Source organism: Phodopus roborovskii, unplaced genomic scaffold (genome assembly GCF_943737965.1).
Source record: "Phodopus roborovskii unplaced genomic scaffold, PHOROB, whole genome shotgun sequence".
NCBI classification, from domain to species: Eukaryota; Metazoa; Chordata; class Mammalia; order Rodentia; family Cricetidae; genus Phodopus; species Phodopus roborovskii.
The window spans coordinates 1-117,006 of NW_026126614.1; the positions used below are offsets into that span (position 1 = coordinate 1).

Sequence of the window (117,006 nt, forward strand, 5' to 3'; positions counted from 1 at the left end):
AGGAGAAGGAGGCGTCAGGGCCGGCAGATCTTCAGGGGTTAGCTTGCTGGCTGCAGGCAGGTCCTCCTCCTCTTCCAGTTCTGTCTTCCTCCGAAGTGTTCCTTACGCTCATACGAACTCCTGCAGGTTGTTGCAGCCTCTCACTGTCATCCTCGTCATCCTCCCCGGGAGGGGATGGGCTCCTCTCTCGGAAGGTGCTCAGCTGCAGGGGCAGCATCTGCAGGTGCTGCAGGGGAGGCAGGGGCAGTACAGCCCGCCGGTGCCCAGTGCCCCCGGGCCTGCCAGCACAGCGTGGAAGTCCGGGACCCCAGCTCCAAAGTTGGTGAATGCCCCGGCTGGTCCATCAGGATTTTGCTGCTTTGGTTGCTAGGGCAAGCGGCTGTTGTTGCTGAGGAAGAGGAGGGAGACAAACCCTTGGGGATGATGAGATCGGCCAAGAACAGGGGAGTCTCCTCTGCGGTCAGGTGGGGTGGCAGGGGCGGCGTGGTAGTCACAGGTGGTCCGCGTCTGTGCACCACCATTGTGGGCTGCTGAGAGGCTGGAGCGAGCAGAAGGGGTGTTGTCCTCTTCCTCCACATTGTAAAGGGTCTTGGTGCTGGCGTCTGGAAAGGTAAGGCTCTTCCCAGAGCCTTGGTGGCCTTTAGTGAGGGTTTGATCACGGCCGTTTGGTTGCAGGCCGTCTCGTTGGTCTTCACGTGCACAGAGCGCTACCCTGTCTCTTATAGCGCCTGTCTTCCACCTAGTTCAGACCCACGACACAGACTTGCCGTTAGAACTACGAATAAAAATAGAGATGGGTTTATTTACACATGGATCCTGCACAGATGATGAAGACATTTGAATTCCTGTCACCCACCGCTGTGCAATTCTGCAACATCCACCTCCCTTACTCCTACAGTAAATAAAATACTATAACTTGGGCTACTGTGAACTTCCTCTGAAAGGAACCAGAACATTCTACTCATACCAAGAAAAAGAGGTGCTGACCCAAGTAAAGTTACTGGTGAGAAAACGTGCCATTTAACTACAGGGTTTCTAAAGCACGCCCATGCCACCATGCATGCACAGGGAGGATGACACAGTCCACATTGATGACAATTAATGAAATGGGTAACAGAGTTAAATGACCCATTACACTGCCAGGACTGAATGATTACCAAACTACTGGAAAAAAAAAAAAAAAAAATGGAAACACACACACAACCATGGCACAACACAGAGATGTAGTCTTGGGGATAAATTAAAACCCATATATAACACCGCTCTGTGCTGTGGGAATTAGGAACCAAGAAGCATTCAGTTGCCCATTCTGATTTGTATTTCATGAGCATCACATGTCTTCACAGAGTGGCAAGACGGAGAGACATGATGGCCATGAGTGGCTGAAGAGTTTCATAATTTCCCATTTTCTATTTTTTAATCTCAGAACACTGTTCCTATTTTATTACAACTTGTACAGCTTTTCACATAAAGTTTCACCTTCTCAGCTGCTAGTTAGGAGATTCATCCTAGGAATACTGGGTCACCAGAAAAGAGAGAGAGAATAGGAAAGGCTAACAAACACACACATACACACACAAAAGCTTCCATGTCCTAATCCTCAACTCAAGTTTGATACAAACAAGACAAAATTAGCATTCTAACAAGTTAGTGGTCACTAAAACCAAGGACCATGTAGTTTTCTTTCCACTTATCCTTGCTAAAAGGGAACTCTAGAACTAAACCCTTAACTTCCAGCCTTCACAGCTGATGGCTTCCTTCGTAGGTACCCCCCTTCAAAACTGGTGTATTGACAGAGCAGCAATGTTGAAGGGGGGAGGGATTTTGAAGGTGAATGGATTCTGAGACTTCTGGCCTATTAAAGGATGAAGACATTTCAGAATCATACTTCCTTGGATTTCATGAAGAGGCCTTGCAATGCAAACCCAACCCCTCCTCTTTGCTTCTAGCCACCATCAGGCAAGCCGCTTTGATCAGCCACGTGCTCTTTACCCAAGAAGGTTGCACCTGAGTGCAAAGTTCAGACCTGACAAAGCCAAGTGAACACTGGCTGAAACCTTTGAAACCTTGAGCTGAAATGAATCCTCTCTCCATTCAGTTGACTTTGTCAGATAATTTGCCTAAGGACATAAAAGCGAACACATCAACCTTAATCCCATAAAATCCCAACAAACCAACCAAAAGAAAGTCATCAGGAAGAAAATACAGATGTCTATAGAAACCACAAATCTTATTCCTTCTGAATATTGCAATAGTTCGGATCTTGCTTTGAAGACTCTGATGATTTTCTATACAATTTTTTAGCAGATGGTGACACCTTACTGTAGCAGTCTATTAATAAAAGTGCTGCTAATATTTAAAAGAAGTCATTTTCTTCTGCTTTCTCCCTTTTTTTTTTTTTTTTTTTTTTTTTTTTTTTTTTTTTTTTTTTTTTTAGGAGTTTGCTTTTCTTTATACCTACTAAAGCAACAGCAACAAGGAACAAAAAGTGGGCGATGTTGTAACACTGACAGAAACTGGAAAATGAACATTCTTTCTTAGATAGGGCGTGTGAAATAGATTTAGCACATTGTGAAGCCGTGTCTAAAGGAGAAAGAAAGTAGAAAGGGATCACTAAAACAATGGTTCACTGAATTATTTTGAAAAACCAGAATGAAGGCTTAAAAACCTACATGTGATTTTTAGAATATTTTGAGGGTAAATGTTCAACGCACATATTTTTATAACCTTGTGAGTGATTTAAGAAGTTGATATTAACTTCAGAGTCAGACAATATAAAGAGCTGAAAAATAGGTATTACAGCTAAACTCTGATCTCATTGCTTGACAGGAAAGGCAGTTCCCAACAAAATATCATCTGGTCTCCTCCCAAAACTAGCTGCAAGGTAACCTTGCCTCCTAGAAAACCCTGAGATAGTGGCTCTCTTCACTCAACATAATTACCTGTTTTCATTACTGCCCCAGAGATCCACCCCAGAACTTCCACTTTAGACAATACCCAAATATTAACAGTCTATCTGATGATCAGGCAGGCAGCTATAATCACAATTTAGTTCTATTTTAATTGAACACAGTAATGTTTGTTCTTGCGATGGGAGATTTTCACTATCACTGTTAAAATTAGCAGCGTTCTTTCCCCCTCTGAGTCTTGCTCTAAATTATCTGAAAAGTCCTGTTTAATTAGGAAATAGATATCATGCCCTGGAGCATTTGAATACGTGTAAAATTAGACTAACCCTTTCCAGGACAAAATAAATCGTTTCATAAAAATCAGACGTAGTGGAGGGAAATGCATCATTGCGTAGAGATGGAGGCAAGGGTTATTAACTTTGCTTCTTCAGCATATGCACTTCTCATCTGTGGTCCAGGCACAACATGAGGGGAGTCTATGGATCGTGCTCACTGGCACCGTTTGCAGGCGAATAATTGAAATTTTATAGGAGAGCATATACCCCTGTTTTAAATCCTTGTGGATGGTATTGTGATAAACAACATCTGAGGGTGCTTTAACTGTATTCAGTAAACACTAGCCCTGGTAATTATAGTCACTTGATTCAGGTAAATACCAATCCTGTTTCATGTGAAAAAGAGAGCATCATCCTGAAGAACTGGAAAGTCATCGTTATTAAGAAGAAAAAAATATATACACAGAGTGTTGTGAAAGAATAAAATACAATCAAAACAGAATAAAAATAAGACATGTGGAAAGTTTGTTGAAGCGTCAGCTAAAACTTTTAATGTTTGGGCTTTGGCCACAAGCTTCTTGCTTTTATTGTTTACCTTTATCCGATTTCTTAATCTTAAGAAAGAGCTGGGTGTGATTCACAGGAAGTAGAATGCAAAGTGGAAAGGAAGCCCTAGGTTTGATCTCCAGCACTGCATAAACCAGAAAAGCGGTTTATACCTGGGATCTCAGCATGTAAGGAGGTTAAGGCAGTAGAATCAGAAGGAGTCAAGGGTGATCTTTCAGCCATGGCAAATCCCAGGTTACCCTGGCCACATGTGACACTGCCCCTCAAAAAATGGGGGCAGCAAGCAAAAGCAATCTGACCCCAAACCCATGTAACTGTCTCAAAGCACTCTTTGTTTTAACTCAGACCCCAAATAACCCCTTTCTGAAGATAAAACACCGTGGGCTCAGGGTTAATTTGCCTCAGGTGGTTAAATATATTTAATGATGCAACAATTCCTTTAGGAACTGCGTCAGTGGTGTAACCATTGGTACCTTAGGCCTCTCTGGTGGTCAGACTACAAAATAAGGCCTTGAGAACATAGTGTTTCCCTAAGATCCTCCCTTGGAAGTAGGGAACATCTGAAACCCCAGGAACTTTACAACTTGTCAGGTGCAACCTTGAGGAGAGACATTGGTCTGAGCCTGGAAGATGGGTAAACACCTTGACCTGCTTTTTGGCTCTGGTAGACCTCCCCCCCACACACCCCACTTTCTATTTAAATCATACCTTTAAGACAGGACAAGAATATGGATTTGGGGAGTTGCTGTATCCTTAGTCTCCCATCTCAATGTGTGGCCACACTGAATAAATCCCCTTCTCTAGCTTTCACCATTAAATTGCTCTCTTTGTGGGCTCATTCCAGGATCAAGTAGCCAACCCTGCCTTGTTGGGGACACAGGTTGCAATCTTAATCTGGTGCGAACAGGACAGCAGGATATAGGGAGAGGAAGTGAACCAAGAGAATGCTTCATTCTCTTAATAACAAACAAACAAACAAATAAAAACCTGGCAGACCCTAGCAACAGCCTGGAGTCAACGGGTTGAGTTTTGTTTTGATTATTTTTCACTTGGCTCAGTGTCACAACCCCTTAAACAAACAAAAAAACCTAACATTACAGCATTCTAAAGAGATAGTTAGGAGTAGGTAATATAAACAGATTTCTGTATTATTGGCATTCAGTGTGAGCCTGTCTGTTTTGTTTGCTTCTGTAAGTACAGGTTACACTTGCAGAGGATATGCTCTCTACTCCAGAGATCTCTGGGGCGGTGGGTGGGGGCTGGAGATAGGAGGGAGCATCCTGCTGCAGAAGTGGCTGGCTGACCACAAGGCAAAGTGTCTGTTGTCAGGCCCAGAGTTGGAAACCCCAGGCAAAACAGAGACTCCCATACAGAAGGGAGGAGTCTAGCCACAGTAGAGAGCAGGATGAACAAGATGCAGCTCCAGTGGGTGATGGCCTTTGTTGCTGAGCCTAAGAACCCAGGAATAAACCCTGGACTTACATGATGAAAAGAGGAACAAGAGTTGTTGTCTAGGCTAGACACATCCAAACTTCCCTCCCCACCTCTCTTCCCTCCATCATCAATTAGTAAAGCAATGCAATGAAGTGAAGAGAAGAGCATCAGAAAATTCCATGGAGTTCCAGCAGGAGGAGAAAGGCTCATCAAGAATAGAATCCATGAGCCACCAGCACTGGGGTAGCCTCTATGGCCCTGCTGGGCTCTGCTTGCCAACTCCTGGAGTCTGGCCCGAGAAGCCTCTGGGGAAGCTGTCCATCCTTTCTCCTGCACGAGCATCAGCTGGTTGATATCAGAATGCAGTCCGGAAGGTGGCTCTCGCTGATTCTTCAACTAGGAACTATCTGAACCATTTGAGTCTGGCTTCTGTTACCTAGGCAACCCCACGTTAGTTTTTCTACACTGACACTAATTCCACTTCTTGAAAACATTCACAGAAAAATCTGCATATTTGGCACATCCTCTCCACTGTGGGGGACTAGGAACATAATTTAAAATTTCTTGCCTCCTCACCATGATTGGCAATAAAAAAGACTTTGAATGTACTTTTGAAGATAGATAAACTCTTACTATGTGAGAACTCCATAGTTTTTCTGTAGATAATCTTAAATAGCATTGTGGAGTTTCTCTTCTCCTCTGAATACTGACCTCAACAATGGCTAGTCACGAAAGCGTTGTCTTAATGAAACAGACAATTTCTGGTCAATGTTCGTCTATTTAGGTTGTTGATTTCTACATCTTAAACAGGACGAGAGATAACACATACACGATTCCCACCCACACACACACACACACACACACACACACACGTACACAAACACATATCACTTTGTTTTTCTGCAATATCATGATTTCTTTAGTAGACTAATAAGAGTGAAATATATACACAGTTTAATTTTCTCATTGAAGTCAGTGAAGCCCGACATGCAGAAAGGTTGGTTCCAACATGACATCTGCTTACTGAAAATTTTAACTAGAAGAGAATTCTGACAATTATCAACGTTTCCAAAGAAAGCTTCCAAATAGTCTTTGCTTTTTAGTCATTCATAAGCTGATGAAGAAAATTCTCCGTCAAAGTTTACATAAATTGTCATGGGGACTGGAACAGCCCAGAAAAACTGCTCTCATGGAAAATCAGTTCGGTTCCCAGTTGCCCATAGGAACACAGCTCTTTTCTCATCTTTAACTCAAGGTCCAGCAGGTTCAACCTCTCTTCTAGTCTCCACGAGATACACATATATTAACTATGGCATATAAACATGGCTTAAAAATTAATAACATGAAATTATCTTGCTGTCTTTTAAAATATATAACATTAGTGTCAAGGTGTTGTCCTAGTAGTAGTACCTGTGTATTCTGGGTCCATTAAAGCCACAGGTAGGAACAGATTCTGTTACTTTTGAAGAAGTTCAAATCCAAACAATGTCTCTATGTTCTGTTCTACTAGACTTAGATTTTGTTTACAGAATTTTTGATCACCTCAATGCTCAGTTTACCCACTGCAATGAGACATTCTTGTTAGATCTGCCTCGGTGATTATTCCTCAGAAAAAGGGACAGAAACAGTCTTAATAATGCAATTTATTTCTTATGTTAAGAGTGTAAGACAGAAGAATTCTGAAAGAACCACTTTCTTATTTTATTTCTCCAGGATGACATGATAAAAATATACAGTCGTAATCAAAGGGATGCAGGTTTAAAACCACTGATCTCTCTGGTGTTGCTTTATAGTCTGAAGATGGGAAGTTTGGCTGGCTGTTCTTAAAGTTCTTGACAACCCACTTGTTAGCTTTGCTGATAGGGGTTTTCTCTTCTACCCTCCCATAAATCACAGTCAAAGAAGATGTTGGCTTACTTTGGTCTAGCAAAAACTCACCTTTACGTCATGACATCAGTTGATTCTCCTCTCTCTGTGCCTGCTGTCACGACAAGACAAACACATCTGCCATCCTAGCAATCCCCTTTTGACAGAGCCAGCAGCTGTCACAGAATTAGGATCTCCTTGCTGTGTCCTTAGTTAGACTCACTGCCCTTGGTACAAGAAACACGTAATGCCTTTGGACTGGAAGGGTTCAAACATGCAGCTATGATGCAGTGGCTTTCAGGGTATCCCAAATGCCTGCTGAAACACCATGGCATGACTGCTCAGTGTGTTCTTCTATGCCTGGACAGTTTGATGGGAGAGAGACCACATTGTTTAGATACTGGGTTCTGAGGGAAGAATAGTAAGGAGGTTTCTGACCTCCTGGTACAGTATCACTGAGTGAAGGGAAGAACACCATGGCTGTATTACCACCCTCCGCACCCGAACATTGAAACCATTTGGGCTCTTCTATCCCTGAAAGCTATTCAAGCTCCCTGAGTACCTCCCAGTGGGTTCCCTCCTACTGCAGGAATATGTACCTTTGATCTCTCCCAGGAGTTTGCAGGGCTGTAAAGGAACAGCTGAGGAAGGACCACAGACTCAATTGCACAATAGATCGAACATGGTCTGGTACTTACTGGTTAACTAAAAAGAACACTGTCAAGAGCTAAAGGTTAAGAATCGGACCAAACATGCACCACTTTTATCAGACTTGAACATCTGGTAAAAATCATATAGGAGGCTGGGAAAATTGTTTTTGTTTGTTTGTAAAATTTGCCTCAAGTGGGACTCACAAAATCTTTTTTTTGTGTTCCCCCGAGGTGGCGAGACACCAAGCAGGGGAGATAAATGTTAAGCGCCCACCCTCCACCCACGTTGTGGAACTTTACCATAAATTTCAGCTAGCTTTTTACTTCCAGTGACATGGGATCATTTCTAAAACATTTGTGCAACAGCAAAAAAGATGGTCGGGAGGTGAGCGAAAAGGAAACGCAAAGAAAAAAAAATAATCTCCAAGGAGAAATCGACCAGATTTACTGAGGAGACGAAGATTCCTTTTTTTTAGTTTGTGGTGCGAGTCATAGACCCAAGTGAATCCTGAAGCTGGGAGTGCTGCATTGGAACGAAAATAAACCAGAGACACTAACAGCTTGACAGTGTCCTTTTGAAGGATGGACGATCGATCGGATAAAGGCGCCCATGAGTCCCCTCGTTCTTGATGGCATGCACCATTCGGTTCCATGTTAGGGGGAGTGGAAGCTACCCAGAGAGAAAAGCAAGGGGCAAAACACTCTATGTCATGCAGCTTCTCTTGCACATTCACTGCAGTGTGGGGGTTTCAAGCTGCACATGTGCCGACGGACACTAGCTGCTGGCGAGAATTCTGGCTGCCTCTTCCTGAAGAGTGAAAGAGAAAGCAAGGGGGTTAAACCACACGTGCAGTGCACAGCTATGGTGATTACAGCACTCAGGGAGGTGCCAGGCCAGGCTCCCTGAACCTTTCTCCACATGTTTTCGCTTCTGTGTCCAGTTTGGAATTTGCAACCATGACCATTTCTTACGGCTGGGGCTGCTCCCTGGAAGTTACAGCGATGGAGTCTACTCCCTCACTCATCATGGGAACCATCTCTTTTCAGCGCTCTGTGGATCTCTCCTGGACTGGCTCTTACCCCCACCTCTGTTGACCTTGAGCTCACTACTCTAGGGGGCTGCGAGCTGTTTTTGGTTGTCTGCCTGCCCACGGTTGCCCGTGGCGGAAGCTCCTGAATTTATATCGGAAACCATTGCTTTACCCCTTTTGCACCGTGCACTGCCTACCACGTTATTCTATCCATGAGGCATGGCTTCCACTTCATTTTAAACCACGCGTCTTTCTTATGCTCACAGGATTTTCTATCTCTGGCGACATCAAGAGATCTACCTTGTTGAGATCGGAAGAATCTGCCACAAGAGAGGACATGGCCTCTCGTTCTCTACAGGTGATATTTCTTTATACATCAGAGTGGTCTGTAGACTGTGTCATTCTTGGCAAGAGGGAAGAATCCTGTCTGGCAAGCCAAGGCTGATGGGGCAGCCGTGGGGAGGCAAGCTGAAATCAAGGTAGTGGTAGAAGGCTATCTTGCTATCATGCCGCACAAGAGAGCTCTCTATCCTGGAAAAGACCTTCAGGCATAAGATGCTTAGATGAACCATCAATCCATCTCTTGGTGGTGTGGAGGAGGGTAATAGAGTTCAAGAGAAGTTTCTCACATTAGGACAGCCTGTGGTGTTTATTTTCTTGTGGGTTTCCCCAGGGAACTCACCCGTGGTTTCTGTTAAATCTGCATTTTTGGCCATCTACTCCAGTCTTGGTGACAGCCCTGTAGGAGTTAGCCAGGGAGGGGCCATGGCCTTCTTATGCCATCAAAACAGAAGAGTAGAGCCTCAGGAATTGGGGAGAGACTAGGAAGAAGGGAAGGCCAAGGAAGGGTTACCAGGGAACTAATGATCATGGCTCTTCCCATGTTTTAAGCTCTTCTGGCCTGATGCCTAATAGGTGCTGTGGCGTGCTCTGTAGTCATGTTTTACTTTCTCTGGAGCAAGGAGTCTGATCTGAGTTTATGTGTTGGGGAGAAGATGTTTCTATGAATAGTGAATATGATAGAGAAAAAAGCAAAAGTAATCAATGGATCGTTGCTACCCGAGTCGCAAGCACTCACAACAACCCATTTGACGGATGCTAAATTCTGCAATCTGAAATGCTTGTCCAGAAATAGAGAACTAGAGACAAGCTGGTGAAAGTTCATGCCTGCTCAGAGAACCCATTTATTTAAAAGGAGAAATTAGACAGAGACCATGTTTGTTATTAAAGCTGCCGAACTAAACTAACAATGACATCCAACAGGCTAACCTGAAATCAGGGAAACCTTTTCAAAAATGAGCAGCAAAGAGGACAACAAAAGAGAAAATGCCGTGCTCGCCTATATATTAAAAGTTAGAGAGAACATTTAACTTGTAAAATATTGCTAAAACTTTCTTTCCAAGAAAGAAGCTGGAGAATGTCCAAAGCACAGGGCTTTTGTTTTGCTAAAAACTGCCTGCATTATTGGACTTTAAATGAAACCTCTACTTTAAAGAAATGTCTACATATTGGCCTGGTCAAATGTGTTGTCCAAGCAGCAGGTTCCTGGCAGGGACTAGCTTCGAAAGCTTGAGACCAACAGAACCTTACGATTACAGTTCAGTATTCTTCAATCTCTACATAATTCTCCCTATGTATATTTAAACATGCACTCTGTAAATAATGGGGGATGAGAAAGTGGGACACGTCTTGGGGCATCACCTCACAGATGGTCCCTTATCACCAGCCTCCATACTTTACCTTGCATGGATCTGCAGCTATCTGCTATCTTATCTGTTGTGTGTCAGTCATTTCCAGTTTCCTGATCCCTGCAGATGCAAAGGTAACTATAGCCCTCCACTGGGCTGATCTTGGGTACAAGCCTCCCAAGGCCCAAGATGTGATACCACATGTCCAGTGACATCTATAGGGAAGTAAGTGGAAGGCCCCCTCCCTCTTTCTCATATTCAGTAACAATTGACATACTACAGAGGGTAAAGCTTCAGATGTCTCAGTTGCTCACATACCTAACATGGCTCCCACGTAGGAAGCTCACGAAATAAAGATACAAATCACTTGAGTCTCTCCATGCTAGCTGCACAGAGATTGATTGGAGGTAGAACTTTGCATCTCGGAGGGTGCACATATGCATGTCCCAGAATGGATAGTTAGGAGTTACAGCTAGAATGTCTTTCAGTACATGTGAACATTAAATAAAGGAAAATACAGAGGTAATAGGTGTGCATTGTACCTACAACCCTTTTTCAGCTTTTGAACCAAGTAATTCATGTTTCCAGTTTTGCAGTGGACCTGTCGACAATGTAGCAAGTTCTGTCTGCTAGGGATGTCTAGCCCACAAACAAGGTAGAGGACTGTTCTGGTAACCTAGAGTCTTGCACGGTGCACTGGTTGCATGCTGGGGCAGCACCTGTGTTTCTGTGGTCCCCAGAAAGTCTGTGATAAGGAGCCTCATAGTCTCTGTAGCACTGACCTCTCTTTTGGGGACTTCATCCTCATTTAGTGAAGGTTGCTTTTGGTTCAAGTCAGATCGACAGCTTACCGTAGTAACTATAAAATCCCAGCCACACTAGTTAGCCATGGACCAAAGCAGTTAAGGAATTACACTCTCCCCTGTTTTTTGGTCTCTGGCTTTGCCTTTGCATTGAAATAAAACATAGAATACCCCTCCACATGGACCTTGAGCTTATGAAAAGTGTTTACTAGAGATTATTGGCCAAGACTTAAAAATTCTGATGCTTAACTAACCATTTTACCAGATGCGCAAGTACTGAAAGAAAGACCTTGGCTTTATGGTATTTTTAGCAATCGTAAAGCCACATATTCAACCAACTACAGATTCATCAAATCAGAGTAAAATCTTGGAGGAAAGGCAAACATGTGGGGGCTTGTCAAATATAAGAATCCCCAAATCCGTGCTGGAATCTTTTGGCTGGAATTGTAGATTTAAAGAAATCCCCAGAATCTCTGGTTGGGAAGATCTTTTCAACAATTTCTTTTGAGTGCAAGGTGTCCCCTCCTTCCTCTGTCATCTTCCCTCCTTTCTTCTGTCATTTTCTGAGTTGCTCATTGTCCTGGGCCAATGACTCTTCCTAATACCCCCACTTGGTTCCTATTGTCCTAAAATATTCCTTTTGTATAGTAGCCTATATCTCTTTGAGTGGACATAGCTCCAAACAATTTGCTTTTGTTGTGGTACTGTATCTACATTAAACAGTCCCTACCTCAGTTTCTCACACGATTTATCCTTTATGGGAACTTCAGAAATTCCGATGATTGGTGATTGTTTTACTAAGGATGACATGATATTGGTCACTGAATAGGGGAACCCCGGAGACTTGATGTCTTTAATTAGGTCATTGTCTCTTTCAAATTCACCTCTTTTACCCATAAGGGATTGTTGAAGTGTGAAGTGTGTGCGCGCGTGTGCGTACGAGTGTCTGTGTGTGTGTGTCTGTAGTGGCCCCAGAAAACCAAAGTTCTGTCCTAGTTTAAACCATCACCATGAAACAGAAGGAAGTCATCTACAGGAGAAGCGAGCGTCTCAACCCTGCTGTTATTTAGATTCACATCAGCTCACAGCGACTCAATATTCACCCCTTCCTTATCATGGCTTCAACCATCTTCTTCACTCACAGATTCTCAACAAATAATAGCAACTAAACTTAATTTTTATTTTCACCCCAACCAGAATTCTCTTCTCTTTAGGCGCATGGTGACATTAAGGGGCATGTCAAGCAAAAGTAAATGCTACGTAGAGTCAGGTGAGCTGCCTTTATCTGGAGTTGGATGTCCATGTTAGGCTAGGAGTTGAATCTACTTAGCAAAGACAGGATATTCTAAGCAATTCCAGATGGTCATTCTCAAAGTTATATAAGGTCAATGGAAATAATGTGGGACCTGTCCGCTAATCATGAAGAATGACCATAACCACTGAAGACCTTGTTAGCCAACTGAGGTCTAGATTTTTAAGTTGTCATTGACATGGATAAGTGTAATCATTTATATCTCTGATTGATTTCCAGAAGCCAAATGCACTTCTGTTATCTAAATTTCATATTTATTCATCAGTGTTCACTTATTAAGTGGAGAGTGAAACTTTGCATGTAGATGTGGTCTTCCGGTGAACCTTAATCTCTTCCACATTTATTTGTAACACACATGGTTAGTATAGTATATTATTCTTCAGTAAATACAAATGCAGTCTCTCTGTTAGAGTTGGAAAATCTTGCTCCATTAAAAATTCTTAATCACTAATATTTACAAGCCAATGAGACTGTGAAAATGATTTAATAAAAAATGTATTTACTCCCACAGATTCATCACATATTAAAACCCATTTACTTTGAAAAACACTAAGGATATGTCTATAACATACTAATCCCATTTTAAAGAGAAAATTTGTTTCACTTTACCATTTTGGACATTTTTAATCAGATTGTAACATTTGTATATCTATGCAATAGCTAAATAACACATAGAAACTTTTATATTATAATATTTTGTATGTATGGCCTCACCCTATATTTTCATTTAATGATTGCCCTTTTCACATGGTATTACAGGCACAGAGAATTAGTTCATTACTTAAACTGAACTGATTAAATACACCCCACAAATTACCCATTCTTCTTTCAATGTCTGTCTAGGTTGTTTCTCACATTCTGCTCTTGGGAACAAAGACTCCGGCAAATACCCTTGCACATAGTGGTGTGTTCTTTTACAGCAGGTACCCAGAGGTTGAGCCAGCAATTATGCAATATTATTATTTTTAATTCCATTTACATTTCAGCCTTTTAAAAATTAACTTTTTATCATGAAAACTTGTTTAAATAAAACTGAGTTTGCTCAACATAAACATAACAGCCAATGTCACTGGTTTTAGCTGTCATTAATGGTCAAAGGAAAGCCAACTGTTTTTATTACGATTGCAAAGTGATGCTATAATTCCACCATCTTTTCAGTGTCTGTCACCTAAATTTCTTCTTGAAGGAAATTTCCCTTATGAGCTATTAACCTTCTTCAAATTATAGCTTGGACAGAAAGTGCTAATCAGAGCACCATATTTCCTCATCCTGTGGACTGAAACTAAGAACAAAAAGTAAAAGTTTATTGTTTTCCTTAAGAGATTTCTGTCAAGCATCATGGAAAGGTGACTAATATAGAATACTGCCGCCAGAGAAACAGGACCATTGCTTTGACTAAATCTATGTCATGTTAGGCATTTGAAAATGGTTTGTGGGGAGAAATTTGGAAGTGTTTAGAAGTATGAGCTAGAGAAGCCCCTAGAAAGCTTTAAGCCCAACTTTACTGGTAAACTTGATAGAATTTCAAACTACAAAGCAGATAGACACACAGATGGTTTTAGTCATGAAGTCTCAGATGGAAATAAGGGATCAGTATGGGAGAACTGCACTAGAAACTATATTTGCATTTTGTTGAACTGTTTGCCTACGTTTGACCTATAAGCTGAAAAACTGTATGATGTTGAATTCTAAGGTAATAGACTAATCCATTTTTGTAAAAGGAAATTTCAAGACAGCATTACTTATAGGCTGTAGCTTGGTTGTCACTAGCTGCTTTTAGCCAGGTTTATAGTGATAATTTTGAGGAAATTGAAGAGCAGAAACATGTATACAATTAACTGCTATTCAGGAAGGAGACAATTACATTTATGCGAAATTGGTGCTATGAAAAGAAGCTAGCCTCTTTACACTGGAACTATAAGAAAGGTCACTGAGGGCATTTCATGAGCTGGTGAGAACCTGCCTAACAAAGACAACAGTGTGTAAAACTCCAACCCCATTCGGCTTTCCTTTGGAGAGTGCTTCATGTGCTCTACTCGAAAATGGCACCCAGAAGGAAAGGCATGATAATCACAAAATTAACTTTCATATCATCACCCCTCCAATCTGTAAAACAAAACAAAATAAAAAAATATTAAGCAACTATCTTAATGTCAAGAGTATATACACCATAACCTCCAAAATAGTCACAGTTCCATTATAGCCTGCTGAGAAAGATTAAAGGGAGAGATTTATTTTCGCTAAAATACAATGCCTTTGAGGTAAACTAACTCTTATGCTGAAAACAACCAAATAAAATATTTTTTAAAAGCCACTTGCAGACATTGGGATGGCGTCATGACAACCAAGAATCAAGGGATCAATAAGTCAGAGGAAGAGAACTTCAGTTTGAAAGAGGATAAGCTTCAAGCTATTTTAAACCCCTCGGGATATTTCATGATTCTTGATATAGAGAAACAAAGTATCCAAGTAGAACAAAACAGATGTGGGCACAGGGTGATAGGAAGTTTTTTAATTGGGCTGTTAACAGGCCATTTGAATTTAAGCCTCCAAAAAGAAGTCAGGACTTGAGGATCCGAGACCCTGGGAGGAGTGAAGAGAAAGAAAGGTGGGTTGGGAAGATATTTATAAAATTGCAGTCTACCTTCAGTTCATTTCACTCCATCATCAAATGACAGCTAAAAGAAAGAAATGATGTCCCAAGCAAGTCCAGGGCATAACCATGGAAACATGTTGCATTGTACTCAGTAGAAACTTTACTTTGAAATTTGAGTTGGGATTGGCCTTCATGAATCAAGTTAATGCCTCTATAAACAGACTCCCAGAGAATTATCTAGTGCATTATTTTTTTTTTGGTCAGATGTAGATATATATATATATGTATAGATATATACATATACACACATATATATATATATGTATATATATACACATATATATGTGTGTATATGTATATATCTATACATATATATATGTATATATATATATATATATATATATATATATATATATACATACAAAGTCCTCATCTAAGAAGAGGGTCCTCAGCAAAACCCACCAAGCAGCACCCTCACTTGAAAGATGAGATATGCAGAATCATGAGTAATCAATGTGGTTCACAGTAGAAACTTAATGAAGACACATCCCTCAAACCACACAGAGAAATTTGTCAAGATGTGTTGTAGCACTGAAGGTAGGACTCAAATTCACAAAGCTCATAAAAAAAAAAAAAAAACAGGGAATGTCCCAAAGACCTGGTGATTAGCAAATATACTTTATAGAGTGCACAAAAATAATTAATCATAAACAGTTGTCATTCTAGCTTCGTCAAAATTAACACTCTCATTCTTCAGAGATATGCCCAATAAAATAAAGCATCAAGTCAAAGATGCAGAAACATGTATAATATAAATTATCATGGGCTTGTTTTAATATCTAGACTTTTCAGTTCTTTTTATTAATTTATTTAATAGCATTTGAAGTAAAATATTAATCCATATTGTAACATGCATAGATTTTAATGATGATTGATATGTTTTGCATAAGTATATAGCATGCCCATACACGCAACATAAAAATTACTATAGAAATGATATTAGGGGGTGAAGAGACAGTTCAACAGATCATACAAAATTCTGATCTTCAAGCATGTGCTGTAGCATGCAACAAATGTACACACACGCACACACACACACACACACACACACACACACACACACACACACGAATACACATACACAGAACAAATAAATGTAAAAAGTTAAGTAATGATGCTGTCAAACATAATTGTAGGACTAAAACAAAATGAAGGTTGAAACCCTGGGAATTCTAGTTCATAGTGCCTGTATGGTCAGACTACACAGTATGAAAGCAAAAGGTCATGGAAGTCCAATGGGAACTTGGTGGCAGGAGGAGGCATTCACATGGATAGAGGGTAGATTGGAGAAGGTGAAGAGATGAATATGACCGTATGTATTATATCCATGTAAGAATTTGTCAAAGAATAAATTAGTAGAAACACATCCTAGCTTTAGCAATAAATACTTCCTGGTAATATTCCCACACCTTTGGATTAGTTAAATATCTCACAGTGCTCTGGGATACCTCAACTTATTCTTGTCATTAACCCTTCAATGTGTAGTCTTTGGTTAGATACCATTTCCCACAAAGAACAGGACCAAATCTGGTTTTCCTCACTACCAGGCATTTGTTTTAGTGACTCAGATATATCAGGTGCCTGACAGCCATTATTGAGTGAATAAGCCACCACCGTTTCTCTTCCAGATTTGAAGGGTGTATGTCTACAGACTTAAAGCTGTTCTAAACATCCTAGAAAAAGTGGATTGCATTCTGGGACCATAAAAGAAGTCTCATTTGTGCACATTAGAGGCAAACTAATGCCATGGTAGGAAATTGTGCCCAGTCCTGTTTCTAAGGTTCAGATGAGCTTTATTCTCTCAGAGACTGCGCAGTGGAGGATTTGTCATGTATGACCTCATTAAGAAATTATGGAACAATTTAGAGCAGGGGTCTCAAGGTCGTAGGAGATGCTGACCTTTGGAATGAATGGGCTCTTGAGGGAGTAAAATTGATAGAGAGTAGCTAACACTGGGCATTTGTCCCACTCTGTGCTCTACTAGATACCCTCCCCCTCTCTCTCTTATATTATGAAGAAGTCAAGGACAGGACTTCACCCCTAAAGAAGGCAGATGAGGCCTCTCAATCTTGGACTTTGGGCTGTCTAAACCGTGAGCTAAGAAAATCTCCTTAGAAGTAACCATCTTCAAGTATTTTTATAATGACAGAAAACAAATTGGCGTAACTACTGCAAAAATTTTCTTCCTTGTGTGATGATGCATGTAGCATGTGTGTACACATTAACTTGTAGGCAGGTACATGTACATATATGTGCATGTAAGGGGGCAAAGTCAAGTTCAGATACTGTTCCTCCAGAAAGTATATATTCTTTTGTGAATCAGAGTCACTCCGTGGCCTGGAACCTACCATATAAGATAGGTGGCCGACCAGTGAACTCTTTCTCTATAAAGCTGCTACTTGCTACTGCTAACAGAGTAACTAAAGCAGAGCATCTATCTTTAAAATTGAAAACTCAGGGAAAGGGTGATTCTTTTTGTTACTGATTTCTTCCAAATGGTTGTTTCTCAGTACCTTCAGCACCATCACCCCCAAGACAGGATCTAGTTTTCCTGGTAGCTGATTCTTCATATATCTCAAAAGAATATCTGCATAGAAAGTGTTATTCAATAGCCCTGAGTCACTTAAAGTTTCCTTTTGGCCTTTGAAATGAAAGTATACATGTGTTTGGGTGGAACCTGAATAAGTATTGATTTGTTTTTATATTTTATGGTTTACTTTGATACTAGCCCAGGCTAGTCTTGAGGCTTGCTATGTAGTGAAGCATGACCTTGAACTCCCTGATCCTTTTGCTTCTATTTTCCAAGTGATGGGATTACAGAAATGCCCCACAGCACCGTTTATATAGTTCTGGAGATTGAACCCAGGGTCTCATGCATGGTAGACAGGCACTTTACCAATATAGTTATAGCCTCAACCCCTTGGTGTTTTTAAATTTTTATTAGTCACTGCTAATTATAAACTGATTTCAATCTTGGTCTGCAACTTTTGGTGCATTTTTATTTTAACAGACAGTGTCTTGGTAGCCTGCATTTATTATGAAGCAAAATAATAATAATAATAATAATAATAATAATAATAATAATAATAATAAATACAACAAATCTTTCTTCCCATCTCTTTTGGTCTGAAACAATTTTGAAACTTAACCACAGTAAGGTGTGGGTCTCCCTTGTGCTTCTTTCTTCCCCTTCATACATTACAACACATCCCGTGCTTGTGCTGTAAGGGTTCCCTTCCCTTGCGCTGCTAGTGTTTTTCTACATTGTATGTCTCTCTGGGTAGCTGGACATGTAAAAACACGCAGATCCAGGAGCCTGGGGATGGATACTCATAGGCTGACCATGAACACTGAAGAAACATTGACTAGATCCACAGAAGATGTAGGAGGATCATTTAGATCTCAGTCTTTCTACACAGGAGCTCAGTCTCCATGTGGTTTAGTACAAGCATTCTAAATCTCACAATCTGAGCTACCCAGTGCAACTTTTTCATCTTAAACCCCTCTCTCACCTTTGCTTAGGCTGGCGAAACTTGGGGTTTATAAACCTGCATCCGCAGAGTTCTAATTAATGAGCCCCATGGGCTCTGTCTACATGAGCCAAGTCTTCTAATCCTGTTGGTGAATTTCTCTTGTGTGCTCAATCTGCAAACTGCTAATGTTTTTTACCCGGAGTCTATCTTTACAAACACAGTCCCATGGTTTGCATCCCTTGTGAGCAGCTTACACTTCATACTGGATGCTAAGGTGAACAGATGGAATGCAAATGACCTCATCTTTCTGTAGCTGGGGCCAAGCATGGACAAGTTGCCAAACAGGGCATCCTTCCACACACACATCTCATACTGAGTGGCATTCTGTGGCCCTGCTTGCTAAGATCTACAGGTTTGCCATTCCACATGGCATACTTAGAGTAAGTGGGTGGTGATAATGCATATGCACTGTTTCCAGAATAAGGAGTTTTATATTAGGGTATGGGCTTCCATGCATTCACCCATATTTTCGTGGTATTAATGTTACTACATACAAGAATGATAGCGACTGTGCTGGACACTGCACTACACTCATTTAATTCACCGAACTCTCTAAGTACAGGTGTTGCTCCATTTTATAACAAATATGTAGGTGTTATGTAATCGCCAGACTAGTAGCAAGATTACGCAAACATTTGCTACAGACTGTTTATGTCCCCTCAAAATATGCATGATGAAGTCTGACCTTAATGTGATGTTAAGAGGTAGTTAGCAGGGAATTGGGTCATGAGGGTAGAGCCTCACAAATGGAATCAGTGTCCTTATTTTAAGTACAGAAGTGGGCTTGCTTCCCTTTCTCTCTGCCCTCTGTCCTATGAGACCATGAGAAAACAGCTCATTGGAATGCAACAATACTGGCACCTCTCAGCCTCCAAAGTAGGAAAACTAAATTCCCACTGTCTAAGCCCCTTGTCTGTGGTACGTTTTGCTATGGAAGCACCAACTAAGGTAAGATCGGACTCCTCCGTAGTTATCTGGCCACATAAATTACCACATTATTTGTTGTTTAATGCGCCTACTTCCTTTGCAATGGTGTCCCATCAATAAAGTATAAATTCCTTTATGAGATGCTCTACAGTTTATTCATTTTATTAAATTCAAGAACAAATAAATACATCATTGAAGAAGCAAACGTAGGCGTTTATGAGTGATGAAAATTAATGACTTTATTCAGGGAGTAATATTGCAACCCCATTTCTTTCTCTTATCAGAATGGCTTTGACCTTTCCAAGCCTGTTCCTTGTTTGCAACGTGGTATTATAAATGTGCCTATCTTGGACCATTGCAAGTAATCTCATGAGCCTGTTTCTAAGTTAATTTTAGGCCATATATATTGCTGACAAATGAGCCCAAGGCAAACGAGCCCAAGGTCTTACACTGGGGAAGGTGAATGTCTCAATCACACAAGTTCATTTAAATGTGAAAGAATTATAAAAGGTGACCTGTATTCAAATTGGATTATCCTCTGCTTAAAGTCATGGTATAATCTGCTCATTGTGTCATTATAAAACTCCAAAATAAAAAAAAGTGAATATTAAAAGTAGCTATTTGTGTGCCATTTGAGTATTCAATATGCCCTTTGCTAGAAAAGAAAAATAAGGCAAGGATGTGGTGTTTTCATCCTCATCTTCCTGGGATCACTCCTGCTCCTTGCTCTTGAGCCAGTGGTCACTCTGAGTGACCACACATTGTAGAATTCCACACTCAGAGTGGGTTATCCCAATCTACTTACCCAGTCAAGGAAATCATTCACATTCCAACCCAATTAAGACAACTCCTCATGGAGACTCTCTTCCAGAGAGTTTATATGTTGTGTTAAGTTGTCAATCAAAACTAACCATCACAGGAGTGAAAAGAGGAGGGATATTCTCATAGCATTGGTCCATGCAGTACTTTAATTGGCTCTCAAACTTGGAAAAAAACAAACACCCCAAACAAACAAAAATATGTGAATGCTTGGAAAACATTGCATCAAACGTAATAATCAGCTTGTATAAGAAAATCTGCGCTAATATTACTCATGTATCAGCTCCATACTTTTCTTGTGGTTGTAGTTCATTTTATGCCCAATTATGTAAATGCAAAAGCCCAGAGGTGTATTGTAACTTTTCAGCTCCATGAACTGCCAAACTGACCTTCATTTTATCTTCAGCTAGTGTCGTATGTGCTAGTTACTTTTATATTAACTTGACACAAAGTATAGTCATCAGAGAGGAGGGAACCTCAATTGAAAAAATGCCTTTAAAAAAAATCGGTTGTATGCAAACCTAAGATACTTTGTTAATTTTAGTGTATTTAAAAAATAACTGAACAGTGCTATTAGCATAATTGTTTTAAAATAAGTATGCCATTTACCTCGTGGCTTTACTCCTTTAGTGAAGTAATGTCAAATCATTTTTGCCTCAACAGAAAGTCATTCTTAATTTGTGTTCAAACAATGACTTTTTGGTGAAAAAAAAAGGGAGAAAACTTCTGATACCTTTATATTAGCTTAGGATTAAATACTTTCTGACTAAATAAATCTGTAGGACACAGCTAAGGAGAGATATAAAAGGCAAATACACTTTAGTTGGCCTTTAAAGTTAGGTTATGCCTCAAAGACTTGCAACAAAAACTAAAATAAAAGAGACACAGGACTGAATAGCTAAACCGGTATGTAAAATGTATTGGTTAAACCCCTCCTAAGTTTTCTTCCAGAAAATGCATAGCGAGCAATCCAAATGTCACTTCTATCAGACATTTGACTATGACTAAAATTAAAAGTATTTAAATAAACTTGCCAAAATCAACCATGTGCCATGATCTCTCTTGTGTATTTGCAGGAACAGGCTGCTAATAGAATGTCTCTGGACTTGTGTCCCCCAAAACAACCATATACCAGGTGGAAGCTGTTCGTTATGGTGGCTGAACAGACTGCCAGACACCCTCAGCCAGCCATAAATGTAGGAACTGCAGGTTCAGAGTGGCAATAAACTCATAGGGTGACACATTAGCGAGAGTTTTCCAACCCCTTTCTTTAGTTGCAAAACTGCCAGTTTTTTTTGTTGTTGTTGTTGTTGCTGCAGAATATATTAGACTGTTTATGGTTTTGTAACTTTGGAGACAAACCAAGGAAAATGGCAATAAAAAAGGCAAAAACACATAGGCACTGAGGTTATTGTTATGGTTTAAAATTCACAGTCTTGTGGAGACTTACAACAGAAGCAAGAAGAGAATAAAGGGAAAAAATTAATAATCAAAGTATTGTTTTCCACAGCAACATAGCCCAAGTTACCCACTGTGGGTCAACTCATTTGCATGGAACATATTGAAGAAGCTACAAATTATGCTAAGAAAGCTGTGAGTTATTATTATTAATTAGAACTAAATTTATCAACAAAGCCCTCGGATAACACTTGATAGTTTGTAGCTAATAGTTCACTGGTGAAAGTACCTCTTCCAGGAAAACCGAATCAGCTTAGATTACATCAAACTCTCCTTTGAATAAAAATGAGATTAATTTCTAAATTCATGATTGGGAAAAGAGTCTTCTCAAATTATAGGAAAAGCACTTTGGGCGTGGAAGTCTGGTCCAAACACACAGTGATTCTGGCTGATCGTAAAGTGCCAGGCATCACTTATATAATGCCACAGATCCCTTTTTCACCCCAGCAACAAGCATAAGACTCATCAGTGATCCTGGCTGATCGTAAAGTGCCAGGCATCACTCATATAACGCTACAGAGCCCTTTTGCACCCCAGCAACAAGCATAAGACTCATTACTCACAGTTCTCTTGCACAGCATTACCATATATCCACAGGAAATCACATTCCTGGACATCACCATGAGATATTTCCAATCCCATAGATTCTCAGAATAATAACTTTGAGAAATGCTGCATGACCAAAAACCATGACATTTCCTTAGGCCGTAAAATAAATGCAGAGACATGAAGCTGGGTGGTAGAAGAAAAGGAATCCTTATGACTTACTGCCTGTGGACGTTCCAGTTTAAAGTGCCCTCCCAGTGTGTGCATGTGTGTCTATGTATGTGTATGTCCATTTATGCGTGTGAATGTGACTATGTGAGTGTGTTTGGCATGTAAACAGCTGTATAAGGGGTACTCAAGCCTGTGAGAGTATGAGGGGAACCAGAAGAGTGGAGAAGGATGTTTAGCACCCTGCTCTAGTATTCCATGCCTTATACCCTTGTTGGGATCTATCACTGATGCTGGAGCAGGGCTGGAAGCTGGAAAGTCTTATCAATCCTCCTTTACTTATGCCTCTCTCCATCATCCAGCCCTGGGCTTACAGGTGCTCAGACATTCTTGGCTTTTTACAAGTGCTGGGGTTTTTGTTTGTTTTGTTTTAAACTCAGGCTGCCATGCTTGTGCAACAAGTCTTCTTAACCACTAAGCCACCTACCTCCCTAGCTTCAAGGGTGTCTTCTTCCCTGATATTTTCCTTTCTGTCACCTCTTTGCTCATGCAATAGACTTATATTTTTGTTGTCATGCTAAGAACTATTGGGAAGTCGCTGTCGACGGGACACTGGCTAGAAGAAAGATCATGACAAGTAGAAAAACATTACTAGGCACCTTTTATGACCAGGAGATCATCACGGGCTTGAAATGAGAAATAAGCATGAATTGTTGGCTCTGTTCTAATGCTGCTAAGGGTTAGGAATGTTTTCATTTGAGTTAATGACTATGAATTTCATAGGTTCCCCCCTAAATTTTGCATCACAGACACAGGTTATAATTTCTGTAAGAAGTCCAGGTGTGGCTTTAAAAATAAAGAACTTTATGCATATAGAGTTTTAGATATATGTTAAGATAAATTTTATACCAATTTAAAACAGGCTAAAGGGATTTACACTTAAAAGTTACAGAAATTTGTAGCAAGTTCATTTCCTTAGCTACAGGAGGAAAGCGACATCCTCTTACCTGTTAGTCGACTTACGTGAATGTGGTGGTTATAAAATGCCATATATGATGCAACATTTATTTTTAGGAGCATCCCAAAGAGCACACTTAAGCCTGATAATGGTGCATCTATGTCATTTTTTAAATTTTTGATTGTTTGTTTTTTAAGACAGGGTTTCTCTGTGTCACCTGGCTGTCCTGAAATTCACTCTGTAGACCAGGCTGGCCTCAAACTCACGGAGACCCATCTGCCTCTGCTTCCTGAGTGCTGCCATTAAAGGTGTAAATCATCACTGCCCTGCCCATGTCACCTTTTAAAATTATAAATACTGCATGAAATATGTTTTCATAAGTCTCTGAAATATGGTATATTTAATAAAATCAGTGAAACATTTACATGGAAAATTAATTACCCAGAATTACTAGAATACAAATGATTTGTACTTTGATGTTCAAGTTTGGGGCTCCTTATTCACTGGACTAAAAACCTACTCTTTTCATTACAATGAGAAGACACCCCAGTTCATGTGGAACACTGGAACATGTTCATTACAATATGTGTTAAAGTTTAATAAATAAGGGATGTAGGATAAGGCAGATGCTTCGGGACATCATAACAGAACTTGCTCTATGCTCCATTGCAAACCAATTTTGAAATGGAGCTCTCCCCAGGGTGAGCTCCCTCAGATTGCTAAAAGTGTGTTCTCAGAATAAAAATAAATTGGACATTATCTTCAACCTCGATCTAAACTTTCACTTAGAACTGCTGTTTGCCTCTCTGACCCAGGACCTGTCCATATTGATTCCCTACAGACTGGGAACCTACATAACAGCAAAGATGTTGCTGACAGAACTGTAGTTTGGACCTCTAGAAAAAAAAAAAATGATGTGCTGTGGTCAGCATTGCTCCATGATTCTGGCTGTTGCAAAGCAACGAAAAGCAGAGCACTTTTTCGTTTATATCCCTATTCCAACGGTGAGATTTGAAAACTTTCAGAAACAGAGATCTGCTAATAGCGGGAGAGAAGGAGGCAGGGAGAAAGAGAGGAGGAGGGAGAGAGGAGGGGAGGAAGGAAGAGAGAGAGAGAGAGAGAGAGGGAGAGAGAGGGGGAGGGGGGGGGGGGGAGGGAGAGGGAGAGGGAGAGGGAGAGGGAGAGGGAGAGGGAGAGGGAGAGGGAGAGGGAGAGGGAGAGGGAGAGGGAGAGGGAGAGGGAGAGGGAGAGGGAGAGGGAGAGGGAGAGGGAGAGGGAGAGGGAGAGAGAGAGTTCTGACAACTCACTTGGCATTTCCTGCCCCGGCTCTCTCTCGGAAATGTTGAGGAAGGTGTTGGAGCGGCAGGGCAGCTTGCCATCACCAACGTGCATGCGGACTACATCGGAGGTGGTGAAGGCACTGCGGACATTCCTCTCGGGCTTGGCAATAATGATGTACATCTTGGGAGTGAACATGCACCCCAGGGCCACCGTCACACTGAGGCTCACTGCGAAGCAGGTAGTGATGATCTTGTAGTTGCTCCCAAAGTAAATGGGCACGAAAGCCAGCCAGATGATGCAGGGTAGTGTACATGGTGAAGGCGATGTATTTAGCCTCATTGAAGTTGGCCGGCACGTTGCGGGTCTTGAAGGCATAGTAGGTACAGCTCATGATGAGAAGTCCGTTGTAGCCCACAGGGGCCACTACACCCAAGTTGCTGGTATTGCAGATAAGGTAGACTTCCTTGATACTCGGGTAGGACAAAATGGGCATGGGAGGCTCCATGATAATCAAGGTCACCACCAGTGTCAGCTGGACACTAATCAGAATGGAGGCGATGATCACCTGGGCCCAAGCGCTCATGAACCTAGGCTTCCGGGTACAGATCTTCTTTTTGCTGCCGGCCAGGATGCGTGCAATACGGTTGGTTTTGGTGACTAAAGCAGAGTAGCACATGGCGGAAGAGAGGCCGACCAGGAGGCGCTGGAGGTAGCAGGATGTGGTGGTGGGTTTGGCTATAAGGGTGAAAGGGCACACGTAGCCCAGGAAGATGCCAGCCAGAATGATATAGCAGAGCTCTCTGCTGGAGGATTTGACCACAGGTGTGTCCCGGTACAGCACAAAGATGAGGGTGACAAACAGAGTCACGAGGATGCCCAGGCAAGAGAAGGCGATGGCTATGATAGATTCTATGTCACTCCACTCTAGGTAACGGACAGGAATGGGCTCACAGCCTGCAAGGAGAAAAAATGATTTTAATCTGAGTCTTGGATTTCTGTTGAGCAATTACACTGGTGCTTTCCAGTTACTGGAGACATAGCTATAACCACATCCTTCATGGGTTTTGTGGGTACAAAATGCATCCATGTTACTCAGAGATACTCCGTTGCCTTCCCAATAACCATGTCTCCAAACATAATCTCATTACAGCCTGCTGTGACTTACTTAAACAGTATCTTTCCCTTTCAGCTCCAGCATCGTAAGCGGTTGTCACTGCCTTGGTGAAATTTAATTCTGCACTTGTTAAAAAAGAAAGGAAGGAAAAATAACATGGGGATCACCAAAGGGAATATACTGATAAGAAAAAAAAAAACTAAGAATTATTTTTATTGTATGCCGCCCTTGTCCATAAGCAATGAGTGAAACCTCTCTCCTCTTAATCTCTGTGGGTATTGCATGTCTAAGGAATTGCTCAAGAGACAATTTCTTCTCAAGAATCTGTTTGGTTTAGACCAGTATTTTCCCACACTGTGATTTTGGAATTATTTTAATGAATCTAGAGAGAGATTCTCTGTTTTATAGCCCTAGAAGACAAGCCCCACAAAACAGACCAGGAGAACCATTTTTACCTCTCTTTAGTCCTTCAGCACCAACCCACCTCAGTGAACATGTTTTTGCCCACCAACTATTGAGTGTTAGCCATCACTTCTGATGATCAACCAGCTGGGAAGTTCTCACATCAACACAGGAGTGTCAATCAATCAACCAACTCTCACATGACTGATATTGGGGTTCAAACTTCAAGCTGGTGATCAGCAAAGCAAAGCAGAGGGCCACTAGCTCTTACAATACCTCAGGCTGAATGGGCTGCTGCTGCTGCCTCTCCTCAGTGTGGCTGGAGAATGAATGCCTGATACTGACTCTTGCTCCTGTTTTATATACTTCTCATGAGTCCTGGGATTAAATGTGTGACCTATAATTCTCTTTACACTGATACAATCTTGTGCAGATCTGGGTGACCTTGGACTCACAGAGATCCTTCTACCTCTTAAACCTGAGTCCTAGGGTTAAAGGTATGTACCACCACCTCCTAGCTTCTGGCTGTTGGGATTAAAGATGTGTGCCTGGCTTCTACTGCTTGTGGCTGACTTTGCTTTCTGAATCCTCAGGCAAGCTTTAATAAATCATAAATAATATAACCCAACAAATGGCTGTCATAAAAGTTGATTTATAGTAAAGAAAGTATTATGAAAACTGTGAAGTATGTTAGATAGTTTTCGTAGATTATCATGTGATATGAAAAGGATATTCTGAAAAAAGGTGTCCTTACCAAGAATCTCACATAAAACAAAATCAGTTTTTTTATAATAGGAAATCCATGGAAAAGATTAAGGTTTCAGTCACAGATACAAAAATGGGGAAGAATACATTGTTGAAAAAATGCCAGGATTATTATGTAAGATTCATTGTGATAAGCCTGAGATAACATAAATGTTATCTACCATGGGCTCCCTTCTGAGTCCTAGATAAACTCCTCATGAAGAAATGGAATCATTTATTAGGAGAGACAAATTGGCCATAAGAATAAAATGCAATCTGATTTCCAAGATAGTAGAGATGTAGCCAGTTCATGGTTAATTTATGATTTATATTACTCTGAAAATTGTGAAAGGTGGACACTGAAATTTAAAAAAAAAATCTTTTGAGAATTTCTAATGGATTGCATAACATGCAACTGCCCCTCTATCATTTAAAAATATGAATTATCTTAAATTATGTGTTTTTTAAGAGAAGATGGATATACTGATATATAATATTGCAGAACGTTACTCTAAATAGGCAAATATGTGTTTCATTTGTTTATGACTGGTCTAATAAAAGTCTGAACAGCCAATAGCTAGACAGTAGAGGGCCCAAAGAAAACCTGATATAGTAGTCCCTGTTAATATGATAAAATCCTTAAAATGGTAAAAAATATGATTAACTTTTTGTACTTCTTATCTGGAACATTCTGATTTATGAATCAGTGGTATAAGGAAACATTCATCCATCATAATGCTTACTCATAAATTTATACTTCATCATTCTCAACCCTCTGGGAAGTAAAACAGAACCTTAACATTACTGAATAATTAAATAATTAGCAAAGTTAAAAAACCCAGCTGTGGCAAGCTTAAAAACAAAATGCTCTTCTTGGTAAGCTCCTAAACCAAAATTCTCAGAGAAAACTACATTGCAAGATTATCAACAGTGGTATCACTGTTAGAAGGCAACCAACTGCTCTCTGAATTTGAGACACAATCCACTGTACATTATTCACATCTGATACTAAAACACAGTCAAAACCCATGGCTGGGGAAGGCAAAGTCTCTAGAGGGCATCCTGTTACTTTTGCAACCACCATCTGAATATTTATTCCTATACATATAGACAGGTACTAGTCTCAGCCTTGACAGTAGTGAATGAGGAGACTCGTGGCTGCTCAAGTTGCTGAGGATAAGTACAGTTGAAGACCCAGCCCTAAGCAAGACATTTATACCGCCCCCACTAAGTTTGGTGAATGTGGTAGTAAAGAGACTGGGAGGGATTCATGGGTCACAAGATACAGAGCAGAGCTGTGAAATGCCCTCCTTGAGCCATGATGGAGTGATTGCACAAGTGAACATTCACAGCAGTAGCTACCTGCCCTGGGCCTGCACAAGACTGATCGTTACAGCAGTTAGTCATGGGATGTGAGTATCATGGGGTCCTACCTTCTCTTCTGACATCTTGGTTAAGAATAGATGCTAGAAGTTTAAACTTGATATCCACTGTGAACCCAACCAGGCTCCAATGAATAGTTCCAAACCCATAACCACACACACAGCTCTGGATAAACAAAGCAAGCAAACAATCAAAAGAGAATGGAGAAGGGGATTTGTAGGAGGGTGAATGGGGCCAGGAAAGAGGTAAGAGAGGATGAGAGTCACTAGACTGCATTATATATATGTACAAAACTGTCAATGAACAACTTCAACACAATTTCTAAAGGTTATTGTATGTGTCATATTCGTAGACTCCCCTTGTTCATACATGCTTTTCTTTACTGATTTGAAGTTATGCAAATATGACTCCATCTTTGTTGTTTCTCTTACCCATAACAGGAATCTGTTATTAAGGCTTTTCTAGCCAGTCGGCATCTCTAACTCAATAACTTAACCATAGCCAGCAATTCTATTAGTTCAGATCATTTGAGAAACGGTATGCAGACAAGTCACTCTCACTTTTCTGATACATTTCACACAGGCAAGCAAGGATTGCCTGAGTTCACATATTTGAAAAAAAAATCAGAAGCTCACTAGACACATTCATGTAACATCTTCATTTAAAAGCAAAATGTATACTGCAGCAAAAGACAGACAGCTTGTCAGCGCCACCAAATCAAGAGAGATCCAGGTGCAGACTCTCATTCATCCACAGATACATTCCATCCAGAGTGTGCACTGCCGAGATCTGTCTGATGAATGCCAGCTTTGATAAAGCTAGAGGCAGAAAAATCAGCCAGCCTGTTCTGATGGGTTTCATTGGCTGTCGTCACCAGGAAAATTTCAAAGTTTGCATCTTACAAATCTCACAGCCTATAACACTGTCAAAAGTCAAAGACCAATTGAGGCGTCTCCACAAGACACCAGATTAAGCTGCACAGCATCCTGAATAGTTTGCCACCTACAGTTAAAGGACAATGTCTTGGCAAATGTCCATAGCCAATCATTCAGAGAACCACAGGCGTTATACAAGTTAGCCTTCCAGCAGGCAACAGATTACTCAGCAAGCACAGGCAAGTGGCAATAACTCTAACCCAAGCACCAGAGGCCATTTCTCATCTGTGAACCAGATATTTCATAGTTTATAATATCCAAATGCATTAGGAGGCTAAAATGGAATATCTTATTTCTTTCTAAGTAGGTCAAGTCACACTTAACGTGGATCAAGAAACAGAGGTGATAATTATTTTACCCTAATTGTCATAGGAGAATTCATGACATTTATAACACTATTTTTCCATGGTAACATTCCAAAATGCTCTCCTCAATGTATTTCCATAATATCAGTTACCTACAAGGTGAATATCTGCTCATAATTCAATGTGCAGCTCAAATGTGCAGTTCGTTCATTGCAGGCTTTTTTCTTTCAAGGAACAAATATTGCCTCTTGCCTTTTGTTCATATGGCACTGTGTACAGGGTCATGCTGTGGGATTTAGTTCACTGTTTACGTATCTAGTCTCATGTGATGCTTCTTGTATGATTGCCTCAGTTTCTTCAAAAACTCTGGGCATAAAGTGATTGGTAAGTTTCATTGGAGAATTAGATAGATAGATGATAGACAGACAGACAGACAGACAGACAGACAGACAGACAATAGTGTGGAAGTCACAGTGATGGGCAAAATGGGGAAAATAACTAAAGCTAGTTATTTTTTCTGCTTTTTAACAACAGATTTATTATAGGCTGCCTTTTTGATATTCTAGAACAAATAAACATTAGTTCATCACTTTTAATTGGTCCGTGAAACATTAAATCACTGTCCAGTCCTATATCGTCATGGGAAAGAAACATGTTTATGAATCATAAGAATTGAAGCATGAAATTTATGTGCAGAATTAAAATGTACATACCCCAGGTGAAAATACGAAAAGCCCAATAGCTTCCAAATTCACTTCATCTGAGAATTCACCAGTGTATTCTCTGACCCAGAAAGAAAACATGCTAATGAAAATTAAAATCACATATAGGTATTTGTTTTCATTAATGAAACTTTCTGCCATCTATGGAGACAATAACTATCTCTGAGGGTGATTCCAGTACAGTTTTACAAACCTTGTCTTCAGCAACAACAATCATTTTTCAGGGAAAAATAGCTTTTCATTTTAACAGAAATTTTATACTAAAAAAAAAAAAAAACCACCCATCAAAACAAAACACCCACTAAAAGGCACTGCCCTTACACCTCTAAATTTTTCTTTGGAGTTTTGGTATTCTCTACCAGTGGGGTGTTTTTCTTTTTTCTTTGCACAACTACTGCTACCATGGCAACACCAAAAAACACATTGCCATGCTCTGTGCCCTTGCTCTGTGCTTGACATGGCACCAAGTAAGTGGCAAATAGGATCTAATTTTCTGCTCATACACGAAACAATTGGTGTCATTTACATATAAGTATGAATAAGTATTAGAGATGTATGTTCTGAAGATACTGGGGGTAATATTTGCAAAATAGACTGTATATATAGTAATGGAAAAGTAGCTGGCTGGTGGGAAGAGACGCAGCATGAGCTGCTACATGCCTCAACCCATTTGAATGCTAAGGTAGGCTTTGTGTGCACCATAGGTTGCACTTAACACAGCCAATCTTTAGAAAAGCAATTGTACTGGCATTTATCTAATTTATGGTCATGGAGATTTCTTTCCTCCTTCCTCAAGATGAAATCCTGATGAAATCCTAATTAATGGGAAGAATCATTCGACAACAAGTAGATAATACTCTCACAGTAGGAGAATCCAAGGAATTGAGTTTGACTAGGTTCCATTGTGAGAGCAGGGCTACAGTAGGGTTTCTGCAAGGGAAATGCCATGTGATATGTTCCCAAAGAACCATCAGGAAGTATTACAATATACTAGATCTTTCTTTTTTAATGATGTTTTAAATTTCACTGTGTGTGTATGTGTCTGTCATACTATATGTGTGTGCATGTGTGTGTGTGTGTGTATGTGTCTGTCATACTATATGTGTGTGCATGTGTGTGTGTCTGTCATACTATATGTGTGTGCATGTGTGTGTGTGTATGTGTCTGTCATACTATATGTGTGTGCATGTATGTGAGTGTTGTGTGTGCGTGTGTGTGTGTGTGTGTATGTCTGTCATACTATATGTGTGTGCATGTGTGTGTGTGTGTCTGTCATACTATATGTGTGTGCATGTGTGTGTGTGTGTGTGTGTGTGTGCATGTGTGTGTGTACATGTGAAGGCTGGAAGACACCTTGCAGACATCTTTCCTTTCAGTGGGTCCCAGGGATTGAACTCAGGTCAGCAGGTTTGGCAGCAGTCACCTTAACCTATTGAGGCACCTTGGCAGTCCTTTAAAATGCATTTTAAGGTTTAAATAAAAGTTCTTTTTCATGTGAAAATAGAACAGTAGGGAAGGCTTGGGTACTCTTAAAAGAATGCAAAGAAGAAAAACCATCCTGAACCTCTGACTTCTTAGAACAACCTAAGAAAGCCCTGATTCCCTTCCTGGTCAGCCAGATCTCATTTAAATAGCTCAAAGGGGAGAATGGGTGCTAGGTCAACTCCAGCTCTCAAACAGCATGGCTCTTTAAGGGATGGACTTGTGAGAGAGAGGAGGCAGAGCAGGAAGCTCCCCTGCAGTGGAGGAAGAGAAAACTGGAGACCTTCTCAGTGACATGGCAGGCCTGAGTCCAAAGGAGACTACTGGAAAATCACTTGGAAGCCACCCAGGGCATGCAATTAAGAGGTAGGTGACAAGGCTGTTGGGCCCAGTGAGGAGATATGTATGTATGTATGTATGTATTATGTGTGTATGTATGTATACATGTATGTATGTATGTATATGAGGTAGCCATTCTATCGACAACTGCATTGATCTAATTCTTTAAATGGAACAGACACAGTATAACACAGCTATTACGTCCAAGGCACCAGGCTATGAGCATGAGAGTAGTGTTGCTCAATGGGTAGGATTGGAAGTAGTGTTTAAGACACTGATGCAATTTAATTAATTACCTCTATCTGACAAGCAATAACATTGGGATTCAGAGTTGCCAAGTGATTAGCCTAAGCTTCGACCTAACTTGGTGATGTAGACTCAAGATTTGCTTGTATGTTCTCGAAATCCAGGGGGGTAGTATGAAACTGGTCCCTCACCCTTTGGGCTTTCTCTTCCCCTTACTGACTGCCTCCAAAGATGTACATAAGCTTCTTAAACTGATATCATGTGCTCTGTCCGTTTCTGCTTTTGCTGTCAGTGCTTTGGGGAAAATGATCCCGAAACTCTTAGCCTGCACCAACCAGCTTGTTAAAATATCTCTTCACGGGTGCTTTCTTCTGAAAGTTTCGTTGTGTTAGATCTCACGTTTAGGACTTTGATAGACTTTGGATCCTTTCTACTCAAAATGAATGATAGAATCAAGTTTCAACTCTTTCAGCACCAGTTAGTAAAAGGTCATCCTTTCTCTAATGTGTATTCTTTACATTTTGTTTTCCTTTCTGTAAGCCACCTAGAAAAGAGGCTCAATGCACTCGTGACCCAAAAAGCCCTAAAAAAAAAAAAAGTCATTCAAAGCAAATATTCACGTTCACCTTAAGGACATCCATGGAACTAGGCCATCAAGGGTATTCTTATCTCAAAAGAAATATTTGAAGGGTGTCACCTTGAAGAAGCAATGTGTGCTCCTCCATCTGTGTAATATGGAGTTGGTAGGTATGCCCAGGCCAAAGAGCAGGAATGGATGCAGGATCACTGGCTCCCAAATTATACTGAATTCTGGCTTCACATGCTTAAGGATGGTTAGAGTAATACCAAGCTGGAGTTTGGGTGTGGTTCTCTGCCATTGAGCAATACCCAGGTGAAGAAAGCCCCCAGGATGTTCTGCTGAGCATAAGGAACACATGGTGGATTAACCCATCCACAAGCTCTCTCCCACCACATGGAAATGACTCTCCCTGACCAGGAACACATTGTTCCTAAGCCAGAAACAGAGGCTGCAAAGAAGAAAAAGATAACTGGGAAGACGCCAGAGAAACAAAAACTTAAAACTTAAGGCGTCAGTGTAACATGAAAAATAAAAGTCCCGGAGACTGATATTAGGGTTCAAACTTCAAGCTGAAGATTAGAAAAGCAAAGCAGCCGGCGCTAGCTTTCAATCTACCTCAGACTGAAGAGGAACCTTGGCTCCACCAAACCTCAGACTGTAACCTCTCCTCCATGTGGCTGGAAAATTCTGGGACTCCAATGTCTTCCTATCCTCAATGTGGCTGGAGAATAAATCCCAGATACTGACCACTGAAGATCCTGCTTCTCCTATCTTTTATGCCCCTGTAGTGCTAGTATTAAAAGGCATGTGATCGCAGGTGTTGGGATCATCTTGGTGTGAGCTGTTTCTCTTTAGGACTGGATCAATCTTGTGTAGATCTGAGTGGCCTTGGACTCCCAGAGATCGGTCTACCTCATAATCCTGAGTCCTAGTTTCTTGCCGCTGGGAGTAGAGGTGTGTATCACCATCGCCTCTCTATAGCTTGAGGCTGGCTTTGCTTTCTGAATCCTCAGGCAAGCTTCAATAAATCATAAATAATATATCACTGCATGCTAGAATAAATATAACATAAGTACAAATAAAAGTTATAAAACTATTCTTTTATAATTCCCTGTACCTTTGATCAAAGTGTCCTTAAATTTGTTCTTATTTTCTTTGTCTATTCTCCTCCCTGGGCCACTTCTTTTGATGTAGTATTGTGTGTGTGACGTACTACACTTAATTAAGCTTGCCTGCACGAGCATGGGCATTTATTGTGTCCCATAATAGTAGGTCCCACTCCAGAACTAGAGAGAGAGTACGAAGGTGGTTACGTAACTAGAGAATAATTAAGAAAAAAGAAGAGTGTGTTTAATGTAGTCAGCACCCTCAAAAATATCACATTCCAGCCAGTTGGTGGTGGCACACACCTTTAAATCCCAGCACTCAGGAAGCAAAGGTAGGAGGATCTCCGAGTTCAAGGCCAGCCTGTTCTACAGGGTGAGTTCCAGTATAGCCAGGATTGTTACACAGAGAAACCATGTCTCAAAAAGGAAACAAAGAAACAAACAAAAATGTACCACATTCCAATCTAACAGACGTGCCACACTCCCATCTAATTTTCTTTCTTTGAAAGGGGTCTTTATATCGGATGATTTCTGATACTCATTTAGACCTGACTCTAACAGGGCTAACATTTTGCAAGGTTGTGCCATTTTAGTATAATTTTAGCTATGCGACCTAGTTCTACTTGTCTAACCATTTTTAAGACTATATTTGGAGAAAACCATGTGTTTTACTTTCATAGTTTTCTTTAGATTGAGGCAAAACGCAATCAACCTTCAGCAGCCTTGTCACCTTTCCTGAAGACTTCCAAAGGCATCCAGGGAGTCTTGGGATCAGGAGCTCCGGGACCTTGTACACACAGCTTCATGCCTCTGGGTTTCTCCTACTTCCTCTAAGATGAAGGCTTAGTGCAGCAAGTCTATGTTTATCCACGGGCCAAGGTTCCTATGACCCTAGACTTAAAATTTACGTGAAATATTTCTGAAATGGTTCTCTCCTGTGAGATCATGCCATGGGTTATAAAACACAAGATTTGTGTATATGAACACTGCTTTTTAGGAATATATATATATATATATATATATATATATATATATATATATATATATCATATATACTGACATATAACATACATGTATGTGTGTATATACACATGATCAGTACACCCTAGCTCTATTCATTTTACTCCCAAATAGTTTTCTGCATCCAATTGCTACCCTTCTTTTCCTCTGAAGCTGCTCTAGTCCATACCCTTTGAACTGCCTCATTGAGACCAAAGTGGCTGCTCCCTCATGGCTGTTTCCAGGCTTGTCTGCATTTCACAGCGCCATCAGATCCATCTATCTACAAAGGGGTATCATGAGGTCATTCTCTACCTCAAAACTCTCCCATGGTTCTCCTGCGCTGAAAGCTGAAGTCTAAGCACAGACGAGGGCTGGGAGAAAGGTCAGCAATCACCATAAGTACCCTGCCATCAGTAATCCTACCCAGTCTCACTTCTTAACACTTGTGGTGTCCATCAACCCAACCCAGGGCTTGTTCCCTAATTTGCCCCAAGTCTGTTACGAACTTTCGACTCTCCCATGGCATGCTTTTCCTCTCCTTGTTTGCCTAAGAACCTTCCCATACTGTATGTGCATCTTTTTACATTAATTGTACTTTCCTTTCTTCCCTAACAGATTTTAACAAAATAAAAGCTAAAATTATAGCTGGGCCTGGTGGCTCATACCTGTAATCTCAGCATTTAGCCAAGAGAACAATGACAAGATGGACACACATAAAATATACTCTCACGTGCCCATAACCACACACACACACACACACACACCACACACACACACACACACACACACAGAGGCATACAAATGCCAAAAAACAAAAGGCTAGGTTTGTGGTTTATTTACCATTATATCTTTACGGATTATATTAGTAATTGACACACACACACACACACACACACACACACACACACACACAGAGAGAGAGAGAGAGAGAGAGAGAGAGAGAGAGAGAGAGAGAGAGGCATACAAATGCCAAAAAAAATGAAAGGCTAGGTTTGTGGTTTATTTACCTTTATATCTTTAGGGATTATATTAGTAACTTACACACGCACAACAGATGTTCAAGAAATGGTAGCAAATTCAAATTTGATTGGCTTGAAATGCCTTCCAGTAAAATTTTGAAAAGAAAGCATCTCTGTAGCAGACTCTCCTACCACGTGTCAGCTCACTTGTATTCAGATGGAAATGCATTTTGTTTTCAATGTAGGCCATGAAAACTTCAAGGGACTTGTACGTGCTACGGGGCTCAAAGTGTGGACCCAAAGGCAGTGACAAAGAGATGGCGCCAATTGCTGAGAGGTATCAGGAGGGTGTGGTGACACACACCTTCAATCCCAGCACTGGGGAGGCAGAGGCAGATGGAGCTCTGAGGAAGGACGGAAGGACGGAAGGAAGGAAGGAAGGAAGGAAGGAAGGAAGGAAGGAAGGAAGGAAGGAAGGAAGGAAGGAAGGGCAATAATCAAGCAGGCAGGCTGCTCCTACCGGTCAGCTCTGCGTTGGGCCACCACCCCAGGTCGCAGGCTCTGCAGGTGAACTCATCTTGCACAAACTCATTCTCTTTGCACGCGGTACAGATCCAGCAGCAGCTCACTTCTCCTTTCCGGATGACCTGCAAGACAGGAAGGTGTGCACGGTTCCATAGGCTATCCTCCTGATCCAGCCTTCCAGCTATGGAAATGCTAAGATGGCAGGTGTGAGCCAACACTGGGCCCAGCTATGATCTTAGCTTTTATTTTCTTCAAATCTGTTAGGGAAGAAGTGGGAGGAAAATATAGCATAGCAATTAGTATGCAAAGATGCTTATGCTGGACATGACGGTTCGTAGAAAGATGCTTGGAAGTCAGCACCCCAGACACGCTCCTGTTTCAGGTGGGGACTTGTCTTTACAACAACCTTGACAAATCTACTGGCTAAAGGAAAGCAAGGAAAGTTTGCAAACCTCATGATCTTAGAGATTGTGAGTGGACATCAACTCATTCCATTCTGGGTCTGGAAGTGTTTTGGTATCACTTTTAAACAATGAATCAATTACATTACTTTTTAGCATTTTTTAAGAAATAAAAATTTAAAACAGGCATATGGTGGTGCATGCCTTTCATCCCAGCACTCAGGAGGCAGAGGAAGGGTGATCCCTGTGAGTTTGAGGCCAGCCTGGTCTATAGCCAGACAGTAAAAAGTACATAGTAAAACCCTGTAACAACATGAAACAAAAATACATCATTATCCTTATTTATTTTAACACTTGCTAGTTACCTTTAAAAGTAAAAACTGATGAAATATTTTCCCCTGAAGAAACTTTTCCATCGATGCTGTAGGAAGGTGGAGATAGAGCAGAAATTGGACACATACTTTTCATTTTGAATATTTTAGATCGTCTTCTCCCTATGTGGATGAGTGGCTGGACCTAGAGCTAGGCTTCTTTGGCCAAGACCTCAGAAACAGTATCATGTGATATTCGTCCTGATAACGTGTTGAGTTTTCCACATTTCTCACAGTGTCTAAGAAGTTTAAACCAGATGCTGGTCATGATGCTGGTGAAGGAACCAGGCACTGAGTTCTTTCTCTCCATCTTTCATTAGTTTTCGACCTTGTCTAGCAGGCAGTTTGCTAAGCCAAGTCTTCACCACTTTGGACCCTGCCTTTGATGGGGAATATCCAACCCTTTGACACTGTGATGTTGTCTTTCATCTACAAATGTGTCGGGCCACATTCACAGCTATCTTAAAATACATGTGGCCCAGGGGCTGCAGGTTGGACATACTTGCTATAGAGTAAGCCTCATTAATAAATTCTGATTATTCTAGTTCCTGTTCAATCCTATTCAACAAGACATCTCCATTCTGGCTATCAGAAATTGAGACAGTTGTTGGCTCTGTGTCACCTCTGAGAATTCACTTCCATGGGCTTTGCCCTTTGCCTGGATTCTTCAGATTCTACTCCACTCATATGCAGAATGATGCTCAAATACTCAAGGGGATGTCTGTGCTTATTCCTGGGACTATTTGTTTGTTTCCTGCAGAAATCCGCCGTCTTGTTACTCTGTACTGCAAATTGCAGTTCTCCTGGCCTTCCCCAAATCTGATTCTGTCTTCTTGAATTAGCAAGATGACCAAACTCTGTGTTCTGTGTAGTTGAACAATCGGGAGATTGCCTTCAGGCCGGAAGCCTGCATGGTTTTAGGGTTTTCTTTGCACATTTTTTTTTTTTTGCTTCCCTGGCATCAAGGTCACGAGCTGTCTTCCAATGTCGGAACACAGTGTTTTCAAATACTCCATCAAGCTTTCTCATTGTTTATGGCAGAAGGCACAGACTGCACCCTGGTATTCCCTCTCAGAAAGTAGCAGAAGTCCATCACTCGCACATTAAAAATAACAAACATTTCCATATGTAAAGTCAGAATTAAGCTGTAAATATTGCCATAATTTGAAGTGATAGACACCCCAGCCTTCATAAATCTGAAATTATTTTCAGGAAGAGTTGAAATTTATACCCTGACTTTAGAATTGCAGGGAAAGATCAAATGACATAATATTCTCAAACAATCATTGCTTTCTAAATGGTAAGGCATATTTTTATTGCTTTCTTATTTAATTAAGATGAGTTGCATATTAAAAATCAATATAAAATACTATGTATCAGTTCAACCAGCTTTAATCTTTCATCTCCCAGTAAAACTAATATTACTATTTAGGTAAATTCAAAAGATAATACTAAATACATTTACCAACCCTTACTTTCTGAATTCTTTTAATACCTCTCATGTTTTCTGTTCTTCAAACAAAGCTTTGGGATCAAAATGGCAAGAGCTAATCTACTAGTTGATTTTAACAGGAATGCTGATGTAATATTAGTGACACAAAATTCTGTGGGTATGTTACAATGCTTCCGTCATTATAAAATGAATGGGATGATCATGCTTTTCAAAGTCCTATCCAGCAGAGCTCACATAATGCAATGTTTATATTCTATCATGTTGCCTGAAGTTGTTTTTCCTCTCAGAGGACATTGAGTGTGCTACGAACAGGTGTGATGGAGATTAGTATAGGAATATTACAGCATTCCCACACCTCTGTCTTCAGGTTCCTGTTAAATAACACAGACTTGGTATAAAGTCTATTTCTCATTGTTGTTTCTATATAAAGCAGCAGGAACAATTCACATCAAAGAGTAGAGATACACATATACAGGCAAAGAGTCACATAGTCTATAGCTTCTCTGTCTTGTCATGTTTTTCTCAAGTAACATCTTTTAGAGAGTAATTCTGAAATTGGACTGCATAGGCAAAGGTAATACCTAGAACTACTTAACAACAATAAAAAATAAGCTGGAAAATGTGCAGACATATAGCATGGAAACGGCAGAGCATAAGAAAGTGTTAGTAAGGGTCAGTTATTGCAAGGATGATCAGAGAATACTCACATCACTTGGAATCCTAAACCCCTACTGTGCTACAGTCTTGCAAACACTCAGCAATTGTCTAATACTGTTTTGTGTCTAAAGAAGATAGGGTAAATATAAAGAATTGAAATTATCAATGCAATTTAAAAGATATCATTAGAAATACCAAGATTTCTCCAAAAGGAACTTCTCCATGATAACTCCTCCCCCATCCACCCTAACACCCCAATGGCAGTGCATCCTCAAATGCTCAGGGCACATATCTAGGAATACCCTGATCCAATTAGGAACAAGTAGAAATGGTTGCTGAATGTACTCTTTAAGAGACCTTGTATCTATCAGAACATCTGATATCACACTGAAAATTATAATGTCCCCTGTACTTTGATACTCAACAGATCTGTTCTTGCCCATTTTTCTGCAGCCATAAAAACAAACAATCAATAAAACAATAATACTAATTCCAGAGAGATATAAGAGGCTAATCTTGCACGAAGGGATGTTTATCAGTTCAAATTAAGCAGTCTCCTGAGATCCATATTTCTATATTCTTTTAAAACTTAACCTCTCTCTATCTCTCTATCTCTGTATAAAATACAGTAAACACATTGGCCAAAATCATGAGTAGAAAAAATTATTTCAGTTTTGAAGCCTGTATGTGTGGCCTGAATTTGATCTAAAAAAGAAACAACAACCAAAAACAAATTTAAAAAAAAAAAAAAAAAAAAAAAAAAACCAGCATTGCTTTACTGCACAACAATAGGCCATGTATAAAGAGGAAATGTTTGCCATATGTGCCATTTTCTCCAGGATATGCGAGGATGAAAGGAACCTCTCCTCTCTCTTGCCCCAGCCTCCAACCCAGTCTCAGAGTCTTGGGAACACCATCTATAAGTCAACTTAAATGGAAACTGTAAGTGGAGGTGTTGAGGGGGGAGGAGAGAGAGCATGCGGGAGATCTATAAAGCAATCTCTACAGATTCGTTCATTCTCTGGTACTTTCTTTGTCTCTACTAAACTTCCCCTCCCCCTGAGCTTTTCTCCCTAATTCTACATACTCTTCCTTTTGTATTTTTAAAGTGGATCAGTATTTTTGTTTTTATTGTGAACTGTTGAAAACCCAGTGCTTGGAAATTGAAATCCGCACTTACAGGAAACATGCCAGTTCACATAACGACAGAGTTGAACGACATGTGGCCGTGGGATGATAAGAGCTTTGGGTTGGCTGTCAGCCCAGCTTTGTAACTAACATTCTAGATGCAAGAATGAAGAAGCATGAGACTGAAGCCCTCTGGGTCTTAGATCCATCACCTAGAAAGGGAGGGCCAGTAATACCTTTTGTGTAAGAGCCACTGCGAGGAGTTAACTGCTAAGGAATTCACCGTACTTTGACAAGGACTTACAGGGTGACTCTAAGTCCCTGGCTTCCTTCCTCCTTCTTTCTTCTAATCATCAACTTCCTACCCAGTTTTGCTCCTCTACGTCTTATGTCCTCTCATCCTTTGCTCCCACTTGTCTGGGTTAGAATCACCCAATGACTTGCCACTGAAGGCTTGCAAATAGTCCAGTTCTTATGGTGCAAGGGTACCTGTGAAATGTTGCCTACTCTCTTCTAGGTCCATTTGACAATGAAGAAGGACTAAGGGCAAGAACACAGAACACAGGGGATCTTCACCCTCCCCACCCCACTGTACATGAAAGCATCTTAGAACAAGGCTCTGAACTTTTCATTGTCCTTCTATTCCAGGAGTGCGAACTGGGCCCCACTGTTTCTCACCCTTGGGTTGCCACAGTGACCTCTGTTACTTTTTTTTTTTTATAACCAGTTTCCTATATTCAATGCCCTTTATTAAACTGTGTGGCACAGAGTCTTTTGACCAGGCTAGATTTGTAAGAAAAAAAAACAACAAAATGTATTTTGTTTACATTGTCTAGAATTAGCTCTCTCGATAAAGTATTAGCACCAAATATATTGTTTTTATAAGTTACATATGTCTAAAAATAAGGAATAGAAATGGGTTCTTAATAGCCTCAGAATAAATTATTATCATAAACTTTAATTATTAGAATAAAGTTTTATGGATTCTCAAAAAAGGCATCAAATTATTACTTTATTGTGTTAAATGTATTAACTTTATGTTATTTGATGTTTAAAAGGTTTTTAGTTTGTTTGTTTGTTTGTGAAGACTCCACTTTCCAGTTAATACAAATTCATGTCCTATGATCCTTTTCAGGCTGACTCTCCTCACAGTGGCTATTGAGATCTTGCTTGCTATCCTAAACCTGGTAGGTGGTAAATTAGCGGTGTTAGACTATAAGTGCTATTATCTGGTAACAGGATTCAGATTTCATTTGTTTTTCTACCTCCCAAGGTATTTATGGGAAACAAACAAACATCTCTCCAATCCAGGTGCTGCTGAAAACAGACATGGTTTTCTCTTGCAGAGTACAGAATATTTCTAAAATTGGCCCCCAAGAGATTTGCATTTATGGTGAGTACTTTGCAATGGCTCAACAATGATTACCACGTTCTCATGTGAGAACGTCATAAGGGTGTAACGCAGACATACTGCTAGAAACACTTCAGCATTTCGGCAGACAGATACATGCAGGCAGCCTTGCCTCTCTTCTGGAATGTACAATGAGAACCTGTGTGAGCATGCTCTGTGAGCACCAGTCATGGCCTGCCAAGAACAGAATGACAGGAGAGGCTATGCAGGGATCTGGAATCTGGCAAATCCGTGGGGGGGGGGGCGGAAATGTTTTTCCCGTCAGTTTTCTCCTCCACCCTATACCTGAAGAATAAGATCATTTCATTAGCTGTTCAGCAATGATCATCTGTAAAGTCAACTCAGTATCACTCCAATTGAAAAAGAGTCAGAACGATAGTGATTGGGAACTTCTCTGTTTACCCCACATATGACTTGAGTCATCCAATGTTTTGTTTTTTCTCTACATACAAACAAACAAAAAGAGCTCAATACAACAAAACATCCATTGGTCTGATGCCTCATAGTAACAGTCAAGGGGAAGTCTGAAGCCTCGGATCCCACCACCAGCTAGCCTTAGGTGAAAGAGTTCCATCTAGAGAAGAAAGGGGATGTCTACTGAGAAGCAGACCTATTTGCTCACCTGTGGTGATTTGGCTGGAGTCACTCATACACAACTGAAATATCTCTGCATAGGCTGGAAACTAACATCATCTCCCTATTTCCTTTGCCTTATACTACCCAGGCCATGAACAGAATCCTTGGCGAATGAGGTCCACTGAATTAGTACATGTTCTTTTCCTAAAACAAAATACTGGGGGCTACAAGATTTTGAAACAAGACAGAATCATTTAGTTCGTAGTTTTGATGACTTAAAGCCCAGGATTGGACAACACTGTTTGGTTGCTTATCAGGGCTCCTTTGCGCTACAGCACAACAAAGAGGAGAACTGGTTGTATACAGAAGGGTCTAAGCACATGAATGACCTGACTTCATAACACACTGCTGCCAAAATAACTTATTGAATGAGACAAAGGATATATATTAATCTGTTTGGGGACTGACACCCCCAATGACCTAATTAATTACTTTTCCATTGGGCCTACCTCTTAAAGGTCCTACCATCTCTCACGTGTCACACTGAATACTAAGTTGCAGCACACAAACCTTTGTGGCACACACAGACTATAATACCTACAAACTAAGGGCTTAGCCATGACCATGGTGGCCATAGTAAGAGATCATCAGCACACACCTATCTAGCTACCATGAGTATAATTAGCTTTAGTGCAACTTCTTCTGAGAAGGTACAAGATAGTTACACCTACAGCTTCATTATTTCCTCAAAGTGGCAAGAGTTACCATGAGTTTTTCCTCCCTGACAAGCTTTCTTAGCTGCTTCATGGTCTTAGATGTTCTAAAACTTTCAGCTTTTCTAGTAGTTCATAAAAGGATTCTCAATCCTCTACAAAAAAAAAAAAAAAACTTAGGCTAGGTTCTGGTCCCAGGAAACTTAAGTATACTCAGTGTTCCTCAGCATCCTTTGGACCTTGCCTGTATGGCGTGGGAAGAGTCTCCTGGGAAGAGCACAGCATCATGATGACACAAGGGAGGGGTCCAGATCTTCACACAGATCGACTCCAGCTACAGCTGTGGTGTACGACATTTACGTGGCTGCCTGTCTGCTTCTTGAGATGAATCATAGCAAATTAGAGCCAGGGAAGACCTATTAGTTTATCTGAGCTATTGTGAGCCTGCCAGCTCAACGCCCCTTCCCTATACTCTACTGCTTCCTGCAATACCCAGTCAGAGTGTAAACAGCCTGGACCTGAAGCCATGCTTCCCAACCTTCTTCACTGACCTTTCTGCCCAGCATATCCAGCAAGAAACCTGGTGTTTCATATTTATTTTCTCTAGTTTTCTGCATACAGTAATATCATGAGCTATTTCCTCTCTCTCAAAAGTCCCTGACTATAATTAAATATTGGACACTATCATTGTTCAAAAAAAATAATAATCCAGTTCAGGAGAACTCAGTAGGGAAAGGGCACTGCTAACCAAAGTGTCTGCTTTGTTTTGGTCTTCCTCTGGCCCATGATCGATTGTCATTTTAGTTCTATGTATGGCACTGGACAGCTTCTGCCTTCCTTAACCATAGCTGAAATGGTGCCACAGTGAAGTTCATTAACACATCCATCACAATCCATGCTGCGCATCAGGTCCCCAGAGCTCTCTTTCGTAATAGCTGCCACTATGACTAAGCACCATTACTGGCTTCCACACTTGTTCTTGTTTTGAATTTTAATGCTGTTATTTATCTCTTTGCTGCCTACATTGTATGTAAGTCCCAAGTTTGTCATTGCTATTAAAATAAAAATGTAACACTAATCCAATAGTTCATATAGTTCTAAGGCAAATGTCTAGAGATCTAAATATCTAATATAATCTAAATACCTATCTAAATGTCTAAAATCTTATATCCTAACGTAATAGTCACCAGTGTCTTAACCTTTCTCTCGCACACCCTTTTGGGTAGTCTTGCTTTTAACATATGTTCTTCCTACTACTGCACAGGCGGTCAACCTCCTTCCCAATAATGTCCAGGGATATAGCCGTGGCTTACCTTAATCTGACCCTTTAAGCAAGGCTCACTGCACACAGAGCGGACCATTCCACTTTTGTTCATCTGGATTTTGTAATCATCGATGTTCAGTACGCCTTCATGCCAGGTTCCCACGTGGACATAGTCATAGCGATTACCTTCAGTGTACTGCAGATTCATGATGTCATACCTACATAGAAAGTGCATACATGTCAGTCTTCCTGGGCATTTCCCTGATGGAGAAAACAAGGACACTTGTAAACAAGCAGGTTTCAGTAAAAGAAGAGAAATCTAAGTTAGGGTCATCGCACATCCCAGCACCGGTGACTGTCACGTTTATAGTTTATTCTGAATATTTCTTTTCAGAGAATATCTATATACCATCAATTTCTGCTAAAGAATATATTGCTCTTGAAGTTTTTCTCTATTTATACTCCAAAGGGTAATGATATATGTGTTTAATTGATCAACTCCTTAAACCCATGTGGTATACTTTGAACAAGTAACAATTCATGAGAACATTAATTTCCAAGTTAGATTAATTTTATTTCATATTCCCCTTTTATACTAAGTTACAATTTTCAGTTATAATTTTCATTACAATGAACTTTTAAGGGGGAAGTGGAGGTATTGCACGGCAAGGAACCTGAAAAGGGCATCTTTAGTTAGTAAAGAGGTTAAGGATTTAACGTATGTGTTATGTGATGTATGTGTGTATTAAATGTTGCATTTGCTTCATGTGTGTGTGGTACACACACATGAATTATGAATGACAGCCATGTGTACTTGTGGAGTCTGGAATATGACATTTGCCATCTTCTTTCATTCTCTATCTTGCTGCCTAGTGGCAGGGTCTCTCATTGAACCAGAAGCTCATGATTTTAGCTATGTTGGTCGGCCAGTGAGCTTCTGAGGTCTTCCTGTTTCTAATACCCCGTGCTGGGACTACAATATGAGTAATTGTTCCTGGTGTTTTATATGTGTGCTAGGGATTTAACACACAGGTTTTCTTTCTTATCAAGCAAGCACTCTTACCCATAGAGCCATTTTGCCAGCCAATTTATTATTTTGTACATTGACATTCAAATGGATCTCTACCTGATTGAGACAAACATTTGTCAAACTGAACATATGGTGTCAGCTAAGCTATCTCAGCAGAAAACCTGAAAACTTCCTCTAGTGAGGGTGGCACTGTGTACCTACTTTTTTTTTTCCTGTTTTCTTTTTCCCTTCAAGAAATATTTACTGTAATCAAAGTGTCTTCTGGGAGCCAGAAAATATTTTTCCCCAGGGCTACTATGGCAGAATACGATGGATAGAACAGAGGACTTGTCATCGGGATCAGGCTAGAGCCTCATCTCACATTTTAACAGCAAGCAGTACTACTCAGAAACTGTCACTAATCTCTGCAGCTTTCTTAGGGCTCTTATATGGATTTGAGAACCTAAGACATGTCAGAAGCTACTTTATATTTCAGGAACGTGCATAGGTCCTATATCTCAATGTCTACATCTTCCCCTATTTATGTGCTAAGACCCTTACTCCAAAGCGATTGGGCAGTGACAGGCTCATGAGGAGGGAACCCTCAGGGTTGAGATTCTTGCCTCTGCAAAATCAGTTGGAGAAACCTCTCTTGCCTTTCTAGTCCATTTGAAACCATTACAAGGGGCCATCCATGAGTCAGAAATCAGGCCCTTGTCAGACACCAAACCTGCTGGTGCCTTGATCTTAGGTGTCCAGAACCAGGCATCTACTATTCATAAACCACAGGGCAGATGGTACCTTATACAGCCCTAAAGGTAAGACTCAGTATGCATTTGGAGCATTGCTTAAGACCATTCATAGTTCTATTTCTAGGAACTTGTTAATATACTTAATATACTGGCTAACTCTATTACATTAAAAAAAAAAAAAACAAGAACAAAAACAAAACACACCCTTGGGAAGACATTGCTGTTGGCATAGCCATTCATTTCTGACAATTCTCTAGAGGTCTTCCTTTTTTTCCTACTAGAACATACAGTAGTTTACTTACGCTCTATGCAGAGGGACTGTTGTCTGCTGAGCTCTGCACTGTCCTTAACCTCCTGGACTAGAATATGAGTCATCGTGTCTCCCTCTCCTTATGCTTAACCAAAGGAACTAGATGGACATTAACCTCTTCCTGAGCAGTCTTCTATCCCGCCCCTACCTCCTTGCCCCTACTTTTTTCATTCCAGAATTCTTTTGTCTTTGACCTAGTCAGGTCCAATCTCCTTTTCAGTACTCTGGACAGCTACTGACTATTAGCCTGTGTTGTCTCCCATTTGGCTATACCTGGCCCCACTTCCTTATCCAGACAGTAACTATCCACTTACTGGCATTGCTCCGCCAGTTCTTAATGTGCAAATGTGCCCTGTCCCCCACAGGGTAACTCAAGGCTTCTCCACATTCAGATTCTAACTAACAGTTTCTACAAATAGCAGCTTCTTGAAAGAAAAGCAACTTATGGAAAATAAAGAAACTTTCCCCTTGCCCAGTGGGGAAAACTTACAGAGTGTGTCTGGAGCTCATTATTTATCTTTTCTGCTCTGGCTTTTGATTAATACTTATGATTCCCCCTTGTTACTGAGGCTTACCAGAATATTTGAAGTAGCTCCGAGTTGGAGTTAAATGGCTATTAATTGTGAGCTCGTAGCTCATACTCATCTAAGGGTCAATGAATGATCTATACCTGAACACAGGCAATGAAACTTGTGACTGTTCAATAGGAGCCTTTCCATTTCCCCCATTAATTTCTGCACTTCAGTCCATATTAGGAAGTGACAATTCCTCATGCGCTTAACGATGGCCTTGCAAGCTGCCAGCTTAAACCACTTTCTCCTTGTAAATCACTTCCTGAAACTCTTATTAGCACCTCCTTGTTCATGCTTTCATAAAGAAATCAGTTCACACTTCATTAGCATTTGGAAACCGCAATTTCGCAATAGTTTCTTATGAAAACACTTTTTTTTTTTTTTTTTTTTTTTTTTTTTTTACAAAAAGTTCCAAATGCTGGAGGGAAAACAACAACAACAAAACTACTTAAATATCAAGGGAAGAATCCAGGCTTATGGAAGAACAGAGTTCCCAGCACTGGCATCTAAATAATAAGCACAGCCCCACCCCACCCCCTTTATCCCCAGGGTTCCTTCTGGTATGTTCTTTCACTTTATTTGGAGGGGAGAAAAGATCCCTGAAAAGGAATCTGGGAAAGACTTGGAAGTTTAACGTGCAATTAAAGATGGAAGACATGGAAGCTGAGTTGCTTTCTTGTGACCTGGATGACTTAGAGTGTGGTAATCCAGCCCTGTGGTAATTAAACACTGTAAATTTCACATGCGATTTGGAGTTCTGTTGTTGCTATTATTATTATTATTATTATTATTATTATTATTATTTTGCTGTTCGGAATCATGGAGGAGGGTTTACAGTGCAAGTCTGACCCTCTACTAAGCCTCATTTTCAGTGGATTCAGGCTTATAACAGTGGGGTTAGATGGGTGGACCACCTCTCCTCTTCTGAATCTCAAACCTTTTGTTCCTCCTGATACAATGCCCTAAGGTACTTAGAGCTCCACATTCCCAGGCCCTGAAGCATCCATCCTACTCACATTCTAAGCTAAGCGACATCTCTCCCACCTAACCAGCATCTTGGAAGGAATGCTGTAATACACGTTTTAATTGTTGACAAAGACATATCATTTATCCTGTATTGGGTTGTATTGGATTTTTACAGATTTCATTTAGCCCACATGGGGGATTTCCCCTCAGGTAGAACTTGACACCTCCATGCAAAGTCTCTCACAGTGCTCCCATTGTGATACAAAGAAAGCTCCCAGTAAATTAGCCTAATTTTAGGATTAGATAAAAAGCAGCTTGGTGTGGCCAGGCAATGGCAAACCCCAGGATCAGATCACACTGCCTCCTCCACTTGCTCTGTGTGTGACTCTTAGTGACAGGCTTACTTTGACACTCATTACATGTCAGAAAAGGAAATCAATGCACCAAGAGTTGTAAGAATTAAATCATTTGATGTTTCAACTTAGCATAGAACATGTTACCCTGGGAATCTCTGAGTCTATAAAACCACACCCTGGAAGATAGCAGGACCTATATGATGGGCACACTGTGTCATCTATAGGCTCAGGGCTTTTTGACTTCCTGCTATAGATTTCAGTTTCCCGCCATTCTTATTATCTCTTTCCTAGGAAAATGCATATGAATTAATACAACTAATACTGACACGGAACACATTTGCTATGTACCAGCTATGTATGAGCTCACTGATGGCATCGAAACAAATGTTGTAGAACAGATTGTGTGTAAAATGACTCAAAGGAAAATTATATATGTAACTTCCTTTTCTGTTTGCTTTTTTTTTTTGGGGGGGGGGAGCCACTACAAACCAAATTTCCGTCCCCAAATCCCAAGTCCTTCTTTTGAGAGATAAGGATGTGCATGCAGGGTTTCCTTCCTGTCACATAGTATTAACCAGGTGTAATATGGATACTATTGCATGAGTAGAATAGCACTGTGTCTATCAGTTATGAATGGTGCTGGCTGGTCCAGGCAGTGGGTGCTATGTCCTACTATACAAGTGTAATGCTCTTAGGAGGTCTCAGGAATCCTGAGGGAAAAGCCAGGTGATTTCTTGGTGTGAGGGTGTAGCTAGCAGGGTGCAGGGTTCTTAGAATTAAACATGAAATATTTTGACTTTTTCAAAAGAGGTGTGGTCTTAGCTTCATCCATATTTTTATCTGTCTAGGTAAGTTTATCTTCAACATTCCCAAACTATGGGACTCCAGTTGCCATTGTCTAGCTCAGGGGTCATGGGGATACAGATTCTTTACCTTCCAGGAGCATCCCCCTTCTCATCGAACCACACCTCCTCTCCAGATACTCCAACAAAGGATGATTTAATGAGGAAATCCAGGAGCTTCCTGCCATCAATGGGCTTCATGGCATCACACAGGCCCACATGGCCAGGACATAGAGCATGGTGCATGTTCTGGAGCCCATGGGCCATGGCGTAGATGGCGTTGATGACAAACCCCATTTTACTGTCCTGGACATAGTTTTCTTCTAAGCTTTCATTCCCTGTAACAATAAGAACAGATCACTGCCAAGGTCAGAAGCATAAATGAATCAAAACAGGGCTACACACTCAGTGTCCAGTGCAAATCAGGACTACACACCCAAAGTTCAATGCAAATCAGGGATGATCACCAATACTCAGGAAAAATCAGGGCTGCACACTCGGTGTCCAGTGCAAATCAGGGCTACACACCTAAAGTTCAATGCAAATCAGGGCTACACACTCAGTGTCCAGTGCAAATCAGGGCTGCACACTCAGTGTCCAGTGCAAATCAGGGCTACACAACCAAAGTTCAATGCAAATCAGGGATGATCACCAATACTCAGGAAAAATCAGGGCTGCACACTCGGTGTCCAGTGCAAATCAGGGCTACACACCCAAAGTTCAATGCAAATCAGAGCTGATCACCCAATACTCAGGACAAATCAGGGCTACACACTCAGTGTGCAGTGCAAAATGGGGCTACACACCTAAAGTTCAGTGCAAATCAGGGCTGCACACTCAGTGTCCAGTGCAAATCAGGGCTACACAACCAAAGTTCAATGCAAATCAGGGATGATCACCAATACTCAGGAAAAATCAGGGCTGCACACTCGGTGTCCAGGGCAAATCAGGGCTACACACCTAAAGTTCAGTGCAAATCAGGGCTACACACTCAGTGTCCAGTGCAAATCAGGGCTGCACACTCAGTGTCCAGTGCAAATCAGGGCTACACACCCAAAGTTCAATGCAAATCAGAGCTGATCACCAATACTCAGGAAAAATTAGGGCTGCACACTTCAGTGTCCAGTGCAAAATGAGGCTGGCTACCATTTGCACTACCATTCATACTCAGTATGAATCAAAGCTATAGAAACTGAGACACTGAAAGGATCATGATGTTGGCACAAAGCAAAGCCCACTTTGTACTTTGACCAACTGTACCACATTCTGTCTGGAAACAGCGTGTTTTCCCTTCCCCCTCTTTGTTCAGGAACTATTTTATGAGTTATGGCACAAACAGCATTGAGGAGGAAATAAAGAATTTTCATATAAGTAAATCATCCATCAAGGAGCAATGGAAAGACTTCTTTCCCCTTTCCTTTTGCAGGTACTTATATGCAAACCTCTCCATCTCATGGTTCAGGAAAATTATTTTTGCATCTGTTATGACGATCTGTAATTCATGGTAATTCTGCTTGTACAATGTCAAGTCTCTGGTGGTTTGTTTTTGTGACTGTTCTTAGATTGTCGTCTCTAGGAACGTAAAAAGCCAGGGTGGAAGAATTATGTTTAAAATGCGTTTGTCAATCAGCAGACACTTGGAAGTATTTCATGGTGGAAAAGTCATACTCTACAACAAATTTATTCCTGTTTACTTGTGAATCACAAGCTTTGTTACTTGAAATCCCTGCATTCCTTTCTACCCTTGTTAGAGGTGAGTAAAACTTCCCCAACATCCAGCTAGTTTCATAGTAACTGTAGCATGAGATCTGACGTCCATATTGGAAATTTCTGCTTTAGCACATGGATATGCATGAGAAGTTTAGAGTCCTTTTGGGCTTTGGGAAAGAAAAGTAACACTTTTGGAAAACAAAGTTGACTGACTATATCACTATTTACAAAGTCCAGATTAGAGCTTCTCTAAGGAGCAGTAAGGAACTTTGACTTTGATGTTGAACTTGAGATAAAAATAGAAATTCCTGGAGTTCTATTTAAAGAATGGTCTATTTAGATGAAGTTGAAAATTAAGACAGACACTTGTGTATCATTTCCAAGAGTGAGGTGCAAATGATGGAATTAACTGAAATCCATCTTCCAAATGCCTGAGTGGTCCATGTTAGGAGTGGAATTTGCTTAAGTACTATTTGTCACACTGAAAGAAAAGGTTCCAAGAGGAAACTAAGAGTAAGCCAGGTCAAGAGGGCACTGGAAAATCAAACCACACAGAATGAGTGCACAGCATTGAACTAGGCAGAAAATACAGACGCTCCTTACAAAACTTGCCAAGTCATTGAAATAAGGTGACCAAGGTCTGTTGGTATCCCCACTAAAATCTGTCTTAACCCAGTGGCTGTCTAGTGGTTCATCATTCATCAGCACCAAGACAGAATCTATTCTTGGATGTCTGTGAAATCAGTGCTGTCCTTTTGAACCTTATTTAGGGCGATCATATAACTTATCCAAAATGGGTCATTTCTTTTCAGGATGAAAGTGAGTGGGAATCATAATTTTTCCAGAATGCAAGTGATAAGAAGGCAGGCTAGGGAAGCTGATACTTGTTCCAGAGGCTATGACCTCCAACTGCACCTACTTAACAATATAATATGGACAGGCTTTTTGTATATACAAAGGTAAATATAAACACATGCAAATGTATCATACAGTCAGTAGAATGCTTTTATTAGTTTTAATTAATGTTAGATTCAACTTCATTTTAATGACAAGTACATAATGTGCATTGCTACCAATTTTGAGTCTATGTTATAACTCAGTAAATGAGATCTTCCAGACAGACACTAACCTTCCCACTTTATAGGTGAGGAAAGAACAGGGTATAATATGGGTCCAAATGTCTCTCCTCTTTCAATTATGCTCAGCAGCTACATGGCAGATACAAGACTTTACACAGGAGGCAGAGGCAGGGCATTGAGCTGCGCACCAAAATCTTTCTAGGCCCAGTTTAGTGCGTCCCCCTTGGATTATTCCAGATGTACACAGATGCCCTACAAGTGAGAAGTCCTGGCACGCAATTCACCAGCAGCAATCTATGACAGAGAAACCCAGCCTGCCATATTTGTCATAGAGAGCCCTAGGAACTTTGGCAATGTGTCTAAGCAATGCTCAGAAGATAAATCTTTTTGTGCTCTTTCAAATAAACCTGACAGCCCACAGATCTCCCTATCCTCGTAGTCCACGGCCTCTGCATGTGAAAGGGGCAGCCACAATGAGAACTTTCTTTTCAGCTACTAACCCAGGCTCAACCCTATTGGCTCCACTATGGTGGACACTTGCTATGTCACAACTGCCCCAGGTCATATTGCAAAGATGTATCATATGTCTGTCTGTCTGTCTGTCTGTCTATCTGTCTCCCCAGCCATCCACCCACTTACTTACCTACGTAACTAGGCATTGTATAGTGTGTTTGTTCGTTTTCCATGTCCCCCAAAGATCATATATTTTCAGAAACAGGGAATTAAGAATCAAAACTAATAACATTGTCCTCTGGTGAGAAGGTAAAAGCAATTCCATTCCCTGGGATTGATTGCCTTTTCCTAACACTAGTCTCAGCGTTATTTGTGAGAAGCGGATTTCATGTTTCCTTTTCTGTTGTGCACTAATTGTTATAGACTACTAGGGGGTCATTAAACCATCACCTTTTAAAATATACTAAATAGAGTCAACCAATTGAGGTTGCCGGTGTTTGTTTACCTTCATAAGAATACCTGCCTGCTGAGGATTATGAAAATAGCTTCCTCAGTTCTAAACAGCAATCTTGTTCTTGTTGCAGACGCATAACAAACACTATAAAATGCTCCTGGAGTCAGTGGCACAACAGGCCTCCCCGGACTTGCTTGGGATTCTGCTTTGAAATTTCTGAAATCAGGGCGCTCTGGTGCTTGGGCAAATAACCAGCGGTTTCATCATTGATATTCAGGTTGGCTATCCAGCACAACGGTATAATGAAAGGGACTCCAGACTAGGCACCCACACAGCTGGATTAGAGGCAGCCTTCCCATTGCCCATAATCAACACACTTCCAATAATCCATGAAACTTGGCCTTAGCTTCCTAACCGTAAAATAGCACAGGTGGGTTAGATAATCTTACTGAGTCTCCGTCTGCCGTTAACCTCTCCAGCCTGCTCCTCCACCTCCAATTACTGGTCCTTGTGGTTGGTGGAGACTTTCACCTGTGTTATCTTTTCCCCCTCTTGCAGGAGAAGACGAAAACACAGGGAAGTCAAACTGTGCCAGGAAGAGTTGCCTTCCTTCACCTTGCACATCTTCCTTGATGACATTTGCTCTTTCACCTTTCACCTCTCACCTCTCATGATGTGCAGAGAATGAGGAAGGGGCCTGCTGTTTCTCTTTGGTTGGGATCTAGGCATTTCACCCAAACATATTGGTTGGTTCTCAGGCCCATGGAGATTGAAAAACTGTGGTCTGTGGTTTTCAAGTTGCACCGGAGACTGGACAGGTTAGTCTGCCCAATTCTAGGGTCAATGATTGAAATGACATCTAGGGTCAATGTTTAAAAATTATTTGTGGGTAGGCATATAACTAACACAGGCCTCCATCCCTTCTTTTGTTGTTGGTGGTAGTGGTTTTTCTTAACTTCTTCAAAACTTTTAGATATACATGGTAGCTCACACCTATAATCCTAGAGCTTGGGAGGCTGATGCAGGACTACATACTGTTCAAGGCTCAGCTGGACTACATAATAAGTTCCAGGCCAGATTGGGTTAGATCATGAATTCCTGACTCAAGTAAAACAAAACTCAAAACTTTCTCATTGGGAATGGCCTCACCTACAGTAAAATGCTGAAGTCTCTACTATGCAGGTAAATGAATTTTCATATATGTATATATCTATGTAACTGCTATAAGATATCAACACAGGGCATTTTCAGAAGATATATGTTTATTTAGGACTTGCGTCATGTGTATCACCAATGTTCCATCCCTTTGATGGTGTAGGTCCCAAGTATTTGACTTTCTGGTTTCACTCCAATTGGTAAACTTTTCATTTGTAAAATTCTGTTCCTCTTTAGTGTACAAATATGCAATTGACATTTGCATAGCAGTCCTGGTTATCCTGGAAGCTGAATAATTTCAGTTACTTGTTTAACTTTGAGATAGGCTCTCGACTTTGAACAAATGATCTCACCTGACTTCTCCAGCACTGAGATCGTGAGTGAACATCAATTTGATTGGCTGAACTTACTTATTAATTCTACTTTTATACAGTTTTTAAAAGACTCTGTAAACTGACATTATTTATAGAACTGATGTTTAATCAGCCTACTCCAGGCCTAGTTGTTTGTAAGAAGACTGGGGAAGGATATCCATTGGTGAGCCTTCTAAAATCCCATTAGTTAAATGTTCAATAACCCATGACCAGCAAGGACATGAATCGTGTACATCTGAAGCTATTTCCTGCCAAATAGCACTGTGCATGCATATAGTAGCCTCGTCCTGTAACTGATGAGGCTGTATTACAAAGAGTATGATATTTGTAGCAAAAAATACAAAAAAAAAATCATTAATGTGAATTTTTGTGTATTTTAAAATAATACTGACCTACTTTAAGTGTCCTAAGTTGCAAAATATAGACAATGTATTGAAATACTAGTTACATTTAAATCAACTTTGTTGGTGTCTGGACTTTCCATTTTATTAATTCATCCTCACCAGGATGCCTGTAAGCTTGACTCTTTAAAATCAAGGTCCTTGGCACTAACTTCAGATAAAAAAAAATGTGAATACAATAAGCAATATTTTACCCTCTCATAAAACAGGGAGAATTCTGGGAACTATTATTGACTACGTTTCTCCCTGGGGGGAGTGGGGAGTGGGAACTCAGTGTCTTGGCATTTGTCTCTCCACATCTTCATTTTCTTTGACAGCATTATATATTCAATACACTATTTGATACAGTGTCATTTAGACTGAAATAGAAAGGTCAATGATTATTTTCTATTGTTAATGAATCAAGCGAAGAGGATGGCATTCAGGTTCCTTTGCATTGCCAAGTAGTAGATTTATTGAAGGAAGATTAATCAGGCCATTTTTTAAAATACCGACTTCCAAGTATACAGTGCCCTCAATTTGGCTTAAAGGCTTAGGCAGCTAAATTTTCTATATACCTTCCCCAGAGAGAATTTATGATAAGATTCAGAATAGATTGGTCTTTCCCATGTTCAAGTGTAAGAGCTGCGACTTCGTTGTCTTCCCTGATTATACATTCTTCTCATCCCATAAGGATTCTCTCTGCTAATATTGAAAAAAAAAAAAAAGACCCTCCCCTTATCTTCTGTTCCTTGTATTAAAATGTAAATGAAGTGCTATGTGGGATCAGAGAGAAGAAAAGGAGGTCATTTAGTTGAGTCTATGCTATCACTACTATTGTTAGTTGAAATCCTAATGCCCAATCCCACCTGTGCCTCACAAGGGAACACTCTAAGCACATCCTTGCAATCTATTATTGAGACAGAAACTTCCCCACTACATGACACGTAAATAGCAGCCCTTTACAGGTTGAAGTTAATATATGGTAAGCCTCAATTCTCTGACAACATTACTACATTAGTCAATTCATATTTCGAAAAATTACGGTGCGTGGGAATAACAAGTAAGGACAATTGCCGGTGTGTTTAAGTATCCTGAGGATCAGCTAGTAGCATTCAGCTGAACTGTGGGACTCCTTGCCTCTCTCTAGAGAGAGAAAACAGGGTGGCTTGCTGTGCCTTTGCTTTTATTATCGATAGGGCAGAGAACAGCAAATCATTTTGCAAACCACACCCCCCCAGAGTACAATCTTTGCAGATTTGCAGTAAATACTTGGCAGCTTGTTGTAGATGGAGTATATTGCAGAGAGCTGGCAGCTTTTGTTGAGTGTGGGAAGTCTGTCTGTTGTTAAAATACACCAGGAACCATCTCCTTTCATCAACAACCTGCTGCTCTGCAACCATTTAAAGTGTGTTCCTCTCTTGATCACTCCTATGTTCCAAGGAAACAGGTCTACGCATCTAGCACCACTTCTATTTCTTTATGGGTGATGGGGAGTCTTTATGCATGGGGAGTCTATGGTTTAATGCTCTGACCTTTTCTCTGATGTTCCATGAGCAGGTTGTTCCTTATGAGTCACCCTACTTTCACACTTCAGTGACTTAGACTGAGTGGCTTAAACAGAGTGGCTTTGGCTGAAACCTAAGCACTGTGGGTTAGAACTCTACTCATTTATGACTGCTTTCCTTATGGTTTAACAAAGCGGTTCTGGTAACCAGCTTAGAGTCATGTTTACTATAAAAACACAAACATAAATTCAATATGACATTGGCATTCTAAATTCAGTTTGGTGATGGGATTTTGACCAGTACAATATAGTATTTATAAGCTAACCAATCTATATACATAAAAATACAATTTGAGACATTGTAACACATTTCATATTCTTTAGGGTTTTATTTCTGTGATTTGTAAGTCATCTGGGTGAAACGGTAGCACAGGAGGCTGCCATTCACTGGAAAGACTTTGATGTTTAAACACAGGACATGTAGTTTATAATATGCTATGGCATCTGGGAATGAGCTATGCTATGACTTTTAACTTCAGATCGATTGCCACAGGAGACTATTTGTTGATATTTTACATGACTATTGTAATGGATTTATCAGTCTATGTAAACTATGACACAACCTTGTCCCCATATCACAACTCTTGAGGTTTCATGAAAGCCATGTTCCTTTTTCTGTGATGTCTCCCAACAGCATCTCTTGAACAAATCAAATTTGGGATTCCCAAGGGCATAATAAAATCACATTGCTAGTACGATTTGGCCAATAAGTGTCACAGAAATGTAAAAAGTAGCTTCTAAAATCAATATTGTCAAGAACACATAGATGAAGAGCTGTTAGCCAGAAACTATCAATAAAACGCATGCAAGGTCTAGACTCCATGCAAATCCACTTGGATGTAACAACCACTCAGCTCAGGCTGTGAGAAAAATATTTACAGAAACAAGAAAGCCAAATATAATTCTACCCTAAGAAAGATCACCTTGAGAGGTCACAGGGCTGATCCAAATCTGCTCAAATTATACTCAGAAAGGGAGTGTAAGCATAATTCTACTCTAGTAGAAGGAAATTGCTTCTCATGGGACATGCATTAACAAATCTGAAATAGCTGCTCATGGGTATAACAAGGTTAAACAAATAAATAAATCAATGGCAAATGGTATAAGTAGGGTATATCACTGGTGGAATAGGAGATTGTAGAAAAGGAAAAAATAAAGTTATTATAAGCCATTCAATATGAGAACAAACCTGGAGATGTCAGCATGAATTTACCAAAAGCTAATGAATTTATGTAGAAATGTCTATATGTGGTTTTAAATACTTTAAAATCCTTATGTATATGCTCCTGTGTGTTTCTGTGTCTGTGTGTGTGTGTGTATGTGTGTGTGTATGTGTGTGTGTATGTGTGTGTGTATGTGTGTGTATGTGTATGTGTGTGTATGTGTGTATGTGTATGTGTGTGTAAGTGTGTGTGTATGTGTATGTGTGTATGTGTATGTGTAAGTGTGTGTGTGTGTGTGGGTATGTGTATGTGTGTATGTGTATGTGTGTGTAAGTGTGTGTGTGTATGTGTATGTGTGTGTGTATGTGTGTGTGTGTGTATGTGTGTGTGTGTATGTGTGTGTGTGTATGTGTGTGTATGTGTGTGTATGTGTGTGTGTATGTGTGTGAGTGTGTGTGTATGTGTATGTGTGTGTGTATGTGTATGTGTATGTGTATGTGTATGTGTATGGTAACTGTCTGCAGAAATCAGAAGAGGATGTCCCATCCCCAGACCTGACCATGCAGTTGATTGTGGGCTACCTGATATAAGTGCTGGGAACCGAAGCCTATTCCTCTGCAAATCAACAGCAAGCACTCAACCACTGAGCCCTATGTGTGGCTTCATGCATGTACATTTCCTATTTATGCACACTAAAGAAAAAACACCCCAAATTTCACACACACCCAGCAATCAGGTCTTGGTTTCTAATATAACACACACACACACACACACACACACACACACACACACACACCAGCAGCAGCACTCTTTGGAAGAGATAATCAATTAATGATTTAGAGGTGGGACTGGGGGATTACTCAGTGGTTAAGAGCAGTGGCCGTTCTTCCAGAGGACCTTTGAGTCCCGACATTCAAGTCATGCCTCACAATCCTCTGTAACTCAAGTTCTATGACATCCAACACTCCTTTCCACAGGCATCAGGCATACATATGGAACATAGACATATGTGCAGACAAAACACAAATATGTGTAAAAGAAAACAAACATAAAGCTTTAAGTACTTTTTAAAAGAGTTATATGGAGGGGACAGTAAATACGCTGCAAGCCTGGGGATTTTGTGTTCTCCAAAAGTGAAAAGAAAATATTCTCAAAACTACAATGAAGTCAAGTAAGAGACTTCCCGTGGCCAAAGCCAAAGCAATGTGAACAATCAAATCAACAGGTGAGTATGGGAATATGATCGAAGACATAACTGATCACACTAATAGAGTATTAGTGAGGAGAAAATACAACTCTTCCAAACAAGACCAATGCAAATATGTGGACAGCTACTTTGCCTTTAGCCAGACACAATGTGACTTCTCCACCCTCTGGTGTTCATGAAGTTAGTGGCCTGCTTCCAAAGGTTACAGCATAAGAAAGGCTGTAAAGGTAAGTGGTCCACAGTAGAGAGGCTTGGCAATCACACCCTTACCCATGTCAGTGCTAACCCAGTATGTACTAGACTCTCGGGAAGGGGTTGTTTGTTTGTTGTTGTTTCCTACCAGTCACAGAGTGGTATACGTCATATATTAGCTAAGCCCAACTGCTACTCCTAAAAACTGTCAAGGTCATTATACAAAAGGACATTTGAGGGCTGTCACAACCTAAGGGAACTCAAAAAGACAGGGAAGAAAAGATGAGTTATAATATCTTCAATAGAAATCTGAGGGGGGGAGAGAAAGGAAAAGTTGGCAAAATCTAAGGTTTGAAATTTAATTAATAATGCATCCATGTTGGTTCTTAACTTTGGCCAACGTTAGGCTGCGTTATAAGATGTTAGCGATAGAGAAAGGTGGATGCTCCGCTCCATGAGCCAATCACACTTTCCTCACAGCTTTTCAAGTAGCTTTTTCTTAAGAGCCTAAGAATTAGCATCATATCTCAATTTAGCATCAGGTAATAAGAGATAGCATCCTCAAATGCTCTGTGACAGGGATTTAAGTGGTTTAAAAAAATATCTAAGTCACCTCACAAGGACTGATGGAATGAATGACATTGGCATACCCAGCCTCCCCTGCCCCACCCCGCCCGAGTTCTTACCCCAGAAAACCTTTCAGTGTTTCCTTATAGAACCACTGTCTACCAGGCACCCCCAAAGGCCACACTAGGCTGGGATTCAGGGGAGGTGATCATCATTGTCTGTCCTGGCCTCTTATTCCAGATCTCACCAGATGCCTTAATCTTGGTCTGGCTGAAGCCCCTTCCTTCACCCCATTTCCACGCCCTGGGGACTCAGCCTCTTGGTGCAGACCCAGGGTTCCTCTCATTCTTTCCTGCGGCCACTGTCATCCTTGCCTTCTAACCTGTCTATGTTCCTCTGTGACACCAGGTGATCCACTTAAGCACTCTATACCAGTGACCTCACAGAGGCTACACTTACCTGGGACCCAGAATGCCCAATAGCAAGCAAGCAAGCAAGCAAGCAAGAAATCTGACTCGATAAAGATGAGAGACCAGATATCTATGTCAAGAAACACTTCATATATCACAACCCCGGATGCCTGGATCCAAAATGCAAAAGCATAGATGTGAATAGAATGGCAACATGCCTCCTGCAAAAGCCATCATTCCTATTGCCATGGGCCCCGAGAAAAGCAAAGTAGCTGAAGCACAAGACAGGGAATGGATGGAATTACTTCCCCTACGCATAATGATGAAAAAATCAGAGGTCATGTGGGTCACACAACTCAATAGTAGTAGTTGTTACATTAATGGCTGGCTGTCTGACTGTAGAACTAACTGTCCAATCTAAGTACCATGTTCCTCTCTCTCTCTCCTGTCTGGTTGCTGCCACAGAGTAACATTACACTTGGCAGTATGTGGAAAGAGGTGACATCTGTCACCGTAGTGATAAACAAGTGGTTGGAGTACAAATGAAGTTTGTCCTGTCTTTTAGACAATCTGAAACTTAAGAGACCTTCTATACATTTTATCCCAAGATGAGGTTATCATGATTTGCCTCAATGATATGTCTGTAGAAATAAGACTATTTTCACGTGCTTTGTGGGAATGCTAATTTCTGAAATGCCCTGTGATTAAGGGTTCAGGCATTATGCTGGCCTGTCCCATCACCTGGCAGAATGCATTCAGACAGTACTCTTTCTCCACAACTGTGCAAGCTCAGTATTGTCAGAGCACAGCCCAAGAATGGAGTCACATGAGGGAAATTCTGAATGCGTGTAAGAAAACAAGACGTGAATCTTGTGACCTCAGTTTCTTAAGAACTCAGGCTTGTTCTCAACCCAGGCCTCTTCCCAAGGGTAGCAGACAGGCATGCGTTTACCTCAGCTCTTGTTATTCACACGCCTCTATGGAAAGCCATGTTTTTTTGTCACGTGTGGCTTGTCCCTGTGATTACACATTTTACGCATGTGATTCTTCTTAACCCTCAGAGTGTAAATTGTCTGTTGCTCTAAATAAAGTTGGCTGGTGAATGAGAAAAAGAAAGGAAAAAGTAAGCTGACCATTAAACTTCAAAACCAAGAAATGAAGATGGGTGATAACAAAGTGAGTGTGAACTAACAACAGAGACTAGTAACTCATCACCCTAGTTCCAGGTGTGGATTGCACCGATAACATAACTCTCTTGCCATGAATGTGTTCCCGCATATGACTTGAGTTAAACAGCTGTGTGCATGTATTGGAGGCACTGTATAGTTTGGGGATTTGATGCTTCGCAGTATCCTCTAAGTGACCTTACAAAGGAAAGGGAAACTTCATTAACAAGGACACGCTGAGCTGTCTAAACACTGTGGCTGAGGTTGGAGAAAAGGCTTTGCAAAGCCCCACCTTCCGGATTTCTCATTACATAATTACAAACAAAAGCGCAGGAAGCAGAGATGACTTGCATCCTCAGCTGTCAACAATAAGGGCTTTACAGAATTAATTTGCACCATGGCGTGTGTACTCTGTCTTCAGGAATATTTGCGATAGGAAAAGCAGAGAAAAGGGTGGCCAGTACGACAGTGCCACACTGATCAACAACGACAGGGTTTCACTAGCAGTGAGGTCAATAGAAAAACCATTAAAAGCCTCTTCTCTAAGGACAAACCTGGCATCGATTTCCCAGCTTTGCCCTGAAAGCTCACAGAACCTGTAACATGAAAGCTGCAAAAGTTCCTTCGGTCTTACCTACGAGAGAATGACAATAACCAGGCATGCTTGTGACTGCTCCTGGGAGTTGGGACAGTGTGCATTTTTTTTTTCCAAGCTGCGTTAGTTCAAGAGGAAAGACCTGTTCAACATGCAGGCTGTGTTGTCATACTGTAGCTCTTTCTACTGTCCTGGATTCCTGAAGTTTAGTGTTTTTCTAGTGCCAGGGATAGGAGCTCAGAATAGCTTGGATACAAAGGAAAAACTATTCTGATGCTGATTTTGAGACCGGAAATCAACTAGAACCCTTCCTCTAACCATAGTGGCAAGAACAAAAATGTACCTCTGCGGGGCCAGAGTGGCCCCTGCCTGCCTTGGTATGTGTAGTCTGAGTGTTTTTATAGTTACTCCTATATATCTCAATTGTTCTTCACAGCACGACTGGCAGCTCAGGAACAGGATGATGATCTGACTGAGTGTGCTTATTACTAATGGCGACTACAACACATTTCATGACATTCCAATAAAGCCTAATATGATTACTATAAGCTATCATTTGAGATTCCTGAATAAAACTGTAATGCAAAATGAAGTGTCTAGTTAATGTATTAGTCAAATTAGGAACTCTTTGCGTCTGTAGAGATGAAATGAGAAGCTGTATAACAATGGGGGAGAAGTGGAAAAGGGAAGTTCAGACAATTCTTGCAGTCTAAGTGGTAAGGAAGAATGCTCCTCAAATCCCTTAAGGGCCGAAGCAGACTTACATTCCATTTTAAGTTCATGGACCGAGTATAATTGGAGCAGAATTGTCCAGGACTTACACATGCTCATTTCTCTGATGGAATAAATCTATCAGTGTGTGAAGTCATAGAAATGTCTAATAGCAGTTAGAATCAGATTAGAATGACAACGTCAGATCATTCATTGACGTTATTCAACAGAGGATAAAAAGGAATTTAACACTGCAACAATTGCATTGTCGCTTTGAAAACTGCTCATTCAGCGGGCCATGAAGCAAGCTGCATATGTCTAACTCAATGCTATTTGTACATACAAAGGGTAAAATAGTGGAGGTTCAGCTTGAAGGAAAAGAGCCAATCACTGCAGACTCCTAAAAGCCTCATGGAGGCTGTTATTAAGCACAGGTACTGGACGTGGTGAAGACGGGAACAAAATTAGAAGTTCCTTAACAGTAAAATGTAGACTAAACCAACACCATGGGGAATATGAGTGAAGCATGGTTAACCTATGTTTTAATGAGCAGATGACAATAACAAAGGCTGTTCCTTATTTGTTGAATTTTGCATAGTGGGTCAGAGAGCCTCACGTGTTAGGCAGCAAGTAAAGGAGAACCCTTGGCTTCTTTAGCATAGAGTACTCAGGCCATTTTATGACACCTGTCTTCAGACACTGTCTTATGAAAGGACCTGGTTGCTATGACTATACTAACTATGCCCACAATCACAGTATTTTCTGTCTTAAATACCCACTGGGTTCCAAGGAAGACCAATTATGAAGGTAAAGCTCACATTCTCCTGTCAGTCAGAGATTAGGCTCATATTCAAAACTCAGATAGGATGGGCTGGCCTACTGTTGTTAGTTTCTCTTCTTTTAGGAATACAATTTCATTCTTATGCTCATCAGCTGAACACTTTATCACATCTTAACCAACACTAGATACGATAGTTTTACATAGTGTCAGCCAATTTGATATATGGGTAATGATTATTTTTTTTTTTTTTGCCTTTTTTGTTATTAGGAGTAACATCCTTTTCTTTTCTAGTATATTTATTCTCCTGACTGTTCCCTCACTACTTTGTAGTGAATAGAAGTAGAATTTTTTGAGTAGGTATTTTTTTCTTTTGTTAGTCCTATTGTCAATAAACATGAAATGTTTCTGATTTATCAAAGCACACCATTAAGTTGTATCTTCCAAACAGAAAGTTCTTGGCAGGAAGTAGCTGGAAGTAATGAATCTGGATAACTGCCATAGCTCATAGACCTCAAGTTCCTTGAGAAGGCAAAGCCATGTGCAGGCAGCAATCCCAGGAACTAGAAAGCTGGCTTAATATTTTTACCCATTTCCATATTCAGTTTATGGTGTTTACTTACTTTCTCAACATTTCTCCCAAGAGAAATCCTTTTATCGAAGAGTTAACCCATTATTAGTTTACCAAACGTGTGATCACAGTTTATAGCAGCTTTTAATTTTACAATCTTCTTTTCCTTTTTAATTAAAGGATATCTAGGCATAGAGTACTGAAATACCCCTAACACCATGTGGGTATCACCAGACAAACCTGGGATATTAGGGACCATATCAGGATGGGGAGTGAGATTCTTCATCAGGCAAACAAATCTAGTAAAGTAGAACCCTGATCCCAGGGAGTATTGCCCAGGCTCCCTGATGTACCTTATAGTGTAAATTCTCAGAGATTGCAAGACAACAGTGCCTTCAGACAGAAGTCCCTGCTAGAAATAGGGAGAAGGCCAGATTAATAAGTTAAACAGAAAAGAGAAAGCCTGGGTCAAGATCTTAGAAACAAGAAGTAATGGAGGAATCATGCAGACACCCATACCTGATAGTAGTAGTCACTGTTGGCATGTCCTAAAGCAAGAATTTTCTCTCAAGTAATGGTCAAGGATTATTCAAATCAGGTTTTTAAAGAAATTGCGGTACTATCGAAATTATTGAGAAGGAACTAAAGCATAGAAAAATGTATAGAGACATGTATTGGGACTGAATTAATGTAACACTGTGCTTTGCAATCAAAGTAGAAAATTGAGCATGCCTAGAGAAAGGGTAAAGACAGAAAGATATGAGTATAGTGTTCCCAAGAGGATGGCTGATAGCTGTAGAGCTATAGTGTGTATGACTGGACCCTTGCCCTGCCACCTTTACCAACTACATTCTAGATGGCAGAAATGTTGATGATAACAAGCAACAGGTGCCACTTCCTGTCTTCCAGATCATGCCTCATGGAAGTTCCTCTCCAGATGAGAAATTGCTTAGTTTATTTCCCAACTTAACTTTGTCTCCCTCTTTCCTTCTTGAACACACACTTCAATAACTCACTAGACAAGGGATCCAGATTCCAGCTTTTCCTTGGAAATCCAACCTGAGAATGGTGTAGAATCATCTACCTTTGGTCCAGGGGCTTGACACTCTAACACTTTCCTTAACTTTGATTCCTCACATCAGAATTTCTCAATTACGATCATCACCATCCTTTTTGGAGTTCATTCATTAAATTCTGATTACTGGGCACCTTCAGAGGGAAACCCCCTTTGAACAAAAGGATTTACTACTTTTATATAGTGTAAAGCACTTTGGAAGTCCCACAGACTTCAGAGATCAAGAGTCATATTCTGGAGGAGGAGTAAGAAGAATTTCTTGGCAGAAGTCATGTGGTCAGGGACATGAAAGAAGAGGGGCATTGGAGTTAAGATTGATGGTTGAATCCGAAGTTGATATTGAATACATAGCTAGCACAATGGAGTGCAAACAAATGATACCTGGGTAGTGAATGCAATTTTCCCAGGGAGAAATTCGGAGCACAAAGACACATTGTGTGGTCTTTGTTAGTTTATGTCACTTCATTGACACTTTGGGCTCCTACTTATAAGTCTTCCACTTACCAATTCACATGCCTATTACTGGTGAGAGAAAAACAATGAGCCAGGTGCTTTGAACCAAGCAGAAGAAAGAGGATTGCAGAAGAATGAGTTATAACACTATTAGGTCCTTCCTGGATGAGTTTCAAAACCACAGGCAAGTCTTGAAGTTTTCCAATACTCATGAAGTTATAATGAAGTTCAAGAGGCCACAGATTTCATTTGCAAAATGTCAGTCAGTGAAAGAGATCTTGCACTCCACTCTTAAATTATTCCTAACTGAAGACAGATAGAATCTGCAAGACCACTCTCTTCCATCTATGAGAATCACATTTAACAATGGGAAAGCAAAGAAATGGGCAATTTTTTCTCATTAAATGTTACCTGAATTCAAAGGGAAAGGGACTCTCAAATGAAGAGAAATTATTTAGATGGGAACTCACACAAGAATAAGTCCTGTCTTTACATCACCAGGAACATGAAATAGTCCTGAACAAGGAGAAAATGAGATTGTCAAGACAAAAGCCTGAGACTGATGGTGATTTATTACTAGGAAACAATGGATCAAGACACGCTAATAACAACCTATGAAGATACAGATAATGATAGATCAGGAGCATTCCACCCTATGTATCTATCCAACACACTACACCTGCTACCTTGAACAACTCCATACTTCACCAGATAACAAGCTGATAAGAATTGCATACAGAGAGAAGATTTTGATTCTGCTCTTAGTGCATCTATATTGACTATGGCAATTGTAAGATAGTTACAAACCCTACAGCTTTCCCACACATATCAGGGACGATAGTAGGATTAGTTTTCTAGATACCCAATGAGTCAATTTACCTAGTGTCTGTATTACATGGCCATATGTACATGATAAGCCCACTTAGATATGGGTTCTTTATCCTGTAAAATGAGCAAGAATGCTAAAGGTAAGGTTCTAACATCTCCAGTCTGAATTCTATGTTCAGGCCATCCTGAATTCTAAGTCAGAAGCCATCCACAGATTGGTAAGGGAGACACTTAGTTCCTGACGCTCAGACCCTGCCAGTTACTATGGATGATCCAAGAGCTCCACTCTTTCTGGTCATTGCTTGTCACCTTCTCTTTCCCCAAACCTTCCAATAGGACTGATAAATAAGCTCAGTTCTAACTGCTTTCTACCTCTCTGTCACTGTTCACTTCCTGACAGAAATCCTAATTAGCAACCAATGACTGAAGGAAAAATCAGCCTGAAGAATAAGGATGTTAAAATAATTATGTCTGACTTACTTCTCCTCAATTTATCTCGATTTAAGGGAAATTAATACTGAACAAGAAAGAAAGTCTTTTCCTGAGCTGGGTGAAGGAAAATGTGTTACTATGGATGAAACAGACAAAATTGTCACCTACTTTCTGTCCTGAAGGAGACCCCTTGCATACCAGGCCCATCCTTCCACCATATACCAAAGAATTAGTCCCCTCTCAAAAACAACACTTTCTCTGCGTCAGAAATGGCCTCTTTTCCAGAGACACAAAGGCTTGCTTACCGGGTGATAGCAAACTATTCTGCATCTACATTTTCCCATGCAACTGTTAGAAAATGCAGTCAGTTCTACTTGGGTACTTGAGGTTAATTCTGGTTTTTATTCGTGTGTGTGTGTGTGTGTGTGTGTGCGCGCGCGCGCGCGTGTGTGGTGCTCATGTGTATATAATGTTATATGTGTATATAAATGTGTATATAATGTATATATGTGTATATAAATGTTAGTAGCTGTATGCATACACACGTGTGTGTGTATGTGTGTGGTGCTCGTGTGTATATAAATGTTAGTAGCTGTATGCATACACACATGTATATGTGTGTGTGTGTGTATGTGTGTGTGTGTGTGGTGCTCATGTGTATATAAATGTTAGTAGCTGTATGCATACATACACATGTGTGTGTGTATGTGTGTGTGTGGTGCTCGTGTGTATATAAATGTTAGTAGCTGTATGCATACACACGTGTATATGTGTGTGTGTATGTGTGTGTGTGTGTGTGTTGCTCGTGTGTATATAAATGTTAGTAGCTGTATGCATACACGTGTGTGTGTGTGTGTGTGTGTGTGTGTGTGTGTGTGTGTGTTATGTGCACATGCCCCGGGAGGTGGCACCAGGCGTCTTCCTCCATAGCTCATGTTGTTGATTTGTCTCACAGGGTCCTTCACTGCACCTGGAGCTCATAGATTCTAGCTAGTTTAGCTAGACAGCTCACCCCAAGGATCCCTGGACAAGTAACCGCCATACATTTCAGGTATGTTTGGCTTTTTGTTTAAGTTTTTTTGAGTTATTGGGATCAAAATGCCAGTCCTCTTGTTTGTGGCAAGTATTGTATCCACTGAACGATCTCCTCAACCATCCAAATCTGTTTTAAACTCCTTCACTGGCCAGGGTCCCAAACATTATGTAAAGATGAGGTCGAATGAAGAAGAGTTATTTATCCACCTTGAGGCAGAATCCAACCCTCTCCGTGTGTGTGATGGTTGTGTAGTTTGGGCTCTTCGTAAGGCTCCTAGCAGTAAGATCAGGACCTGTCCTGGAAGCTTAGCTGGATTTTGGAAACTTGTTCCCCATGCAGGATTACCTTGCTTAGCCTTGACACTTTGTTCAAGCCCGTGGGAGGCCTGCTCCTTTCTGAATGGAGATGGAGGAGGAGCAGAAGAGGAAGGGGATAGACAGGAATCTGGGTAGGGTTGGGGTGGGGACACCTGGAGGAGAGGAGGGAGGGGAAACTACGGTTGATATATAAAATAGGCAAAAGATATGTTATTTAAATAAAAACAGAATTCAAATAGCAAGCACCTATGCAAATTACATTGAGTTAGCGGTGTCAAGAAGAGCCCCTATAAAGGATTATACTCCAGCCATGTCAGAAGAAAGCAGCCACCTACTCCATTTCTTCAGAATAGGAAAGTGCCTTTTAGGGCAGCGCTGTGCTCTGGAAATGGATAAGGAGTCATATAATAGCTTTTAAATTTTCAAAGGAAAAGGGCTGTATTTTCAATAGATGTCTACAAAGAAACCCCTGGAATCTTGAGAATTATGTTACACAGGCAAGGGTTTTACAGGTATAATTAGAGATAACACCCTAAAATCAGGGTTATAGTAGATGGATAAGGTTATAGTAGATAACCAACTCAGATTGGTTCAATCTATACTGCTGGAGACAACAGAACTGGAAAGGCATGTCTGCTTTTAGTCAGAGGAGGTTGGTCAAAGTACACCTAAGAGATGTGACACGAGAGGGGAATGTTATCAGTCTATCGTATGAAAACTGTGAATATATATATATATATAAATGTGATATATATATATATATATATATATATATATATATATATATATATCAACTCTAGGAACTATTACTGACTGCCAGGCGGCAACAAAGCGAGATATCAGGACTGTGAGAGTCTAGGTACAGAATTCAGCCAATAACCTAAATGACCTGGGCACAGAGTCCTCCCCAGACTGATAGGATGCTAAAAACCTTCAGCTGTCCCATGCTGGGCTGCACCTTGTGACCCACAAAACCATTACATAACAAAGGGTGGTGTTATCTTGACCAGCTGACTCTGCCATAACATGCTAAGGCAGTGGTAAAAATCTAGCGCATCCCTCATTAGCTAATCTGCATGGGATATGAATGTTTAGACACCCTTCCCAGAAGGGAGACAAAAGGCTGTTCTAAAGACACCTGGACTTCATACTTCATGAGATCGGAAGCACAGTGCACTTTACTCTGTCAGGTAAGAATGGACTCATTGCTGAAATGATAACTAGGGAGTGTGCTGTCTCCATGGCAGTTGAGTGTTTCATTCTGATTTCCATGGTATTGCATCATCTACAAGCCAATTTTCCCGATCAGCCAGCTGACCTTCAAGGCCATCCTTCAAAGGCATTTATTTTTCACCAGACTACCCCCCATTGAGGGTTTTAGCAGAAAAATCATGCAGTCTGTATACTTGGAGAGTACATGTACAAAAATAATTTGAAAAGGAATGCCATTTTTTGTTTATTTACTGTTTTGTAGTTGCTGTTGTAGAGATAGAGCTTCCCTATGTAGGTCTGACTGGTTTGGAACTTGCTACATAGACTAGGCTGGTCTCAAACTAATAGCTATCCGCTCACCCCAGTCTCCTACGTGCTCAAATTAAAGGCACGTGCTACCAAAATAGCCCAGCCCAGTAGATGCCATCTTTAAACCCAAGTTTAGGTTAAGGGATTCTGCCATATTATTGTCATAACATAGGTCTTTTGGATGCATAGAACAGAATCTACAAGATAAAGTAGGATAAGGGACAACAAATTGGCTAAATGGTGGAAGTTCAGGAAGATCATCAACTTCTGTTGTTATTAGAGTAGTAGCAGAAAACAGCCATTAAAAGCCCTTCTAAAAGAAATCAGTTGTTTGGAGGAACATCCTCTCTTGTCTTCTAAGTCAATGACAGTAAAAAAAAAAATCCATTCAGGACAAATGATAGCCAATGCACTGGGCATCTTCCTGCTTTTCATCTGGCCTGGAGCTGAGGGGAGGCCCAGGGCTCCTCCAGCTGCTTTCACACTGACTACTTGGCATACTCCCTGCTATTCAAGAAACCTGTGCCTGCCTGTTTTGTTCGTCTGGAGTTATCATTTATTTGCTTTTACCCCGGTCTTCTCGTGTGCCCACTTTCTTTACCCGTCTTTGAGGATACATTGTTGACAAATCCGTCTGATTCTGAGAATTCTGACTCTGTTGTCTACTGCCTTAAACAACTAATATAAAGGATCTCCATGAAGGAAAAAGGAAATTCCAGAGTCTTTTGCAAAGAATTTCTAAACACATTTCCATACAGTGATTTTGCTGTGTAAGTGTTTAGTTAAGCTCAAAATTCTGAAAAAAAAATATATATGTAATCATGTATTGCATACACTAGCTTTGAAATAAAGAACTATTACACTAATCCCAGCAATATCTGAATAAGTTGCGGTTTTACTTATTAATGTAGGTTCTCCTCCCAGGAGCGAGACTCTCTCTACTTGCTTCACGTTGGTCAGTGAAGTTTTAGTGGACATGGCATAGTTTTAGCACAATTGGTCATGCTCTTTTCTCATTATCAAGACTATCAAGATCCCAGATGGAAGCTTTCTCTGTTTAGCATCATGAACACAAATTGCACAGAAGATATTTTGTAGAGAACACAAATCGCCACAGAAGATATTTTGTAGACAATACATAATGAATGCACAGCATGAGTGAAACATTATTATTCTAAGATATTAAGAGTAATTTTTTATTGCAGTATATGCTATATAAGCCTACTGGACTAATTCAGGATTTGGCACTAAATGTGGGAGATATACTGTAAATGGAGGTTTCCCTCCCTGCCGCCAGTTCCCTAATAGACACTCAGGGGCTTATTATTGTTTGGCCAGTGACTCAGGCACACAAAATAAATTAACCCAAATCCTTCTAACCTGTGTGTTACCACATGGCCATGGCTTACCGGCAATGTTTTGGCATCTTACCCCTTTGGTGGCTATGTGGCTACTCCCGGACTCTTGCCTTTCTTCTCTCCATATCTCTGTTTGGATTTCCCACCTGGCTCTGTTCGGCCTGGCCGTTAGCCAAATCAGCTTCTTTATTGACCAATAGTAATAAAGTATCTTCACAGCATACAGAGGGGCATCCCACATACTGTAACAGTGCAGCCAACCAGGGAGTGTAAAAAGTAAGGCATATAGGAACAAGTTGCTGATAAGCTGTGAGCAGGGTCTGAAAGGGCTCCAATCTGAAATGGTAAAGAGCTGCAACATTGTCACATGCTCCAGCTTGACACCAGACACATTGTAAAATGAGCCTGCATGTTTAGGCAAAGAACTGGGAAGGTTAAATATGCAAGGATGACTATGAAATTGATTTTCATCTCTATTTGGAAAAGATCATAACAAGAAGCTTTTGTGCTACACATAAGAAACCCTCTCCCCAAAGTCAATAAGCATTCAAATTTATGGCTAGGACTAAGGAAAATAAAACACATTTTTTTTGTTACAAAGAAATAATTTGGCATTGATAAATATTTGAGAGGAATTAATTGGCAAGAATAAAATGAACCTGTGACATTCATTAAAAATTAGGCTCAATGAACCTAAAGTTAAGTCGGTCACATCTACAAGGAATTTTAGGCATGCCCATTGGCATGTGTCATGACTGATAAACTAGTTAAAAAGAAACTACATACTTATACAATTTTCCTAAGAATACTAGGAACCTAAAAATGACAGTGGCACCTCAGGATTTAAAATTCTTCTGTGTTCCCTACCTGCTGGGAACCAAAAACAAAAGTAAGACATCCACACTGAAGGAACAGCTGGTAACGGGTGAGGCCGAAGAGGATGGTGGAAAGTAAGCAACCATCTGGAGATTAGCCTCCAGTCACACACGTCTTCAATTGGTAATACAGTTTAACTTTTATTGTGTGATTTTAAAAGCCTCAATCCCAACCTCTTCTACATCACACCCACTCTCATCTTTTGGGAACAAAGGCAGGACTACCATTCCAGGGAAACTTTAAAAAGTAGCCAATAGAAATAAACTGGAAGGCCAAGTGCAGATTAGCGCAATTAGCTGAAGGTGCAGAAGGCCTTGGGATGAAGCCCTAACAACAAACAGATGGTTTAGAGAGTCTAATCCTTGCTCTGTCTAGACAGACTGTCTAGACGTCTAGAATAAAACAAAGGTCCTTCTTCAAAGATGCCACATCCTCATTGCTGAATGTGCAGAGAAATTCTATTTCACGGTGAGAGGAACTTTAGAATAACACAATTACTCTGCTCTTGAGATGGTGTGGCTGTCCTGAATTATCTGGATGAGCTCTGTTTCATCTTAACAGTGGAAAGACTTCCCTGCCCATGGTCAGAGACAGGTGTGGTTGAGGAAGAAATTCAGAGGAACACGATATTCCTCTTTGAATGTGAAACAGGGCTGTGAGCCCAGCAATGCAGGTGGCCTCCAGAGAAAGCACAGGCCAGATTCCCATCTGGGCATTTCATCACAGAATGTGTGCCTTCTGACAATTTTCTTTTAGATCAGTAAGATTCTTCTCAGGTTTCTAGGCCAACAACATTTGATGTAATATGTCTGTGCTGTTTACGCCACTGCATTTGTTGCAGATTTTTATATTAATATTACGGAATAATTACCATCTCTACTAATTATCCAGTATGGGCATAGAGCAGTAGTCTCAAGCTTCCTAATGCTATGACCCTTTAGTACAATTCCTCATGTTCTGATGACCCCCAAAATAAAATTATTTTCATTACTATTCCAGAATCCTAATTTTGTTATGGTTATGAATTGTAATATAAACATCTGTGTTTCCTGATGGTCATAAGTGAGCCCTGTGAAAGGGTCATTCCACCACACAGAAGGGCAGTGGCCCCTAGGTTGAGAACCACTGACATAGAGAAGCTTGGATGGGTTGATATCAGTGAGATTCCCCTTTTAGTCTAAAGAAGATGATTTTGGCTTGATACAAAAATGTATACAATGATGGCAAATATCAAGTATGCTCTAGGAGAAGGAAAGGTAAAAATATACACAATTTAAGACCTAATGCCAGTGAAGCAACACAGATCAATTAGCAAGAACTACATATCCAGTTCTAGAGTGAAGGCACAACAGAGATTACTACGAAGTTGTCCTAAACTGGAAAGCTTAAGTCTTATACCTAATATTTCTATCTAGGAAGAGAGGATAATAACTGTGACAGTCTAATCTTCAGCCTCATCAAAGACATAAGAAGGAAGATAACAATTCTAGGGTGGGCAGGAAGTGCAGGTGAGTGACTTCCAGAGGTGCAGGTGAAGACAGGAACAGCAGGCTACCTGGACAGTCACCTAAAGTCTTACAGCAGTGTAGGGGCAGCCAGGTTTGACTTAATCTGACTGACTAACACAGAAGCAGGGAGGTTGAAAGACTGTCTTAGCTTGACTTGGCAAGGTTCAGCATGTCCAAAGTCAGTGGTCGAGTTGGGGCCAGTTCTTTGCCCAAGAGGCCATTAGCCTAGGAGAGAATGAAGTCCAAATGGAGTGTCATCGGTGTCCAACATACTCTTGGGAACACCTTGGTGCTGTCAGGAGCAATAGTGTCTCATGTCAACTGAGTACTAATATTAAAACATTTAAATGCCAAATTCTGCAGGTCTTTGAAGTATTTGAAGACCAAATATCTATGTCTGACTAATCTCATAGGTTGAGAAACAGGGGTAACTAAAATCTGTAATTCTCAGAAACATAGTTGCTCAATGGCTGAAGCTTCCGGAAATAATTTAGCAAGGACAATGACTTCAAAAATGTAACTATGTACATACATATAATTCTCAGTAACCAAGATGGAACTGAAATGTCCTGACTAGAGTAGAACTGTAAAGTGCAGAATGATAAAATATCCTAAGCTGTATCAATATACAAAATGTATATTCAGATAGCTTTACATTTGTGTGTAAAACATCATAAACAGAAAGAAGACTACACAGTCAACATACAAGAATCTAACAATTTAAGTTATCTATAGCTAATAATAGCTAAAATTAGTTCACAAGAAGACATGTTTATCTACCTATATCCCATCCTCAGGGCATGGAAATCAGGATTCGCCAGACTCAGTATGAGCAAAATGGAGTTTGTTTGGGGAAAATAACTTACACAGGAAACAAGTGACTGTTGTAGGCTCCCACTCCAAGGATGCTGACCCTGCCACCCAAGATGCTCTCCGTGATTTGAAAAAGGGGCTTCTGAGCCACAATCCTTTTCCTTTTAGCCAGTAAGGACTACAGGTGCAGAGGTAGATACCACTACAAGCATGATGTTTGGCTGTGACTTACTAGATGGGAATATCCATACCCCTGTACAGAACAAGCCTACCGATAAATGAACATGAGCAACAGAAGAGGCCAGCTCAGCATTCAGGATGGTGAAGCTCTTACGAACTAACTTGGAGACCACAGCCAGAACCAAAAAACACTAGCAGACATTCAACTTTGGACAATACTAGAAGTGTCCAGGTTTGTGTTATTTTTGAAATGTTAAGTAGCTTGACCAGAGATGAAGCCGAAGACCTGGGACCAGGCTATATCATCCAATCCCTCCTCCCACGACTCTAAATCTTCCCCTTAGACTCCACATCCAAAAGGCTCCATAGCCTCCTAAAACAGCACCATCAGTGGATGTGTGTCTCAACTTCAGTATTCTGCGGAAGAAATGCCATACTCAAAGAGTAGCGGGGTGAGTTTGAAGAACAGCTCCTGGATGTGTAGAACGATGCTCCACTAATTTACTGTGATGTAGAGGGAAAGGTTACACCATAGATCTTACTGGTGGGAGCCACATCCCACTCCTCAGAGCAGAAACGCAACCCATGGTATCGGATCTGCTTTCAGAAAACACTTACTGGGGACTCTACTGCTGTGGGATCTATTTAGGACAGATCTTAATTTCACAGTAGTCCATAAAATATCATGTTAGATGGCTCTTGTGTTTACAGAGTTTGTTTATAATGCGGACATAAACGATTCCCCTCGCCCTTAACAGCAGTCTCCATGTAGCAAAAATAATGAAAGAGTGGAAGTATGCAAGGAGAAATTGGGAAGCATCACTGGTTCTTAAATACTCACAAGCCACATGTCTTCCCATCTAAAATCCTGTGAGGCTTTCTTTGCTCAGTCCTCCATCCCTGCCACAGGGAGGAGGGCCAAAGATACACCCACCATTTAATCTAACCATTCCAGGTATTAATATGTTTGTAGGTATGGCAATTATTTATTTATTTTTCTTATTTTACATATCGATTCCAGTTCCCTCTCCCTCCATCCCATGCCCCCCCCCGGCCACCCTCCCATCCCATCCCCCCATCCACAGGGAGAATGATGCCTCCCAGGAGGGGTCAACAGAATCTGTCAAGCCATTTGGAGTAGGGACTAGGTTCTCCCTAGATTAGGGGAGTAGCCCTCCACATGGAATGTTCTCCCAAAGTTCAGGCATTAATATTTAGGATCCTTTCTACTTGTTACTATTCTGCATATGTATGTGGGAATGCATGCCATGGTGCATGTGTGGAAACAGAGGACAAACTTTGTAGAGTTGACTCTTTCCTTCCGCCTTTGACATGGAACTTAGGTTGTCTGACTTGTGTAGCCAGAGCCTTTACCTTCTGAGCTATCTCTCAAGACCATAGCTTTTCTGTTCCTAAGAATTCATCCAAGAAAATGAAAGCATATGCCCAGGACTATACATGTATATCCAGGTATAAAAGAGCCTGAAGTTACGAACAACTCGAAGTTTCATTACCAGGTGGATAGATACATGATGATTATTAACATATGTAAAGGAACACTCAGCAAAGAGAGTAATTGTTAAAATACACAAGGTAATGATGATCCCAAAAACAGTTGTGCTGAGGAAAAGAGGAAGGGTTGTACAATGCACAATTGTATTACCTTACTGAAATTAAAAATAAGAGGGGGGGGAATAACAAACGTGCCAGCACCCAACAATCCATCCTGCTCTGAAAGAACCATTGCCTCTTATTTACTTCTTATTTTTTAGGATGGCCAGCAGTTAAAGCCAGGGCCTTAAGCATGTTAGGCAAGCACTTTATCACTGAGCTACATCTTCAGACACTTCTAATGATGTCTGAAATTAGGACTTTAGCTCATGTTAATTTTCTCAAAGACAAACAGGTAGAAGACATTAAAAATTCCTCTGGCGAGAATCAGCACACCTGACCGTCTATGGGAAAGCTTTCCTGTGTGCAGCTGTCTGAGACTAGGAATATATACTAGCCACAGATCTTTCCACAGATCTTTAGGAGAACAGCCGTGGCTTTTAATCATAGAACTCCTACCTGTCTAAATTGTTCAGAACACAGGCTAGACTACATGAGATGGCATTTTCGTTTATAAATGTGTAAATGGTTTACTAAGTGAAATATTCACCTAGCCAACAAATATATTTATGGCTCTTGCCAAATTCTAGTATTGGCTGCGGTGTGTGTGGGTACAGTTCATCAGTAAAGCTCTTGCCTGGGTTCTTCCCCAGTCCTGCAAATAAATAATAATTGTGTGGCAGTTTGAATAAAAAGGGTCCCCATAAGCTCATAGTGAGGGACACTATCAGGAGGAGTGGTCTTGTTGGAGTAGGTGTGGCCTTGTTGGAGGAAGTGTCACTGGGGACAGACTTTGTGGCATCCTCTTCCTGCTGCCTGCTGATCCAAACATAGAATCCTCAGTTCCTTCTCTAGCTCTTGTTTGACTGAGTGCCTCCATGGTTCCCTCCATGATGATAATGGACTAAACCTCTGAAACTTTAAGCCAGGATTAAGGAAATGTTTTTCTTTATAATAGTTGTCATGGTCGAGGTGTCCCTTCACTGGAATAGAAACCCCAACTAAGACAAATAGACAAATAAATACAAATGACAGACAAAGAAGAAATAGAGTTTAAAAAAAGCATCATAGCCAATCATCACCTTTTATGACTATTGGGTTACAGACATGCGTATGTTTCTCCAAGTTCATCACTAACTCGCAAACAGTCGTGTACATAGAAAGGGGTCATGTGTGAGGGTGAGTGAGAGCTGACAGGACAGGAGGGCGATAGGATGAAACGAGTAAACAGAGTGCATTATATGCCTGTATAAAATTGTAGAATAATAAACCGTATTAAGTAGAAGCTAACGTGGGATGAGGGATAGACTAGCATTGGGTAACTTGAATAGGCCAAGAAGAACTTGCTCCGTTGCTGTAGGATCCCTACTTGTGACCCAATGGGAAAATATGTTTGGAAGATTATGAGGTTGACTTCAGACAAATTTCAGGTCAATTAGTGGTTTGTCAAGGTCACTATGTTTTATGAAAGGACCTCTTGAAAAGAATTCTATAACCTGGGCCCCCACAACACAATTAGATCTCTGCAGCCATGCACAATAATATATAAAGTTCTCAATTGTGACAGGACATGTCCCTGCCAAGGTGAACGCTTGAGCAACACCTTACATAGCCATGCACTGTTCTTGACTGTGCTGTTTGGAAGAGGGGTACGCCACTATTCATAAATATTTGTTTGCACTTCATTCCAAGGAAACGTTCAGAAAACATTTCTCTGTGCTCTGAGACCAAAGGAAGGCAAAAGGCTTTAAATTTCCATTCAGAATGAACTCAACAAAATGCATTGTTCTTTTTTGCTGCAAAAACCCTAGAAATTTACACTTGACAGTTCTGCGTTTGTATCTCCATGATACATTCATGTAAATTTGCATTTAAGATTTAATCTTCATATTTCTAAGACATGATATTATTGACAAAGATAAACTTTTACTTTTTGTATTATTTTTATTCATTTTGAGAGTCACGCATATCAAATGAGCTCCACAGTCCTATAATAAAAATGCAGACATACTTATGAAAATTAGCATTAGCATAAAGAAGAGGAATTAACCTGTTAACCTTTCCAGATTATTGATAGCTACATTTCTGTCATTCATTTTATACTTCTGTGTTTTTTATTTATTTTTTGGGGGGGGGTATGAAACTGCTGTTAGTTTCCATAGAAACCTTTATTAAGCATCATTTCAGATTTTGCTATGTAAATAGAGTTTACATTCATTAGATTGCTGATTTGGACACTGAGGGTACTGAGCCAAGGCTGAGTGATTTGGAAATCACTAAGACTAATTAAAAAGTGCTTTATGCAAAGTCCATATCGCTGTCTAATTAGACGACGCCATCAGGGGATTTGGAGATGTGTTGGAAAAGCACAAACTGACATAGTGTACCTCCTAAAATTTTAATCATTGTGAGGACAGTGGAAAGAGTCGCATTATGTAAACCAGTCAGTCTCTTGTAGCATTCAGCTTATCTACTGAAGGGATTTGTATCATGTTTGCACTGGAACAGCACTTTATCTTTCCTAACAAGAAAACACTGGACAGGTCCCTGGGATTCTTGCTGAAGACGCTCTGAGCTAGAAAGTACCTGTAGATGCCTCACTGACTCATTTACATTTCTTTTAGCTGATGGATGCCCTTCCTTAACCTCTGAGTCTCAGGTCGAACAACTGTAACATGATAATAGTATCTACTTCACACAGATGCTTAGCAAATTTAATAAGATAATTTGAGTTTCTTTGCAAGGAAATACTGCAAACTTGAATGACTTCAAGGGATTGGTTCTAAGACAATCCTCTTTTACAGACACCAAAACCTAAGGGTAGTCAGGTCTTTTGCATAAGCTAGAATAAAAGTTGAATATAAAATAAGCATATCCTCTTGTTTATGAGTATCAAATCTCCAGGTCAGCTGTAATGTTGGAGACAGTGTACATTCTACGACATAGGTTAAGGATAATGGCAAGGAGGAAGTCTGTACATATTACTGATGCAATGTCCCTCGAGTTGTTTCACATTTGGTTGAGTGTATGTTGGGGTTGACTGTACTTACACAATGCTAAGTTCTAGTGCCAAGTGTCGTAATTGACCAGAGAAAGACAGTGATACTGAATGCGCTTCTTGAAAGTTGTAAATTTAACATAATTCTATCCAAAAGTATGAAAAACAGACAAAAAAATCAATATAATCAATCCTTAATCTCCTATACACATCGTTAAAAGACATTTTCTTTGCATTACTATAGAAATGCTAATGTATTTTTTTCTGATTTTAAAAGCATTGCAGTGACAGGTGTGGTGGCACACACCCATTAATCCCAACACTCAGGAGTTAGAAACAGGTGGATCTCTGGAGTTTGAAGCCAGTCTGGTCTACATAATTTTATAGTGAATTCCAAAGCAGTAGAAGCTACACAGTAAGACCCTGTCTCAAAAAAGAAAAGAGAAAAAGAAAATAAAAGGAAAAACGCTTGTAATGCAATTTACTTACCCACAATTAATTACTGATAAATTTTTGGAGTATTTTCATCTTTTCATGTAATTTTAAGTCATATATTTGGTATATTACATATGACCTTTTAAATGCAACTGCTGCTTTTATTTATGGATTCTTTTTTTCCTATCAAACTTTCAATGGTTACATAACATTTTGCACATAGGTAATGTATCGTTTAGTCCTTTCTCATCCTATTAATTCTAGACCATCAACATTAAGCAAGATGCTGCAATGAGGTAACAAGAAAATCTTTCTAACCCATGCCTTTCCATTCTAGAATTTTTTTTTCTTGAAGTTTTGCTTCCAGAAGTGGAATTAACTTCCAGAAGTTCACTCTGTAGACATGGGTAGTTCTTAGGCTTTTTGAAAATAAAATGTTTCAAAAGTCAACTCCTACCAGCACTGCATGAGACACTCTCTGGTGTTTTTCCATTTTGATTGCGTTGTGATAATCACAGCGTGTGTGTAATTCAGTATCTCACATTCGGGAGGATTATACTTCCCATGTTTTTGATATTACAGTTTGGCTTTATAGTCCCCGTTCAATAGCTCTGTAGTATTCTTTCCCATAAAAGCACTATAATTACTTAGCCATTCTTAACTTATTGTTGGACACTTAGGATGCTTCCAATTTTCCTTATTAAAAAATAATGAATATGAGACAGAGGGTTTTTCTTGACTGTTGCTGTTACTATTTTTAGATTGTTCCCTTATAATAGATTCCTAAACATGTAATTACCAGCCTAAACGCATGGTAGCTTGGGATCTCTTAGAAACACATATATAATTTTGTGGTTGGGCAGTGTGTTAATTAAGAGCATAAGTTTACCAAACGTACTGTGTCCTCAGCCTCTTTTTAAATAGACTCCATTTATAGTCACAACTTTGGTTTTATTTCTCTACTTTATTTCTCATTACTACCAATTGGAAGCAAATGGGAACAATGCTTTTTAATTTAGTGTATACTTGTATTTGTCTGTTGTCTATGGTAGAATGAGATAATTTTGTGGTAATGTCCACCAATTCATGGCTTCTATGATATTGATGGCTAGTCAATATGTTTCCTCAAAACACACATTGATATTTAATTGGAATTGACAGCATTAATAAACTCAATCTTTAGAAACTGAATCGTCAAGAGACCATACGAAGGGTGTTATTGCCAATATTGCAATAGGGGAATGTTGATAAAATGCTATAGGGCTGTCCCCATTCTGTCTCCCAGCCTGCTTATTCCTTACACTATGAGCAGGATGATGTAGCCCTTCACTTGTAGACTTCCAGCCTCTAGAATCCTGAAAAGCTGAACATCCCTTATTAGTAATTTTCACCAGTTACAGTAGCAGAAAACAGAATAAGGTATCTGGTAAGATAGCATTCCAAGAGTCCTGGCATGCAGAGTTGTACCACAGTAGCTTTGAGACTACCATTAGTTTTCAGACTGTACTTCATTTTATGATACGTTTGCTTTATTATTAATTTTACTGTTATGGAGATGTTCCAACTTTGGATTTACTTATCATACAAGACAGATCAAAGACATATTATTGTTTGTCTATTAGCTGAGATAGGTTCTAATTTATTTTCATCCACGGTGTCCTAAGGTTTAACTTTCCTTTTTCCCTTTGGAAGTTTGGCCCCAGTGGCAAATTACAATCCTGAAGATCAACCAAGAAACTGACTGTCAATCAGGGTTGAGGAAAATATTATGTCTGTCCACCCCTCCTCTGCATTTGCTCTGTGAAACAGGCTGGCTTAGAACTCACACTAGATTTTAGCAGGGACTCACCACACCCAATTTTTCCCTACTTCTTAAATCTCAATTAACATTCAATTTATTAGTCCCCAGTCCAAGCGTCCATGGCCTTAGCCTACTCTCATCTGCTTCTCAGAACCCTGTTTCTGTGCTGTGAAAACATTAGAGCTCACCTCCAGAAAAAACATGAATCAGAAGGAGGCAAGTTCTTGGGGAATATCTCTGAGATCTTCCAGTCCCCAGATTACTCCAGCCCTGAGAGATGAGCCATGTCCAGCCAAGAGCAGAATAACCTCCTAGGGGACCCCCAGATTCACAAACTAAATAAATTATTGTTATTTAAAAGTGCAACCATTGGTAGTGGCTTGTTTTGAAGGTATATCAATAGATAACTGGTGAATATTCTCTGTAACCTTATAGTCTATGACCCTGACAGAACAATGGTTTAATTCAATTAAGGAACAGAGCTGAGCCTAGGGAATGTTTAGTGTATTTTTCCCTCCTGAGAGGAATGGTACAACATTACATCTGGATCTCACAGAACAAAGCCCAATGTTTGTATAGTTCCTGAGATAAAGAGGATTTAGCTAAGGCAGTGAGGCTACACAATCTAGGAATTCTAGTATACACAGAGGTGATATTAAGAAAGGGACCCTTTTACGATCATGTGTTATTTGTGCTGTGCTGAGTTCCATGAAAATATGTACCAAAGCTTAGATAGAAGCATAATATCCTCTAACTTTGTGTTGAATCTATACACCATAATTTCTCAAGTGTTATTGTCACAGAGCGATGAAACCGAGAATAATTTCATGCATTATGCACAGTATTCACCAGCTGCCTATTTCCTATCAATATTTTTGTTATCATTGGTAATCTGTACCACTTCAAAAATTAATTTATTTAAGATTCAATTTTGTTGTTTTAAAATTGTGTGTGTGTGTGTGTGTGTGTGTGTATGCATGGGCATGCATGAGCTGGAGTTACAAGTGGGCCCTTTGCAAGAGCAATACCCTCTGTTAACTACTGAGCCATCTCCAGTGCCCTAAAATGTTTTATGTGTGTTTGTGAGTATAAGCACATGCATGTGCTCGTGTGCACACCTTTTCTTTTGTTCATTCGTATGAGAGCCAAGAGTATTGCCAGGTGTCATCTTCCACCATTTTCTACCTATTTCTGCCCAGGAAGGGTCTCTTCATATACCTGAAACTTGCTTTTAATTAGAGAACTTAAGTGAGCTCACTACCCTCCCCTACTCAGAACTGGGGTTATCAGTATTTGTGTCTCTTGGGTGCTGGGTTCTGAACTCTGGTCTTCATGGCTACAGAGAACTGCTGAGTGACCTGTCCACCCTCTATCTGTTGGGTTTTGTTTGTGTGTGTGTGTGTGTGTGTGTGTGTGTGTGTGTGTGTGTGTGTGTGTTTTGTTTTTCTAGACAGGGTTTCACTGTGTAGCCAGGGCTGTCCTGGAACTCCCTCTATAGGCCAGGCTGGTCTCGATCTCACAGAGATTCACCTGCCACTGCTTCTGGAGTGCTGTAATTAAAGGTGTGCCCTAGCAAGTCTGGTGATTTGTTTTATTTTTAAGATAATGTCTCATTATGTAGCCCAGGATGCCTTCAAACTCTTAATCCTCCTGCCTCAGCTTCCTAAATGCTAGAATTAGAGGCCTGGACCATCATGATAGGTTCCTTCTTGATACTGTTAGTCAGTACTATCAAATATAGTGACCACATGTGCCTTAACCAAGTTTCAATTTAAATTTACTAAAGATAAATGAATCTAATTTTTGGCTCCTCTGTTTCACAAGCCACAGTTATGTGTCGGTAGCCACACATGGCTGGAGGCCAACTTAGTGGACAGCAGTTAAGCAGATTTCCATTCCTAGAGAAAGCGCTATTGACCAGCACTGTTCTATACTGTGTACTATTTTACCAATTCCACAAATGAGAATTCCATTGTCTTCCTGATGATTTGGGTGACTTGTGTTGAATTTTCTAACCGAAGAGGACAGCTCCAAGTCAATTCACTTATATTTCATAATCCAAAGCTACCAGCTTTCAGTCAGCTTTGCAGGTCTTGGTGGATGACATCTACCTCTTCAAAGCAGAGTCATGCTTGACAGTCTGTCAGCCAATCCCTTCAGCCCAATCAGGATCTCATTCAGGATCACCTCAGACGGGAATCTCAGGCTCCATCCTCCCGCCATTGCCATAGCCTCATCTCAGGGGACTTCATTGGTACTTCCGGTTGGCTGGCCCCTCCCACCTTTCCCCCATGCTGGGACTCTCACTGGTTCTAAAAGCACTGGCCTTGCGTTGCCCTTCTACCAGGCCAGTGTTTGTTCTTATGCTCACGTGCTCTTCCCGCTTTCCGGGAAGCTCCTGCTAATGTTGGTATGCTGACACTCATCACCCTCAAGTCTGTGGTGCTCTTCCCAGCAAGGTTTCCTCCACTTGTCCTTTCTGAATTGCAGTCCTCTGATTCCATTGGTCCTTACCAGAGCTCTTATGATTAGGTAATAATGGGCACCCCCACCCGGTTACTAAGGCTTTCCTCCTTCTGTTCTTTTGTTCTTCTTCCGTTGCGTCTGTCTTTTTCAATGTTTTTCCCTCAGTTGAGCTATAAGCCCTTTGCAATAGTAGGTACTTATTAAATATTTATTGAATGAAAGAAGCATATTTCCTATACAATAAGTCTTCAAGAAAAGCATTTCTGTACCCTAAGAAAATGAAAGCTAAATAGATTATTTAGTTAAGAAAAATTAGCTAAGCTTTCAGAGATGCAAGACCTGTCTTCAAGGATGTTACAGTTTAAGTACAAAAGCATTTCTTAGAAAACAGAACAAGAAAGGCAATGTAGCATTAAGAGCCAAGTAAACTGATACAGGCTGTGTGCATAGCCCCAATTCCATTGTTTCTCTTTGAGAGAGAGAGAGAGACTGCCACTGCTCATTCTAAACACATTGGGTTTCTAAACAAGGAGACTGAGAAGATTTATTGGACTTTCAGAATTCTTAGCCTCTATGAGTCTATTTTAGAGAAAAAAAAAAGCCAAAATGTGTGCATGGCAAACAGATTCTCTGTGTAGTTCCTCCCCACCACTTCCTCCTGCCTCTCAGATAGGTTGTATTCTTAATTTCCCTGTAAGCCATGCTGTAGATGTTCTAAAAGCCTAGATTGGAAACAGATTTATACCAAGCAATTCCCCCAGGGAATTCTATTAAATATGACCAAGTAAGACCTATCATATTCTATTTACATACATAGGCATTATAAACTTTTCATATATCAAATTTAAGTATTACTGAAAATAGAATATTTTTCCAGACATTGGAGGTACATGCCTTTAATCCCAACACTTGGGAGGCAGAGGCAGGTGGATCTCTGTGAGTTCAAGACCAGCTTTGTCTACAGAGTAAGGTCCAGGACAGGCTCCAAAGCAATACAGAGAAACCCTGCTTTGAAAAACCAAAGAAAGAAAAAAAAATAGAATATTCTATGTAATAAACATTTTTATCATATCTTGTAAAAGCTCATTGTCTTGGGTTATTTTCTCTTTCACTTTGATTATGCCTTAAAAGAATACATGCTCACAGTTCAAGAGATATAGATAATACTCTTCTCTTTCCAATTGCTTCTATCCACAAGCTCTATGCAAGCTAGTATGTAAACAATCAATTTCTAGGATGTTCTAAGTATCTGATAACCTCACTCCAGGAAACCCACACTTTTGTTATGCACTCTAAAATGAGGTCTTTAGTAGAGTTCAATCTATCATTATGGGTAAATCTTCATGCCATACCATCTTGGTATGATCACATTGCTTGGAATGGCATTATGATCATAGATCACACTGGAAAAATGACAAGAGGCATCAATGTCTCTACCCAATAATGATAAATCACATAATAGTTACAGTGTTATAAATCAATGTTAAATAACTTTCTAGGGGAAAACATCACCCTGTGGGGTCCACCAAGCCCCCAGACACCCTGGGAAGACATGCTACCCTTCCTCCTGGCTTGAGTGAGCAGTGCACCAGCAGCTGCTGTCCACCCGGAAGGCAGGTGAGACTGCCCTTTCTTGGTACCTGTATCCACAAACAGCATGTTTGTTGCATGACCCTAAAATGATGCCACACACTTTCCCCCTGACCTGTGGATTAAAGTAGTCACAGAGGAAAAGACCAGATCAATGTTGCGTATATGTGTCTGTGGCTACCATCACTTACGTGAGCAAAACCACCTTTTCCCTCTAGTTCAAATACAAAATGCCTGACTGCACTGTTTGCTTGTCGTCTACTTGTGTTCTTTCTTCTTGTCACTAACTCCACAAGAGACTAGTCTTTCCAACATGTAGGAACACAAATCCATGGTGGAAGGGCACAATATACACTTGCTTCATTTAAGATCTTTTATAAGCTAAGCTTTCATTTATTCTCCCTTAGATTCCCATTCACAGCCTGTAACAGAAGAAGAGAAGATGACCCACACCGAGCTGCTGCTTTGCCCACAGTTACCTGTGCAGACTTTTTTTAAAGTTGGGGTTTTCCAGGAGGTGTCCAGGTAGGCGACACTGGAACCGATGTTGCCAGAACTCGGGGAACCAAGGATTCCTTGTGTTGGTATCTAGTCTCAGCTTCAGGAAGTAGTCATCGAATGACCTGACCTCTGGGGACTGTAGCTTTATTGTGATTCCTCCATTGGCTTCCACCTCGTAGCCTTCGATGACTTCATCTCTGTCTGCCCATCCATCACTAAAACAATTGAGAGATTGGGGTGAGGAGAGAAGAAGACAATGTCTCACAAGTGAGTATTTGTGAGTATTTACAAACAAAGCAATCCAGAGACGTTAAAGTCTGCTTTAAGCCACTGTAACTACCCCTTAGTGGTTACCCTTTATTAGACAGGAGAAAGTTGTGGAAGTGAAAGTTCCCGCTTGGGTATTTGCATAGGGAAAGTGACTACAGCCAAAATTCACCGAGCCTTTTCTAGTCAGGGGATTCTGTTCATCGCTTTCATGGAATGGAGATTTCAGAAATTATCCGAAGTTTTGCTGGGTTCCGGCAATCAAGTTCCCATGTCTAGTTCTCACAATGCTGAATAATAAAATCATCTCCACACTGGCGACAACAAAGTCCAAATGCCCAGATTTTTCACACTGAGCACTCAACATGTGAGGGGAACCCGGCAGGTGGTCATGGCAGCAAAACCAAGTGTGAAGAGGCGAGAATGAAAATTCGGTTTAGATGGACTTCATCAACCAGGACCACGACGTCAGGGAGTCTGATGCCAGGTGCTTTATTAACAACAGATTTAAACATAGGACAATTTGGAAAACAGTTTTCTGTTATAAAAATTCCCTGGTGAACAAGGAAGTGTACTTACTCAGGGTACATGTTATTTCTTCCAACAAGAACGGCTCTAGCTTAAGGGCCAAGGAAAGGTCTGACCTGGTCTTGACCATACAGAAATTATAGGGGTCACTTGAGATATTAGCCACCTCTGGTCATGGTTGTGGGTGCTTTGGGCAGGACCTCTGGCTCCAGAGATAATGCAAAGGCCTTTTAGACTATTAAGTATCTCTGCTCTCCAGCCTGGTCTCCAGAGCTAGTTCCAGGACAGCCAGGGCTGCTACACAGAGAAACCCTGTCTCAAAAACCAAACAAACAAACAAAAAGTATCTCTAGTCCTTGTTGAGGGGAGCTTGTGGGAGCCCCTGGCTATAAGGGTCATTTAGATTGCTACCTACTTCCAGTCCTGATGTAGAAGCTTGATATGGTTTGATCCAACAAATAAAACAGATAATAGTGTTATTAATCACCTCCAAATACCATCTTTCTTGATGGAAGAACAGGTTTTCCATCTTTCCCATTAGAAAGACAATCTGTGGTCTTAACATTCCTGGTCTCCCTGGGGAATTTGTGGGTGCAAGAACTTGATTGCTGTGCTCCTAAAAAATGTGGTTTCAACATTGTAGTCAAAGCATTACAAGTGTGAAGGAAAAGGTTAATTTAGTAGTGTTTGCTCCTGAGATATTTTCTCCCATTTAGCCAGATCATTTTCCCAGTGCTATCCCAAAATAACAGCATTTGTGGAAAACCATCTCACTCCCAGATATAAAGAGCCCTCCTGCTCACTAAATGAATGCCACTAACATATTACCCAGAAGGTTGGGTTTTTAAACCTTCTGGGGCAGTCACATTTTCCATGAGTGACATAGTATCAATTAAACTCTAGAGTATATGTGACCTGAGAGGTACCAAGAGCTGAGCACACAAAGAGCCTTTCTTTATGAATGATTATTACTGTATGTGAAACACATTGAACTCAGCTGCACTGAATTAAAAGAAAGGAGGTTTTTAGGGGCCAAGGGAAACATTGGAAAAACACCACAAGACGCCATGAAGAGGTTGGTCTGGGTGACTACGCCATCTGGGTTTGTTTATTGTCACATATAAATTAATCTCATAACTTCTCACAAAACCCAGGAGGCAAAGTTTAGCATACATTTCAAAAGGATGGCTCCCAGACTGAAGAAGAAAGATATCCTAAGGTTTTAAAAACCGGCAAGCAGTTGGGCGTGGGGGGTTGTCTCAAAGGATAATAATTTACAATTATTTACAAATAATTTACAATTACAGGTTTGCCAAAGCAGTGTGTAAATTAAAGGGAAGTTGGGACCCGCCCCCAGGAAGCTTATTAGAGCTAATAGGCATGTTAAGAACACCTTGGCCAGAGAGTAGATTTATCAGTAGACACAGGCACATAGCACAGCCAGCTGAAATTAATGGAACATGATGCTATAGTCTGTGCTACAGAAAGTCTTGTTTGCTTTTCACAGAGCAAGGAACCTGGAAGCGTGCATTTGACTGAGCACCGCTCACCCCTGGTTACCTGGGAATATGTGCTGTCTCCTGAGCTGAGCTAGTTGGTTGAGTTCCTAGAAGGCCCCTAGTGAACCACCATGAGTTACATCTTCAACAGGTCCAGAGTGATAAAGAGTAAGGCAGAAAGTGCGTCCGTGAGTTTAAGGGACTTGGAGGCACAGCATAGGATAACCAGACCAGAGCATGTGGGCATGTCTCCAACCCTGCTAAGGAAGACATTTCACATCTGCATCCACACCCTTGCCACCATGAGGCTGAGCTACAACCCAACTGAGAATAAAATGCACGATTTCCTGCCTACCTCAGCATCACCGTTTCCGTTATTTATTTAAAGGTAACTTAAGTAGAAAAGGTTTTAAGTAGAGAAACAGATATCTAACAAGAATTACAAATCCTATAAGGTTAAAGAAGTGGCCAGTTTCACCATGAAGCAGACATCGGAAGTTAAACACAGCTGTGCGTGCGTGCGTGTGTGTGTGTGTGTGTGTGTGTGTGTGCGTATGTTTCTATGTATGAGTGTGTGTATGTATGTGTGTGAGAGACAGAGACAGAGAAAGTGTGTGAGAATGTCTATGTATGAGTGTGTCTCTGTGTATGTGTGTATGTATGAGAGAGAGTGTGCAAAGACTTCTGTAAGAAGGTGCGATCTGGAGTCAGCATTAGTCAGAGTGGAGAGAGGCGCCAATGGTCTCTGGTAGAGACAGTCATCCATACAGCTGGAGTAAGAGAGCGTGTCATAGCCTGGGATGGGCATAAACATTCCGGGCTATGGACCAGGGGACAGGCTTAAAATATTGTTGTCCTGTTACTCATAAGGTACCTCTTCCTTCCTCCAGCAGGTGAAGTAACCAGAGTACAGGACCCATGATGGGTTTCTCAGCTCACTGTCACTGAATGTGAGAGATAGTCAAATTGATTTAACAGGCTGACATAGCCACCTTTCTCTCTGATCAATCTACTAAGAAAGGCATGACCTTTAAATCCATATTAAATTAATTGTCTGCTGGAAAGCAATACAAATCATGATGAAAGCCAATAGGAATACATTTAAATTCATACATTCAAATCAATTCTGTTACATCTTAACTACATCTCCAACAGCTGGAGGTTGGAACTGCAGTTCATGTCATGTTAAAGGAGAGCACATCAAAACCGGTTAGACTTTCAAGGGCTTCTACCTATGGTTATTATTTGAAATCAAAATGAATTTCCGCTTAAAGAAAAGAATTAATTTTTTACATAGAGGTCAGTCTGGCCATGTCGCTTCCTCAAATTCAACATTGTGAGAGGTTTATTTAGCTTACCAACTATTTAAGAGATGTGTAACAGTGTATTTTAAATAGACCATGAGTGAAAACTGTACATATGTTTTGCTTCCTCCCTCCCCGTCTCCTCTCCATCCTTTCCCTTCTGTCTTCTCCTCTCTTTCAGTCTCTGTCTTCTTTCTTTCCTTAAGCCCCATTGTTGTAAAAGTAAAATTTAATGTGTTGCTCCAAAGAGCAGAACATTTTTGACCTCCACATCTCAGGAACAAAGCATTATCTGTGAACACAGACCAATTTGCAGTTTAGAGAGTTGGAGCCCTAGATCCTTTGATCACACGTTGAATGCTTTCATCTTCATTAAAGATGGCACCCTTCAAAAGTTACCACTAGTGTTAAATTCAAGAGGTCATGGGGGGGGGTGAGAATGTGGCAGCAAAATCATTCAGGCAGGATTATGGGGTGGATATTTATGTAAGCAGGGTGTGATTAGAATATTATATGTGAGCTTAAAGCTTAAATCTCTTCCCAGTAATATGCAAGGAACTTTTATTGTTGTTGGCCTTTTTTTAATTTTAATTTTTTTTAAAGCAGGTATCATTAAACACTCATGGCTGACCAAGAACTTACAATATAGACCAGTCTGGTTTTGAACTCATAGAGATTTGAACTCTTCTCCAATTAAAGGTGTGTGCCACGACTCCCAGGATATATGAGCAATTTAAATAAAATATTCTATAGAAATATTGGTAAGGTAACAACTTCAGTCTCATACTTTAAATTACTTTATCCATATATCCCTTGCCAAGCACACCTACAGAGAACGTTAAAGGTCATTTTCCTGTTTATCTGTGTTAGGAATTTGGGTGACTTTTTTTTTTTTTTTTTAATGTGTTTTCTATGAAATGCGTTTTAACAGGGAGCCAGAGACATGCCTCACGGCGTACACTGTGCTTGACCTGAGGTGACTTCCATCACCTGGTCAGGGAGTGCTGGGAGGAGAGGAGTCCATTTCAGGCATCACTGGACTCAGAGGCACTTTACTGCCTCTGGCGAGCCTGCGCTGCATCATCTGCTTCCGCATCGTGAGTTCCTTTCCCTGCCCTGAACCTGGAAACAAAACTTCACAATGTAGAGGATCAGGGCAATTGTCTAAGAGAAAACCCAGTCAATCCTTAAGGGTTTCTCAAAAACATCAGAACCCTTGATTCTTACCTCCCTTCAATTATTTTATGTGTGTTTATGTGTGAGCCTACATGTCACATGTGTACATGTGTATGTATTTGCATGTGAGTGCTGGAGGTTGAGAGGACTCTTCCTCAATTGTTCCCTAGCTTATTTTTGTGGTGCAGTTATCGCGGGAGCTGGGACTATTGGCCAGGCTGGCTGGCCAGCGAATTTCAGGGATCCTCCAGCCTCCTCTTCCTCAGGCTGTGAATGCAGGCAACCTCTGGGATGCAGGCAACCGCTGCGCATCTGACTCCTCTCACATTGGCGCTGGGGATAAACTCAGGTTATCCCGCCAGCTTGGCAAGCCCTCAACTGACTGAGTTTTCTCCCTAGGTCCCTGCTCTCCGTAGTTTTATTCAGCAATTCTTCAAAGGGCTGCCTCTCCCTGCCAAGCCGTTTTCCTCTTCCTTATAAAATTTCATACGTAAAGCTTGGATAACTGTAAGATTTCTCCTAATAAACAATTTCTGGCATTAATAACAGGAAAATACTGTTTCTTCAAACTCCATCAGTGATTTCACTAAGCTTCATAGGCATTATTTTTGCAAGAAATAGATAACAAGCATGGGAAATTATAGAATATATTAATGTTCTTTAAATATGCAATTATTTTAGGAAATATATTCATATTTTACAAACCTCAATTTGATGCTAAATGATTTTTTATTTGAAGTGTCATGAATTCAAAGGACTTTCTTATTTTTTTTAATAATCTATTTTTATTTTATTTTCATTGGTGTTTTGCCTGCATATATGTCTGTGTGAGGGTGTCAGGATCCCTGGAACTGGAGTTACAGACGGGTGTGAGCTGCCATGTGGGTGCTGGGAATTGAACCTGGAAGAGCAGCCAGTGTTCTCAACGGCTGACCCATCTCTCCAGACTCACACTTGGCTCTATTCTGAATCTCTATTTTTTGTTTTGTTGTTTTGTTTTGTTTTTGCTTTTTTGTTTTTGTTTTGTTTGTTTTTGTTTTTGAGACAGTGTTTCTCTGTGTAGCCCTGGAACTTGCTCTGTAGACCAGGTTGGCCATGGACTCAGAGAAATATCTGCATTTGACACCTTAGTGCTGGGATAAAAGGCATGAACCACCACTGCCTGGCAAACTCTGTATTCTTAATAGTAAAATTAGAACTCATTTAAAATATTTTAGAGATTTTGAGAGAGGGTTTGTCACTGAACCTACAGCTTGTCAACTTAGCTAGGAAAATCAGGATAAAACAGTATCTTCAAAATACATGTAGGAGTAGATAAATAGCTCAGTCAGCAAACTAAGAGCCCTGAATTCATGAAAAAATAAAAAAGCTGGGAGTAGTGATCCATGCTTGCAGTCCCAGAGCTGGAGAAATGGAGACAGAAGAATCCTCAGAGCTAGCCAGACAGCGAGCCTAGCCTACTTAGCAAATCTCAGTCCAGTAAGAGACCTTGTCTAGGAAAAACTAGGTAAAATATGTCTGGGGAACAAAAGCTATGGTTGTTCTCTAGCCTACACACACACACACACACACACACACACACACACACACACACACTTGTGCATACACATAGGCCTCACATGCAGACAAACATAAGATTCTATAATTTATAATATGAAGCAAATTCATAATGGTTGAAGAAAATGTGTCATCATGTAATTCAGGTGAGCTAATGGGAAAGAAATATTGGAAATTTCATGAAGGTAATGCAGTGGCCTTTTTGCACCCATCATTTAAACTGTTGCAAATCACTTGGGTTTTTATCAAAATAAGTATTCATTCATTAACTGAGAAAAAATGAGGTAAGACCTGCAATGTTTGTTTGTTTGTTTGTTTGTTTCTTTGTAATTACTACTTAGAGGTCCCCAGATCACGACACAAGAAAATAAGGTGATGATGATCTGAGCCCAGTGAATTCGCTAAGATGAGCCATAAGCCTGGCAAGCCAGTTTGGTCAGATATCTCAGCTGAAACACTGGAGAAGGCACAGATACCAGCAGAATACACCTCCCTCCAGACTGTGCTTGACTGAATGTTAAAAGTTCTAGGTTTCAAGAAAAGAACCAACTGAAAGACTCTGGAGTACTAGCACCTGGGAAGCAGAAAATCCGGGGCTGGAAACAGCACGTGTTCTCAGTTCCCAGAGAAGAAAACTCCATATTTCTGTGGAGTTTGTTAAAATACTAAGAAAGGTCTTCTCTCAATACTGAGGAAAGTTTGTTCCTGAGCTCAATCCTGCCTAACAGAGACTAAAGAGCAAGATAAAAAGGGATCAAAGGACTCTAACCTTCCTCTAGAGCTACCTTAAGAAACATAGAGGTCCCAGGACTCAAAGACAAACAACATTTAGGATCAAATAAAAAGGATCAGACACAAAACTCTACATGCAGGATGATAGGAAGAAAAATATTAAAGCCATAATTCTAAAAAAGTACTAGATGGCAATATAGGTCAAGTAGGAGGTTCCAGAGTCATGTGACAGAATGACAGTGAGTATATTTTAGATTGAAGAAAGCTCTAATTTCTCAGGAGGCAACTTTGAGGAGACAATGCTAGACCTTGTGAGGTCCTAAGCACCAGCAGTAGGCTTCCCATAACACAAGCTAGGTTTGGGGGCATCTCAGAACACTTGGGATGCCTCTCTGGGCTACTTAGCAATGAGGTTGTTTCTGACCTTGTAATGACATAGAAATAACCTTCTGTTTATGCCAATATTCTCAGCCTCAACTGACCATGTCCCTTGTAAAAGAAACATGTGAACATGCATGGGGCAGGGATCATGGGCAAGGAGCCAGGGTTTTGACGATGAAAGTAGAGAGTGAATGAGCTATAGCTGCGTGGTTTTCCAGGGCCACGGCCACTTTTTAACACTCTGAGATGACACTGGGGATGTCAGAATCTTTCAGTTTCTTTGTAAAACGGATTTATTTTTCCAACTTGAACAAAAGGTCAAAGCACACCAATTTGTGGGTTTTTGAAAGCAAATCCAATGGTTTAATAACTTCATTAACAAATTCCCCCAACAGACACAGTGCAGCTTATTCTAACCTCTCGTTCCTAGGTCCTACTGTTAAAAGAAAGAAAATAAAAAAATGCCCATATCAGTTTGGGGTCAACAGCAATATGGCTTCTTCATTCAAAGTAAATTTAAATAAAAGTATTGCAGTTTCTCATAAGCTAGTCAAATAAATTTATATGTGATTCCTCTTAAAATAATAACCCAGAAGTAACAAATGAAATTTAATCAAGAACCAATAACTGACATCAGTCCAAAGAAGCTTAGTTTCTGTGCTGTAGCTCTAGAGGATGGAAAACGAGTTCTAGCATCCACTTGTTCATGGCAAAGATGTTCCATGGCAGTCATGGAGCTGAAGCTGATACCCCAGCTTAGAATAGTGAGCTTTCAATAAACTGGAATGGACACAATACCCAGCAGCCGTCGGTGCCTGGACTAGGATAGAAAGCACAGGAATTGGCGAAGCACATGTGATACATGAATCTAGGACAGAGACTATGGATGGCCATTGTAGATCAGGGCTGTAGGACTTCCTGAAGCCCAGGAGTTACAAGGTTTGCCCTTGAGCTGTTGGCAGGTGGCGGGAACTTGAAGAGATGGAACAGAGCTGGAGGTTTTAGATCCCTGGAATGGTACCATAATGATGACTAGGACCATCCCCTCCCCTCCTCTCCATATTCCTCCCCTCCCCTCCCCTCCTTTCCATCCCTTTCTCTTCCTCTCTGTCTTCCAGCTGTCATCATAAGACACTACCAAAGACCCAAGCAAAAGAGTCAGCACTGTTTGTTTTTTCTTTATATGTTAATTATCTAAAGTATTTTAAAGTATTTGTTATGTGACAGGACTAACATAATGATACAAAAGCCACAATAAAATAAATTATAAAGTCTCCTGTAAGGTTATTGATAATCACTAGAACCCACATAAAATATCTGTGCAAGCCAATGTTTACAAATGGCTTCCAAGTCTAAGGAAGCCTAGATAAACGGGGCATTTGGGGAAGTGTGCAGATGTTCGAAGTTCAGTTAGGGAGTCACTTCTAATGGTCTGTTCTAGAGTGGGTGAAGTGGACTTGTCTGCAAAGGAGGGATGGAGAGATGGCTCAGCAGCTGAAAGACCCAGCCTCTCTTGCAGAAGACCTAGGATTTGTTAACAGCAGACGGCTCATAGTCACTTGTCTTTCAGTAATTACAACTTAATACATTGGTTTAAGACCGGCTTTTTATTGATTTAAAAAGAAATGCTTATAGTTGCATCTTCTGTGTAATAGGTTCATCTCACATGCAAGCATACAAAAAATAACTCCTCTTGTCCTCAAGAACAAGAGGAGTCAATACGTCAGTACAAATTACAATAATTTGAAATTCATACACGGAATCACACAGCCTCAAGATAGAAAACACTCATGAAAATCATTATCTGATTCTCTCTTTATAGTACATCATACTTGAATTAATTATTAGATTGAAGTGGGCAGAACTAGAAAAACTACTAGTTGAATTTAAATAAATACTAAGTAATAAGTAAAACAAAACAAAAACACCTTCTGTGGCTCTAAGGAAGATGTCTATTGCAAGAAATGTTTATACTGGAAAAAGCTTAAAAAATGAACTAAACATAAGCTTTAAGAAGGTAGACTCAGCCATGGTGTGTCCATGCCTGGGAGACCGAGACCTGAGGATCACAAGTTTAAGATAAGCTAAGGCTATATAATGTGACTCTATCTTCTCCCCAAGAAGGGGAGAAGCAGAGAGAAAGAGAGAGAGCCACGCTAAAAAAAATTGCTTCTTAGAAAACACTAAAATTACAAAATACACAGTCCCCCGAGGTTGCTGGTACAGATGAAAAAGGAAGTGCTAATGTGAAGCGCTTAGAATAAAATTAAAATATAAATTAGGATACATATGAAATTCAAAATAAAATTAGAAATACTATGAAAAATTTACTATGATACCGATTTAACCCTAAACAGACAAAGACAATTTCCTAGAAAACCTTTAACAAACTCAACTCAAGACAGGGTATAAAATCTGAATAATCATATGTCTAATTACAATGAACACAGCAGCCTAGAATACACTCATGATGATTTTACAAGGGTTACAAGGACAGATCGTCACTATATTCTATCATCTTATCCAGAAATTTTTAAAGTGAATATTCTCTGATTCATTTTATGAAAGCTTAGACGTAAAAAAAAAAATCCAACAATTCATTCCAATATCATTCATAGGCTACTTTTAAACAATAACATTATAAAATGAAATCCCAGAAGACATTGGAAGATCATACCACAAAAGGGACATTATAACCATATTGAAGTAACTAAGTGAAGGATTTGTTTTTCACTGATGACTGGTTGGCCTCATTAGAAAACTATTAAAAGTTGAGACATTTTTGTTATGACCTCAGGCTAATGTTGCTAAGTTACCTGAAACTGCATCCTTCTTACCTTTTTTTTATTAAAAAAATCATTCTGATATTTTGATTAATGAGAAATCTACATAATGAAGACCAACCATTTTAAACTGAATACTTTGGTAGCATTTAGAACAGCCAGTGTGTTGGTAATCTCTGTCTAAATCCAAAATATTTTCATTATAAATTACAAATTTTACTACCAATTAAGCAGAGATTCCTTACTTCCCCCCCCCCCATCCTGGTCTTTATCCTAGTATATTAAAACATTTGATTTTAAAATTTGTTTATTTGAATTGTTGACACATTTTTTAAGAACATCATTGAATAGTTTTTGACTTAGGATTAGAATAGAATTTCCAATAAGTTCTGAAATAGCTCTAAATGTATTTATACCATTTTGTACTATATGTTTGTACAAAGCAGTGTTTTCAGCATGGAAGATTAAGAAATAAAAATGTTGATCAATTCAGAAAATACTGTAGAAGCTCTACATAATGTGGGATCAAATATTCAGCCAGGATTAATATTTTTATGAGGCAATAAACAAATATAAACCTCGTTAGTATGTAAATTTGCCTTTGTCTTTAATAAACACTATATATATATATAATAAACACTATATATATATATATATATATATATAGCATACCATGGAATTGTTTTCAAATAAATTTCTTTATAAATTATTGTCAATAAATTTTTGTTTCTATACTTACTTTGTATAGCAATATACCTGGGGTCATACAAAACTTTTTAAGTGAAAGGAGCCAAACAGAGACTTAGAAAAAAAATAAATCAACAAAATGATTCCTAATGATATTTTGCTAAACTGATAGATCAGTGCCTAGTTCTACCATCATGAGAGAGGCTGCTGCCAGCAACGGATGGGAACAGATATGTAGAGACCCACAACTAAACATTGGGCAGAGAAAGAATCCAAATTGGAGCCCTTCATAGGGTCCCTCCCCTTGGAGCTCAGGGAACCCCATGAAAGGAGGGAGAATTGTAGGAGCCAGAGGGCTCAAGAACACCAGGAGAACAAGGCCCACAGAATCAATGCAGCAGGGCTTGCAGGCTCTCACAGAGTCTGAAGGGGCAATCACAGCCTGCACAAGGCAGTGCTAAGTTCTCTGCATGTACATTACGGTTGTGTAGGATGATGTTCTTGTGGGACTCCTAACAGTGGAGTGGAGATGTCTCTGACTCTTTTGCCTACTCTTGGGATTCTTTTCCTTCTACTGGGTTGCCTTGTCTAGCCTTGCTCTGAGGATATGCCTGGTCTTGTATATTTTTACACTGTGTTTGGTTCATATCTCTGGGAGGCTTACTCTTGCTTTTCTGAAGGGGTTGAGCTGGGAGTGTGGGTGGGGCAGACTGAGGGAGGAGAAAGGAAGATATATTGCAGTCCAGATGTATTGCATGGCAGAAGAGCAGGTGAAGTCAGAGGGATACATACATACATATATACATACGTACATATATACATACATATCACGAAGAAACGAATCAAAGATTATGAAGTCCTAATATTGTTAGTATTCAGGCATCTGCACTGGCCTGCCCTTGGGGTTCTGACAGGATACGCCCTAGGTTGCTGCCACTAAGAGCACCACCTGTGCACATTCATTTTGTTCCCTTTTAAAAGGGCCCTGCCCACCTCCTCTCTCTCTCTCTCTCTCTCTCTCTCTCTCTCTCTCTCTCTCTGTTCCTTTCTTTCTCTCTTTGCTCCTCTGCCCATCTCTCTGTCTCTCCCTCCCCCCTACCTCTCTGTTACCAGAGGCCAGCCCCCTCCCTCTTCTTACAATCCCTTTCTCCTAATAAAAATAAACCCCTCACATGAAATTTGTTGCATGATGTCTTTCTCTCGTGCACCTTCTTTTTTTTTTTCTTTTCATTGCAATAGATATTAAGCACAACCAGTATTAGAGGTAACCTGTAATTACCTCAAAAGTTTATCAAAAAGAAGAGATAAATAAATGGCATTATAGTCCTATAAGTGAATACTATAAATCAAATGAGAAAAGAACTATTTAAAGTAACAAAGATAAATCTCATACACATAAGGTTTATTTAAAATAGATGCTAAGTAAACTAGAATATTTAAGTCACAGTTACAGAAGACATTTCTCTAGTTTTAAAAATCAGAATGAGTTTTATTTTTGAAATCAGATAGCTATTGGAGGACTTGTTGGCCCAGATGACAGGCCATTTCCTTACCTGAATAGGGGTATATGAGCACTTCCATCTAATTAGAATTCTCTGAGCCTAGCACATTTTTGCTCTTTTCTGCCTAAATATCATACCTGAAAAGCACACATATTTAAAAGTAAGACATAAGACATAAACCAACTCTTAAAGTTATCCTGGAAAAGCCTAAATATCAGAAGTAGACGTGCTTACAGACATGTCCTTGAACACCAAGGTAACGAAGGACTGAAGTGTTCAAAGTTAAGCTGACTGATAATAAGACGACATTGGAGGATGTCTGTCACTTCAAATAAAGTGGCATTGACCTAATCTACCAAGTCTGATAAAAATTAATATATTAAATCATATCCCAAGAAAGAACCAAAACTATGTTGTGTACACCTAAGAGACGATTTCAGCAAGCATGGCAGTAAAAGAGATGTAAGACTACACCTGAAAAATATAAATAAAAATAAGCCAGATATCACAATTTTAACATAAAAATAAAATAACTTCAAGCAAAAGCAGATCTTAAATTTTACAACTTGAATTCCCGTTTGCTGTATAACAGAACTAATTCATAGGTTTGGGTAATTAAAACAAAGCCATCTCTAGGGATCTTAGCCAGCCTACCTCAGTCTGACCTTTGGTCTATAATGATTCAGATTCATATTGATCCCCTATGAAAAATGAATTCATCCTATCTCAATACCTCCAAACGTTTTTGCCTAACACATTAACTGAGAGTCCAAAATCTCTTCTAAATCTCATCAGTTCTTTATTCTTGGCTCTCATCACCTCAATCATCTAAATCATGTATGAGTGTGACCGGAAATGGTTCTGCATCTGGGAGCCTGTGAAATTAGACAACAAATTATCTGGTCCCAAATAAACATTAGGACATGAATGAGGTTACGCAGATGTCCCATTGTACAGAAAGAAAATGCAAAAGAAAAGCATGCCTACCGATTGCAGCCACGTGAAAAGTGAAAACAGCCAAGCAGCAGAGCCCAAGGACTGGGACTGCTCCTTTCTTTGGGGACTCTGTCCTTTGGGTGTCAGGGTTGGTTGTGAGAGTCATGTGTCCTCTAGGATGTATAGAAGCACATATTCGGCAGATTGGTAAACATACTTGGCTCAGCCCATGTCCTGCCAGCCTAAGTTTGTGAGTCTGACACCTCTGCTTCCTCTGAAATTCTCTGTGTCTCTTGCATGCAAAGCTGCCAGTGTTTCCTGTTTGCCAGATGTCCTTAGGTATCTGGAAATGTGAGTTCAGGAAATGGTTCTCATTAGGCAGTAGATTCTTCAACGGGTGGGTCTTTCTTACGTAATCCACTCTGTGCCTGTAGATGTTGTGTGGAGGTTGAGACATCAAGAAGATTATTCTAGTCCCTCAAAGAGTTCCCTGTGTGACAGGGTAGATCAAACTCTTTTTAAATTTTACTTATGTTTAACATCCTGGTCACAGTATCCCCTCCCTCCTCTCCTCCTAGTCCCTCTTGCCTAAATCCTGCTCTGTTTCCACCCCCGAATCTACTCTTCCTCCATTTTTGTTCAGGAAAGGGCAGGTCTCCCACGACTATCAACAAAATACGGCATATCAAGTTACACGTCCCTATGTATTATAATAAGGCTGGACAAGGTGACTTAGTCAGAGGGGTAGGGTCCCAAGAGCCAGTAAAAGAGTCAGAGACAGCTCCTGCGTCCCTGTTAGGAGTCGTACAAGAGGACCAAGATGCACTACTGTAACATACATGTGTCATGCCTAGGTCAGTCCCATGCAGGCTCCCTTGTTGTCAGTGCATACACTGAACCCTTACTCCTGTTAAGGAATTGATGAAGAGTTTTTACAATCTGGACTGCCTGAAATTTCTTCCAATCATTTTTTTATCTAGTAGCTCTTTCATCGGTTCATCTCCTTCATTTCACACCCCAGTGCAATTTCCAAAACAAAACAAAACGCCACACAAGCCCATCAACAAAAAGCTATGATGAGTCTTGAGCCATTTGCTTAGAAATCAGCAAATGTTGGAGTTCATACTGTATAAATTTTACTTTCCGTATAATTTCAAGACATAATTCAAGTAAGTTTTCTGACATAATACAGCAAAGACCCTCTCCCCTCCGGTTTCAACAGCAGGTTCCTTGTCTTCTTTGGACCCTCACTAGAAAGATTTTAGTATCTCTCTACCCACTGTCTGTTCATAACGTGAGCGTTGCTTAGGACAACACCAGTGTTCTTTTCCATACCTCTTTCTGCCTTTGGGACCCTCACTAGCAGAAGCAATTGCATCCACATTCTTGCCTCTGTTGAAGACAAACCAGGCAACTGTTCCCTTTAATGCCCTCCAGACTCTGTCCATGGACCAACCCCCCAAGGTCATTCTGCCATTGTACACATTTGTTACATCAGTGTCTCGCTACCCAGTCTTAGGATTCTTACTAGTTTCCTGTTGTCACTATAACAGATGCTCACAAACTTGATGGTGGAAAACGATACAGGTGTATTAGATTACATCTATGGAAATGATAAATCCCAAATGTCTCTCACTGGTCTAAAACCAAGATGTCCGGAGTGTTGTGTTCTTTCAGGAGGTTAAACGACTGAATCCATTCCTCCCTTATGTTAGACTCTTCCAGTAATCCTCATCTGGAATTTTATGACATTCATCCATTTACAAAGGCAGAATATTCATCACTCTGAGGTATCCTTCCATCATCATAGTTGCAAACTGACCTTAACCTCTATCTTATTAGACATTATCATTGTCCAGCTCGCAAATCCAGAATAACTTTTCTCTCCTCAAAATTATAATTTTAACTATATCTGTGTCCTTTGTACCCTTAAAGAAAGGTAACATGTGTATAGGTTCTAGTAATGAGAAAATACATGTATTTAGATCTGTCTGTATTCTACCTACAGCAGAGAGTGATGAGAGGTATGAAATGTCCCTTTAGATGATTTGTAGGAGAGTGTGCAGCTCATTGGAAAGTATAAAACTTGGACAGAAATGATAGCATAAATAAGTAAACTATGTAGAAAGGAAAGATATCCATAGGGATCTGTAAGACTCCAGGGGACACTGTAGACATATGGACATAAAGCTGAGAGGCTAAAATTATACTGTCTGGATCACTGGTTGGCTGACATATCAAGGAACTAGTATATTAGGCTAGGAAGCAAACAGCTCCTGGTGGGTGCAGGATATGGAATGTTTTGAAGAAAAACAACACCATAAAATCAAGAAGTCAAAAAAACTAAAGCCTACACAGACAACTGAACTCATTTCAGAAATAAAATGTCATACCTATATCTTAAGACCTTTTTCAATGTACTAACTACAGTGATATGACTAACTGAGGAAAATTTCCTCAATAGAACCCTCATCCCCAATGGATGGAAAAGGATGGATCCCTGAGCTGCTTTCAAAACAGCCCCAGCTGAAAGTATGATAAAACTCCAAATCATTATATATTAGAATAAAAGTTCCTTTGCTCTTTCTGACCTTCTCTAGATTACTTGAGCAAAAATGTCCTTCAATACTTTGTGTCCCATCCTCAAAGATTGGATTACCTGCCCACATTAAGTAAATATAACCCACCCCACCATCACCTTAATGTCAGACACCACAAAAAATACTCTGTGTTGCAAGTCTACCATTCACCACTGCCTTCATCTGAGCTTGTTCACTGTTCAGAGTTTACACAGAAGTGTGCAGTATGTGGCCTGGTTGAGACTCTTCTTTGTTCAGGAACATTCTCTCAGGATGGTTTATCACATGTGGAGTCTTGTCACTAGCTTGGTGCATCAACGTCATTTGACATAGGTTTGTAGGAGCTGAATTTTAAGTCCCTTGTCATGAAAACTTGCCAGCATGGGTGCTTTCCAATTATAAATTTCTCCCTTGGATCCAAACATGAAGTCTTTTTCCATTACCAGATTCAATTGACAAAAAGCGTATTTATGTGCTGGCACAGTGATCAAATTTAGAGTTTGTTCCTGCATGGAATACTGGGATTTTTTTAAGCAACTGCAATTCCTTCATCAGTAAAACAGAAGTGCAATGTTACAGATAAAATCCTGACATTTCAGCAGCCAGTTATGTTTCTTAAAAAGCAAACAAGCAAAGATGCTATTTTTTTTAAGCTACACACTATCTAAAAACAAGGATTTTCTAAGTAAAATATCACCTGATATATAAAAAGCACACCCTCATGTAATTCTTTTCCAATTGGGACCTTTTTGTATACTGAGTTTTCTTAAAATTAACAGTCTTTAAAAAACTGAAATTTAAAGTATATTTGGAGGCCAAAGTGACTTTTTCAAATGACTAAGATTTTCAATTTTTTTTAGAAATATATATATTTTTTAGAAATATATATACAAAAATATTTCAAAGTCAATGTTTTTAAAAGATGTATCATCAATTCATTGAGTACAGCCGAGATGTGACTGCTGAGAATTCCATAGAAAGTATAACTCATTAGTGTGGCAAGGCCATCATTTGGATGAGCTGTATGAGTGTGATAACCTGGGATATAACATAGAAATTAAACTCCTGTAGACAGGATAGATTTCATCTAGTGTATGCTTAATTTGTGAACTATGCATTGCCGTTTTTTCCAGACAGCAGGCCACGAAGAAACCAGGCACAACTCCTGCTCTAGGATTCTAACAGAAATGCCACAGGTAGATAAACCACAGTGGTAACATAATTTAAAATTTTAAGGTATAGACCTACATGTTAAGCATTATTCTAAGTGGCTGACATGCTTCCTTTCACTGTTATTACAAAATCTCAAATATCAGTGGGATTGATCTATCATTTCCCAGGGATAAACTCAGTATAAGCTAGCAGAGCCCAAGGACAAAGACTAGTTATTTCTAAGCACAGTGGAGGGTTTTATAGAAGAAAGCATGACTGAGAAAAATCGTTACTGAGATTGAAAGGATACAGGTAAGAGCCAGAAACCCTGGTCCAAAAGGCTTGCAAAGCCGTCAGGATGACAGATCACGTGCCTGAGAAGCAGAAGAGATGGAGACTCCCAGGAGAGATCTGGGGCACATTCAGCACAAGTTGGTGATGACTGTGCATAGAGAGGCAGGGCAGGAATGAGCCATTGTTGCTGACTTGAGCCACAAGTAGATGGCTGTGACAACACCAGATGGGAAAAGCCTGGGACAAGTTTGAATAGCTGAGTTTGGATGTGATGTTGGGTACACTCAGAAGTGATTCATTCCTCTGTCAGAGGATACTTATCCCAATGACAGCCAAGTGTCTTCCATCTTCAAAATTCTCTGAGCGCTTGAGCAGAGGAAAACAGCAACCTGACAGGAACACACTGAGCTACGTTGGGTCCGGTTGGATGATTACTGGAACTAAGAGCTGTCCATTCTCCTTTTCCTTTGATTCCAAAGACTTTTGTCTCGAAGGAAGAAGCACATTAGCTGAGGCTACTGTCTCCAGTATTTGCATGCGCTAAGATCCACACTTCATCCTCAGAGCTTCTCTTTGTGTTGCTCGTAAAATGAAATACCCATTATCGTTTTAGAACCTGAGACAGAAAACACTGGATTTTGAACAGATACTGCCTTAAGACACATATCTATAGATTAAAAACAGATGTGCTCATCTGATGAAGAATGGCAACTGTGGCTGCCATTAAAAATAAAAGAAAGAGCAAAGGTGTCACTGTCCATGTTTGGATCGTTGCTATTAAAACACTATTTCTTGGCCAGCTATCAAGAGGAGATAAGAGAGATGCCTATCAGCTGTCTCGGGCCATTTATCTAAGTGTCATTCAGGCCCCTTACCCCCTCCCTAATCATCTGTTGCCTGACCCTTGATACTACACTGCTGGCCCTATAGCAGGACAGAGATCTAATTAGTCAGTTCCCAAGATTCACTGCAAAAGGCCAGAATCAGAACACCTGCATCCAGGGAACCTTTGAGCGGCCAAAACTACAGTACTTCAAATGATGTCAATCTATTTGGGATTCTTGAAGAATTAGTCCCGAGAAACCAAATGTTTCTGAACCTATCCTAAGTGAGTTAACAAATGAGGCCAGAAGTTCTAGAGCCATGCGAATCCTGCCTTTTCCAGGGTCACACCGCCCATGCCATCTGCTAAAATTTCAGCCATGCTCTCCAGCTCTTGGACCTTGGGCTAATTCATAACCGGTTGGTATCTTGGTTTTCTCATCTATAAAATGGGAATAATAATAACAGTGCATGCCTGTTTAGAGCTATAAACACATGGAGAACAGAAGCAGGCCTGTCAGAGCATCCACTATCACTTTTTCTTAGTCTTTTTCTAAGTACGCATGATAAAAGAAGTGTAAATACTGTTGGCCAATCCTAAACTCATTGACAGCATGCTAAATTGGCTTTACACTGTAAGGAGTAGGTGAGCAGTGGAGTCCTCTCCTTGCAGAAGTTTTTGGTAGAAACCTTTGTCTCACATCCTGCTAGTTTGCAGGACTACTGCGGCTTTCCCAGCTAGCACACATTTTCAGTAGCATAAAACCTGGAGTCCCATGTAAATTTAATTTTCTTAAGGTAGTTAGTGCTTTACAGGAATGGTTTTCTACATTCCTTCATTATAACAAATCTCTTCCTTCCCTATCCTTGGCTTTAAACTACAGTAATGTATGCTCATTCATACCACCTGTGGATGGTATGCACAGAGCTGATTCCTGTTGCTCTGGGATGTGTTGCTTCAAGGCGGCCTCCTCGGTGCATTAGACTCAGGTCTAATTCTTACAGACGCATCCTGGACCTGGTCCGAGGTTGAGGGAGCAGAAACTACAGGCTACAGGGAAGAGAATCTACTAATGGTGCTGACAAAGTCCGGCAGGCCAGGAAATTTCACATTTCTTGTGTGTTTCTCTGCCTTCCACAGACAGCATGGTTGAACTCCAAGTCAAAAAACAGGGGTCATACAGTACTTCTGGAGGAGAGGGTATCATCTGTCAGACTGTGGCCTGTAGTACTACAGCTCACCAATGGGTGTGTGCAGTTACACTGTTTGAGAGTTAACCTTCCTTGCCTTTTTTTGTTACACAATTAATTCAATCTAATTCAAGTTTTCTGACTACAAATTAATTTTTTTAGCAAGGAAAGTGTTCGTTTTCATATATCACATACCCTGGCCTAGAATAGTGCTCAAATCCATAAATATTTTCTGAATTAATATTGAGAGGGACATTTTGCTTTAATTGTCTGCTTTCGGGTGAGGGAGAGTAGAAGAAAGGTAGCCAGTCTCAGTCACCAGTCTCTAATTCTTTTCTCTTTGATCCCTTACTTACTAAGACATTTCTTTGAGTGGCAGCTGTCAGTCACGTGTGGTCAGGTTGTTGGTGAGGCACACAGTGAAAATGTGACACATATGAAATGAGAGAAGCTTAATGATAAGGAATGGAAAAGTAAAGGAGAGAAATACAGAAATCAAAATGCAATAATGAGACTTTTCTGGAAAATATGAGCGAGAGGGTCCTAAGAGGAACGATGTTTCAGTTCAAGTATGTACAATCTGAAATGAAATTATAGGAAGGGTATGAAGTCAGGGAGCACGGAACCGTAGTCATAGAGACACGGACAGGAAAGAGTGGCCTGCTTATGTCACAAAATGAGGTCAGGGCTGGCAGAGTTCTCAACCCTGGTCCTAAAAGAAGGAACTCATCAATTTTCTCTTCTTTTTCTTTTCATTCTCCTCTCCAACTCTTTCTGTTCTCTTCTTTTCTGCCTTTTCTCCCTCCCTCCCTTTCCTTCTTCTTTCTTTCTAGATTTCTCTCTTCTTCCTTTCTGTTTTTCTCTCTCCCTCCCTCCCCTCCTCCCCACATCTCAAGACAGGGTCTTAGGTAGTTCAGGTTGTACTCCAATTCTTTACCTCATAGCTAAAGATGACCTCAACCTTCTGATACGCCTGCTCACAACCCAAGTGCCAGACTTAGAGGCATGCAATTACAGCCAGTTTCGTGCATGCTTGACAAGCATTCTACTAACTAAGCCATATTTTTTCAGGTCCCAACATTTGCAAACGACTTCCTCGTATGATGCAGAGTACCACCTATTACAATTTGAGTTGTTGTAGTGCAAATATGGTGTTGTAATGTTTACATCAATGACAGCATCCAATCAGGGTTCCAGTCAATACTACGTTGAAATGCAATGAATACAAACTTTCCACAGTGTAAGAATCAGTGATAGTCTAGGCCCAAGATTAAATGGGACAAAGTGGGAGGAAGAGATGCTCAGAAAACGCCACCATTTGAAAAGCGGCGATTTGCATTTTCTTCCACGACACAGTTATATTGACTTTCATTTTCCTTTTCCAGTAATGTATAAAATATGAAAGTATTCAATGTGTATCATACATAGCATACAATAAGGAACTGGTGAATATTGCCCCTTTGAAGTCAACATATAATAATACAAATTATACTCAGGCATTTCAAACTTTTTCAAATGGCTTTTATACACATTATCTTATTTCCTTCCCCTCTTGGTTGATTGTAGTAAAATAACATTTCTAATGACTGTAATTTCCTTGAGCCTGACATAGCAATGTTGGGAAAGACAGACATTTCAAGTGTCAAAAGATCTCAAATAAAACTTATAGCAGAATTGGCTAACAGCAAGCATCTGGGTCATTAAGATTTTTCAGACATTAACACAAACCATGCTAAATGTCATGTTCTACTCAGGGGCAGAGCTGATACCAGAACCCAGTCCAGAGGCTTACCTCACTGCCTGCTGCATTAATCATTAAAAGAACTCGGTTTATAATGAAGTTAGCATACACACATTTAAGCAAAATACACACATTTAAGAAAAATTGGAGAAAGCAGTGCTAATGAGAAAATAATGCTTCCTAAGGATTTCTAAATTACTTTTTGAAATATCTGAACATTATTTAGAAATATATGTCTGCCCTTGCTTCTAAAATAAATAATCTATTATAGTCAAGGAAAGTAGCTTTCTCAACACAAATTTGTTAGGTCCCAGTGGCAAGAAAATATAGGCAGGAAAGCAATTAAAAATGAAGACTAGAGGGCTGGAGGAGTTGGTAGTTAAGAGCACTTATGCAACTGTAGGGACCTGAATTCAGATCCCAGCATCCATGTCAGAAGCCAGACATTGTCTCCCACGTGCCTATTACCCCAATACCGTGGGAGAAATAAACAGAAGGGTCAGAGTGGCTTACTGGTTGCCAACCTAGCCAAAAATGGTGATCTCCAGGTTTATGTAGAGACTCTGCCTCCAAGAAATAAGGTAAAAAGTGACACTGAGTCACTGACATTCTCCTCTGATCTATAAGCATGAACACAAGTACATCCAAACCCATACAAACACATGTACATCACACACACACACACACACACACACACACACACACACACACACAGGAAAAAATATGACACAATAAGAGTCTGTATTATACTCTTATCTAGAGCCAATATGCATTGTAGACTCAAGGAAACATTCTTTCTTTATCCCAATTTCCATTATGAAAATACTCTTGGACTTTAAGGCCTACAGACATACCATACTTCTGTTTGGCATCCTTGCTGATAACTGTGGGAATTTACACCTGGATTGACTCTTGTCTAACCAGCACATTTTAGTGGTTCAAACATCCTTAGACAACTTCAACCTCAAGAGTTTGGGGTTAGAAGCAGAATACAAGATTAACAAAAAAAAAAGAAAAAAATCAGTAGTATTCCTGTACAAGTGATAAATGGGCTGAGAAAGAAATCAGAGAAACGAGAAACATCACCCTTTACAATAGCCACAATAATATAAAATATATAGGGGTAACTGTACCCAAATAATCTGTATGACAAGAACTTTAAGTTAAAAAACGGCAATCTTCCCAAAAGCAATCTACATATTCAATGCAATCCCCATCAAAATCCTAGTAAAATTCTTCATAGACCTCAAAAGAACAATACTCAACTTCATGGGGGGGAAAAACCCACAGGATAGCAAAACAATCCTGTTCAATAAAGGAACTTTGAAAGCATCACTATTCCTGACTTCAACTTCTACTATATAGAGCTACAGTAATAAAAACAAAACAACACAACACAACAACAAGCAACAAGAACAGTTTGGTACTGGCATAAAAATGGGCACGTGGATCAAAGGAACTGAATTGAAGACCCTGACACTTGACAAAGAAGCCAAAATTGTACAATGGAAAAAAAGAAAGCATCTTCAACAAATATTGCTGGCATAACTGGATGTCGATCTGTAGAAGAATGCAGATAGATCCATCTCTATTGCCAAGTACAGAACTCAAGTCCAAGTGGATTAAAGATCTCAACATAAATCCAGGTATACTGAATCTGACAGAAGAGAAATTGGGAAGTAGCTTTGAATGCACTGACACAGGAAACTACCTCCTAAATATAACAGCAGTTGAACAGACTCTGAGAGAAATAATGAATAAATAGGTCTTCCTGAAACTGAGAAGCTTCTGCAAGGCAAAGGATATGCTCAATAAGACAAGACAGCAGCCTATGGAATGGGAAAAGATCTTCACCAACCCCACATCAAAAGAGGAATAAACTCCAAAAATAAGTAAAGAACTCAAGAACCTAGACACCAAAATACCAAATAATCCAATTAAAAAATGGGGCACAAGCCTAAACAGAGAATTCTCAACAGAAGAAATTTAAACAAATGGCCAAAAGACTTTTAAGGAATTGTTCAACACCCTTAGTCATCAGGGAAATGAAAATCAAAATGACTTTGAGATACCATCTTAACACCTGTCAGAATGTCTAAGAACAGAAACACTAATGACAGCTTATGCTGGAGAAAATATGGAGTAGGGGGAACACTTCTCCATTAGTGGTAGAAGTGCAAACTTGTAAAGCCACTCTGGAAATCATATGACATTTTCTTAGCAAATTGGAAGTCAGTCTACCTCATGACCCAGTATATAACTCTTGGGCATATACTGAAAGGATGCACAATCATACCACAAGACATTTGCTCAGCTGTGTTCACAGCAGCATTATTTGTAATAGCCAGAACCTGGAAACAACCTAGATGCCCACCAACTAAAAATGGACAAAGAAAATGTGGTACATTTATACAATGGAGTCCTACTCAGCACTAAAAAACAATGACATTTTGAAATTTGCAGACAAATTTATGAAGCTAGAACAAAACTATCCTGCGTGAAGTTAACTCAGACCCAGAAAGAAAGACAAACATGGTATATATTCACTCATAAGTGGGTATTAGATGTGAAGCAAAGAATAAACAGACTAGCATCCACAACCCCAGAGAAGCTAGATGAAAAGGGGGATACTAAGAGGGATACACATGGAGGGCACCAGAAAGGGAAAACAGTTAAGATCTCCTGGGTAAACTGGGAGGAGGAGGATTGAAGGCAGGGGATGGAGGATGGGAACATGAGGGATCAAGAAGACCAAGTTGGTGGAGGGACAGAGGTGCAATGAAAGAGATATCTTGATAGAGGGAGCCACTGTGGGGTTAGGGAGAAACCTGGTACTAGAGAGAGTCACAGGAATCTACAAGGATGACCCCAGCTAAGACTGAATGGGCCTTCCCCTTTAATCAGGCTAGTGACTACCCTAATTGCCATCATAGAAACTACATCCAGTAACTGATGGAAGCAGATGGTGACCTACAGCCACGCACTGGGCTGAGCTCCTGGAGGAGGGATGATATGAACAAGGGGTGTGTGTGTGTGTGTGTGTGTGTGTGTGTGTGTGTGTGTGTGTGTGTAGAGCATGATGGGGAAAACCACAGAGACAGCTGACTCAAGCTAGTGGCGTTCACAGACTAGAGACAGAACTAGGCCTACTGAATGTGGGTGACGGTTATGTGGCTTGATCTGTTCAGGGGGTGGGGGGGCAGTGTCACCAGAACCTATCCCAGGTGCATGCACTGTTTTGTTTTGTTTTGTTTTGGAGCCCATTCCCTATGGTGGGATACCTTGCTCAGCCTTGACACAGGGGGAGGTTCTTGGTCCTGCCCCAGCTTAGTATGCCAGACTTTACTGACCCCCCCCCAGGAAGGCCTTACCCACTATGAGGAGTGGATGGAGGGTGGAAAGGAAGGGTGTGGCTGGGGGGGAAATGGGAGAAGGGGAAGGAGGAGAAACTGGAGTTGATATGTCAAATGAAAAATAAAATTTGGATAAAAAAGGGTTTAGGTTTGATAATGACATCACCAGGATTCCAGGAGATGAACTGAGTTTCTTAAATCCCATGGGGATGAGTGCAGAATTAGAAGTGGGTTCACTTCATGCTTATTCAAAGGTTCCTTTCTCTGTGCTGCCAGTACCCAGTAATCACCACAAATAACAGGCTTAAAGGAAATGTTGAGGTAACTCTTGGCTGTACCATTACTGTAAAAGTAAAAATAAATAGAAATAGTGGTTTTTTCCTACTGAGAGTTTGAAGCCAATTTTGAAAATTGATGCATAAAATGAAATTTAATATTACTTCTACAAAATCCCTGCGTTAGGGGTATAAAGGGGGAGAGGCTCTGAAATGTTCTGTGGAAGTAACTTACATAGATTGATTTCACTGAAAATACCTCACAAGTCTGGGTAATAAGTATTTCAGGGATACAGACTTTAAAAATATTTTCATGGTGATTGAATTTATAACATTAGAGAATGTTTGAGAAGATAGTGTCATGGATTATTTCCCACACGTTTTCACTTGTTCAGAGATGTCTTGGTGATATGCCTGTGTTCAGCCCCCTCTCTATTTAAGTGGCCGAAATTAAACCAAACAAAAACACCCCAACTCATATGCAAATCTTGAGCAAAAGCCACATTGTGCATTCTTATTGTGCTGACATAAAGTCAGAGAGACTTTAAATTTGCTACAAGAAAGGAGTGCACAGACTGACTCTGTAATGCATGTTTTATTCCATGCATCTGCATAATCATATATTATTGAAGAACATTTCAACAAAAGATAAAGGACTGAAATCCATTACCAGGAGCACACAACAAATACTTGAATGTGCTAACACTCAAATCCCAGTGAAGGCACATTTATCCCCAGTGTCCTCAAAATTGCCTTTTCTTTCAACTACTTGCAATAACCCCCTAATAATTACCCATCTGACAAAAAAAAGACCACTTCTAAAACATTGAATCCGATCCTTTGTGCCACTTAGCAGCCTCCTCTGAAGGAGACGTTTTACATTTCCCCTTCAAACTCTAGAGGAGCCCTTTCTAGGTCTCCATCATGGGAAATCAAAAGCGTCATCCTGTGACTACCATTCAGATCTTTGAGGACAGTGCGTCGGGGGCTGGAGGCTGCTCACAGAGTTTGGAAGGGTGAGAATCATTGTGTGGGTGCCTCTGCTCTATTTCCGCCATGGCCAGATTTCAGCACACGCCTGTGGTTTTAAAAGACACAAGGAACAGTAGTACAGTAAAGTTACTTATGAAGTGATCACACAAACTTCCGTTCTGTGTCTGAAGAACACCGTCTTTTCTCACATGACAACACTCCAAGAATGTCTTCTCCTCTGTGAACCCACATCCTTTCACAAGGGGTGGTCCCTAATCTTCCTCATGCTCTTCACCCACCGAAGCCTCTTGGCCTTTAAGATCCCCTTAGTGTGTGGTAGTGGGTCAGAAAATGTTTGAAGATACCTTTAATAATTAAAGTATCGGGGAACCAAAAAAAAGTACTTTTGGCCCCACAAAATCTTATGACAGCCATATGCATGGAATCTAAGTCGATTGTATCGGTGCACCCTTCCAAATCATTTAGCATTTTCCTTATATCTCGAATTCTGAGTACTCCAATGATCTTATTTGATCAGTAGTATGGCAGCTGTGTTGTGTTCATTAGCTTTCCATTGCTATTTCCTTTAAATCAGCTTAGAAACAGACCAGATTGGTTGGGGGGTCACAGTTGTGGAGGTTTCAGGCCACGTTAGGTTGATCAAAGACTTGGGGCGAAGGCAAGGCAGTACATCATAGTGTGTGAAGAAAGGGAGTAAGAAAGGGTGTAAGGAAAGGGAAGCTGTCCTTTGTGCAGTGGTAAAGAAGGAAAAGAAGACCCGGATTCTCCCCAAGTGCCATAGCCTGGGACCAAGCCTTCAATCTCTGGCCTTTGGACAACACATACGAGCTATAGAGTGGTCAATGCTCACATTTTAATGGCAAAAACATCCATGACCTCCCATTGCTTCGTTGATTTATAGCCACATTCCTTTATATTCACAAGGCCCAGTTTCTGGTCATAAACTGTTTCTCACTCCTGGCCTTGTCTTCCTCATTTCCTCAACAGGATCACACTTTTCCTCAAGGATCTTTGTCTACTTTTTAATAGCAACTTGCCTAAATTGACTCAACAATCAAGCTAAATGAAGCATCCTCTATAAATCTTATTTTATTCTTCACTTTGCTGAAACATGTTCTGGACTTCACTAAGGATACATACGTCCTTGTGTGTAAGAAATCCACTGGGATCATCTGCCGACATATTCATCTAACTACCACCAATTTCTTCTACCATTCTTAGCACCATGAAGGACAGTCTGCTTTTGCCAAACCCAGTCTGGAACTCTAAAAGATGTCCAGCTATGAGGGTAATTATTATTTGGAATCCAATAAAGTAAATAAGTTTTACTTCAAATATAAAATGTGATGGTTGTTTCTGAACTTGAATTCACAGAAGAAAATAAGTTCCGGCTAGTAATAATTTTAAAAGAGTATGAATATCAGTAAGGATAATTTGTATTTTTAAAAATGATGCTCTTAACCTACCTGTGAGCATGATTACTTTTCATATTTTTGGTGGATAGATTTTCTTAAGCCTCTCAAATTACAGAGAATGCCAGCTGTTCACCTCCTACATCAAGTGTATATGTGTGTGACTTCATAAGGAAGAGCAGGAAGCTTCGCTGTGGGTTCACACACAGCCCTCAGAAAGCTTTGAATACTGATAGGACCCAGAAATGAGGGCAGTAAAAACTCAGCACTAAAGAAGAATTGATAGTTTTCCAGAGGTCTGGCTGTGGGCAGGAAAATCACATCCACAAAAGCTGCAGGCTGGCGATGCAACCGAAGACCAGGTTTTCAACCTGAGAAAGTGAGGTCTCATCTGCCTGTGGCAAACACTTTTCTTCTAAGGAGCGATTTGACTCCAGTCGTAAGGAACAAAGTCTGAACGTCAAGATTCCCTTGAAAATGAACATTCTCCCACACAGAGAAAATTAGGTAGCTCACTTGGAGAGCACCTCTCTTCTAAGGCCAGCGTTTTTGGGTGGCAAAGCGCTCCCATTTAGGGAAAACACAATACTATGCTTACCAAACCTAATGACAGGCAGATATCAAAGACTTTGAAATCGTGTTTCACTGAGACAAACATTCAGATTGACCATCTGTCTGTCAGGGAGCCTTCTGAACCCCTAGTCCTCCTCCTCCTCCTCTCCAGGATTCTCTCAGCGGTTCCTTTATCTCCCCTCCCCACTAGTCTCCCTCCTCCTTAACACCCTCCACAGCTTCCAAACAGACTCCTCTCTGAGCCGCAATAATCTCTTCTACTTCATTACTCCCAGTCTGGTTCTGGACACTAGGGGGCCAGGCAGTCCCGGCACCCTCTCAATTGGGTTATCAGCTGGACTTCCCTTAATTTTATTTAACAGAAGAGTATATTTCTTTAGTGAGCACATATTGAGCACGAGGAATTAGAGAACCCTGTAAACCCTCTCCTCACAATCAGGTGTTAATGAAACTGAGCTTGTAGGTTCCACATGCTTGAGGTTTGAGAATTGCCTTTTTCTTGCAGGGAGACTGGCCAGCTACCCCAGGGGCCACACAGAAGGAGAGAAAAAAGGGTTTGGGTACTGGAAGGAATGTGGGGAGGGGTCCTTGTTGTGTGTTCAGAGGGTAACACTTTTGCTGCTGTTGCTTTATTCCTTAGGCAATAGGTCCCCCCCCCCCCCCCTGCAGCTTCTGGAATCCTTTCCTTCAAATATTAATTAGGGGGAGAAATCACTGAAAAGCAACAGTTCTTTCCAATGTTTTTCTTAAAATATTGACATCATGCAGAAGGTTCTGTCTGAGGTAAACAAAGTTTTAATGAAGGCTTTGAAGACACTGAATCAGTAAAACACTCTGACTGACCGGCCTGATTCACTTTATCTTCAGAATATTCTGAGAAGCCATCCTGTTCTTTTTAATCAAACAATAATAAGCTTGATCCTAAGCCTGTTGTCAGGGAAGAATTGCTGAATTCCTCATTCTCCTACATTTATTTTCCTTTTTGGGTTTTTTTTAAACATTCTTGAAGACGGGGTTGTATGTCTTGAAAACATGTCCCCGACACCCACCAAAGACTGGTCCCAGTGTGGATCTAATCAACACAAGGTGTCTGGATCTTGAAGCTTCTATATTTTTTTAATTTCTAAATTCTCTTATTCATTTTACATACCGAAACGATAGTTCCCCCTTCCTCCCCTCCTCCAGTTCCCCCATGTTAACTCCCCCTCAACCCTGTTCCACACCCACTTCTCAGAAAGGGCAGTCTCCCATGAGGAATCAACAAACCCCTGGTACATTAAGCTGAGGCAGGACCAAGCCCCTCCCTGGCGCATTAAGGTTGAGCAAGGCATCCTACCTACCCTATGGCATGGACCAGCAATAGCTCCTGGAGGTACTGCCATGGGCCTCACAAAGCAGTCCAAGCCACACAACTGTTGCCCACATGCAGGACTTAGTTCAGTCCCACGCAGGCTCCCCCAGCTGTCAGTCCAGAGTCCATGAGCTCCCAGGAGCTACGGCCATTCTTCCATAATCAATATGCACTGATGAACTTTTAACAGAATGGCCACTTAGAGAGGTGGTAGGATGTTGGAGGCCGAGCCTGGCAGGAAGACAAAAGTCTCTAGATGTGTAGATATCTAGGAAAACACCCCATGTTTCAGGCCCTTCCCAGTACTCCCTTTATTTCCACTCTACCATTAGCTGCCTCCTGTTGTAGAATATTATTTTAAAAATGTGTGACGTTTGTTTATGCTGTGGAACATTTGTCTAACTGATGCATTCTTCCATGCTGCATTTGTTTAAGCCTGAAACTGTTACTTTGCCTGTTCAAATGACTCATAGATCTCATAAAGAGCTGAATAATCAATGACAGCAAGGCAGGAGAGAGGATAGGCAGGGTTAGCAGGCAAAAGGAATGAATAGGAAGAGAAATCTGGGGGAGAGGGAGATGTATGAGCAAGAGAAGGAGGTGGACTATTTGGGAGTCAGCCACTCAGGTATGCACCAAGCCATGGAGTAAGAAGTAAAGAAATAAAAAAAAAAAAAAAGAAAAAGCTCATATAGGTATAAGATAGATTGGACATTTAAAGTTAAGAAAAGCTGGCAAGAAACAAGCTAAACTAAGGCTGAGTATTCATAATAAATAAATAAATAAATAAATAAATGAATAAATAAATAAATTCTCCATGTGATGTATTTGAGACCCTCAAAGAGCAAGGAGAGAGAGAGAGAGAGAGAGAGAGAGAGAGAGAGAGAGAGGAAAGAGAGAACAGAGAGAGGAAAGAGAGAGAACAGAGAGAGAAAGAGAGAGAGAGAGGAAAGAGAGAGACAGAGAGAGGAAAGAGAGACAGAGAGAGGGAGAGGAAAGAGAGAGACAGAGAGAGAGAGAGAGAGAGAGAGAGAGAGAGAGAACACGGGCCTCCTTGCTAATACTTCCCTCACGCCTATGCTGCTCCCAGAGCACAGACTAAGTTAACAATAGGTTTACACTTCTGATACTGTGAGCCAAAAATAAATTTTCCTCTTCCAGTTGTGCCTCCTGTATATAACACAGCTTAAAAGAGAACTAAAGTCTGACACAGAAATATTGTTCAGGGAAGATATTCATAACTATCAGGCCTCGGTAGTAAAGTATAAAACCATTATTTGCTACCTAAAATAGCTTTGTCAATGCTGCTTTGTGTCTGCAAATTGTATTCCTTTCATTTTATTTTTTACTTTTCACTGCACATCTGCAAACATTATTTCCTATAGTAGTTTTAATTTTAGTTTAATTAGGAATTAATGAGCACTGGTCACACATCAGCACCAAATGTCACTTACAGGTTTGTCTCTTTGCCATGGATGTCATGGCTACTGTCTTTGAAACTTCAACTATCCAGACCACGATCTCGGTCTGTGAAGTGTGAGTCATATGACCTCTGTTCTCTCTCTCTCTCTCTCTCTCTTACTTTTAAAAACTTATTATAAAAAGTATATTCTCTCAGGGAGACACGAAGAAACATCTCTAGCCCAGATAGGATGCCAATAGACAGAAATTATCATTCCATCCACATCCACTTCAGTAAACGAATGAGCTTGTGGGGCTAATGACATGGATGACAAGTGACTCAACAGCTGTCTACATCACCAGAGAGTCTCAGCCCAACATGGGTGTTGACTCATGAAAGTAGTATCGTGGGCAACGGGGACTGTTAACAGCTCTGTTTGCATGACCTCAGACCCAGCTGACACCAGATTTGTTGTTCATTGTGTTGTTGCGACTCGAGCTGTTGGACAAAGGGGTCATTGGTCATCCAGCAGGTTCTTATCCATGACAGTGAGACTCATGCTATAGATTTCGGCAAGGATTAAATGAACTATGAAGCATGCACTTACCTCAAAACCATAAAAGGATTTGAAAACATCAATCAGAAGCACCAAATGATGGCTTTATCACTGTGTTTTACA

The 117,006-nt window shown here is 40.4% G+C and overlaps 1 pseudogene; it reads right to left on the reverse strand.

Annotated features, from left to right (window-relative positions):
- Positions 1-3: 3 nt before the first annotated feature.
- LOC127237808 (metabotropic glutamate receptor 1-like) lies at positions 4-88,378 on the reverse strand (annotated as a pseudogene).
- Positions 88,379-117,006: the final 28,628 nt, after the last annotated feature.